At 48.9% G+C, this 110599-nt stretch overlaps 2 protein-coding genes across 4 annotated transcripts; both read left to right on the top strand.

Moving 5' to 3' along the window:
• Positions 1–5273: 5273 nt before the first annotated feature.
• PARD6B (par-6 family cell polarity regulator beta) lies at positions 5274–22286 on the top strand. The gene is made up of 3 exons (XM_036827050.1): positions 5274–5700; positions 10344–10566; positions 19258–22286. The coding sequence occupies exons 1-3, from the start codon at positions 5635–5637 to the stop codon at positions 20085–20087; spliced, it is 1119 nt and encodes a 372-aa protein (XP_036682945.1). The 5' UTR covers positions 5274–5634; the 3' UTR covers positions 20088–22286.
• Positions 22287–41809: 19523 nt separating this feature from the next.
• Positions 41810–101923, top strand: BCAS4 (breast carcinoma amplified sequence 4). 3 transcript variants are annotated; one of them, XM_036824335.1, is made up of 5 exons: positions 41810–41989; positions 57669–57740; positions 67210–67311; positions 73794–73928; positions 101380–101923. In XM_036824335.1, exons 1-5 carry the CDS (start codon positions 41810–41812, stop codon positions 101494–101496), a joined length of 606 nt encoding a protein of 201 aa, XP_036680230.1. In that variant the 3' UTR covers positions 101497–101923. The 3 variants fall into 3 exon arrangements, with proteins under 3 accessions (XP_036680230.1, XP_036680229.1, XP_036680231.1); XM_036824334.1 differs by having other exon boundaries at positions 101377–101923; XM_036824336.1 differs by lacking the exon at positions 73794–73928 and having other exon boundaries at positions 101377–101923.
• The last annotated feature ends 8676 nt before the right edge of the window (positions 101924–110599 follow it).

Raw genomic sequence — 110599 nt, 5'->3', positions numbered from 1 at the left:
GCCAGGCACGGAGTGAGCTTTATCTCCTTTAATCATCACACCCAGGCTGAGCCTTGGCCTGGAAGGCGTCCCATGACCCTCAGCTCCCCCCGCCTCCACCAGCCAGAGAAACACAAGGATCACTTTTTCATCTCCAGTGTCCCTGAGAGGCCACCCCTGTCACCCTATTTGAAATTTTCCTTTTCCTTCTACACCTCCCCCCACCCCCAAGCTCCCTAGGCCTCCGCATCCCCCTTCCCGCCTTTATTTTTCTCCATAGCTCTTATCACTAACACGCTATATTTTGTAATTAATTAACTTGTGTATTCTGTCTCTCTCCTCCCCTGGAATGTCAGCTCCAGGAGGCCAGGGATTGTGTCATGTCTTTGCTACTACTGTATCTTTAACCATCTAGAATAGTATCTTGCACAAAATAGACACTCAATAAATATTTACTAATTCAAAACAGGTAGATATTCTCACTATCTTCATTTCACTCCTGAGGAAGGTGGTCTTCAGAGAGATGAAGACGTGTGCCCACAGTTCCACAGCTGATTAGTGATGGAGCCAGATGTGAGCTCTAGGCTGGTCAACTCCGGCAAACCTCCCCCCTCACCTACTCCGCACATCACTTCCAGAAGACATCTCTCCAAGGGTCTGACTTCTCAGCTAGACGCTGGATTCTCAGAGGCAAGAACTTGATCATATTCATAGTATTGTCTCTGCCTGATCCTTAGTAGGCATTCAAGTATGCTTGCTGAGCAAATGTCTATGTGAAGTTCTAGATGGTAGAAATCAAACCTTCATTCTTTTTTTTTTTTTTAATTACTCTTTAACTCCATGCCAAGGACCATATTGTATACACAGTTGAGGCTTAATAAATACTTATTACATTAATGAATTCTATTATGGCAGTAGGTAATAAAAATAATTAGACAGCAATTATGACAATAATAGGTAACATTTAAGGAGTCCTTACTCTGTGCTGGGTCCTATCCTAAGTGCTTTGTACATGAATGAAGACAAATAATGCTCCTATTATCCTGATTTTACAGGCGAGGAAACCGAGGCTCAGAGAGCTTAAGAACTTGCCCAAGGTCACACAGGTAGGAAATGCCAGAGGCAGGAGTGAAGGTAGGCATCTGGGAATCACGTTCTTAAGGACTCCTCTAGGCTGCCTCTCGGCCTCTCTAAGAGGTGGCCACTAAAAGGTCACCCCGTGAGAAAACAAGAAGAATGGTTTATTACACATTTCTGTTTTATTTCAAAGAATTTCTTGAAATTCTACCAAAGGCTTTGGTAGGCAATACTATGTGCTAAATAATAACTGCCAATGTTCTCACCGAACCTGATGGTTTGCAGAGCAGTTTCATGTATAGTTTCTCATTTAAGGAGAGAATCTGAGGCTCTGAGTAGTTAAACGAACAGGGTCAAGGTCACCCAGCCAGCAAGGGGCAGAGCAAGGGCTCAAATTAACAGCTATCTCTTAAAAAAAGTTAAGATCTCAGGGCCTCCAAGTATAAAGCTCTTCCATGCTCCTTAAAAGCAAATAAGATAGTTCATGGGGAAGGCACTTAGCACAGTTCCCAGCACCAGGGTGGACCCTCATAAATGTTAGTTATCACCATCTTCATCAACACGTCCTAGGAAGTGGAATATTTTAGCTGATGACTGCTGCCTGCCTATTGACCCTGATGGAAAGGTTACGCTTTTCATTCTAGTTCATCCCTGGTATGAACTAATTGAAATAATGATCAATCTCCGTTATCCCCGGGGTACACAGAATGTTAAGAGCTGGAAGGGATTGTGAAGATGATCTCATCCGTCTGCATTTACAGATGGAGAAATTGAGTCCCAGAGAGAGAAGAGGTCAGAAAGCAAGCTCCTCAAGGGCAGGGCTCATGCACGGTGCCTGGCACATGCTGCCTCCCATGAAGATGGGTTTTTAAGAAAAATGGCATTTAGTTTCTTACAGGCTACAGGAGATAATTCATTTGTTTCCCGAGCTGTGAGTGTTATAAGCTATTAACCAGAAAACGGATCATGTGACTTAATTCCAACTCTGCAAAGGGCTTAAAATGCTTTGGTGAGTAGTCTGAGATTCATAAATGTATACTTCACCTCTCTCTCAAAGAATTATTAACCAGCTCCATCAAAACTGGCACTTGAGCGATCAAGGAGAAAAAGAGCTGGCAAGAGAAACTTCTTGAAAAAATTCTCACCACCATTATACGTGACTTCTTGCCACCTCTTTTTTTCCCCCCTAAGAGGAGGAAGGAAAGAAATAAGTATTGTTATGCAAGATGTAAATCAGTAAAATGAATTGTGGAAAATTACAAGCTCTTTCCACCTCACAAGGTAAATTTCAAACAGACACAAGAGTTGTGTTAAGTTGTAGAAGAACTAAAGACAGAAAGTATTGGGAAGAGGGATAAAGCAGAAATGGAACCCTCACTAGCTTCTTTCAGTGGGTGGAGATGGGCTGGGGTGGGGAGATATGACAGTGTGTGGGTGTGATAATCATTCCCAACTAATGATTTTGTGACCCTGTAATTTATAGAATCTGTGTCATCCACTCACTTTGCTTATCTCCCTAACTCACTGAGTATTAATTCTCCCAGGCCTGGGACTAGCTTTTCATCCCCCACGTAGGACTTGATCAGCTTTAGCTTGAGGATTTGGGGGTGGGGAGGGAGGATGGAGAGCAATGAGATTAGGGTTCAGTCTTCAAACCAAAGAAACAATAATATAAACCCTTCTCTGTTTCTGCTGTTTCTCTGGGCTTCATACTTCTTGAGAAAGGCTGAATTTCAGGCCCTGCGAACAAACGTGTGCCCGGAACAGCCGTCTCGGAATGAAAGGGCTCCCCTCCTCCACACCACCTTTATCAAATTCTGACTATTTTCCACATTCCTTCCTTACACAGCCCAGGCGCACTTGTGACGCAGGCCTCAGAGCACATTCCACTTAGGAGATCCAGAAAGCTCGGGCCCAGGCCTCCCTTCTAGAAAGGAAAGTCCAAGAGGGATGCCACACCCTGGGGGAGGACAGAGAGGATGTGACGACACCTCCAGGAATGCAGGGCCCACGCAGGTGTGTTGGCACCCATTAACTTCCTTTTTAAAAAGGGGCTTGATAAATCAGTACCGATAACAGTAATAAAGCTCCACCACCCAGCAATAGCTCCCACAGAACTAGGGCCCATCATGTGTCCCTGGCAGCTGGGGGTTGGGAGGTGACAGCTGAGAACAGAGATCCCAGTGGTCCCTGGGAGTCCCTGAGACCTTTTCAGGTGAGTCTCAAAGCCCAAACTATTTTCACAATACTAAGATGTCACTTGCTCTTCTCACCTTCCTTGTCAGACAGGTATACAATGGAATTTCCCAGAAGGGACGGGACATGTGATGATATCATCACCCTGATGACTATTGGAATGTGTACTTGTGTATTATTGTGTTTTAAACATTTCTCAATTTCAATTTTAATACAATGAAATATATGTTGAAAGACATATCACACATAAACACAATACCTGGAGGCACTCCATAACTTTTAAGAGTATTAAGGGGTCTTGAGACCAAACTGCCATGCCGCCCCATCACAGCACCACACTTCATTTCCAGTTTAGCTTGAGTCACATAGTAGGTGCTTTTGAACAGGGGGTAGAGAAGGCAGTTTTATTATTACTCAGCTTGGGATGGGATCCTTTCCATCTGGACTTCCACCCAAAATGGCCAGAAAAACTTTAAATTCCCCCACGAATATTTGGTGGACTGAACCCCTCAGGGGGAAAGATGGGTTTCTCACCTTTGAACCCAGGTGGGGTAAAGTTAGTATGGAGAAATCACCCTGCTCAGCTCCAGCGCCCAGCGGAGACGTATCTGAGTAGCTGCTAGGAGTCAGGTAGGTGCTACTGCCCCACAGTGAGCAAAGCAGACAGGTCCCTGCCTTTTCAGAGCCGTCATTCTCGGGCAGGAGCAGATTACTCCCAAAACACATGGGGAAACCGGAACTTGACACAAGTGCTGGGAAGGAGGGGTGCAAAGTGTGAGGAGGGATTGGAGGCATGAGATAAGGGGAGGAAGCCTCGGGGGACTCAGGTGGAATGCAGCACCCTAACCAGATCTTCTTGGCCATTTCAGGTTAGAACCCCCCCCCCCCCCCCCACCCCCGCCGGCCCAGGTCCAGCTCACAGGAGGGTTCCACAGCTCTTTGATGAGCCGCAGTGCCATGATGAGCCCCCTGCAGGTGGGGGGGAGCGTTGGGGGTCTCCTCCTCACCTCCCCAGCATGGCCAGTGCTGAAAAGGGCCCCTGGGAGAAGAAACCCAGCTCTGGGGCATTTCGAGAGGAGTCAAGTCTTTTGTTATCAGGGACATAGCTCGGTCATTCCACTGGGGGGAGGGGGACAAAGACAATCTGGAGGCTGTCATTGGTGGACACAACGAATAGCCCAGAAACGGCTGGAGGGAGAGGAAGACTTCAGAGGTTAAAAATAAATTAAACAGTAAAGAAAAAAAGAAAGCCCTGAAGGGCCGGTCTAGAAGTACTCGGGGAAGCTGGACCTTCGAGGAGCCATCCCGAGCCTCTGCCCACTTTCCCTCCCTCCCAGCGGCCACTCGACCCCATGGGACTTGACCGACTGCAGAAAGAGTCGCTACCAACAAAACTAAGCCAGTAGAGCCCTGAGATTCTTCCCCAGTGACTGTTGCAGAGGCGGGAAAACTTGAATTTTGTAATCAGAGTTGCAGCCAGACCCCTAAACGACGCAAATGCGTGGTGGAGGGGCATAGTTGCACGCTGCAGCATCCCAAAGTTGAAGGGAGATAAGGGGTGGCAGAAACCTAGCAGCCCCACCCCGCCTCCGCACCAGCCGGGCCTCGCCTCCCATTCCCCGGCGGCGCGCGAGCCGGGTCCGGGGCAACCAGGCGCGCGCCTGCGCGTGCGCAAAAGGCCCAGCCGCCCTCGTCTCCAGGTGCGCTCGCGCTTCCGGCCGGCCTCCCCGGGGCGGAAACTCCAGGGCCTGCGCATGCGCTTTCCAGCTCTCCTGCTAGGTCGGGAGAGGAGGTCCACGGCTTCAGGTGATCCCGCCCCTCCCTCGCAGCGCGGGACCAATCGTACGGCGGCGGGCGGGACTTTCGCGGAGGCGGCCCGCCCACGCGCTGCGCGAGGCGTGTATCGATTGGTTGGCGCTGGGGGCGCAGGTGCGCGCTTCCCATTGGGTGTGGGCGGAGCGCGAGCCGCCGAGGCGTCTACGGAGGCTGCAGGTGAGCGCGCGCACGTGCCGCGGCTCCCGCCCGGCTGGGGTGCGCGCGCGCGGGCTCGCGGGGGAAGCGGCTGAGAGCTAGGCTGCGGCGCCTGTCCTCTGTGCTCCGCCCCCTCCTCCTCCTTCGCCGTCGCGGCCGTCGCCGAGGCCCGGAGGGAGGGAGCCGCGTTCCCGCCCACCGCGCCGCCAGTCTCACCCTCGGTCCCACCGCGTGAGGAGCCAGCCAAGCGGAGCTCTGCGCGGAGACCCGAGCCGCGGTCGACCCTCTGCAGGTGCCTGTGAGGAGGCGCCTGGGCCGCAGCCGAGTCCCGAGCCCGCCGGCCGCACACTCGCTCCCCGCGCTCCAAGGGGCGGCCCGGCTGGAGGAGGCCGTTGCGGGCCAGGCCTCAGGATGAACCGCAGCCACCGGCACGGAGCGGGCAGCGGCTGCCTGGGCACCATGGAGGTGAAGAGCAAGGTGCGCGGGGCCCGGGCTGGGCGGAGCGGCCGGCTAGATGGGGACCGGCGGCCAGGGCCTTGAGGGGGGGTGCTCCTGGGGGAGGCCAGCGGCTGGCCGGGGACGGCCTGAGGAGCTGCCCGCTGTCTGGGACCGTGGTGGGCGCGGTGGTGGGATTTGGAGGCAGGAGATGGTGGATAATACGCTTGCTGTGAAGAGGACGAGCGTGGGGGGTTGTGTCTGCTCCTGCCCCAGGTAGGGAGGAGACCAGCTGAGCGCTTAATCTACCTCTTTAAAAATCATTCCTGTTCAAGGATGAGGGTAAGGGCCGAGGTATAGCCGAGGAGGATGGGAGGCGTTTGAGCGCAGCGTGGTACGAAAGGTTTGGAGGAATTCTACCTCCTGGCCTCTGAGTAAAGAGTATTTGGAACACCCGTGGTCACAAAATGTTACCCCTTTCTGTGGCTCAAGGGTGCATCAAGTGGTGAAGGAGAGAGCCCAGGGAGCTCAAGAGCCCTTGTAAAGTTAGCTTTGCTTCCTGCTTAGAGATTTTTCTAGCACTAACTTTGGTATGCATTTAATCTATATTTTAACACTATCGCCTTCCGTTTGAGTAGCACTTCACAGTTTGAGTCTGGGTGCTCTCTTCATTCCATCCTGCTACCTTTTCACATCAAGTGTTTTCCCTCTTGACCAACGGTATGCCAATCTGCTGATAATTACGTCGGTATCCACTGAATTCCTAAATTGCAGGGCTCCCTGAGCGGGACGGTGTATAGGGATTAGTGAGGGAATGCTTTCCAACGGGGGTTTTGAGATGGAATTTGAAGATGATCGCCGGCCACGGGAACATTTTCAGCAAGCATTTCATGAATCGAAGAGCCAAAGGGGACTTAGATAATCTAGTCTGATTCTCTGAGAAGACGGGGGCTCAGAAAGCTTATGACTTCGACAAGCTGTGCTTTTTATGACAAAACCTTAAAACCCTTTTACAAAATAAGTTTTAGGCTTTATAGAATAGAAAAGAGAGGACACGGGCTGGGCCCTGAGAACATTGAAAATAAGAGTTGGGAAGATCAAAACACATGAAAGAATAGGAGAAAAGTAAAAGCATATCAACTTTAAAAATAATGAAACATCATTGAATGTAAGACTATGGGGTGGGGTAGGGGGGAGAATACAAAATCCAGGAGTGATTTTCAGTGAAGTAGAGTAGGGAAGGCTCCCGGAAGCCTGTGGGTAGAATGGTTTTTATTATCTGGAGTTGATAAGCAAAGTTCTGTAAGTTGCTGTAACTGAGATGATCACATCAAGAGTATCTGCATTCATTTTTCACATTATTTTAAAATGTTGTTTTCGACTTGTGTATCAGGATAGGCACTAGTTAAGAAACCCTTCTGCTTAATAAGAATAGAAATGTAGTTATAGCAGTTTCACGAATATGCTGTCTCCTGTGTCCTCCGTGGAACTGCCATAGCAAATTGAAGTGACACGCTTGAACTAAGGGTTAAGATAACTCGAAATATATAGAGCTTTTCCTCTAGCAGTATAGTGGTGGTAGTGGTTCCGTTCCCAGTGGTTGAACCTTCTCATGGCATTTCTGTTATAAATCTAGTTTGGGTTTGTGGGAGTTGAGGTTAAGAAAAGAAAGACATTTATGATGTTGCATAGTCTTAAAATTCAGTTTGTGGTCCTAATCTTGGTAGCAAGTATTTAATTTTTTTATCATAGGAAAAAATGAGTAGGGATTCTAGGTGTTCTGATAAATACAGTCAAATGGTAATCTATCTCTCAGACTAGGAAACCTCGAGCCCTTGGGGACTGGAATTTCAGGCTTTCTGCCCTTCTCTTCTGTCAACTGGTTTGTGAATCTTTCCCATACTACCCATTATATATTTGACCTGCCATACTGGACTTCTGGTGAACCGTGTCTCTTAAATAGAATCAAGGCATTCTGAGAACCTGCATCTCATAAAGTGTGGTCCCACTAGTGTTCTAGCTGCTGATAAATAGGTACAGTAGAGGTGCTGTTTCTAGTGTGTCAGTGACACCTTATGTTTTAAATATATATTTATTTTTAATGGATTAGATAAAACACTTCGCATCTCTACCATTTAAAAAATATTTGGACAGATGTGTGAAACAATACTTCCTTTTTCACTGCTTTGGTGATATCACAGCTTTTTACAAAGCTGGTCGCTAAGAGGTTGTAACCACAACTTGGTGATGTACAGATCCACATTTCAGGATTTCTTTTTCTTCTGCATAGAAAACAGTGTCAACGTCATATCTTTGCTCATGGAAGGGGAAAATGGTACAAATAAAGTAATGAATAATGCAAATATAACTATAGTTAAGTTGTGATACCAGTTACCATGTGACTTTTCTTTGGTAACTGATTTATCTTCCTGTTTCTCCATAGTTGGAAAAGCTCTTAATAATCAAGGTCATGTCCTTTAATAACCTTAGGTTATTAAACATTTGGAATAGTCTTTGAGCTGTACATTTCCTAGTTATTATTCATGGGCAAACAATATTAAAATTAAGTTTTCATTTCTACAGTGTACCAAAAGATGCTGGGAGACAGGTGTCCATACACATTCTGGGTGACCAAGGCAAACTAGACCAGGCTGAACATATATAAAAAAGGTTATAATAGTTGTTGATTGGGTCTTAATGTTATCTCTATTTTAGTATTTTTCTTCATGTAGTAAAAAGTTCTCTTAATCCTATTGTTTTGCTGCAAGAAGCATAACAATTTCTCTTTTTTTTTTTTTTCCTGCTAACATTGCAAAAGGGCACATCTACTTGTGAAGCCATACAATTTTCCATTGTTTTTATCATAACATTTAAGCAAGAGAAAAAAATGTTGAGCAAAGAATTTTTATCCACAAGCTTTAGCAAAAACATTGCAGCCCTAAAATATTCAATTATTAGATGTTACTCCCATTCACCAGGGGAAGTAATAAAACCCTGAGATGAAGCAGAAAGCACTAGGATGTTGTGATACCAGAATAAAGAAAATGGAGAAGAAACTATGACTTTTTATAACATCATAAGACTAACTCTGATATGAAGGGTGTTCCTCAGTTATTATTTACTTTGAAACGTGAAGGTGTGACTACACTTTTTGAGCGCTTTAGTTATGAGTCACCTTATTTTCTTGACAGATGTTAGTGTTTATGTTTCAGGAATGTGTTTTGGAAACTTTTAATTTGTTAGAGGTAAGAAGTGGTTTTAGTAATTTTTTAATTTAAAACTAGTGAGTAGTGTGGGTATAAGCAAGGCAGATGAACTTCTTCGAGATAGCAAAAGCAGTGAGTTCAGAGAGACCAGGGGATCCTTAGGGAAGTGAATTGACACATTTGTAACCTGCTCAAATTATTCTGACAGAGACTTTCTCTGCAAGATGCTTAAGGCCGTCTTAGTGGTACATTAGTGTTTCTTGCCAATAATAGATATTTAGAGGAAAAACGAGTTCAGTGGTCAAACACATTCGGCAAACATTTGTTTAAAAACTTTTTTTTTTTTTTTTTTAAATCAACCACAGGACTTAATTGAGCCTTTAATATCTGGTCTCCACAGTGATTCCTAAGAGTGTAATTATAGTTATGTAACATTTCCCAAACTTGTGTGACTGGGGCACTTTTTGCGGAAGGCTGATGAATCTTTCTTACGTTTCCACATTTGAGGAAATGCCATGCTAGTCGCATGGTTAAGTCATGGATCCTGTTTATTATGGACTAGATGAAGTCAGTCCTTCGTGTTGAATAAGAACCACTTAAATAATTTGGTATTTGGAAGGCAGAGGTGTGAATCTAGAGTAGGGAAGCAGACCTGAGAACGAGAATTGTGGAGATAAATATTGGGCATGATGGAAGTGTCGTCCTCCCTGTTTGTGCGATCCCTTAATGCCTTTCAGATAGCTATTCTCTTTCCCCACTAATTGCTGAGCTCTGGTGCAGGCCTGAGCCTTTCATTCTACGGGGCCTAGCACTGTGCCAAGCATGTAAACACTTTTGCTTTAATTGGAGAGTTGTAGGACATAGATTTAATGTATTGGTAAAGCTGCGTGTTTTTTTTTAAGATTAACATAGGGAAGACACTTCTTATCTCTAGACCTGTTTCTTGTATGATATACCTCCATTTGTATCGTACCTTAGTGCCAAGAAGCTCAAAGTTCTTTTTGTATATGTTGCTGTTAATTCTTGCCACTTCCTGTGAAATTGTAATTCCTTTTATGGGGGAGGAAACTTAGATGCTTTTTGCTACCAGTCAAAATAAAGACTTAGGAACATCTTTGTTACCCCGTGGCCTGAGTGAGGAGCAGATACTGCTGTCAGGATCTGGGCTCCAGACAGGGTTTGTTTGAGCTGAGTCACTCTGCAGGACAGTCCCCAGTGAGGCCTGGGTACCCCAGGGATTAAGTTGAGCCCGCATCTCTTGAAGGGAATGCCCTTCAGAGATGCAGCAGTGAGCAGACACATTCCTGTGCCTTCCTTATGTTGTTTTATCTCCTGATAATGAGGTTTCTGACAATAGACTGTGTTACTGGAACTGTCTTCTTCGTTAAGGGAAATAATACTGTGCCTGTGAATTTTTCTGTCATGCATTTTAAGATTGGATCCTGTTACCTTTTTTAAAATTAATATGTTTATTTATAGTTTGGAGCTGAATTTCGTCGGTTTTCACTGGAAAGATCAAAACCTGGAAAGTTTGAAGAGTTTTATGGATTACTGCAACATGTTCATAAGATACCCAATGTTGACGTTTTAGTAGGCTATGCAGACATTCACGGAGATTTACTACCTATAAATAACGATGATAATTATCACAAAGCTGTTTCAACGGCCAACCCACTGCTTAGGATTTTTATACAAAAAAAGGGTAAGTAACAATGTTTAGAAAAATTGTTTTAGAATTAGAAGTTGTTTATTTTCCTCATTGATAGGATACACAGAATTCACTAGAAATTTAATGAATAGACATTTTGTGTGAATCTTCTTACCATATTAACTAACAAGTGAGTTAAGACATCTGTGATATTATTGGTTTAATTGACATCTTTACACTTCACTAAGTATACTTTGGAAAGATTGCGGGGTTTTTTTAAAATTTATTTTTATTTTATTTTTGGCTGCGTTGGGTCTTCATTGTTGCATGCAGGCTTTCTCTAGTTGCGGCGAGCGGGGGCTACTCTTCATTGTGGTGCACGGGCTTCTCATTGCGGTGGCTTCTCTTGTTGTGGAGCACGGGCTCTAGGGGCGCGGGCCTCAGTAGTTGTGGCTTGCGGGCTCTAGAGTGCAGGCTCAGTAGTTGTGGCGCACAGGCTTAGTTGCTCCTCGGCGTGCGGGATCTTCCCAGACCAGGGATTGAACCCGTGTCCCCTGCATTGGCAGGCGGATTCTTAACCACTGCACCACCAGGAAAGTCCGAAAGATTGTGGTTTTAATTACTTTATAACCTCTTAGATTTTTTTAAAATGGAAATTAGGAATTTATTGAATCTTCACTTTGTTGAATGGAATTTTGTCCATTCAGAAAGATGTGGTAGAAAGAGTATGACTTTGGAGTCAGGGAAACATTCTACTTTTTTGGTAGCAACTAACTTTGAAATACTGTATGCACCACTTAATAGGTACCTGAAGGAAAGCTGTTTATTCTTCCTGGGTCGCAGTGTCTTTATCTATAGAATGAACATACTATCTCATAGGATTACTAGGAAGTTTAAATGAGCTCAGTGCAGTGCTCTGGCATGTAGTATGCCTCCGGTGAATATTTTCTTTCCTTTTAAGGCATTTTTCACAGAAATAAAACTAGTGAATTATCTGGAAAATCAGAGAGCAAGTCATTATTTTGGAAGAATGTAAACATTGATATTGGTCTTGCAAAAGAACATTTTAAAATAACCACTCTATATGGCACAAATTGAAATGTATTTTGAGCCCTAAAACTTTTAACTTTGTGGCCTCCTCCGTGTGTGTGTTTATCTGTGTCTGCCTGTCTGCCTGTAGATGGGCATGATGTGTGCCATTTATTCCTTTGTCTTTGGTAAATGAAGAGGTTTGGAAAGGCAACATGAGAGCCACAAGCCCAGTACTGGTGGGATAATCAAAGCCTTACTGTGTTTGTAAACCAACCCAGAAAGCACTTTGAGAAAGTGGGTAGAAATTACCCTTGAAGGTGAAACTTTATTTCCAATCAGTTGATAAGCATTGGACCACTCCTAGGGCTTTGAAATTCCACTGATTGTGTATCTTTGCTTCTGGGTTTGGAGCAACTAAAGTCCGCCAACAAAATAAACCTCCAAGGGTAGGGTAACATATCTGTATCACTTGACTATTTACGAGATACTCTACAAACACACAAATTCATTTTCCCAAAGACCCCTAAGATGGATTTCCTAGGTATGTGACAGGGGTGTGGTACAATTAGAGTGTTACTTCAGGAAGACTCATTTGGCTGTTCAGGATGAATTGGAGTATGCAGCAGTCTTACAGGAGAGAGCAAGGAGCAGGGGGGTGAGAGATGCTGAGAAGCTGCCCCAGCAGGAGACCAGGTGAGGAAGATAAAGGGGAGGATCTGAGAGTCACTGCGCTCCCCCCTGGATGGCAGAGGGTTGAAGAGGAGTCCAGAGGAAAATAGCTTTCTGGATTTGAGCCTGATGGTGCCATAAAACAGGTACAGTCTGGAAGAGAGAGTGACTTGGAAAGAAAATTGGTTTGGTTATAGGCCAAAAAAGCTTATCTGGCTGGCGAGTTTCAACCTTGTCCCGTAGGAAATCAGAAATGATGGGCTGGAGCTCAGGGTGGAAATCTAGAGGCTGATCAAAGAGCTGAAAGTCTGCAGAAAAGTGACAGTTGAAATTTTTGGGAGTGGACATTAGGGCTAGCTGAGATGAAGAGCAGGGATGGTTCTTAGAAAGCTATGTATAGAATGTTGGAGAAGGAAGAGGAGAAGACAAAACATTGGAGTGGAACTTGTCATTTTAAGCAGAATAATTTAAATCATTATTGTTGAATAGAAGGCCTGTCTTGTTAGCAGTTGTAATTTTCATTACAAATTTGCTGTTTGGAACATGTATTTAAATATAGAATGACTATTTTTAAACTACTGCCATCTGACAAAACTTGTTGGATTATCCCCTTCCTTAGAAAGATTATAGGTGTTGGATTATACTACCACATGTTTTTGTTCCTGGAATTGTAACACTTACGTGATCACAGGATTAATCCTAACATCTTTTAAGGGTGGTTATCTTCTGCTATTTCCTTTTCAAATATGTTTAGATGTAAACAAAAGTTTTCTATGCTGTAGAGGTAAATAACCAATACAATTCATAGCCCTTAGAATTTGATTTAGAAATAGGCAGTGTGTTCAACAGAAAATTTTTGTTTTTAAAAATGTAACTTTGGGACATCCCTGGTGGTCCGGCAGTTAAGACTCCACGCTTCCACTGCAGGGGCGCGCAGGTTCAATCCCTGGTCGGGGAACTAAGATCCCGCATGCCACCCGGTGCAGCCAAAAAAAAAAAAAAGTAACTGTAATACAAATATGACTTAAGCAAAACATGAAAAGTCAGTCAGTCGATTCATTCCTGCTGAAAACCCTCCAATGGTTTCCGTTGCATCCAGAATAAAATCCGTCCTGATTTGTGCCCCACAGCGTCTCCTTCCTCCATTCTCCCACTCCCACCTCGCAGCAACCACACTGGCTTTCTTTCTGTCCCTAGGACTCAGCGGGCTTGTTGCCGTCTCTGTGCTTCTGCACTTGCTGTTCCTTCTGTAAGGAACGCTTTTCCTGCAGCTGGTCCCATGGCTGCCTCCTCAGTTCTCAGCTCATATGACTTTCTCAGAGGGGCCTCTTCTGATCACCCTAGCTAGGAGCCCCCCAACCTCCACCTTTACCAGATTACCCTCTGATTATTTAGGTAGAGTTAACATGTTTGTTGTCTGTCTTACAGAGCTACACAGTGCCCTGTAGTTCGTGATGATACTTTTTTTCTTTTAAACAAAGCTCAGCAGATGCTTAAGTAGAAAGCTGATTTTACTTAAACTTTAATGAACATTAAATTCAGGAAACTAATGTAAAACATGGCATTAAGTACAGTTACATTTTCTTGCTTAATTACAACACATTTTCTGTTTTACTGGCCTGTTGCTTCCAATTTAGGAACCAATAGGGCAGCAGTTGCACTTGATGTGGCACCAAGAGATATTTTTAAAAGACAGATATGAAAACGATTTTAAATTTTAAAACCATGTGACCTTTTAAAATCTGATACCCTCTACCAAATAAAGCTTCTTTGAAGTGAAAGCTCACAATTGAAGGCATAAACCACTTCATAGCTTGAACTCGGGGGTAGCGTCGTTGCATATCTTGAAAAGTTTTATGTTTTACAATAATTTATTGTTAGAGGAAAAAACCCAGACTCTATTTCCAGGGCTGTTATTGTGGAAGCAAAAACAAAACAAAAAACCTGATATTTTAAAAGTTACTTTCGCAGAGGATCCTAGGGCTTTTGCCAGCCCCCTCCCCCTGTCAGAGTTTAGAATTTCCTCACTTAGTTGAGGGAAAAAGAGAGTTTTTCTTCTCTTGTTGTTCAGGTGGTTATTGTATGGTAAACAATCTCAGAAAATATTTAAAGGTTGCCCCTTTAGAAAAAGTACTCAGGTCATTCCTATAGGTTTGGAATGCAGCCAGGGAAATGTGTATTTTTTAAAAGCCCGTTGTGATGATCAGCCAAGTCTGAGGCCCATTGACCTGCACAGACTTCTCGCCAGATCTGATCAGAATACCTACACCACAGCTTCTTGCTGTGTCACAGTCTGTTTCTGTGTGCCATCAGACAGACGCATTTGCATCATGGGTTTATTCGAAGGAGTATGTTGGAAACACCAGAAGGGCTTTGCTTTAAGCCTCATCTGCCTTAGGACATGGCCTTGTGGCCCAGACACCTGGAACTGGGCAGCCACTTAAACTGTCTCTTAGAACTTTACTGTGCATTGGATGTTATTTGGGAGATGTATTTTAAGGTTATATTTTAGTGAGTCAGGGTTTAATTTAGAAATGGTTTAAGGAGTATACATTTTAATAGTAAATTGTAAAAAATAGTTTAACAGAAGGTACGGCCCCAGAAATAAAAAAATTAAATAAAATAAAAAGAAGAAATTGTGGAGTAACAGCTCAGAATGTGATTCCAGTTGCTTATGACAGAAACCTGGGTGTCGCCTTTGACACATACCTTTTTTTCAGTCACCAAGCCTATTAAAAATGTGTTCTAATTATTTTTCAAACTTATTTCCCCATTTCCTGACACACCTTTTTATTCAGTCACCTGGCCTATTAAAAATGTGTTCTAATTATTTTTCAAACTTATTTCCCCATTCCACTGCCTCTGCTTCAGGCCAGGTACCATCCTAAATTACCTGCAGTAACCTCCTGTCTTCCCCCGCAGGTCCCTTCTCCAGCTTGCAACCAGAGTGAGCTTTGTAGAAAAGCCAAAATCCTTGGTTTTCTTCCCTTTGCCCTCAGGCTGAAGCCCGTAATCCTCCCGGCTTCCCCGGAGGCCCTGTCTGTCTGCAGGGCCCTGGCTGCGTAGACTGGGCTCTGGGCTCGTGCTCCTCCTCTCCTCTCCCCTCCCACCCTGCCTTCTCACTGTCTCCTCCCACGACCCCATCCTGCCGGGCTCTGTATTTGTTGTATCTGCACCTGGAAGTTCTTCCCTCCCTTCTACCTGATTAGCTACTGGTTTGTTTTCCAGTCTCAGTATAAACCGCACTCCCCAGAGAAGCCTTGCCTTACCCTGCAGACCCGGCCGAGTTCCCACTGACAAACTTCACAGCTCTTGGCACCTTTGTAATAATATAATGGTTTCAGGTTCTTTGTTAATTGCCGTCGCTTTTAGTCTGTAAACACCATGAAAGCAAGCACCTTAGCTGTTTTGTGCACTGGATCTGCAGCACATAGCACGATGTCTAGCCACATAGTAGCAGGTGCTTCTTAAGTATCTGGCAATTGATTTTTCTTATATTAGGAAGTGAAGGGATCTGCAGGCTTTGAATATTGCTTTAAGTGATGTTTAATCCTTTTAAAGTTGCCACATCTATTTCATTTAACCATTTTGGATTAGAACAAGTGTTGGCAAACTCAGGCTTGCTGGCTGTTTTTATAAATAAAGTTTTCATGGAACACAGCCATGATCACTCCCTTCTGTATTGCCTGTGGCTGCTTTTGCAAGAGACCGTATGACCTGCATGCAATACCTAAAATATTTACTGTACTACAACTCTACAGAAAAAGGTTGTCCACCCCTTGGTTAGAACAGTTTCAAAAATTATTTCATTTTTCCCTGTCTTCCTACTGAACTTGAAATAGGTCATAATCTTGAACTTTCTTGATGACTCTACCATGAACTGTTAGAGTTTTGTTACTGTACACGGATGCTGCTGGGATTTATATAACGCTTTGTTTTGTTTGTTTGTTTTCAGGTTTGCTTTTTCTTCACTGTAGGCTTTTATTTTTTGTATCTGTGCCTGCCACTCACTAGTGGACCCTTACCCCTGACTGTGACTTAAGACTCTGAACTGAGGAATGAGATAACCAGGGTTTTTTGGAATTAATGTTTAAAAAGTAAGAGGCTCCGAGGGAGGCCCTTCAGGGCTCCCTTCCTCTGTGAGTAAAGCACAGGGGCTTTTTGTGTGTAAGGAAGTGAGACATCCAGTTTGGCTGTTTGGCGGCATTCCACGGGTAGATCCTTGTCTGTTTCGGTGAGCTGAGATTGTCAGGCTCGGGATAGGTGAGATTTCACTGAGCCTATATCACATACTGTTGCATAAGCCTGGGTTTATCAAGTGAAAGGTTGCCATGAGCCAGGATTCCAACGTTCCATCTCTTTCTGAGTTTTGTACTTTGACAGACATGCTCAGGTGGAACGTCAGCCCTGTTCCCTGTAGATGTTCACCTTTACACTTTAAACCGACACCCTGCACCCTGGCTTTCTGCCAAAATATTTCTTTTCCCAGTGGCTGGAAACTGATTAGCTAGATGGGAGAACAAAGGTGCCTTTGTACTGGGGCATATTGCTTTTGAGAATTTAGCAGAGAGCATTCAAACAGAGTCTGGATGCGATGCCAAATTATGCAGATTTGGGGGGTTTTTTGGTCAGGTTTCCCATGAATAGGTATGTAGGCAGCTTAGTTTTGTTCTCCTTTTGTATGGTCTGGAATTTCCCATATAAAAATTGTGTGGGCTTTCTTAATTGATTGTAAAATGAAATATACAATTTTGAATAAACACATTCAGTAGAAGATCATTGTTGATAGATTTTTGGCTACATTTTGCCCAAAAGATTCTTTTGTCAGTCGATTTATTTCCCAAGCCGAATTATAAATAAATTTCTGTCTTTGTAAGAACACAGTGTAAGTACTTTCTCCATAAATGAAGCAAAATTATCCCCAGGGGGGGAAATGCCCCAAAATCAGGTACCACTAGGCTCTTTTTTTTTTTTTTTGGTTGTGCTGGGTCTTACTTGTGGCAGGTGGGCTCCTTAGTTGTGACATGCATGTGGGATCTAGTTCCCTGACCAGGAATCAAACCCGGGCCCCCTGCGCCAGAGTCCTAACCACTGCGCCACCAGGGAAGTCCCCAGGTACCCCTAGTCTTGTACATTTATCTGAAACTAGCTTTTGAAGAGTGTTCAAGCAACACTGAGAAAAGAATACTGAGGTTCTCCAGGCTCTGACACACAGTGGACATTTAACATTCACTGTGTGAATTGAACATGTACGGTATTGGCCTTAGTAAGAAAACCTGGGGCCATCTGTACCTTATTTTGTACCCTTAATTTCCTGGTCTATAAAGTAAAGGTAATAATACTTACCGATAGGGGGGCCGAGAGTCGGGTGACAAGAGACTACAAATGGAAGCCCTGTGCAGACACAGTCTAGTGATGTTACTGGTCTGTAGCAGTGATTGAGACTAGGACTTTAAACTAGTTCTTGGGATGGTGGGGGCACTTTTGTCTTCTTTATTCTTACTAAATATTTTTTTCATCCTTGGAGATTGTGACTTTTTAGTTTATCCCCATTCCAGTTATTTTTGAAATCTGATTTCACCTTTTATGCCTGCTGTTAATTCCGTTTCCTCATCCTCTGATGAGATGTGTTGTTTGTAGACTGTCTACCTCCAGCTGTGGGATTTAAGAAGATCTAGTTTTAGTGCCCTGTTTTCCCTAGTTTACATCAGAGATTATAAATTGCTGGCTTGAAGAATAAATTCAACCCCCAGACGTTATTTGCTCAAACAGGTTTTTGTTGTTATTTAATTAGGTGTCGGCATTTTAAAATGGGAAGTTTTTGTGTTTTTTTTTAACCTAAAAAAACAAGACTCTCTGACAAGTTGGACTGTCCACACAAATTCCTACAGTCCGTGAAGAAAAGCTGCCTGGAGCGAGAAAAGCCATGCCATTAAATGGGGCAGGAGCTCTCAGCTTTGCCAGAATCCTCACCCCTCCCTGTTGTCTCTGTCTTATACCTCAGCCTCTTTCGAAAGTGGGAAAATGAAAGGTTAAGAACTCCTCCAGAAAACTGAGGGAGAGTGTATTTGCAGAAGACCAAAATTCCTGTGTTTGATATGTATTCATTTAATTACATTATCATTTTATGTGTATTATCCATTTCGTTTAATTACAGGCAGACCTCAGATATATTGTGGGTTCAATAAAGCAAATATCGCGATAAAGCAAGTCACATGAATTCTTGCACAAATTAAGCGTGTAATAGCATTATGTCTAAAAAAATACATAACTCAATTTTAAAATACTTTTTTGCTAAAAAAAATGTTAACCATCACCTGAACCTTCAGCAAGTCATAATCTTTTTGCAGTAGTGATGTCAAAGATCACTGATCAAAGCGCATCGTAACAAGTATAATAATTTAAAAGTTTGAAATATTGCAAGAATTAACAAAATGTGACCCAGAGACACGAAGTGAGCAAATGCTGTTGGAAAAATGGCATCGGTAGACTTGCTTGGTGCAGGCTTGCCACAAACCTTCAATTTGTAAAAAAACACAATTATCTGCGAAGCGCAGTAAATAGAAGTCTGCCTGTACACTGTCTGCCCGGACTCTAATACAGGTATTTGAGCTTCAGAAGTGTCCAATTTTGTGTCATTGAGTCAAATATGATAAGCATGCAAGCTGGAGGTGTTTAAACAAACATAGGGAAAATACAATGTAAATAACTTGTTTTAAATGGTGTTTAAGAATGTGTGTGCGAGGCTTATCAGAATTTCATCTGCCATATTTAATGTTGTTTAAATCATTGAGCTTTATCAAATTTAACTTCAACTTTTGGTAACTTTATGGTGAATACTCGAGAGGGCCACCTATTGGGCTTTTCTAGTATAGCATGTCTTACTACTACACTACATTTTCAGCTGATCGGAACAGGCTGATATTTAACGAGTTTGTTTATGTACCAAATATATTTGAGTTATCCTTTCTGTACAGATTCCACTATAGATAAATGGGCGTTTATACAGCATTTCTATAATTATTTTATTTTATTTTTAAACAGAAGAAGCAGACTACAGTGCCTTTGGTACAGACACACTAATAAAGAAGAAGAATGTTTTAACCAATGTGTTGCGTCCTGACAACCATAGAAAAAAGCCACACATAGTCATTAGTATGCCCCAGGACTTCAGACCTGTGTCTTCTATTATAGACGTGGATATTCTCCCAGAAACACATCGTAGGGTCCGTCTTTACAAATATGGCACTGAGAAACCCCTAGGATTCTACATCCGGGACGGCTCCAGTGTCCGGGTGACACCCCATGGCTTAGAGAAGGTCCCAGGGATCTTTATATCCAGACTTGTGCCAGGAGGTCTGGCTCAAAGCACAGGACTATTAGCCGTTAATGATGAAGTTTTAGAAGTTAATGGCATAGAAGTTTCCGGGAAGAGTCTAGATCAAGTAACTGACATGATGATTGCAAACAGCCGCAACCTCATCATCACAGTGAGACCAGCAAACCAGAGGAATAACGTCATTAGGAACAGTCGGACTTCCGGCAGCTCTGGCCAGTCTACTGACAACAGCCTTCCTGGCTATCCACAGCAGATCGAACCGAGCTTTGAGCCAGAGGATGAAGACAGCGATGAAGATGACATTGTTATTGAAGACAATGGTGTGCCACAGCAGATCCCTAAGGCTGTTCGTAACACCGAGAGCCTGGAATCATTAACACAAATAGAACTCAGTTTTGAATCTGGACAGAACGGTTTTATTCCTTCTAGTGAAGTGAGCTTAGCACCCTTAGCAAGTGGCACAAATACAGAATTTGAAACGCATGCTCCAGATCAAAAACTCTTAGAAGAAGATGGAACAATCATAACACTATGAAACCATCGCGTTTGAATGTTTTTTGAGTGAGGACGCCATGGAGACTTGTAAATTTGGCTAGTTTAAAGCATATATACCTCTGAACCAGTGATCTGGGATAGGCATGAAAAAAATATATTGCAAGTTTAAAATGTTATTAAAATAGTAGTTTGATAATTAATATAAACTTCGGTGGGTCAGAGGTGAATTTAAGTCTAAAACGAAGGGGCCTTTGCTAATGAAATGATGTGCTTTTGCTATTTTGTCTATAGAGAACTGGATGTTAGAGCACATTCCCAGAACTACATATGAGGACTAGATCATTTCTGTTTGAAGTGGTTGCATATTTAACCTGCTGTGCAGAGCCTGGTTAATTTTTCCTTTAACTATGTATTTTCTAATTCTAACGTGAAGAAGTCTGAGTCTATCTTTCGGTACTTTGGGACCTTGGCTCCTATATTCCCCATGTTGTATTTTGATTTTTTAATGTTGTTCCTCTGTTGCTAATTGTAGCGAGTAATTTTTTCAAATGCTTTTTTTTTTTTTTTTCCTAATTTCTAAGAAATCAAATCAATGGACTGTTTTTAGGGGTTGCTTCCTAAGTTATAAAGCATTGAAGCTATGTTCCTGAATTAAGAAACTCTAACAGTTGTTCAAGTCCGTGTTTGCCCATCTTGTAGCTTTCATATTTACAAACTCATTGCATTTGGGCATCACTTACGTTGTGAAAGGCAGTTCCGTGGACTCTGGTGATATGGGAGACTCTCCTATAACCTCTTCTTGTCCTCATTCCACATCTCATTAGAAATCATTCCTTTTGTTGTTTGTGTGTATATTTTGTTTGTCTGCCTTTTTACTCTTTTATGTATCTGAGTAGTGTGAATTATTTTCGTTAAAAAAAAAATGCACCCAAGCTAAGAGATTTTTACACACAGGACAACCTTGTGCACTTTTTATATGAAAATTTTGGGTTTTCCTTAATGGTATTTCTAGGAACACTGCCTACACTTTATGAAAAGTATGTCGTATTCACCTTTGACAGGTAGAGTGTACCTCGATTAATTTTATGAGGCTATTTATTACTTTCCGATGCATCCACTTAGCAAGGTAAGAGTAAGGCTGCTAACTTTTGTTCCTTGCCTGGTTTCATTGTATGGAGGTGCACAGGCACTACAGTAGCTTGTATATAGAGACTAAGAATAGTATGAACTACATGAGTTCCCTGTGACTTATGGATATTTCTCTCAGAGTTATTTATTGATTAATTTTATGCTAGGGCTAGAATGGATACCTTATAACAATTGTGTGCTATTAAAACAATGAAGAATCAAATGACTCCGTTTTGAAGGATATTTTCTCTATATGGTAAAAGTATATGAAGTAAAGTTGATTAAATGAAGCTCGCTTGACTCAGAATACTTCAATGTATTTTGTTCACATTTTACCACTAAACATATAATCACTAAACTGTTAACTGCACAACATTATGTATAATACAGTGTACTTTTTGTTGAATTCATTGAAGTTCTTCCAGTTATATAACCACTATTTTTTAATGGCATTCCAGGTTTAACATTCTGTTGAGTTCTATAAATTTGACTCTTGAATGGCAAAATGTTAGTAAGTAGAGGTTGCATTTCATTTATATTATAAGCGGTGCAGGGCTTCAACATTTTAAGTAAAAATACTTTCACATACTACCTCTCTCTCTCTCTCTCTCTCTTTTTTTTTAACAAAGTTTTAACATCAGAACTTTTCTCTTAGGGGAAGAAATACTTCAGGGCTTGACTTTTTGTACAACTTTTAACTGTAAAATACAGATTTGTCTTGTATGTATTCATGAAAATGGAAATCAGAGCTGCTAGTGCTTTTTAATTATCCCGCTAAGGGTATATGTCAACGGTCTTTTCAACTGGATCTCTCATTTAAATTATTGGTGAAAGAATTGATTACTAGACGTATTGTAAAACCAATAGATCTTGGTTATACAATAAAATGTCGATTCATTGGTAGTCCGAATTATTTAAGTGTACCTTATTAACAAAAATATCAGTGGATTCAGCATAAAATTTTATAGTACTAAATGTCAAGCTAACTGTGAATTTTGTTCTGTATCTTAAGTAAATTTATGATAATGTTCTCAAGAGCTATCAACAAAATATATGTACTTTTGTGAACTATGGATTTTCTAATTAAATTTTACATGCAACATGATTTTTACATGAATGCTACTTTGTTTAAACTATCAAATGTCAGTATTTTACTACAATTTTATTATAAAATGTACATTATCACTAAATGAGCTTTGATTTTAAAAATCAAATTAGCTTTAGTTGTATATTATTTTTTACAAATAAAGATAGACTTGTATAAAGGCTACTTTCTTGTCTGCAAATATATGAAAAGTCACCCAACAAATATTTACCAAGCACCCATTACAGAAAATGGGTAGGGAGAAAATTGCTAAGTTATAACAAGATCCTGGCTTCCTTAATTTTTAAAAGATCAACACCAGGAATTCCTGGCGGTCCAGTGGTTAGGACTCCACGCTTGCACTGCCGAGGGCCCGGGTTAGAGTTGGGGTTAGGGTTAGGGCATTTAAAATGTAGTTAAATTCTGATAATGTAAGAGGTTAGGCATGATATCCATCTAGAATTATCACTTACATTGTTTAAGATTATTTGAAATAAGACAAAAGTTGTTTGTAAAGTGACAGTTTCTCTTCTGAATTCAAATTCACTTAGTTATACTTTTTATTACTACCCCCAGGTACAGGTATTGCCTATATGGATTGAATTCACTTTATACTGAACACTGTAAAAGGCCTGAGATAAAACAGACCCTCTTCCTGAGCCAAGTCTAATCCCAAATGAGTCACCCGGTCATTGGCTAAGTCGATCTCTGCACTAACTCCTCTGCCATCCAGCATGCAGGATAATAACCGATTCCTTCCGCCAGTTTAAAAACTGGTAGAAAGTCCTCTGAGTAAAAATTCAACATCGTGTACATAGAACCCTTCACATCATCCATTGGTGCGGACTGTGTTGCACTCAGTACCTGATGCACTTGGTTTCAGGGTCCATGAAACAGTGGTATGGAACTAAAAGATCCTTTTCATCCCCAGGTACGACCCCAGTGCTCTTTGAATCCTAAATCCCTGCTGCTTCCAAGTTTCCAGTCTGGGTAAAAAATTACATTTGAGGAAAAAATCATCTAAGTCATAGAAATGTATAAGGAAAAGCTAGCCCTGTTCTGGTCATTTGCCTTAAGGTGCTTGAATTAATGGTTAGCAGCAACTGGTTGTTGGCTCTGATTTTCCCATCTTTTAGACTGATGAAAGGTTTAATTGTGGGTGACGAAGCTTTAAGAGTTGTGTGTGTGTCAGTGACTTTGGCAGCTCAGCAGATTGCGCAGCACCTTACTTAGAAGATGTAGAAAGTCTAGACCATGTTATTTGTGACAGCATATCACTTGCTGATGGTGACTGTTACCTGTAAGGTAAAGCATACGTAAGTTGTCCCTCTAGCTATATTACATGCTACTTAAGTGCTGTAATTGGGTGGGTGTCTGACTAGCTATTACAAGGTAAATAGAAAGGAAATTAGTCCGTTAGATTGAATAATTGAAAAGCCCTTAGTGTGTAGTAGTCTACCAAGTGGTTCCCTAAAAACAAGATTTACATAATATATTTTTAAAAGCTAATGTGTTTGTCCAGTTACTTTACAAAATTTGATGTGTATTTTATAAATTAATATTAAATAGAGTTCGTATTTTATTTGCAAGTTGTATTTAGGTGTTTTGCCATTTAAAAAAGCTTTCTTAGAGAGTTCTACGTGTAATAGAAAATCTTTTTTTCTAGTTCGTTATAGTTATCTAGTTCATTATAATCCCGAGGGATGGATAACAAAGTTATTTAATATAGTATTAGTAAAGATAACTTAAAAATTTTTTTCAGTTATACAAATAATACATAAATTAATTCTTATTATTTTTTTTTAAAAAGGCTGAAATTCTTTTTTGTCCACAAAGCATACTTATTCATACAGTACTTGGTTATAAAAAGAAATTAAAGTGGCTGAAAATGATGACTACAATTTATAATTATGCCAGGACAGCAGGCACAAACTAAGGTGTTTTAGGTAAATTGTGAGTCACTATCTTAAAGATACTGTAGTATAATGGCTTTCAAACATTGTTTAAAAACTGCACGCCACAGTAAGAAATGCATTGAATGTTGTGATCCAGTACACAGCTGTGTGTATGCATGTGTATGTATGGGGATAATACACACCTGTATATAATTGAAAGTTTCACAAAGCGAAACCATTACATGAAAAATGCTGATTTTCTGTTCCATTTTTTAAATGTTTATTGGGCCATCCCCAAACAATTTCAGGATGCACTATTTGAAAAACACTTGTGAAGCACTGTTTTCCACTTGAGAAATTTGTCATGGAAAATACTAGTATATTTCTTTTCCTAAGGGGGGAAAAAAGCACTGCATTGCTTTCTTTTTTATTTTGAAATAATTTCAAACTTAGAAAAGAGCTGCATGAAAAGTACAGTTTATATCCTTCACCCCGATCATACCCACATTTGCTTTCTCTCTCCATTTTTCCTGAAACATCTGAGAATTGGTTGCATAGATCACAGCCCCTTAAGCCCCTAAAGACAGGCATATATTTTCCTGAGAACAAGGACATTCTCTCATACATTCCTGTATACGGCCACAGTTCAGTTATCAAATTCAAAAAATTTACCATTGGTACAGTAATATTTATTACACAAAAGCCATACTAGAATCTCACCAGTTGCCCCCATAGTGTCCTCTACAGAAAAATTGTCCCTCCATCCAGGGTCTAATCCAGAATCATGCATCGCATTCAGGTGTCATGTCTCTGGTCTCCTTTAATCTGGAACAGTTCCTCAGCTTTCCTTTGTCTTGCATAATATTGACATTTTTAAAAAGTAAAGACAAGTTGTTTTGTAGACTGTCCCTCAGTGTGGGTTTGTCTGTTTCCTCATAATTAGATTCAAGTTACGCATTTTTGGCAAGAATACTACAGATATGATGTTATATCCTCATTGTACCGTGTCAGGAGGCACATCATGTCATTTTATTTCAATATTGTTCATGTTAAAACGCTTTTCAGTGAGGGGAAAACGGTTCTTGTATTCTTATGTGTTGTCCATTATTCTAATTATTCTCAAGCTGATAAACATGAATAGGGACTTAGGAAGTGTATCTGTTTTCAGATCCATCCGTTCTATGTCTTAATTGTTTTCTGATTGGAGAAACAATAGAAAATGGTGAAATGGCATGAATATTCTTGAGTGTCATTTGCTTAAGTACTTTTTGTGGACCCAGTGATTATTTTTTCTGGCACTGACCTGAGTGGAAGAAAACCACCCCAATGAAACTTAAATCCTGCGGTCATGTTCTCTAGAGCGCTAACTGAAGGCTTCTGCCTTTGGATTCTTTGGATTATGAATATATCCAACTCGAATTGCTTCACTAAAAAGAGATTTATTGGCTCAGGTAGCTGAAGTCAGGGCTAGAAGTTCAGCACAGATATCCTCTAACAGTGCGGCTGGTAGAACTTAATACAATGAGGGGAGTGGCCTATTTGCTCATTTGCTCAGTCCAAACGGGAGTCACTAAGGCCACACATGGATACTGCATGTTTGAGATGTGACTTGTGCAACTGAGAAGCTGAATTCTTAACTCTATGTAGTTTTAATTAATGAATTTAAATTTAAATAGCCACACGGAGCGAGTGGCTGGCTGTATTTTACAACACAGGCTAGAATCTCTGTTTCTTGCTTTGCTTTCCTGTTTGCTTTTTTCTCAGGCAAATTACCCCTTTGTGGTGACAAAAATGGCCTGCAGCAACTCTAGTGTACCTTCTGTCATTAACTACCCACCCGGAAGCGAGCCTCCGCTCCCCACTAATCACAGCCAAAGCCTCAGAGCCCACTCTCTTTGGCTCTGTCTGGGTCCTGAGCCCACATGTGGGCTGGGTTGGTGAGGGGTGGTTCCTCAAAGAAGAATCAGGGAATCAGGGTGCTGTCACCTCTCACCTCACAGAAGAAGGACCTGTGAAAGGGAAGTGAACACAGTGGCATCAATTGCAGCTTTTTTTTTTTTTTTTAAACATCTTTATTGAAGTATAATTGCTTCACAATGGTGTGTTAGTTTCTACTTTATAACAAAGTGAATCAGCTACACATATACACACGTTCCCATATCTCCTCCCTCCTGCCTCTCCCTCCCTCCCACCCTCCCCATCCCACCCCCGCAGCTTTTTTTAAAGAGTGTTTGGGTGTACATTTCTCATAAAGGAGAGAGTTAAAAGCATAAGGTAAATGGAGATGAGAGCAGTCCTCTGTCAAAGGAAAATGGTAAAAGTGGAAATGAAATTTGGGGTCTAGTGGCCTGTTCTGAATTTGACGGAAAAGTTCAAATCTCATAATAATGGCAACGTTTGCTTTTGTGTTTTCAGATATTATTGTTTTATTTTGATTGTATTTACCATAACTAAATCTGATACAAATATAAAGAGTACATAGAAACTTTAATCTGAAATGGCAGAAAGTTCAAAATTCATTACTTTTGAAATACAGAAACGAGAGAATCGTGGTCTTAGAGTAATGGCTAAATGTGATGCCCAAGGGGTTGGAATGGGGTAGGGTGGGTGGGACTGGTAAGCCAGAGTCTCCCCTTACACACACACCCCACTGCATTGTTGCCACTTGGGTATGTATGGGCCCAGCGTTGCCAGCTCTTCGAAATTTTAAGAAGATACCAGAAATCCAGAATCTCCCATGAAAAAAAATCAGAAAATCTCCTGATTTTTAAAACAACTCGTGAGACAGACCAAACAGACCGGCCAGCCCCAGCTGGCCTGCAGGCTACCAGTTTGCCAGCGCTGTCTCAGAACCATGGACCATCAAAGGCTCTCATTCCTTTACTGTGAAACCATCTCCTCATAGGTCACCGCGAGGATTGAGGACAGTGCCTGAGGATTAATAAGCGCTCTGAATGTCAGCTGTTCTGTCCACCTCTCAGGGAGATGGCTTAGGTCCAGAGGGATTCAGCGACCAGCGCAAAGCAGTCCTCCAACTGTGTGACTCCACAGTGTGGTCCCCAGACAGCAGCTTCGGCATCACTTGTATGGAAATTAGAGATGCAGATGCTCAGGCCCCACCTCAGTTCTGCTGAATAGACTCTGCTGGTGGGGCCCAGAGATCTGCATTTTAACGAGCTGAGAAGTTATTACAGTCTGAGAAGTTCTTAGATCCATCTGTATCTCTCCTTCACTCTTAGCAGAACTGCTTTAATGAGCATGGCTTATAAGTTCTTCTAAAATTCATAAAGATGTACGGAAAGCCTTCATCTACTCATCTGGCACACACTGCAGTGTTAACTTGGCAAAAGTAAGCTTCAGTCTCCAGCCCCCTGTGCAAGGGACTCCACTTCCTTAAATTAGTATAATCTAACTTTCCAGAATTGCAAGGTTGATTGAACACAGTAATTCCCCACGCAAATCATTAGAGGTGTGCAGAAAATAAGCCTCTGAAAACTCCAGGTTGGATTTTTGTTCTGGGCTATCCACCAAAAGAGAAGACAAAAAAAGGCTAGAATTTGACTAATAGTACAACTCACAGATTGTATCAGTACAGCATTCCTTTTCCATCCCATCTCCTAGCAGTGCCTGAAGCAACAAGGAAATAGCTTTCATGGCATTGTTCCACTAAGACCTGGAACAGGTTCCACTCAAAGGAAACAGGGCACCGCTCTTAGAGAACATAAGAGTTCTGTTCCCAGGCTTTACTGTCCTGCCAGCGCGTGCTAGCTTTAAATCTACAGTAGGGTAGTCAGTGGCAAATCAGGTTTTCCCCAACATTCCCAGAGGCCTTCAGCTGCTGTCTCAGGTATGTACCCGGGGTGACTCCAGCAAAAATCTGTATGCTTAGTGACTCAGAAACTAAATCATTAACTTGGTAAATACCTGCCAAGCATGGGTAAAGGGAGCTTGAAGGAGAGAGCTTTAGAATGTGGGCCTCCAACAATGCCATGATGATGACAGCATGGGAACAGCAGTCCTGGTCAGTGTGGCTTCCCGGGTGGATCAGTGACTAACCCCAGAATCATCTGGAATCAGAATCCCCAATCAGCCACTCTCAGGAGCAACAATCCACACCAGGTAACTTAACAAGAAGGTAGATTTCATTTGTTTGAATCTCTGTCTGGTAAAGGAGAAAAATGTGGAAAAGGATTCTTGGTTTAAAAACACACATAAAGCAACTCTACCCCAATAAAATAAATAAATAAATAAATAAAATTAATAGACATTAAAAAAAGTAAAAACACACATACAGACAACTTTTAACTAGTTGATGTTTAAATTGGGTATGTGCATTTACACACACACACACACACACACACACACACACACACATACAAATCTGGTCTACCGGAATGTGGAATTAACATTAATGTAATGCAAGATAAAAAGGGACTTCCCTGGCGGTCCAGTGGTTAAGACTCTGTGCTTCCACTGCAGGGGGCACAGGTTCAATCCGTGGTCGGGGAGCTAAGATCCCACATACCACCCGGTGCAGCCCCACTCCCCCCCAAAAAAAAAGGATAACAACGTAATGTACGCTTCTGGCACACGCATATACAAAATGCCAGACGATACTTGAAAAATGATTCCAAACAAATCTCAACCCAAAATGGCCATCGTAATAATTTTTCATTCCCCTGTGGAAGGCAACAGTAAAACCTTTGCAATAAAGTCTTCGCAATTCAGTTGCAGGCCATGAGGGTTTTTCTAGTGAGCTGGCGTCCATGTCCTCCCTCCACCACCACGGGGCCTTGGCTGGTGCTCACAGGGCCCGTGCCCAGTGGGACTGGCATGGGCCTCCATCAGCCAAGCAGACAGCGGAGAGGGAGGAAATCAACAGTGAAGGGAGAGAGCCAGGAGAGGAGGCAGAGTGGCCGGGAAGCTGGCCAAATGGCAAAGGGCTGAATGGGCTACATCAACTCCTGACAGCTCCTCAAATATCCTCACTGTCCTTTCCCGCTCACTGCGTGGATACCAGGGGAACACAAAACCCCTTTGCCTGGACGTCGCCAAGAATTCATAAACGTTCATTTTTAAAACAGCATGTTAAGCAGAGCGAAATGTTCATGATTTTGAGGGATGTGACAAACTGGATGCAGAAGGTGAGATCACCTTGACATCCCTTAATCAAGTCGTGAAGTTCAAGTTCAGCCTGCTGATTGCTTATTTTGATCATGGTTAGAGTTTTTCCTCTTTTGCAGGGTTTGTGCTTGAATGTTGATGGCTTCTAGGATGAAGGAAAGATGACAAGACTGATAATGCTTACGATCTGAGTATTTTCTTTGTCTTTCCTCTTTTAGCCTTGCGAAGACAAATAATGGTTAAGGACGGATAAAATATTTAACAGTGGCCATGCATAATTTATTCCTGAGTTGTTGCTCATTTCCAGCCCAATAGTTTGCTCTCAATTAGGACTTCTCAGAACCATGATGTCTCCTTGGCAAACTGACATTATGCTTATTTTTACTCTGTTCTTCCTAGGGCTAATTGTTTTTATAATTTGTTGTTGTTGTTGTTGAAGTACTAATTCCTAGATGTTCTCTTCATCAAAAACAAAAGTCAAAATTCGAGGCAAGGTTTTTTTTTAATATTCATTTCTGGTCCTTACAGTTAACTCAGAGCTTCAGAGACATAACCTGGGAAAGAGAAAAATATATTTGCATATATAACTGTCTCTTACGAAAACTAGACTGGCTAAGGAAGCTGTGTGTCCAGTGAAGTAATATATGATTTCAGAAGAAATTTTAGGAAAAAAAGTATATGAAAGAAAAGAGTCACCCCCCCCCAAAAAAGCACTATTCAGAAATAACCACTCTTAAGTTTTTCAGTACATATGCACAACGATATATATTACCTAATATGGATTTTGACAGAAACAGGATCTTACATACATATAAATTATTCTGTAATTTGCTTTCTTCAGAGGGCAATATGTTGTGAATGTCTTTGCTCTGTCAATACAGCTCTACATCTTTTATAATGGCTTCATTGTATTTCATTGTATAGATGAACCCTCATTTTATAAACCCAATTCCCTTTCGTTTGCTGTTTCCAATTTTTTTTTCACAATTATAACAGTGCTGTGGTGAGCAGCTTTGTAAATACATATTTTTATCCTTTGTTCAGTTAATTCCTTAGGATAAATTCCTAGAAATCATTAGGTCAACGCATGTGTTTTTTTTGTTTGTTTATTTTTTGTTTTTGAGAAGGAGGAGGCATTGGTTCATGAATATATCCAGTTTCCTTCCGGAAAGATTGTTCTAATTTACTTCCTCACCAGGGGTATGTGTGAGTCGTTTTCCCCTCCAAAACACCAGATTTATTATTTGTATGCTTTTCCTACTTAATAGGGGAAAAAAGTGTCTCTTTATTTTGCTTCGCATATCTTTGATTATTAGTTTGAAGGGCTTTTAAAAAACTGTTTATTAGTATTTCTTCTTTTATTAGCTTCTCCATTTGGGTCCTTTGCATAACATTTTAAAAATTGAGGTATCAGTCTTTTCTTAATATAGAAGTGCTTTATAGATTAAGGAAGTCAATCTTTTGGTCATCATTTTTTCCTAATTAGTCATTTGCTCCTTACTGTGTGTATCATTGGCTTTTGTATTTATTCTGTAGGAATTTCTTTTTGTCCGTGGTAAAATTCTTTATTCTTTTCTCTAGTAGTTTCCCTCTCAAATTATATAAATGCTTACCCAGCTTTTATCCTAAGTTCCATACTTCTATGATTTTTTTTTACATTTAAGTATTTAATCCATCTGATAATTCTTTGGCCATCTAATCTTTGGCTAAACTAAGAGAGCTGAGATTTTTTTTTGTTTAAATTCTCCATTAATTGTTCTATCATAATGTATTGAATAAGACACTACTTTCTCATTGAATTGTAATTCTACCTTTATCATTTGCTAGTTTCTTACATGTTCTTGGGTTTGTTTTGGCCAAATCACAATTTGTTAATCTATTTGTCTGCTTTGGAAGACAAATAGATTAACAGCATTTCATGCTGTTTTGATTACTGAAGCTTTAAAATACATTTTAGTATCTGTAGAGCAAACCCTCTTATTCCTCCCCAATTGTTTATTTTTTACAATTTAGTTATTCGAATGGTAAATAAATTCACATGGTTCAAACAACCAAAAATTTTTTAAAAGTACATAGTGAAAACACTTTCACCTTTTTTGGTCCCCAGTTCACCCAACTGTCATTCCCTTCCCTCGGGTACCAATTGTGCTCTGTTTCTTGCTTATCTCTCCATAGATTTTTTTAATGTAAATCAGACAGTATGAAAATATACTATGTCCCCTCTTATTATTATATAAAAACAGCATATTCTACCCTTTACTTTTCTCATTTAATGTATCTTTAGTAATTCTTTCCTTATCACTAGGTAAAATTCTTCCCCATTCATTTTATTTCCATTCCTTTTTCTAAATACAAGCTTTTAATTTTGAAATTGTTTTAGATTTACAGGAAAGTCGCACAGATAGTACAGCATCACCCAGGTTCCTCTGATGCTAACATCTTATATAACCATCGTACCTTTGTCAAAACTAGAAATTAACATTGGTACATGTCTTTGCCTTCTCCGGCTGCATAACAAAACACCACAAACTGGGTGGTTTAAGCAACAGAAAGTTATTTTCTCGAAGTTTTGGAGGCTGGAAGTCCAAGACCAAGGTGCTGCTGCTGTTTCCCTGTGTCCTCACAGGGCATCTCCTTTGTGCAAGAGAGAGAGGGAGGGAAAGAGAGCTCTCTGGCATCTCTTCTTTTTTTTTTTTAATTTTTAAAATTAATTAATTAATTAATTTATTTATTTTTGGCTGCATTGGGTCTTCATTGCTGCGCACGGGCTTTCTCTAGTTGCAGCGAGCGGGTGCTACTCTTCGTTGCGGGGCGCAGGCTTCTCATTGAAGTGGCTTCTCTTGTTGTGGAGCACGGGCTCTAGGTGCGCGGGCTTCAGTAGTTGTGGCACGTGGGCTCAGTAGTTGTGGCTCACGGGCTCTAGAGCGCAGGCTCAGTAGTTGTGGTGCACGGGCTTAGTTGCTCCGCGGCATGTGGGATCTTCCCGGACCAGGGCTCGAACCCGTGTCCCCTGCATTGGCAGGCGGATTCTTAACCACTGCACCACCAGGGAAGCCCTGGCATCTCTTCTTATAAGGACACTAAAGGCACGAATCTTATAGGATCAGGGCCACACCCTTATGACCTTATTTAACCCCAGTTATTTCCTTAGAGACCCCATCTCCAACTACAGCCACACTAGGGGTTAGAGCTTCAACATATGAATTTGGGAAGGGGGGAAGAAACAACTATTCAGTCTATAACAGTACATTACTATTGACTGAACTTTAGACTTTATTTGGATTTCACCAGTTTTCCACTAATGTCTTCTTTCTGTTCCAGGATCTAGTCCAGGATACCACGTTGCATTTAATCCCCATTCACTTTTGCAGCTCCATAACATGCAACCAATTTAGTATATTAAACAATCCCTTATTGCTGGACCTTTAGTTTGTATCAATTTTTTTGCCACTGCAGCTATGTGGTAATTAATAACTGTATTCATAAGTCATTTTGCACATGACAAAATATAGTTATAAGGTAAATACCTAGAAGAGGAATTACTGAGCAAAATGCATATGCATTTGTAATTTCAATAGAGTCTGCTGGTTTGTGTGTCAATTTGTATAATCCAGCCAACAAAGAGTGGGATTGCCCATAACCTTGCCAAACCTGTGAATTTTCACCACTCTGATGGTTGAAGAATGTATCTTATAATAAAGGAGGTCAAACATCTTTTCATATGATGATAATCTACGTGAATTAGCTTTTCTTTCAATTATCTTTGCATATACTTTGCTCATTTGATGTTTTCCTTATCACTTTCCAGAAGTCCTTTATAGATGAAGATTACACCTTGACTATGTATTGGCAAATATTTTTTTCCCCTCTTGTCTTATTGTTTTTCCTAACAATCAACTTTATCGAGGTATAATTTATTCCAATACAATGTACTTTGAATGGACAGTTCAATGAATTTTGACAAATAGAATACCTCCATATAACCACCACCACAATCAAGATATCAAACATATCTTATATTATTTTGGAATATGCTTAGAGTAGTGTTTTCCATGCAGAAACTTTTCATCTTTCTATAGTTGAAATTTTCTTTTATGGCTTCTGAATTTTGTGTCAAAATAAGAGATGCTTTCACACTCTGAGGTTAAGTAATTATTCATTTTTTACTTCTAATATATTTGTGTCCATCAACTCAGGAATAAATAAACAAACTGTGGTACATCCATATAATGGAATATTTGGGGGCCACAAAAAGGAGTAAAGGGCTGATGTGTGCCACCACATGGATGGACCTTGAAGACTTCATGCTAAGTGAAAGAACTCAGACGCAAAAGGTCACACAACATATGATTGCATTTATATGAAATGTCCAGAATAGATAAATCCATAAAGACAGAAATTAGATTAGTGGTTGCCTGGGCCAGAAGTAGATGGGAGGTTTGGGGAGCAATGGCTAAGGAGTGTAGGGTTTCTTTCTTTCTTTGTTTGTTTTTTTTTTTTAGGGTTTCTTTTTTGGGTGATAAAAATGTTCTAAAATGGACTGTGGTGATGGCTGCACAACTCTGTGTATGTACTTTAGTCTATACCATTGACTGTATACTTTCAATAGGGGGACTGTATGGTATGTGAATTATAGCTCAATAAAGCTGTTAAAAAATGATACACAAACCCCATTCATTCAAAATATATCAACTGTGCCACGTGGACTTTGTGGCAGTTGGGGGGTCACAGCAGCGAACAAGAGGGTGCAGTTCCTGACCTCATGGAGCTAACATCTAGTGGACCTGCTGTCACACTGTATCCTTGGAAAGAAGATACTTGAAAAAAAAAATTTCTGAGACCATCAGAAATTATTCTGGCTTCTAATTCACATTTCTTGAAGAATAGCGGTTTCAAGTGACTGGACAGACCAGCTGAATCAGAATCTGCATTTTACCAAAATCCCCAGGTGATGCGTCATTCACCTGGTACATTCAAGTTCAGGAACCAGTGATCTAGAGGTGAATTTTCAGCCAAAGCAGAAACCCTGTCTATACTGTCCCTGTCTAGGAGGAGACGGCCCAACTCTGCTTGAATTGCCCCCGCGGTGGAGCCTCACCCCTCGGAGACCCCATCTGTTTATTCACATACAACTCACCTTCAGAAACTTTTCCCTTCACTTTAAGGTGAAGTCCACTTCCCTTTAGTAATACCTGTGTACTTGTTTTATTTTGTTGTGTTAACAAATCCCCCCAAACTCAGAGGCTTAAAACGACACACGTTTGTTATCTCAGTTTCTGTGGGTCAGGAGTCTCAGTACAGTTACCCAGGTCCATGGCTCAGGGTCTCACAAGGCTATGGTGAAGGTGCCGCTGGGGCTGTCTGAGGCTCGAGTCCACGTCCAATGTCAAGCACATTCAGGTCGATTTTAGTTCCTGCGTTTGTAGGTCTGAAGCCCTGGGCTCCTGGAGGCACCAGCTGTTCCCTGCTCCGCGGCCCCCAGAGGGGTGCAAAACAGCGTGGCTGCTCGCTTTCCTCCAGGCCAGCAGGGGGCGCACCTCCCTGACTCCTTCCAGCTCTGACCTCTAAAGCCCCTTTAAGGGCTTGTCTGATTAGGTCGGACTCACCCGAGATAATCTCCCTTTTGATTAACTCCAAGTCAACTAATCAGTAACTTCATCACGGGAATGATAACCCATCATATCCTCTGGCTCCCCCATTCTTGGGGATTATGTGATGTACGCCAGTGGGCTGGAATCTTAGAATTCCACACAACTCCAGGGGGCACCATGCACGCCGTTGTCTATGTGAGTGGTGTTCTGCACAGCTAGGCAGGTGGGGTTTCTCTGTTTTCTCCTGTCCCTGGTTCAGTTGTTCTTCTCTCAGCAGCCCCATAGAATTCATTGACCCCTTCCTTGCGATCTTCCTTTAGATAATCCAAGCTTTCTCCTGGCCAAACAGCTCCTGCTCCTTCAAACTGTCATCACATGTCATAAGGTCACATGAACATCACAGGAACATAAAGTCAGTCATAAACTGACTTTATGCTCAGTTTGTCTCAACAGACATTTATCAAATGCATTCTTGGTGACCAAAACCTTGCCACCATCAGCTATATTATCTATCTGGCCATCTTCTTTGTCCTCCCTTGAAAACACTCTAGTTTGTCAATATTCCATTTATAATGTAGGATTTATTGAGCACTTACTCTATGCCAGCCAGTGTTTAAAGAAGTTTATGTAGATTGTCTCATTGAATCTTTTCAGCAACGCTGTGAAGTTGTATCATGCCATTTTACTGATGAGGCAACTCAGGCACAGAGAAGTTAAGTAACTCCGCCAAGGTCACACAGCTTTTAGGTGGATGGAACCCAGACAGTTTGACTCTAGAGCCTGTGCTGTTAGTCACTGTGCATTGTTCCCTCCCAGAGGTACACTCTGTACCCAGCAGGGGCCCTCCAGGGGCCAGAAGACAGTCCACTTCTAGCTCTTTGTACTGCATTCTGTAGTTTTTAGTTAATGCATCCTCATTCTCATTTGCTTTTTAGCAGTTGTGTTATTTCAATGTCTTAAGTTAAACTCAAAATCAATTAAAAAATTCTCTGTGGTTGTCACATGAACTGCTGAAGACGAGGTTTCCCACATCCTCAATAATCCTCAAAAAAGTAAATACTTTTTTCTTTTTTTTCTGCTAAATTTCACTGTGTTTGCTTATGGCCATTGTTACAACCAGAGGCCCCTCTCAGCTTATTGTTTGCTGCTGATATGCCTGCAGGTTTCGTATAGAGCAGGATCTCTTTTATGAAACACCTACTGTGTACACAATGCCGTACCCTGTACTCCAAGGACACTTAAGGGCCTTTGAATCCCAGTGAATAGAGATACAGGTTCCTGAAGCAAGAAACAAATATATTCCAATGTCCCAAATAGTCTAATGAATACTGTTTTACCCGGGCACTTAACTATTTTCTAACATCTTCTGACGTATTCTGATCCATCTCAGTGTGATATAAATGAAAGAGCCATGGGCTTGCAACCCAACTCCACGTAGTTACATACGTGGGCCTGGGCCACAGTTTCCTGAGCCTCAGTTTCCCCAACTGCGAAACAGAAACTCAAGTCCATAATTCCTTTTTTTGAAATTTTGAAATCCAGGAAACCGAAAACCATTTGCTCTTTTCCCCATCGGGCCAGCAGAAATGCATTGACCAGCAAAACCTGAGCCGGACTGGCATGAGATTTATTTAAGGCCCTTAATGAGCTCATGTAAGGTGACTATTCACACATTCTACTGAGAAATACGAAGTCTGATAACAGGGTGCTGCCCCACTTGTCCTGGAGTTGTCACCTCGGGTGTCCTATGTGCTCCGTATTAGCATTCTAAACCCAGGAGTTCTGATTCTGAAACATGTCTGGCCCCAAGGGTTTTGTGTTAGGGGTGGTGGGCCTGTAACACCCAGGACTGCCTGAGCCTGCAGGAGAATTTACAGAAGGTGCTAAGCTCCCGCCTAGGTCACCGAAGCCGGGCCACTTCACACCTTGCTGGGCAGGGTCTTCTCCCTCCAGCGTCTGTTTAAACGGAGGCAGAACAAACAGCCTGGGACCCACATTTCAGTAGCTGGAGGGGGAAAGAAATGCCTCTTTCCTCTAAACCCAGGATTCTCCCCTCACTTCCCAGGACCGGGGCAGCTCTAGCTGGAAAGCCAAACGTCGACACGTAGGGAGCACTTTGAGTCTTGACGCTTGGCCTCTTGCCTCCAAAGCTACGAGACCCTTTGTGCAACTCTGTTGTGGAAAGAAAAGGCACAGAGAAAAACGGATCAAATGCCTGAGGAGAATCAGAAGCTTTTCTTTTCCAGGGAACGAATGGGATGTGCTGTCTCCTATTACCATAGAGAGATCATTTCAAAACTGTGATAGGAAAATGCTTTTAAAACCTGGGTTTTCACCATGCTTCTATTTAGAGGGGTGGTGTTCTAAATCATTTTGCTGGTGGCGAAACAGAGACACTAAGCAGGAAAGTGACTCCAAATTTTAGATGAATGTGTTTATTGAGGACTGACTTCCAGGTGCAAGGGCAGCCACTGGACTCCTCCAGCAATCTCCCCAAAACGCCCGAGACGTGTGTTCTGTCCTCCAGGAACTTCCTGCCTGATGGTGGCCTTACTTACAACTTAGCGGAAGGTGGAAGGTATCAGAAGGTAAGCTTAAAGGGCTCATCTCTTTGGGGTTCAGAAAAAGGGCCGTGGAAGAGAGACCTTGAAGGCTGGGTGGAGGGCAGGGAGGGCAGGGGGCCCAGGGGCAGACAGAAACGCTGGACGTCGATGGGGAGCCCGGCAGACTTGGGGCATATTCAGGGGACCCCGGAAGCAACACCCAGACACTTTCACGGACCAAGAGGTCAGAGAGAGACTGGGGCCGGGGTGGGGGGGGGGGGGGGAGACTGCAAATGGGGGCAGCTCCTTAATTGCCGCAGTGCAGGCCCACGGTTTCCTGAGCTTCCCTTTCTGTTCGAGAGAAGCCACAGTTGAATGTCTGCGTGAACTGTAAAAGGTACCACATTGAAAGATGCAGGTATTTAAGCACGATGTTGTGCAAATCTAACACACCTACAGATGCCTTCGTTTGGGCCGCGCTGTAACAAAACACCGTAGCCTGCGTGGCTTATGAACAGCGGACATTTATTTCTCACAGATCGGGAGGTTGTAAGCCCAAGATCAGGGTGCCAGCAGGGTCAGGTTCTGGTGAAGGGCTGCTTCTGGATTGCAGGCGGCTGACTTCTCCGCGTGTCCTCACACGGTGGCAAGGGCAGGGGAGTTCTCTTAAATTTTAAAAAATTTTTCTTTTATATGTATATATATTTTTATATTTATATTTTTCTTTTATATAAATATATGTGTATATATGTATTTTTTTTTCTGCAGAGCTCCTTTGTCTTTGAGTTAACCTTTGTGAAGGTGATGGGGAAACAGATCTTCCTGTGGTCTAGACACCCCAGCCTGGTCTTCTTGGGTCACCTCTGTAAGAGCACTAATTCCATTCACAAGGCCCCACCTTCTGAGACCATCACCTTGGGGTTAGGATTTCAATGTATGAACTTGGGGGAACACAAACATTTGGTCTACAGCAGCAGGCTGTGTGGCAGGGCCAGGACTCAGGTGAGGCAGGTGAGATGCCCAGGGCACACAACGAAAGGAGACCCTCACTCCCTGGGGCCAATCCTGACCGGGAGACCCCCTTAACAGTTTGTACTCCAAGTGTCTCTCTTACCTCCTCCGGGCCCTGGCTCTGCTCTGTGGGCTCCCGTTTGCATCTTAGGGTTCAAAGAGAAAAGCAGTAGACAGATTGGCAAGGGAGGCTTGGCGGGTGGAGGTGTTTGAACTTCACTTGGTGAGTACTGGGGAATTAAGAGCAGGAAGAGAGGTGGCTACACGGTGCTTTGGGGGGGGCAGTGAAAAGGGTGGGCTGGCAGAGGGGCAGGGCCGCCGCCAGCTTTCCCAGTGCCAGGCTTCCCAGCAACAGGCAGTGTAGCGTGAGTAGCAGGTAAGGACCTGGGTTCTTCCCTTGGCTGATTATAATCCCTGGCAAGTGACTTAACCTCTCCGTGTCTCAGTTTCCTCATCTCTAAAAGGGGCATTAGCAGAGCCTCCCAGCCTCACAGGGTGCGGAGGAGATTCGAGGCGGGCGTCTCTGAGAAGAGTTTTGAACAGAGCCTGGCCCTTAGTAAGCTTTCAGGACACGTTCCCAATGAGACCAACGGGCCTTAGAAACGGCCCGCGGAGTTAAGCAGCTTTGGAGCTGCACAGATCAGAATCACCTGGGGGATCCTTTCAACCTCCCCAACCGAGGCCACGCCCCCGACCAATTAAATCCCAATCACTGGGGAGTGGTCGCGGCGTCGGTATTTTCTGGAAGTTTCCAAGGCGCAGCCGAGCTTGGGAACGATGCTCATCCAGAACCTTGTGTGCCTGAGGCCTGAGCTGGCAGAGGTGACCTTGAAAAGACACAGACAGACAAACATTTTGTAGCTGGAGGTGAAGCCAGATGGGACGGGGGGTGCGGGGGTGGAAGGCTGTGTAGCCTCGGGGCCCAGCCGGGGGCCACTGCTGCTGCGGGGGGGTCTTCGGGGCCAGGCGGCCACGGGCGCCCCGACCTCCGGCTGGGAGGGAGCCGGCTGCCTGGCCCCGCGGAGGACTCCCGAGCAGGAGGCCGCAGCAGCCGCTCTGAGCCCGTCTTGGGCGCCAGAGGGAGCTCGTGGGGACGCGCCACGGCTCCATCCCCACAGCTGGTTCAAACTGGTTTGGGCAGGGTGCGGCCCAGGCGGGCTGCATTCCAGGCCTCGGGCTTGCCGCCTGCCCCAGGGTCACCCCCAAGCGCCTGTGAGAGGCCGGGGAGGTTGTTTAAAAATTCACCTTCTTTGTTTAAAATCATTAATTCGGCCTCCCACGGGGGTCCCTGGCTACAGCCAGCCGGACTAACCGGAGAGGGGCTCTTCTCAGCCTGCCGTGTGCTGCGTTGCATCACAGTCAACGGCAGAGCTTTAAAAGCTGCTCCCGCCCAGCTCCCCTTCGCCCCGAAGACTCCGATTCCGAAAGGTGGGGTGGCCTTCCGGGCATCTGTGTTCTAAGCAAAATGTTTCTAAGGCATCATTACATTTAGAAAAAAAGACTAGAAACAAAATGACTCTTGGCTAGCCAGCGTGGCCCAGGGCATGAATCGCGGAGAGGCTGGTGGAGAGCGAAGATCTCTTTCCCAGACACCCCATCTCCAGGGAAAGGGGGTCGGCGTAAGCAGCACTTTTAGCTAATATCCCAGGGATTTTTTTGTTTTTGTTTTTTTCACAATGAGTCATATTGGGCATTTTAAAAGTTTAAATACTATAACAAACATCAACAGAAGAAATAAAACGTTACAAATATAACTGAAACCCCTCCCGTATCCCTCCCCAGTTTCCTCTCCCCCACCCCAAAGTAACCAGTTTCCTGCATGCGGTGTACATCACTCCCGTGCACGGCTTTACACTTTTACTCCATGTCTGTATCCATAAACAATATATAGTGCGGTTTCGCATGTGTTAAAACCTTTATGTTAATGGCAGCGTGCCCTACAGAGCCTTCACGATTTGCCTTTTTTTCTTTTCTTTTTTCTTAGCATTATGTTTCTGAGATTCGTCCATCAGGGGAAGTTTGCTGTGCTCAGGGCTGATGGCTAATCTGACGCCGGTTCTGGGCTTTTCCGAGGGAGGGCCCCAGTCAGCTGGTAAGGGTGAGGGTCGGAGCTGGGTTTCTGGGTGCGTGTGTGATACGGAAGGGCTCTGAGCATCAGACGCCTCAGGATAGTAATGAATGGCCAAGTGCGGGTTCAGTGAGTTCCTATTAAATCCTTTTCCTTAGCACCTGAGGCCCAAGTCTTTGCCAAGAATTTTCCAGAAAATTACTCTGGCCTGAAGGCCTGAATGTTTGGGCGGCGATGTCGAGAAATTAGCAGTGGGAAGCTGTGGAAATGGGAACTGTATGTACAGTGATGGATTACCCGAAAGACGGATCAAGCATGTGCTCACGCCCCCTACCTAAGGTTGCCAGATAAAATATAAATTAAGATTTAACAGGACGAGGGTGAGGGGAGTCCTGTATATTTATTTGCAGCCCTAAGCGGAGCCCGAATTTTAAAAACGAATTTAACATTTTAAAAGACATCATAGGAAAAATTAGACCGCTAGACTTCCCTATACCTCGTTACCTTTTTTAGAACTCTCCTCACTAGCATTGCTTTGGACCCCACCCTCTTCAGCCTCTAAGGGATCTAGACTAGCCTCCTAGGGGTGCGGGGGGGTGTCCAATTTAGTGCGCTGAAGAATTCCCTGGGGAGCTTATTTTAAAAGCTGCCGCTGGGAGGAAGAGGATCGCTACATCCGACTTCCCTAATTTTTAGGACTGTCCGCCTGGCGCAAACAAGATGCTGTCCTAGGAGAGGCCTTGTGCGCGGGGTGATGGCGGGGAGGGGGTGGTCTTTAAATGAAAGGATCCTCTAAGATAGCTGTTCTCTATCCTGAATGCACGCTGGAACCACCCGGGGAGCTTTACAAACTACGGATGCCCAAGCCCCACCCCCAGGGATTCCGGCTGAATCGGCCTGGGGTGAGGCCTGGCTTCCGGGCTTTTAGAAACTCCCCGGGGCATTCTAAAGTGCTGTGGGAGCTGGGAACCGCTCCTCCACCGGATTCCAATGAAAAGGGGTGGTCTATACCGATGGTTCTCAAACTCGGCTCTATGTTAGAATCACCTGGCGAACATAAAAAGTACTGATGCCCAGGTTCCAACCCTAAAGGTTGTGTGTGGCCGTCGGACTTCGGAAGTTTTGAAGGAGCCCCAGGTGATTGCAATCTGAAAGCGAGTTTGAGAATCTCTCGTGTACCAGCTGGTGCGGGGGCCGGGCGTAGTGAGCATCGCGCGCCACTGGGTGGCGCTGCCCGCTCGGCCCGGCGTTCCGGGAGGCGTGGGCCGCGGCCACTGGGTGCGCACCTGCCCCTCCTCCGCCAGGCGGGCCACGGGGCATGCAGCCGGTTGGGGGCGGGGCTCCGAGGCCAGGACGCGGCGTCGGGTTCCCCGGCAGCCTCCGCCAACTGGACTCTGCCGCGCTCCTCATGCTGCTCGTGGACGCCGATCGGCCGGAGCCCGTGCGCAGCGGGGCGCGCGAGCTCGCGCTCTTCCTGACCCCCGAGCCCGGGGCCGAGGTAGGGGACGGGGTTGGAAGTGGGGGAGGCGGGTCTTGGGGTTGGGGGATCCAGGGCTCGCCCTCCCCCGGGGAGGAGTGGACGAATGGGGACCCCTTGCGCGCTGGACCCGGACCCTCGGCTTCCCTGCAGCGTTCTCTCGTACCTGGCGCTGGGGCTTCGGACCCGCGCTGGGGGTCCGAGGGGCCCCTCCTTTGCGGAGCGGTGGCTGTCTGGCGTCGCGCAGAGATGCGCGTCAGGTCGCGCCCGCCCCCTCCTCCAGCCCCGGTTCTCGAGGGCCCAGACTCGCTTCCCATCCCTACCTGAGACCCCCCTCCAGCATCCTCCGGAATGCCAGACTGAGGCGCGCTCGGAGCTGCTGCCCTTTGCCAGCCTGGGCCCCGGGGGAGGCTGACTCCCGGTCCTGCCCCTGCCCGGGCGCTCGGCCTGCTCTGCTCCGAGCCGATGCTACATGCCGGGCGGAGGCGGGCAGGCTGCGTCTGTGCGAGGATGCTCCCGGCCTCGGTACGCTTCTGTTGCTAGGAGGGAAAATACCTCATCTCTGGCTGTACTTTCTATTTTAAAAACACAGAATAAAAAGTAGATCTAAAACTAGCCACTTTATCTTCCAGCTGAAGCCAGTATGTTGACAGTGCCGTGAAAGTTATTTACCGAAGTTCACCAGGAGTTATGTAGGGCCAGAAAGTCAATCCATTCTCTTTTTAAATCTCAGAAGCAGTACAGAAGTATTTAAAATAAAGGGTAAGCACCCTCTCCTTTTTCTCTCTCACCTCAATTCTAGTTCCCAGAGATAACCATCTTTCACAGTTTGGTGTACATCATTCCAAACATATTAAAAATGCATTTACAAATGTAGGTATGCATATATACTAATAATTATACATAATTAGTTTTTACCAAAAAAACCCACGTGATACTAGAATAATGTTCTGTAACTTGCTTTTCTTTATTCAAAATAGCATGGACAAATGGAGAGTGACTTAATGGTAAGGTATAGGGCTTCTTTTCAGAGTGATGAAATAGTTCTGGAATTATGCTGATGGTTGCAAAACTTTGTGAATTCACTGAAAACCACAGAATCGTACACTTTAAAAGAGTAAATTTTATGGTATGTGATTTATATCTCAATTTAAAAAAATAGTATGGACATATTTCCATGTCATAATGTATCTATAAGAGCTGTCCAATAGAAATATAATTTGAGCCAAAGATGTGAGCCGTCCATGTAATTTTCTTTTTCTTTTTTTGGCCACGCCACGTGGCATCTGGGGTCTTAGTTCCCTGACCAGGGATTGAACCCATGCCCCCTGCATTGGGAGCTCGGAGTCTTAATCACTGGACCGCCAGAGAAGTCCCCCATCCATGTAATTTTAAATATTCTAGGAGCCATATAAAAAAGGAAAAAGAAACAGATAAAATTAGTTTCAATATATTTAATTTTTTCCAGTTTTATTGAGATTTAATTGACATTAAACCCTATAAGATTTAGATCTGCAAGTTTCAATGTATTTAAAATAAGTGTCTCCAAAATATCCTTTCAACATGTCATCAACGTAAAAAAATTTAAGGAGATTTTTACATTCTTTTCTTTGAAGTAAGTTTTTTTTTTTATAGTGATTCCTTCTTTTTTTATATATATAAATTTATTTTTGGCTGCATTGGGTCTTTGTTGCTGCATGTGGGCTTTCTCTAGTTATGGCGAGCGGGGGCTACTCTTCGCTGCCGTGCATGCGTAGGCTTCTCATTGCGGTGGCTTCTCTTGTTGCGGAGCATGGGCTCTAGGCACAGGGGTTCAGTCGTTGTGGCATACAGGCTCAGTAGTTGTGGCTTGCGGGCTCTAGAGCACAGGCTCAGTAGTTGTGGTGCACGGGCTTAGTTGCTCCACAGCATGTGGGATCTTCCTGGACCAGGGCTCGAACCCGTGTCCCCTGTACTGGCAGGCGGATTCTTAACCACTGCGCCACCAGGGAAGTCCTGAAGTAAGTTTTCAAAATCAGGCTTGGACGATTGAACTTATAGCACATCTCAGTTTGGACCAGCCACGTTTTAAGCACTTAATAGTCATAAGACGCTGGCGGCTTCTGCGTCAGAGAGTGTAGGTCTTCATCATTCCTTGGCGTCTTCGTGTCCCACCATTACAGAATAATTCCTCCTATTTTCTGAGCACATACTATGTGCCAGCAGCGTGCTGCACTCTGTCCATGGATTATGTCATTGCATCCTGGCAGTGACCCAGTGGCTAGGATGTTATGTCAACTTCATAACTGAAAACTGAGGCCCTCACCGAATAAGCAACATCCTATGAATGTCCTGTAATTTCTGAACCACACCCCCAGGGATGGGCATTTAGGTTGGGTACCTGCTTAAGGGTTTAAGTAACCTAAGCGTCTTTCGTGTTCTTTCTCCCCCTTGCTCTCAGCAGCAAGATGTCACTGTGTCCAGCGGCTCAACCCAGCCTCATCTTGTCTCGATTAGGGACAGCCTTCAGGAGAAGCTGCATGTATTAACTTCATTTGCTCACTCAGGGCTCTCTTTAACTCAGACGCAGGCTGGCTCATGCTCATTTGTAATGGCCGTAATGAAGAGCCGAACTCCCTGTAGCTCCACGCGGCAATAAAGCCACTTAGAGCTCTTGCTGAAGTTTATTTACCCAAAGAAGCAAAAACTGCCAGAGTGGAGTCACTTGCAGCCTCTACTTAAAGCTTAATTCATTAGCAGTTCCTCGCGCGGAAGCTGTTTGCAGATGGGCAAATGAACTGGAAAGGGAAAGTCTGGTTTGGGAACAGGTCTGGGCAGCCAGTGCCTCCTGTACCAGCCCCTGTCCTAGGGCCACTTTGGGCTTTTAAATGGAGCAATAGGAGTCTCACAGAGAGCCAGCTCCAGTCCTAGGGGTGTCCTGGGGTTCTTAGGGAAGTGGGCCTTCGTCGTTCAACACCTTGAACCCCTGCTGCGTGCGGGGAGTGAAACACACAAGGGCTCCCACTCTCATGGCCCGACTGTCAGACAGTAAACACGTAACATACAAAACCTCTAAATTGTGATGAATGCCGTGGAGAACGTGAGCATGGGTGATGTGATAGAGGGTGTCTTTGTGTCTGGGAGACATGGGGTGGGGAAGGCCTCTCCAAGAAAGCTTGAGACCCGAGTGGTAACCCCTCAGGAATGGGCAGGGAAGAGGGAGCACAGAGGTCCAGGAGGGCAATTAGCAGAGGGACCCCACTTTGTCTGGGAGTGTTCAGGGAGGGCTTCCCTGAGGCAGCATCATTTTAGGCTGAGCTCTGAAGCATGAATAGAAGTTGACCAGGCTGAGAGGTAGGAGGAAAACATCCCAGGCAGAGGAAATAACTGGCAGAGATCCTGGGGTGGGATGAAGCAGGGTGATCACCAGGATAGAAGAGCAAGCAGCAGGGAGAAGGGGGAGCTGTGGGAGGTGGGGCTAGTGAGGCGGCAGAAACATGCTGGGACTTTGCACTGTCTCCCCGGATCGAGGAGCCGCTGAAGGGCGGCATATTGAGATGAGTCAGCAGGTGAGCATTTTACTATTTCTGGTGCCTTTGGGTTTTTCTGTCCAACCAGCTTTTTGTGTTTTACTTTCTCTCTTTTTCTGGTTTGAACTTCCTCTTTTGGGGGAAGTTTCAGGCAGAATCTCCGGAAGCTGCTTCAAGATGGCAGGGAGAGAGAGAGAGAGAGAGAGAGAGATGTTTGCCTCTTGGGTGCCCTGTGATTTAGGAGGGAGGGGAGCTCAGGGCCCTCCCGAATGGCTGAGTCCTGATACCCACCCAAGGGTGAATTCCTGACCAGACTCTGAGAATTCCATTTGGTTCCTGTGCTGGAACACAGGACAGATTTGGCCCACAGATGGGGTTAATGGCCTACATGGAAGGAAATAAAGGAAGCCAGCACTTTCTCACACCTACGGACTTTGCTTGAGTGGGCAGAGGATGATGGGGGAAAGCACCTGTTAACCACACGTGGATTAGATCAGGGGTTGCAAACTGGTGGCCCAGAGGCTGAATCCAGCACTCTGATGTGATGGGTTCAATTCACATAGGGGTTTTTTGTTTTTTTTTTTTATTTTTTTTTTATTTTTTTTTTTATTTTTTTATTTATTTTTTTTTTGCTGTGTTGGGTCTTCGTTTCTGTGCGAGGGCTTTCTCCAGTTGCGGCAAGCGGGGGCCACTCTTCATCGCGGTGCGCGGGCCTCTCACCATTGCGGCCTCTCTTGTTGCGGAGCTCAGGCTCCAGACGCGCAGGCTCAGTAATTGTGGCTCACGGGCCCAGCTGCTCCGCAGCATGTGGGATCTTCCCAGACCAGGGCTCGAACCCGTGTCCCCTGCATTGGCAGGCAGATTCTCAACCACTGCGCCACCAGGGAAGCCCCACATAGGGCTTTTAAATGGAGAATTTTCATGAAGAAAATCTGAGTTTCTTGTTTATTTAAAATAATGGACAGTCTGGTAATCCTAGGTCCCTATTTCTTAGTGTGGTCTCCTGTTTGCCACAGTCCCCACTCCTCCTCATTGTCTCCCTCATACCGAAGTTGGTATCAGTTACCATTTACCCTTGTGCTTGAACCTTTGAATTTTCTGTAGTCATGATAAGAGGAAAGGGAACTATTTCTCCAAACCATGTGTCTGGACTGAAATAGGAAAACATAAATTAGCCAAAAATGCCCTTGAGTTTCAAGAAAAAATGTAGAAGAGACTGTTTCTTTGTGGAAGCAAAGAATATTTTATTGTGTCCAACCTGCAAACACCCTGTGCCTATGGGAACCCTGGCGTGTGTCTTATTCTTGTGACCTACTGATCCCCTTTCGGCATTCAAATTCAGATGTTCAGATTAGAAGTCTGTGGGTGGGTGCCAGGGTACAGTCTACTCTGTCTCGAGATGTAGTTCTGTATTAATTTATTCCTCAGATCTTTATGGAAGATCTGCTGTGTGCCAGGCACTGTGCCGGGTACCAGGGAGAGGCCAGTGAGACAGATGGCGATGCCTGCCCTCAAGGAGTGGCACCGCGGTCAGGTGGATGAGCCCACTAGGAGTCACCCTACAGAGTAACTAACGGTAATAAATGCCACGAGGGCGACACCTGAGGGGCTATGATAGGGACACACAGGAAGATTGGAAGGAACCTCCAGGCAAAGATCTGGCATCATGTGTGTCGCTGGAGACAGGGAAAAATGAGGCCTCCGGAGGTGCCTGAGTGGGTGGACCTCAGTGATAAAGGGGAGAGGAGGCAGGGCCAGACCAGGGCCTGGGGTCAAGGGGAGGAGTCTGGATTCGATTCTGGGGTGTCATGGATAGAAGCTGTGAGCAGGGCCAAGCTGGGTGTGAGCAGGGGAAAGACGGGATCATATCTGTGGACTTAGGGCTGCAGTGCCGGAACGCGTCGGAGGGGCTGGCGTGGCAGCAGGGGGACCGCAGATGTGGATGTCCCGGTGGACGTACACCGAGCTGGCCCGGCTCCCTGAATCAGAACCTTCGGGGGTGTGAGAGCCAAGGCCAAGGTGGGTGCTTAGAGAGGGGCAGCACTTCTCAGAAGAAAGTTCCTATATTTCTCCCTGCAGAACTGCCCAGCAGTGGAAGGACCTGTCCCTGGCTCTGAACAATCTCTTATCACAGGACAGCTGGGCTTTGGGGCGGGGGGTCACCTCGGAACCTTGGCTAAAAGTTCCCAGTCTGGCTGACTCTCAGCACGAACCGAGAAGCTTTGAAACAGGTTCCCAAAGACGGGAAGTGACCCTGGCGCCCACCAGCCCAGGCTGGTCGTGTAGCGATGTTCCTGCACAGCGGACAGTTCGCGGCGGCAGCGAGTCTGCTCCGAACGTGCCATTCCGGCACCGGGGAGAAAAGCAAGATGCACAGAGGTGTGTGCGGTGCAAAGAAAAGCTTTAAAGGCAAAAAACACCTATTTCACGCACCTATAAATAGGAGATTCGGTTAAATCGATCGCTGGGGTGGGGTGGGGTAGGTGGGGCGTAGCCAAGGTGAGAGCACTGGTGCAGGGCATGGTCCCCAAGCTTTGCCAAACATCTGCATCATCTGAGATCAGCAACAAAAAATGCTGATGCCCGGCTCCCACCCCCAGATACTCTGATTTCGTTGGTGTGGGCGCCATCTGGGCGTTGGAGCGCTGAAAGCCCTCCAGCAGGGTTGTAAGCCTGGAGTGGCCAAGACTGATTAGTCTGTTGGACAATCACTGTGACTGCTAACTGTTGGGGGCACCCCAGGCCTGGGGATCTGGACTTGTAAGTGTCCCTCCGGAGATTTTGATGGCCAGCCTGGTGGGGGGCTCACAGCTTCCGTCAGTGCTAGCGGGGCTGGCCCCATGCCCAGGAATGCCTGCTTCCAGCCGCCCCAGGAGGACAGAAAACCCGTCGGTCCTGCCTGCTGCTGTGTCTACCGCACCAGCTACTGATGCCTCACGTATCAGTTGAAGAAGCATCCTTTACAGGTGTGTGCCTCCCCCCAGCCGCCTTGCTCCTGGTCAGGCTGAGTGGTGGGAGGACCAGCTCTGGAGCCACACGGCCTGGGTTCAGATCTCGGCTTTGCGCTCCTGCTTCTCTCTGCCTTTTCTCCTCCAGTTGTGGGGTTGGATGAGATGATCCACGGGCAACAGTTGGCTCAGGGTCAGGCCCATAGTAAGCGATCTGGTGCATTAGCTACAATTATTCACTTATTCATTCTATAGTTTATGGAGCAGGTACCAGGTGCAGACCCCATGTCAGGAGCTGGAAAGCAAGAGCGCAGGAGAGGCCCGCCTGCCCTCAGGGCTCTCAGAACAGGTGGGAGGGTGGGCGTGACACACGTTAATATTTCCACACAGTGTTTGCAAGAGGGCGATTTCAGCCCTTCGCTTGTGCAGAAGATGGTGAATTTTCTCTCACTAGCATGACCTCGTGTAAGCCTGGAAGTCCAATGTTAACTTTCTATATCTGTGTACGTGAGACCAACCATAGATTCCAATTTTTGGTTTGCAAAACATAGTTGCTGCACCCACGGTCAGCATGGGCCCCCGGTTCTCTTAAGCTGTCTCGGGATCTGAATTTATTCCTTGGTGCAAGTGTGATGGAAATTTGGCCTATGGGTTCTTTTAAGTGAATTGGAGTTGGTTTTAAAATAAGTTTGTTTTAAAAATAAAAAATATATGCACATGTTACAAAATCCAAAGGTCCCCGTGACCGTGGAATGCTGAGTGAGGCCCTGCCCCCCCCGGTTCTCAGCCCCCGCTGCTCTGCAGAGGCCGCTGCAGGCCATGCCTGTGTCCCCTGCCATCCCCGCCCTCCGCCTCCCCCTTCTGCATTGTGCGTGTTTCACTCGCTGTGTCTTAGACAGCTTTCCATATGAGTGCACAGAGAGCTGGCCAATTATTTTTTAGCTGCTAAACAGAATCTCATTGTCTGTCTGAATTATAATTTAGGTAACCGTTCCTCTACTGATGGACATTTAGGTCACATGGATTCTTTAGCTGTCACAAAGTCTGTTGCGGGCTTCCCTGGTGGCGCAGTGGTTAATAATCCACCTGCCAATGCAGGGGACATGGGTTCGAGCCCTGGTCTGGGAAGATCCCACATGCCACGGAGCAACTAAACCCGTGCGCCACAACTACTGAGCCTGCACTCTAAAGCCCACATGCCGCAACTACTGAGCCCACGTGCCGCAACTACTGAGCCCATGTGCTGCAACTACTGAAGCCCTCACACCTAGAGCCTGTGCTCCTCAACAAGAGAAGCCACCGCAATGAGAAGCCTGTGCACTGCAATGAAGAGTAGCCCCTGCTCACCACAACTAGAGAAAGCCCACCCACAGCAATGAAGACCCACCACAGCCAAAAATAAATAAAAAACAAAAAAAACCCCCAAAACAAAGTCTGTTGCAATGAGTATCTCTGTACGGACATCATTTTGCATTTGTGCATATATGTCTGGAGGATAAATACCTAGTGGGGGAATTACTGGGTCCAAGGATACATGCATTTAAAATTTTGGTTGCTGTTGCCAAATTAACCTTCTTAGAAGTCAGGGTCAAGGCGAGAGTAGAGTAGAGTAGTCAGCCCTTCTAGACATTCACACCTCAAGGTCGAGGGTCCCTCTGGGGGATGGGAACTCTTATTTGAGCTGCTGTAGGGGCCTGGGAGGAAGGAGTTCCCGTGTCTCCACTTTGGGAAGTGGATCATCATCTAAAGGGCAGGGTCCTCTCAGTTTGCGATTCCAGCGCAAGGCCATTTGGAGCATCCCTTCATTTGCTCTTTCCAGCCCTTCATTCTTGGCTTGCCCCAGCTCCCAGGGTCTTTCTGCCATTGATCCAGCCCTTTCATCCTGTGCACAGAGATGAGGCTGCTTCCTCTAAAGACCTTTACTTTCCCTGTCATCTGAAGGGGCCACCATGAGTGCTTTTGGAGAAGAGGTGACATTACTAATTACATGCCCTGGATGTGGGCAGGCCTCACAGTCCTTGAGCCTGTTTCATTTTCACCCCCGTCGTGTACTCATGGACCCTGGCCCAGCCTGGCTGGAGGAAGCAGGAGCAAGGTCAGGCCGTAGCGCCAGGTGTCAGGCAAAGCTACCACCACACCCTCCCCTGAACTTGATCTGGCTGCATGTGGGTGTCCTCTGGCTGGCATGGTGATCTGCTTTTTAAAATGCTAAGTAGATGCCAACTTTAAAAAAGTGGGAGTTTTCACATAAAAATCCAAATGTCTGGCTTCTTTAAAAATGTTGCAGCAAAAGCTACAGGTCTTCAGTGGCCTTGTTCCTGGGCTGAGTGGACCTTGTGGTTTCTAGACGGATTCTCTGGAGAGAGAGAAAGAGATAGAGAGAGTGAGAGAGAGGGAGAGAGAGAGAGAGAGAGAGTGTGTGTGTGTGTGTGTGTGTGTCTATAAACAGCATTATTGTGATATAATTCACATGACATACAATCTACCCATTTAAAATATACAGTTTAATGGCTTTTGGTTTATTCACAGAGTTGCACGACGATCAACCACAATCAATTTTAGAACATTTTCATTACCCCCCAAAGAAACCCTGTCCCCCTTAGCTCTCCCTCCACCAAGAACCCCTAATCTACTTTCTGTCTCTAAAGATTTACCTGTCCTGGACATTTCATAGATGTTTGGGTTTGTGTGGTTTTTTGTTTGTTTGTTTTTGTTTTTAATTTATTTTATTTATTTATGTTTGGCTGCGTTGGGTCTTTGTTGCTGCGTGCAGGCTTTCTCTAGTTGCGGCGAGCGGGGGCTACTCTTCATTGCGGTGCGTGGGCTTCTCACCGCGGTGGCTTCTCCTGTTGCGGACCACGGGCTCTAGGCGAATGGGCTTCATTAGTTGTGGCATGCGGGCTCAGTAGTTGTGGCTCGCGGGCTCTAGAATGCAGGCTCAGTAGTTGTGGCACGTGGGCTTAGTTGCTCCACGGCATGTGGGATCTTCCAGGACCAGAGCTTTAATCCGTGTCCCCTGCATCGGCAGGCGGATTCCCAACCACTGCGCCACCAGGGAAGCCCGATGTTTGTGTTTTAAAGACACCAGTCGGTCAGAGGTTTGAAGGCCCTGTTCAGCCTACAGTCAGGTTTGTTTGGCCGTCATAGTGTTTTTTAATTTTTTAGGTTAATTTTGAACATTTTCAGATTGGAAGAACTTTCATAAATATCTAGATCACCTTCTTGTCTTTTTTTTTTTTAAAGTGTTCTATTTTTTTAAAATATTTATTTATTTATTTATTTTGGCTGCGCCAGGTCTTAGATGCGGCATGCGGGATCTTTTAGTTGTGGCATGCATGTGGGATCTAGTTCCCTGACCAGGGATCGAACCTGTGCCCCCTGCAGTGGAAGTGCAGAGTCCTAACCACTGGAGCACCAGGGAAGTCCCCAGGCGTCCTCTTTAGACGGGGCCTCCCGTTTGCCACAGTCCCCACCCCTCCCTCTTGTCTCCCTGCATGGCGTCAGCTGCCATTTATTTATTTATTTTATTTATTTTTGGCTGCATTAGGTCTTTGTTACTGCACGCGGGCTTTCTCTAGTTTCAGCGAGCGGGGGCTACTCTTCGTTGCGGTGCGTGAGCTTCTCATTGTGGTGGCTTCTCTTGTTGCGAGCACAGGCTCTAGGTGCGTAGTCTTCATTAGTTGTGGCATGCAGGCTCAGTAGTTGTGGCTTGCAGGCTCTAGAGCACAGGCTCAGTAGTTGTGGAGCACAAGCTTAGTTGCTCCGCGGCATGTGGGATCTTCCTGGACAAGGGCTTGAACCCGTGTCCCCTGCATTGGCAGGTGGATTCTTAACCACTGCGCCACCAGGGAAGCCCCAGCTGCCATTTATTATCCTGCTGGTGCTGCTGTGTTTCTCGGAGAAAAGTAAAACATCTCTGTCAAAAGTGGGAAACTGAAATAAGCAACGTGAAGAAAACATTCTTAAGCATGGCCCACTTCCCTAGTATTCATTTCCTGCCTGGCTTCTGTGTCTTTTTGAGTTTGGAGACCCTGGTGGGGTCACAGTCATCTTCTGCATGGGTGGAGCATCTCACCAAGAGTAACCTAGAGAAAGAACTTACTTGACCCTCCTCAGCTTCCATCTCGAAACAGAGAGAGTCGGAGGATTCCCACCCCCTCCACTTTCAAGTGGGGAAACCGAGGCACAGAGATGGTCAGAGGTATAGTTAAGACCGCACAGCATGAATGCAAATGGGGACTAAGACGCCATCGCGGCTGCTGCTCTCAGGCTGTAGCTCTTCCAGGAGAGCACTTTTCTTCCTCCTTCCCTTGGCCTTTTTCCTTTCTCCTCCCTCCCTCCTTCCTTCCTTTCTTGCAACAAATATTCATTGAGCACTGTATTGGTTACCAATTGCCGGGTAACAAAGTGACCCCCATTATATAGTGCCTGATTTTGTAGGTTGGTGGAGCTTCTCTGCGCCGTTCTGCTCCCGTGGTGTTGGCTGGGCTGCCTCATGAGGCTGCATTCAGCTGGAGGGTTGGCGGCAGTGGAAGGTCCAATATGGCCTCACTCATGTGTCGGGCAGTTGGTGCTCCAGCCGGGGCACCTCGGTTTTCCTGCATGACCTCTCATTCTCCAGCATCTTTTCCGCCCTGTGGCCTTTTCAGCAAACTTGCCTGCTATTGTCTTCCAAGAGGGCAAATCAGAAGCTGCAAGGTCTCTAGACTCAGAAGTCACAGAGCGTTGCTTCCACCACATTTTATTGGTCAAAGCAAGTCACAGACTAGATTCCGGTGGAAAGGAATGATCCTACCTCTTCATGGGCAGAGTGGCAAGGTCATATTGCAAAAAGATATGTGGGATGGGAGAGAGTTGGAAGGCCATCTTAGGAAACACAGGTACCTACTATGTGCCAGGCATTATTCTAGGCCCTGGGAACACAAAGGTAAATAAAAGAAAAGAAAACCCTTGTTCACCAGGAGCTTTCATTCTGTTGGGGGAAGATGATAGGAAACAAGTAAAATATATAGTAAGTTAGATGGTGATAAAGGCTAAAGAGAGAAATAAATTGGGGCAGGATGTGGCGTGGTAGGGAAGCTACAGCGTCAGGGAAGGCCTCACTAAGGAGAGTCATATGAGCAAAGGCTAGAAGGAAGTATGAGATGAGCTTTACCAGTGAAGGGAACAGCAGGTGCAAAGGCCCTGGGGTGAGGGCATGGTTGGTGTGGTTGCTGGGGAGGCCTCCAGTAGGCATTTACTGATTGAGGTGGAAGATGGGGGAGGACTTTTTTAAAAAATTAACATCCATATAACATAAAATTTACCATTTTAAAGTATAAAGTTAAGTGGTTTTCAGTATATTCTTTATGTTGTTCAGACATCACCACAACCTAATTCCAGAACATTTCCATCACCCAAAAAAGAAATCCCATAACCATCAGCGGTTATTCCCTACTCCCCCTCCCCCCATTCCATGGGGGAGACAACTACTAATACACTTTCTGTCTCTGTGGATTTGCCTCTTCTGGACATTTCACATAAAAGGAATCATGTAACATGTGGCTTCTTTCACTTAGCATATATTTTCAAGGATTATCCATGGTGTAGCACGTATTAGGACTTCATTCTTTTTTATGGCCAAATAATATTCCATCACGTGTACATGCCGTATGTTGTTTGTCCATTCATCAGTTGATGGACATTGAGTTATTTCTACTTTTTTGGCTATTATGAATAATGTACAAGTTTTTTGTACTAACCTCTGTTTTCAGTTCTTTTGGATACATTGCTGGGTCAAAGGGTAACTCTATGTTTAACCTTTTGAGATTGGTTTCCAAACCAGGCTGGTTTCCAAAGCAGCCGCACAAGTTCACACTCCCACCCGCAGTGGATGAGGCTTCCAGTTGCTCCACGTCACCACCAACATTTGTCACGTGCCGTTTTTGTGATCGTAGCCATTCTAGTGGCTGTGACGTGGTACGGTGGAAGATTTTGAGCTGAGCAGGGCTTTGGTTTTCACAGAATCTCTGAGGAGTAGATTGAAGGGGAGCAAAAGAGGAAGCAGGGGACCAGTGAGTAACAGGCTACTGCAGTGGCCCCAGCGAGGGAAGGCAGTGCCTCGCACCAGAGTGGTGGTGGAGAGAAGTGGTTGGGTCTGGGATGTATTTTGAAGGCAGAACTGAGAGGGTTTGCATAAAGGTTGGATGGGGTTGGGGGTAGGAAAGAAAGGATCCTCCCATGTGTTTGGCCTGAGTACCTGGCTGATGAAGTTTCCATTTGTGGAGATGGAGGAGACCACGGATGGTGGAGGATCATTTCGTGTTTCCTTGTGCCAGTTGCTGGTAGGCAGAGCCAGCCCCTTTTCGGCTTTTGACACGCCCAGCTGGGAAGCTGGGATTGGCACTTTGAGCAGGAGATGTGGAAGAAGGCGGTGAATACCATGATTCACGCGTGTTAAAAAAATGCCTACCTGCCATCCCCACTGACCATGCCCTGAACGTCACTTAAAGCGAGCCATTTGCTTCCCTTCCCTCAGAGTGGGACAGTTTCTGCCCGGGGGGTTGCAAAGGATGGTGAGGGCATTCATTTTGCTTATGGGCTGGTTAAAAAGGCATGTGGGCTGCAGCCTGCAGGACTCTTATTTCTGAGGCCACTTAGGGAATTACCGTGAGAGAAAATTGTCCCGTGAATGATTTGTGGGCACGGTGGGGTGGCTAATCCTTCCTGTTGGTTGGGAATGTCTTGGGACTTGTTCTTCCCTTAACTGACCAAGCAGTCAGCAAATGCTTTCTTTGCTCCCTCCCTGCTGCTTTGGGCCACCGCCCTAGGCACCAGGAGGAGGAGGTGGGGGGAGACCATAGTTGACAGGCAGCAGTAAAGCGGGCACAGTTTCCCCCTCCCCAGAGAGCACCTTGGTGGTGACAAACTTCTGAAGTCAGAGAGGTGAAATTTTCGCTTCAGTATCTATTAGCCGTGTGACTTTGAACAAGTGACTTAAGCTCTCTGATCCTCTGTTTCTCAATCCATAGAAAGGGGGAAATTATGGCACCTACAGTATAGAGTTCTCCTGAGAAGCAAATGAGATAATCCACATATGGTGATTAGCCCTTGTTTCTATTACCTAGTGAGAGAGATCCATAAAGCAACCATCTATATGTGCCTACTGTGTGCCTGCACCCTGTTAAATGTGAAGTTAACCTAAAATCCTGCCAAATGGATGTGGCACTTCCTGTCACAGGTGAGCCAACCCAGATGCTCAAGTTAAGCCCCTGGGTTAAGGTCATACAGCTGGCAAAAGAGAACGATGGGGTTCGAACTCAGGACTGACTAACTTCCTTTGTGAACACGCTAGGAGACGTCGAGAGGCTCTTCCTATGAGCGGAGAGCTGCACGTGTGTCTTGGGAAGGAGGCTGACCAGCCAGCTGGGGCGTGGTCCTTCATGTCCTTCTGGCAGGTTTAGTCTTCCCAGGCATCTTTGGACTGGGGCATAGACCGTCTGCACTGTGCTCCATCATGCATCTGTGCCCCCTCCCGGCTCTCTCGCTTTCCTCTGGATCAGAAGGAACCACCAACCTTCCCGCTTCCACCTCAGCGGCCTCTCAGCTCCTTCTTTCTCCCTTAGTGCATTAAGGACATTTTTTTTTTTTTACCACACTTTTACTTTTTGGGGGGTGGGAGGGGGACTTCCTGTGTGTTTCCAGTCCTCCCTCCACTGCGGTCCCCTTCCCCTGTCAAGCCTCCCCCAGTCAGGCACAGAAATAGTCCCAGCTGTGAGATGAAGGTTGCAGAGTTTAAAACTGCAGCTCGGTACTATTTATACTCCAGCCGGAAAGATGTTTTTCTGTGCAGCCGTTTATTTGGTTGTGGTAGTGACAGCCCAGGCTGCAGACGGCAGGCTTCTGCACTGTATAAACACTTCTCCGGGGACAAGCGGGCAGTCAGGGCAGCCTTCAGGTGAGGGGGGCAGGTGCCAGGCCTGCCCAGAAATGTCTGGGAACACCTCCCTGGAGCAGAACAATTCGGCCTGGTAAGCTAGAGAAAGCGGTTCACGTTCCAGCTGAACTTTCTTCCTAGGTGCCTGGTAATTAGAAGAAAAAAAAAAAAAAAAATACAGGTATTTTATAAATCGTGAAAATAGTACATGCTCGAGGAGAAAAAGGGTTCAAACTAATTTTTACACAAGTGATTAAAGCAGGCAGACCCTTCATGTTCTATTTTGGTTGGCCCATGGAGCATTAAAATTTTTTTTTGAATTTGTGCCACTATTTAAAAATTGGGACATTTCCCATAAAGTTAGAATTTCTGGCTTCTCTTGAAAATGGAAGGTTCTGGCAGTGCTGGCCTTGTGTTTGCTGATGGCTGCTAGTGGCCGGCTGCCGCAGAAGTAGGCAAGTGATTTTCAGATCACCCCACGCCCCAGTGGCCTGCTTCGTGTTCATTTACCTTACTGCCTGGCCTTGATAACTTTTGAGGTTTGGACCTTTCACATAACATAAAACATTCAGGGCTCCTGTGTCAGAGTGTCAGGCCTCATTCCCCAGTTCCTACTCCCCAGGGCTAAGTAAGCACTATCGATAGGGTTTCCAGATAAACTACGGGACCCCCAGTCAAATATGAATTTCAGATAAACAACAAATACTTTTTTAGTGTAAATATGTCCCCTAACTATTACAGTTTGGTAGTATCATCCCAGGCCTTTCTCTGCTGAAGCACACACGTTTCGTGGTGTTGGCACAAGGGTAGTTTTATATTCTACCTCTCCTGCAGTTGACTTTGCTCTCTGTGGTTTGTCTAGAGAGGCATTTTTCAGTGTTGATAAGAGCAGGCTTTGAGGCTGGGGACTCAAACCTACAGGAGAATCTGGGCCCCAACGCTTGTTAGCTCTGTGACCTTGAGCAGGTTCCCTTACCTCTCTGAGCCTCAGTTTCCTCATCTAAACAATGGGGGTGATGAGGGTCGCTTTGTTATCTCCTGTTAGTATTTATTTATCTCGTCTCTTTTGAGAGCTGCATAGAGTGGATGGTCCACGGTGGCTTTAACCAGAGAGGTTGAACAGAGGTGCCCACGGGCATCAAGATTGCCACCGGCACATCCCGATTTCAAATGAGGCTACGGGAGGTTTTGAAAACGGAAAGTAGGTCTGGAGGGAACTGGGCAGATAATCCTAAGATTTAGTTTGCTTTAAAAAAGAGAAAGAAAATGAAGGGCATTTGTCTCCCTGGAAACCGCTTGCTGATCTCCAGGATATTGTCTCTTTCCAGGCGAAGGAGGTGGAGGAGACCGTCGAGGGCTTGCTCCTTAGGCTGGAGGAGTTCTGCAGCCTGGCTGACATGGTGAGTGCCTGCCTGGGAGGCGTGGGTGGAGGCCCAGGCCAGACCGCAGGGCCTTCCTGGGCTTCCCTGGGGAGCCACCTTGGTGGTGGCTTAGCGAGCAGGAGGCGTGGGCAGCGGCCGGCCGTGGGCGGAGCTCACACCCTCGCCCTCTCTCCACACAAGGCTCCCTGAGGCAGCCGTCTTGATGACGCCCTTCCCCGGAGATGCCTTTATTCCACCGAGGAGGCGGGAGTGGGCCACCAGGTGGCACTCTCGGGCCCGATGCGGGGAGCCGTTCGGCGGGGATGCTAAGACTGTAGTTAACTTTCCTTGCTCTGCACAGTCCGCCAGGCAAACGTGGAGACAGCCAGGAAATGGCTTCAGGCCTGGGAGGCCTAGGAGGAGCCTCCTGGCCGGGCCCTCGCCCTGGCGGGGTGGGGCATCGAGCGCCCTCCTGAGCCCTTCGGTCCCTCCACTGTTGCCGCCTACCCTGGTTGGTGGGAGCGGCTCCTCCTGGCTGGGTGGGGAGGAACGTGGGAGATGGTGCCCTAGGCCAGGAAGACAAGGTCTCCACTCCTCCTTGTGTCTCCAAGATTGTTGCCAGACAACTGTGGGGCCCTGAGGAGCACTGATAGAATGTTCTGGAAGTTCCCAAGCTTATTGAAGGCACACCAGCACCCAGGGTTCGTGGCTTCCGCCTGGAGGCTCAAAGGGTGGAGCCCCATTTTGGGACCAGGCCTGCCTCTCCCCCGGAGCACAGGAAGCCCAGCTGGGCCCAGCCGTGCAGATGTGTACCAAGTGTCTGGAGAGACGCTGGTGAGAGCCCCAGGGAGTAACGTTTGTTGAACATCTACCTTGTGCCACACTCCGTACAGAGTGTGCTCCCTGTATCCTCCCATTCCACCGCAGAGCAACCTGCCACGATGGGTACGACTTTATACCCATACGTTCAACAGACATCTGAGCGCCTGCCTGTGCCAGCCCCTGGGAACACTGCAGTGAACAAGACACAAACATTCCCACACGGACCTATGTGTGTTTTTCTCTTGAGAGCCAATTTTTTAGTTCAGATGTGGGTCCAGGTGGGAGCTGGGTAACGAGACTGACTTTGAACGTCCTGAATGGTCCTTTCTTCATCACCGAACATTGGGCACCTTCTCTGACTGGTCCCTTGGTGAGCCTGAGGATGCAAAGAGAGACAGGTCTGTCTCCATCCACCCTCCCCTCCCGTCCGCAACAGCCCCCGATCCCCTGAGCCCGACCTGTGTACCAGCCGCTGTCCTCCAGGGTTGAAGCACTGGCCTGGAGGTGTGTTCCAGGTGCAAAGCGAGGCTGCAGAGGTTTTGAAAAGGAAAAGAGGTTCTAGAAGGAACTGGGCACGTAATCCCAAGACTCAGTTTGCTTTTTTTTAAAAAAAACAAAGAGGTGTTAAATTCTGCCTGGGAAATCAGGAAGGCTTTGCAGAACAAGTGGTGATTAATTTGGGGTTTGAAAGAGGAACAGGAAGAATTCAATTGCTGGGAGGGCGGGCATTCAGGCAGAGGGACCGGCCTTTGGGGGTGGCATGCTGGGCACATAGGGACGGTGTGGGCCCACACAGTGGGGCATTGGGAAGATGGTGGGGACGGGCGATCCTGGGACACTTTTGTTCTCAAATCCCAGTGCATCCTCCTGCCATGAAGGGAGACCCACCATCCACCCTCAATGAGAGCTTTGGGCAGAAGTCAGCTTGGATAGACAGGGAGGGGCCAGGCCTTACTTGCCTTAAAAACTTCAAGGCTTCCTGTGGTGGGAAGTCTGCGTTTGTGTTGCCAGGAGGCCCAAGATTGTATGCAGCATCCAGAACATCCTCTGCAAACTCAAAGCCTAGAGACGCGTTTATGCCAAGATTTTAAATACAGAGGTCACAAGGTGACCCGTGGGCCCAGTCCTGTCTGCAGACATGTTGGATGTCTCTGGAAAAAAAAAGAAAAAGGAATGAGCTGCTGACATTTATAGAATGTCATGCAAAAAAAATATGGATTCCCGGCTTCTCTTGGAAAAGCAAAGATCTGTCCTTCCCCCCACCCCCTGCCCCTTGCGTGCTTGTTCTCACCTGGCAAGCATCAGCCAGAGCTGGACAGTGGCCACCCCTGTGGAGAGCACACGTGCTCTCCAGCTCGTCACCGTCCCCACTGCTCCCCATGGGAGCCTCCTCGACTCCCCGGCCACCTGCCAGGTGCATCCGTCCTGTGCTGTGTGCGTGTGTTTTATGGCAGAGAACATTTCTCTGTACTTCGGGCCCTACTGAAAGCAGGCAAATATCCACCAGACCGAGAGAGTCCTATGTTTTAAGAAATGGAAGAGATTGCACTTCCCGGGAAGTGAAGACTATTTCAGTGTGTTTATATGCAAATGAGCATGTCTACATTAATAATAGAATGCGCCTTGTACGATGCTTTTGTGGCCCATGGAGGTGTTTCGTGTTTGCAGTCCCTACAGTGAGGCTCTGTGCTGATGCCGTTTAGATTATAGAAATCCTCTCGGCCCCAACAGCTGGTGCTTAGCTTACCTAGTGTGTCTGTGCCCAGGTGTCATGGGCTGCATGGCACAGAGAGAGAGCTGTCCAGCTATCAGCCCTGGCTTGGGACCTCCTTTTCTCTTTTGATCCAAGCCAGGGATGAGTGGGGACCTCTGGGAGGCAGGTGATGTCACACCATGGACCACTGTCCCCAGGGCCCTGCTTTGGCCTTTGGAAACACTGATCAAGTTAGAGGTCCCAGAACGGCCGGGCTCCCTGGTGCACAGTCCAGAGAGATATGGTTTATTTCTGATAAAATCAGGCTATTAGGAATGAGAGTCCACCTTCCTGTCTGATGTATTAAGTCCCCTGCCAGTCTGTCCCGGATCACCCTAAGTGACCAGCATTCACACCATGTGCTCGTGACCTGTTCTAACCTTAGATATAATACCTCTTGCCATCACTTCACGCTCTGACTCTTCCCAGTGGGGCCTTGGGCACAGCATGTCACCTTTCTGTACCTTTATTTTCTCCTCTGTAAAATGGAGATGGTGGCTCTGATTATCTACTGCGGCATCAAACTACCCCAACATTTAGTGGGGTGAAACAACCACCAATTTATTATGTGGGCCAGGACAGGGCACAGAGGGTACCGCTCATCCAAGCCCCGTGGCACCTACTGGGATGGGGACATCCAGGGTGGCTGCTTCCCTCACTTGTCTGATGTCTGGGCTGGGAGGGCTGGCTGGCTGGGGACCGGTTGGCATCACTCTCCTGCATGCAGCCTCTCCTCATGGCCGTCTGGCCTCCCAGAGCCAGTGCTCCAACAGATGGGAAGTAGAAGCCTCTGGAGACTTGGGTATGGCAATTAACACAGCGTCACTTCTGTCGTATCTTATTGGTCAAAGCAGCCACATAGCCCACCCGGATCCAAGGGGACAGGACATAGACCCCTCTTCTTCATGGAAGGAAAGTACAGAACTTGTGACCATCAATCATCCACTGCAAATGGCACCCATCTCCAAAGAGTGATCACGAGGAACAGACGAGGCAGGGATGTGTCCTTTACATCCAGTAGAATGGCCCAAATGAAAAAGACAGACATTAGCAAGTGTGGACGAGGATGATGCGGGACAACTGAACTCTCCTTCATTGGCTGGTGGAAATGCACAAAGGGACAGCCATGTGGAACAGAGACTCGCACACAAATGGTCATAGCAGCTTTGTTCATCATGCCCCAAACTGGAAGCAGCCCCAGTGTCTGTCAGCAGTGGAAATGGGTAAATAAGCTGTTGTTTATTCATACACTGGAATGCACAGCAGTGGAAAAGAACGACCTGCCGTACGCAGCAACATGGGTGATTCTCACGAATGTGCTGTTGAGGGAAAGAAGCCAGACACACGAGTACTTCCTGTGTGGAGCTCCATAATATGAAGTTCAAACCTAGGCAAAACCAGTCCTTGTGATGGAGGTCAGATAGAGGTTAGCTTTGGGAGGGTGGTCATGACCGGGAGGAGGCCAGAAGGAGCTTTATGGGGTGAGGGATGTTCCATGCATTGGTCTGGGTGGTGGTTCCACAGATGTAAACACACATACCAATTCATCGAGCTGTCCGCTAAGGCCTGGGCTCTTCACTGTATGTCATTTACACTCAATCAAAAATAATTGCTTAGCATGGTGCCTGCTATGTATTAGGTGACCCATAAATAGTAGCTACTGAGGTCATCATCATCATCAATATTAAAGCACCAGAGGGCTGTGACACAGATGAGTTTATCCACAGAAACTGGATTTGTGAGGCCTTTCAGCTCAGTGCCCTTGGGGGTTTGGGCAGCTTGTCTGGGCCCTCGGAAACCCTAGTAGCCTTGGGCCCACCTTCTGGCAGGGAGCGGACTCTCCCATCTCTCACATAAATGGAGAAAATTTCCTGTTGGCCTCGGCCCAGCAGTTGCATTTGGCGTTGGTGTGTGTTCTTAGGTCAAGTGCATCTGGCTCTTCTTCCTGGGCCTTGCATCATCCTGGATAGCCATGTTTGCTCTGTGATAACCCCCTGCGTCCGCTACCCAGACTTCTGGGCTCCAGAGACCAGCTCCGGGGAGCTGGGAGGACAGGCTGGGGAAGGGTCCGCCAGGCCCCACGGCCCATAGACCTGGCTGGAGTTTCATCCCATTAGAGGCTCAAAAAGCACTGATTCTTCCCTGACATCTTTGTTCTTCTGAGAAGTATGCATAAGCGTGAACTCACGTGCCTGTGATGTGATGATGTGAGGTGGGTTGGGTGTGAGAAGAGAAATGTGTCCCTTTCCTTCCACTCCCCTATAAGATGAACAGTGCATGAGGTGTCCACGGATGCCATGCTGGGGAGACTGTAGGTAGTGGTGGGGACTACGGTGAACCAAAGGGGGCTGTTGTCACCCAGCTCCAGCTGATTGCTGCCAGGTGGAACATGGGCTCAGTGTGGCCGGGTCTTCTGATTTTTCACAAGAAGCCAGAAATCTGGGTTTCTAAGGGAAATATCCTTAATTTTAGATCTTGGCACCTAGCTTGGTTGTACTTTCGCTTTTTCAGGCTGGCTCTGCGTGAGCCTGATAGAACGCGTCTGCAGACCTCTGGTGTTGGGAGGTGGCCTCAGACCCACCTGGTTTAGCATCCTGCATCTCTCACTTTGTAGGTCTGCAAGCTTGCCCAGCTCATTTAGTTGTTCTCGGTTTCATCACCTATAAAACAAGGTTGAAGAGAAAGCAATTCCTGAACCACCGGGTCTGTTCCCAGCACGTGATGAACGCTCCTGGGTGTTGGTATCCTGCCCCTCCTCACCCAGCCCATGTTAAATACCCTGGTTTTTGTCTCTCGGTTCCCGGCTCTTGGGGGAGCCAAGAGGAAGGTTTGGGGGTGTTTCAGACTCCAAGGACTACCCTCTACTTTCCCCGCAAGGACCTGCAAGCTGCCTTCTGGGCAGGCGTAGAGAGTTCCCTCTGCCCTCAGTCTCAGCCAGTGGAGAAGCCTCTGCAGAGAGGGGCCTTCCTGCTCGGCCCACAGACCCTCTGGCCCTCCAGTTCCTGAGGATCTGAAGGGAGGCGGGGAGAGTTCCAGAATCTCATCTCCGCCACGTTCCCTTCACCCCCGTGGGTTGCTAAGACCAGTCCCTCCTGATTCTCACTTGTTCTCCCCTGCTTGTTTCTTTAGAAATTAACAGAAAGAAAAGATCTGCCTTTGATTCCCTGTGCTCTGACCTTGTCATGAGTTTCTGTTCTTCGTCGCATCATGGCAGTTTCTCCCGAGTTTAGCCTTGTTGAGGGATGGGCTTCTCTCTAGGAATTTGGCCTGGGGGAAACAAGGGAGGATATCGAGCCCTTTTCCCTATCCCAGCTAACAAATGCAGACGCCTGCAGGAGCCAGGCAGGATGTGGAGGGAGTCAGGGGGTTGGGGTGAGGCGCTAGGGATGGGTGGCCGCTGCAGAAACCGGGAGCACGCGTGCCACTGGGAGGGAGAATTTGCTGCTCAGCCCAGCCTGCGGTGCCTGGGAGACGTGGGCCCAGTGTTGCCAAAGCTGCTGACTTTTAAGAGGAGTTATAAATCCTCACTTTATCTGTTGAATATTTTAAAGTCATATCTATGTATTTTATTTTGGAATAGTTTTAGATTTACAGAAAAATTGCCAGGAGTGCAGAGAGTTCCCATGCACCCCTCATCTAGTTTCCCCCACTGTTAACCTCACCTCGGTACTTTTGTCAAAACCAAGGAACCAGCACAGATCCTTGGCTACTCACTGAACTCCACACTTGGTTCTGATTCCCCAGCTTCCCGTTAATGTCCTCCTTCTGTTCCAGGATCCCATCGAAGACACCACATTGCCTTAAATTGTCAGGTCTCCTTAGGCCCCTTTAGTCCGTGACAATTTCATTCTTTCCTGACTTTCCATGACTTCGGCAGTTGTGAGGGGTATTTGGTATTTTGTTAGAAGGTCCCTCAATTTGGGTTTGTCTGATGTTTTTCTTGTGCTTAGACGGCGTTGTGAGTTTCTGGAGAGAATCCCCAGAGCTGAGGTGCCTTCTCATCACATCACATCAGGGGCACATGACACCCACACGGCATCACTGGGCTGGTGGCCTGGCCCCACAGTAACATCACCATTTCCCCCTTTCCACAACCCGTTCAGTGCCTTGTTCATATCACATTCGTGTGTATTTATCTTATAGTTGGGGATATAGTCCAATGTTACATTATTTTGTTGCTCAAATTGTCCCAGTTTGGGCCATTTGGCTCTTTCAGGCTGGCTCTTGTGTTCCTTTGACCTGCCCCATCCTTCACTTTTTTTTTTTTTTTTTTTTTAACACTTTCTTACTTTCTGGCACTATGAGGTGCTCCAGGCTCTTATATGTTCCCTGCCCCAACCCTAGAATCAGCCATTTCTCCTCGGAGCCCCACTCGAGTTTTTTTTTTTTTTAATATTTATTTATTTATTTATTTTTGGCTGCATTGGGTCTTCGTTGCTGTGCACGGGCTTTCTCTAGTTGTGGCGAGCGGGAGCTACTCTTTGTTGTGGTGTGCAGGCTTCTCATTGCGGTGGCTTCTCTTGCTGCGGAGCACGGGCTCTAGGCGCGCAGGCTTCAGAAGTCGTGGCGCGCGGACTCTAGAGCCCAGGCTCAGTAGTTGTGGCGCACGGGCTTAGTTGCTCCGCGGCATGTGGGATCTTCCTGGACCAGGGCTCAAACCTGCGTCCCCTGCATTGGCAGGCAGATTCTTAACCACTGTGCCACCAGGGAAGTCCCCCCACTCGAGTTTTAAAGTTGGAAATTAAGTCAAATTTAAAAACGAAAACACTTTGTGGGCCAAATGAGCCACATATGTGGGCCACATGCAGACATGGATGATCTTGTATAATCCCTAAAGCATTCTTTCGAGAGAAGCACTAGTCTGATCCCCACTTTACAGATGAGGAAACCGAGGCACAGAGAGGTCAGGGCAGAGACTGAGGCCAGGCAGCCTGATGCCAGATGCCACCCTCTCAGGGCTGCTCTTTGGCCCCAAGGGGTCAGGGCATAGGAAAGGAGTGTGCCTCAGGACAGTGGGCTTGGAGCCAGGTGCCCAGGGAGATGGCAGTGCCCTGACCAGAGGAGCGGGACCAGGAAGGAAGGGTTTGGTTTTAGACATGCAGGTGATGGAATGGCTTCCGGGAAACCCAGGGCAAGGAGGGAAGTGTCATCCTGAACAGTGATGGGAGCAGAATGGCAGGAGAACCACAGGTCTCATATACTTAGGCAGAAAGAGGAGGGAAGATGGGTACAGTTTTCACAAACATTTTTAAAATTAAAATTTTTTGCTGAGTTGTCACCTTGTATTAGTTAGCTATTGCTGCATAACAAATTACCTCCCCATACTTAATGATTTAAGCAATGATCTTTATTATGTGCTAGTGTCTGTGGGTCAGGACTCTGGTGCAGCCTAGCTGGGTCCTGTAGGTCAGGGTCTCTCACAGGCTGCCATCAAGGTGTTGGCCAGGACTGTTGTCATCTCAGGGCTCGACTGCAGCAGGATTGCCTCCAGGCAGAGTCAGTGTTTCTGGGCAGGATCCAGTTCCTCATGATCATTGAACTGAGGCCCTCAGTTCCTCACTGGCCATTTGACAGAGGCAGGCTTCTCCATCACGGCAACTTGCTTCATCACAGCTGGCAGGAGAGGGCAAGTGAGAAAGAAGAGGGGGTGGGGGGAAGCATGCATGAACCAGGCAGTGGGAGAGACCGCCAGCAAGATGGAGTGACAGTCTTCTAGTCTCAGGAGGGCCATGTCTCACTTTGGCTGACTCCTCTTCATTAGAAGCCAGTCTCTAGGTCCAGGCAATGGTCTCGGGGAGGGAATCACACAAGGACGTGAACACCAGGAGGTGGGGCTTGTTGAGGACCGTGTCAGAAGCTGCCCACACACGCCATGCCAAACAGTCTGCTAAACGTTCTATCCTCACTGCATTCCAAGGAAGCAAGGACTGTCTTGATTGCTTCCCTGTCCAGACAAGCAAAGGAGGGCTCAGAGAGGTGCAGTGACTTGCCCGAGGTCACACAGCTCATGGTGGGTAGAGCTAAATTCAAACTCCGGTCTGAGTCCTAGTAGCCCACTGGTGTTTCTCTGACTGTCCCCGGACCACCACTCCAGCACAGCTTTGGAGCTTGGCTGAAAACAGATTGCCTGCCAGCCCCATGCAAGCTAGACCAGACTTGGAGGGGCCTGCAAATCAGCATTAACAGGCTTCCCTCCAGGGGATCCATATGCTCCCTAGAATCTGAGAGCGGTATGTATTCTGCCTCTCTGTGTGGTCAGGACACGGTAACGTGGAAATGGAATCTCTCTCTCTCATACACACACACACACACAAGGGTTAGGCTTGGTCCTTTTGGCTCTGAAGGAAAATGGAGGCTTAAGTGTCCGATCTCAGTGATCAAGGGAAAGACGTGGCTTCCCAAAGTTCTCAGTCGCTTTTGGGGTCCTTCCAAGCAGAAGAAGCTTGAAATTAAATGAGATGCATGAGGCGCAGGAAATGCTTAGCACAGTGGCTACGTGTAGGAAGCACCATGATGATGAGACTCATTATTAATGTTAATGATTATTATTAACTCTTCTCATTGATATTATTAGTTCCAGTGTAACAAAAACTTGATTTACCTCGACTTCATTTTAGAGAAGAGATTTTGATTCTTTCCATTTGGTCCAGTTCACTGGTTTACAATATAAAGGTATTTAGTTTGGAGCTGGTGGTGTTGGGTGTTTGGTCGGGGGGAACAATTAATTTGCAGTTCAGTAAATAATACCTGGTCGGGTCTGGGGTGCCGAGAGGCAGTGAGGTTGGTCCCACCTGGGACTATGGGTCGTTCCTGGGCCTGTCCCTGGGCAGGATGGCATCAGCGAGGTCTCTGAAGAGCCCGGCTGCCCCCAGGGCAGGCAGGAGCACGCGGGGCTGAGGCAGAGAGCCTGATGATCTGTCTTGTTCCCTGCAGATCAGGAGCGATACCTCACAGATCCTGGAGGAAAACATCCCCCTCCTTAAGGCCAAGGTGATGGAAATGCGTGGCATCTACGCCAAAGTGGACCAGCTGGAGGTGAGTCCAGGATAATGAGCTTTCTTTGTGAGCCCCACGGACTTGTTCTGGCTCTTTCGTCGTCTCTTCCAAGATGCTGATCTGGCCTTGATAGTGTCAGGCCTTAGACCCAGTGGAGTGGGGTGGTGGCCAAAAGGGGGCCTACACAGTATTTCTAAAATATGACAAACATGAATTTATATAAAGGATCCCATTTAAAAATTAGGGTACTTTATATAAAAATCTGAATTTTCAGCTGCTTTTGGAAATTCAGAAGCTTTCATAACCCTAGACCCACCTTTCTTTAAATACTTTATTCTGTTTAGTTTTTAAGGTATAAATACTTAAAGTGCACACATAGTAAGTGTACAATTCAGTGAATTTTTACACATATAAACTCCCATGTGAAGATGACCCAAACTGAGAAATAGAACATTTCCAACCCCTAGGCTATATTCCGGTAGAGCTGGTGGCAGCCGCCCCTCAGACGAGACATGTGTTCTGCATTTCACCACAATCCGCACCATGCCCTATTGCCTCACTGCTGAATTATTTCACCTGCCTTTTACCTGTGTGGGCACCAGGCTAAGGTGCATGGTATCTCATTTCCTCTTGGCTGCACTGCAACATCAGTATCCTCACCATCCCATCTCCCAGAGGAGGAGCACGAGCTCTGAGAGGGTAAGCCACTTCTCTGGGGTCACACAGCTAATTCTGTGAAGCTGGGACTTCAGTTCACATCCTCTGGAGCCCAAGCTCTTACTCAAACTGGGGCCCTTGGCTTGGGGTCCTGGCTTCTTGCACAGTGAAGGACCGGGAGGCCGGAGGAGCTGTCACCTAGACCAAGGGGATGTGTGCCCCTCTGAGCTGCGGAGGAAAGGAACCCGGCAGTGGGCCTGGAGTTAACAGAGAATTAACATTCTTGTCAGCAGAGAATGAGGCAGGAATATAATTAAAACTTTGCCCTTGGAATAGCTGATTCATTTGAATTTTATTCCACATGTTTGAAAGAGGAAAGAAAATGTGAAGATTTGTAACCCTGGTTCTTGCCTTGCTTGGGCTGGCCCAACTCTCAAGCCCAATTTTTTCCTTAGTATTCAGTCCGCTAGCATTTATTGAGGACCTACTATGCGCCACTGCAGGGCTCTCACAGTGAGAAAGGCAGAGTCCAAGGGCATGTTCCAGCCAGGAGAAACACAGCAACAAAGCATGACCATAGCATTTCCCGGGGTTGCTGTAACAAGTTATCACAAACATAGTGGCTTAAAACAACATGAATTTAGCATCTTACAGCTCTTGAGGTCAGAAGTCCAAAATGTGTCAGCAGGAGTCAGCAGGGCTGGTCCCTTCTGGAGGCTCTGGGGGAGAGTTCACATCCTGGCCTCTTCCAGTGTCTGGAAGCCGCCTGCATCTCTCAGCTCATGGCGCTGTCCTCCACCTTCAAAGCCCACAGCGTAGCACCTTCCAGGCTCTGTCCTCCTCTGACTCTCCTGCCTCCATCTTATAAGGATGCCTGTGATTACCCGGATAATCCAGGACTGTCTCCCCAGCTCAAGATCCTTATTCATACCTGCCAAGTCCCTTTAGCCATAGGAGGTGATATATTCACAGGTTCTGGGAATGAGGATGGGATATTTTGGGGGGTCCATGATTCTGCTGACCACATTCACCAAGGGTGACCTAGAGGGAGTCCGAGTGCTCTGGAGGGAAGTAGCGAGCAAGGAATGGAAACTTCTGGCCCCCGGAGGGTGAGTGGAAGTAGCTGTGCTGGGTGGGTGAGGGCACAGCTCGGGCAGAGGCTCAGAGGTGGGGGGCATCTGCGCTCTGGGGCAGGAAGGAGATGGGGACACTGGAAGGATCCTGGGGGGGCCAGATTACAGGGATGAGGGAGGTCATGACCTGAGCGGGGCTGGAGAAATTGGGCAGCAGGAGGCCCGTTGTCTAGGCCTTCCACTCCAAGGTCAGCATGTTGGCCTTTTTCCTGAGGAATAGGAAGCCACTGAAGAGACAGGATGGCTCAGTGGTTAGCAGTCATTCCCCACTCCTGGCCCCTGGCAACCACTAATCTACTCTGAGTCTATGGATTTGCCTCTGGACATTTCATATAATATGTGGCCTGTAGTGTCTGGCTTATTTTACTTTGCATAATGCTTTCAAGGTTCGTGCAGGTTGGAACATGTGTCAGAACTTCATTCCTTTTTATGAATGAATAGTATTCCATTGTAGGGATGGCTATACCACATTTTGTTTATCCATTCATCAGTTGATGGGTCCTTGGGTTGTTTCTACTTTGGGGCTATTATGAATAATGCTGCTATGAACATTCATGTTCAGGTTTTTGCGTGGCTATACATTTTCATTTCTCTTGGGTAAATACCTAGGACTGGAATTGCTGGGTCATGTGGTAACTCTTTTTAGGAACTGCCAAGACCAGTTTCCAAAGTGTTGACACCCTTTTACTCTCCCACCGGCAGTTACTGTAAGCTTTAGATGGAGATTGCAAACTCAGATGCCAACAGGATCCGGGACTGTACTGGGCAGTCAGGTATTAGAAGACCAACCCCAAGCCACGCCCCCTTACTTTCTGGGAAGAGCTGGAGCTGAGAAGCAACTCTCCCCTTCAGTGGGGTGTGAATCTCTCGGCTGCCACAGTCCCCACTCTGCCCTAGAGTCTCCCCAACATTGAGGCTAAGTGACATTTGCCTCTTGTCAGCCCCCGGGACTGCTGCTTTCCTTAGACTAGAGATATTTCTCTGTAACTGGGTCTCCATTAAAAGGAAGGAAAAGTTAGTCCAAGAGGGTCATGGATTTCAAGGCAAATGGGAGAATATGTATTTCCCACTAAGCTGCATGTGACATGAGAACAATAAAACTTAGGACCCGATCAGACCCCAATCTGAGGCCGATGGATTCCAGAGCCAGACCACCTGGGCCTCAGATCTGCCCCTTGGGTAACTCACTCACCCTCCCAGCATCAGTTTCCTCCTCTGCAGATTGTGACTCTGTCATCGTGAAGGCGTTAGTTAGTCCAGCACCTGGCGTCTTATAGATGCTCGCTGAGGACAGGCTATCACTGTGGTGGTGGCCGTTGCCCACAGGCTGAGAGCCAGAATCTGGGATGCCTGCTCATCACTCGGCCCAGCCGACTGGGGGCTCCAGGGCCTAACATGTCAGGGGGTTCCAGGGAGCCCAAGACCACTCAGCTCTTAAATCAGTGTGACCCACGGGAGGGGAGGCTTGGGAACCACGGGGGTGACCTTTCAGGCCAGAAAAAACCAACATTTACCGAGCACCTGCTATGAGCCAGGGACTCTTAAGTGCTTTAGTTGAAAGAACTTGCTTCACCCTCACAGCAGCCCCAGGAGGAAGGGCCCATTATTAGTCCTATTTTGTAGAGAAAGCGGCTGAGGCACAGAAAGGCAAAGTTATTTACCCAAGGTCACACAGCTAGGAAGTGATGGAGCTGGGACTGCAAAAGTCAGTGCTGCCGTTGGCACCCTTTCTGGACTGGGCCCTGCTCTGAAGCTGGGGGCCTTTGCCACAAGGATTCAGATACATCATTCAGGACTCACAAATAAATTTTAAAACAATGTGACTTTCCCTTCTCTCTCATCCCTTCCCCCCTTTCCTTCTTTCCTTCCCTCCCTTCTGATAATAAAAGTGGTTCATTTTCATCGTGGAGAAAATTATATAGAAGTCACCTATAGTCCCAAGGGTGGTCCCGATTAGCGGTCACCCTCCTTCTGTCCCCTCTCCTCCCCTCTCTGTGTGGATGCGTGTCCGCGTCTTTCCAGTTTCCCCGGATCAGCTTTCCTGGCCAGGTTTCGGCCTCTCCCTGGCTGCGGCCTGGCCGGGCTGCCCTCTCTGGCAGGCACTTTGGAGGCGGTTCCGACCTCGTGAGCGCACATTCCTCAGCAACCCTCATACTCCCCACCACATCGGTATTAACGCAGGGAGCGTAAAATTGGAATCGGCTGGAGGAGGGACTGTAGAACTTTCTTTTGTGTCTTACAACCAGATGTGCGGGCCCAGCAAGGCCAGGGGAAGCTGCCCAGCCCGTGGCTCCTTGTCTCCCCGCCCCCCAACACACACACACACACACACACACACACACACACACACACACACACACACACACGCACACTTGATGTGGCTTATTCAGAGCCTTTCAGCTCTGCCCCTGCCAGAACCGCAGGGCGGTGGCAGCACAACAGTGCCGCCATCTTGTGTTCATCCAATGTCTTTTTGCTAAGGATGCAGTCATTCATGCATGCATGTATTGATTCCTGTGTGTGCATTGATTCATCCATGCATGTGTGCATTCGTGCGTGCATGCATTCATCCATGCATACGTTCATTCGTGTGTGTGCATTCATTCATTCATTCATGCTTGCGTGTATTCATTCCTGTGTGTGCATTGATTCATACATGCATGCGTGCATTCATTCATGTGTGCATGCATTCATCCATGCATACATTCATTCTTGTGTGTGCACTCATTCATTCATTCATTCATTCATTCATGCTTGCGTGTATTCATTCCTGTGTGTGCATTGATTCATACATGCATGCGTGCATTCATTCATGTGTGCATGCATTCATCCATGCATACGTTCATTCGTGTGTGTGCATTCATTCATTCATTCATGCTTGCGTGTATTCATTCCTGTGTGTGCATTCATTCATACATGCATGTGTGCATTCATTCATGTGTGCATGCATTCATCCATGCATACGTTCATTCTTGTGTGTGCACTCATTCATTCATTCATTCATTCATTCATTCATGCTTGCGTGCATTCATGCCTCCACCATCCAGCTGAGCCCCTTCCAGCTGACCAGGCCCTGGTTGTGGCCTTGTGAACAACACTGACTCAGCACCTGCTCTTCCAGAACTCACATCTAGAGGGAGCTGGACCGTGAACAAGCAGACAGGAAGTTCAGAGGGAGAGGAAAGCTAGGAAGACAGGGAAATGGGGTGGCTCTGCAGTGACGTGGGGCATGTTAGATTAGGTGGTTGGGGAAGACCTCTCTGTCGGGGGGGACAGTGGATCCAGGGCCTGAGAGACAAGCAGGGTTCACCCCATCGAGAACAGAGAAGTGCTGCCGGTCTGGAGAGAGCTGGTGCAAAGGCCCTGTGGAGGGTGAGGCCTGGTGTTTTCAAGGAACAAAAGGGCAGCCTGTGTTGCTGGTGTGTGGGACATGGGGAGAGGCAGGGCTGGGTGGTGGTGGGCCTTGCTGGATGAGGCTGACCAGGGCTTTCCATCCAGTGAAGGGAGGCTCCCTTGTGGGGCCCAGCACTGAGAGGGTCTCCTGCCTCTTCCTGGTGCAAGAAAATCTCTTGCATTTTACTATTGGAACAGGGAAGTCCGCAGAGAGGGGCTTGTCTGAAATGGCACTGGAGCCGCCACCTTTGGCGGCCTTCCCAGGTGCACGTGCAGTGCACGCACACAGGCAAACACATGCACGTGTACACACCACACACACACACGCACACAACACACAACATATGTGCACACACGCAAACATACACCACACACAAACACATGCACACAACACACAAGCATAAGTACACACGGAAACACACATGCACACAACACACAGGCACACCAGAAGTCACAAATGAGTTTCACCGGGCCTGCACAGTACTTTTTTAAATTGTGAATTTATTGCTAACGTTTTGAAAAACTGGACACTTTTCATAAAATCTGAATGTCCTTTTTTTTTCTTTTTAAATGATGTTATCTGATATTAATTGAGCTCTTAATATACCCTAAGCACTTAACTGCAGAGCAAGGTTGGTATTGTTATTATTCCCATTTTACAGATACGGAAATTGAGGATAATAGAAATGAAGTAACTTGCCGAAAGGCACACAACTAGTAAGTGATAGAACCTGGATTCTAGTCCAGAGAATCTGACCCCAGCATTCTCTTTTCTCTTCTTTTTTCTTTTGAAATTGGAGGTTCTGCACTAGAGACCCAGAGCTGAGTGACCCTTGGGGGCCGGGACCCGGCATTCCAGTTCACCCTGTCCGCACTCATCCTACTTCACCCGCTTGTCACCTGCCTGCCCCTTGGCAGCTTCTGAGTTTGAGACTCCCCCAATATCCATCAAATATTAAAGTGAGCGATTTCTAAAAAACCCATTTTTCATAAAGAAGGCTGTGCATCCTGAGTCCCCTCTCTGCCACTTCCTGGCTGTGTGACTTTGGGCAGGTGGTCCAACCTCTCTGAGCATCAGTTTCCCTCCTCTGTAAAATAGAGGCTAAACAGAGGGTCACTAGGGGGAGAAGGTGAGAGGACACGAGTGGAGGCTCGACCAGGCCAGGCCTCCGAGGGGGAGGTATCACTGTTACTGTCAGGGTTGCTGAAGGTGCCCCCAGCTGGGCAGGTGCTGCCTGAACTCTCCCGGAGCCCATGGGGCCAGGTGAGAGGGAGGCAGCCAGGAACACACCCCGGTCTGCGCAGATGTGGCATCACTGCTTTCCCCTCTCCCACCAGGCCTTTGTCAAGATGGTCGGGCACCACGTCTCCTTCCTGGAAGCCCACGTGCTTCAGGCCGAGCGGGACCACGGGGCCCTCTCACAGGCCCTGCGGAAGTGGCTGGGCTCCTCGGGGCTCCCTGCCTTCGGGAACGTGAGTATCCTCTACCTCCCTGCCCCCTCCCAGACCCTGGAGCAGGGAGAGGGGCTCAGGAAACAGGAGTTCAAAGGGCACGGCTGGCTTCTGCAGACAGGAAACAGCGTCTGGCTGGCCGATGGGGGGCTGGCCAGGTGGCTGGAGTGTTGCAGTGCCTCCCGCGTGCGCCCCTGCTTGCCCTGAGCCGCGTGCTTCGGTGCTGTGACTGCCCGCCTCCTCACCCGCCAGTTAGTAAGTGCTGCTGTTTGCCAAGCACTGTGGTCCATCTGGGGTTACCATGGTGAATAGAAGCAGCCCCTGCCCTCCTGTCCCTTCCTTCCACGCCTAAGGACGTGCTCAGAGTGACTTCCAGAATTCAGGTGGGTCCCCCTTCCCAAGGCACAAGTCAGCCTCTAGCAGACCAGAAAGCAGGGGACGGTGAGATGGGCAGCCAGCCCGCAGCTTGCAAAGGCCTCTCTCTCCCACATCGCTGCTTTCCTGGGATCCTCCCTAGAAGAAAGGAAGGATCATTGTGTCCCTTTTACTGATGGAAAAACTGAGGCCAGACTGATCCTGCCTTGCAGAGACCTTCAGTGTTTAAGCACCTCTGTCTTTCTGGCTTACTGATTCCCTAGTCTAGGGGACACTGGGCAGTGTCTGGAGATGTCGCGATTGTCACAACTGGAGGCAAATGGGTAGAAACCAGAGATGCTTTTAAACACCCTAGAGTGTACAGGACAGCCCCCCACACCAGAGAATTATCTAGCCCTGAACATCAGTAGTGCTGAGTTTGAGAAACCCCACTCTAAGCTGGATTTGATAATTTTATGTCAGGTCTGCTTTAAGCACTTTGTGTGCTGTTGTATATGGCATCTGGTTCTCATGCCAGTCTTTGGAGGAAGGCACTTTTATCATTTCCCCATTTTACGGATGAGGAGACCGAGGCTCAGGGTGGTGAAGGGACTTGTCCGAAGCCACACTGCCTCAAGTGGCAAGGCCAGATTGGAGCCCTGGTTGACCTGTCTCCAGGGTCTTGCCCTTTCCAGGAAAGGGGTCTTGCTCAGTCAGCTGTTCTGTCCTGCCCCCCAGTGGGGTCTCTCACTGTTCCTTGGGCCCTGCCTGTGGGTCCCCCTCTGCTCCTCTGTTCTCTCTGTCCCTCCTGCATGTCCCCCTTCCCTGTCTCCACTTAGTGTTCTCACAAAGGCTCATATATCGAGTGTTTACAATGTTCCAGGCACTGCTGAGGTATTTCATGTGCGTTAATTCATTTACTTTTCCCAACCATCGTGTACGCTGGGAATGAACGTTATCCCCATTTGACTGATGAGGAAACGGAAGTAGTTGCCGTGTTGCCACTCTGGCCCCGTGTGAACTCATTCTGTTTGGCTTGGGATGCCTGCCTGGGTGTCACTCTCCAGTCCCTGCCAGGACCCCACTGCTCCGTCTTGTCTTACACCTGCCTGAGGCATGTGCTGCTTACCTGCCTGCCTCCAGGTGAGGGACTTGCCCAAGGCCAGTAGCAGCTAGACAGTGGCCTTACAGATCTCATGATCTCGGAACTCCTATTGATCTTTTAGAGCCAAGTTAATACCACCTCCTCTGAGAAGCCCTCTGGGATTGCCCCCTCTCCAGCCAAATGTGGTCTCTCCTGCCTTCCAGTGAAGTCAGGAGCTGCCTCCTTGGTCTCTTGAGTTATGGTGACTCTTCTGGGGTGACCAGGAGCCCCCCAGTCACACAGTGCTCTGCCCGCTGTTGGCTTAGAAGCACCATGGGGGAGGAAGGACAGAGGACCTTGGCTGCCCGTGGTCTGCAGCAGTTATCCTAACAGTGGGACCTGCTGGGTCCTTGGTCTCTGTACTTTACAGTCTTTTTCTATAACCTGCACAATTGTCCCTTTGTGGTTGGCACTAGTGTCCTCATTTAGTGGCAGAGGCCAAGGCTTGGAGGGGGAGAGTCGCGCATCCAAGGTCAGCACCGGGGTTGGAACTCAGGCCCGTGGGGCTGTGAAATGGGGTCTGCCGCCCACTCCTGTTGCAGGATCCCATCGGGGTGTGGCTGGGCATGCGGGGACCTGCATCCTCTCATCTCTACCAGACTCGGGGCCCCCCAGCCCTACCTGCAGTGACTTGTTCCAGGAAATGCGTCTCAGCCAGGGGTGGTGAGTCATTCAGGAGCCCCAGCGTGTTGATCTTGGCCCTGGGAGGGCTTTGTGTGGAGCAGGCAATGCAGGCAAGTGTGCGCACACGCGTGTGCAGACCCAAGGGTTTCCAGGGCTGCACCTGCACCCCGGGGTGCAAGCTGGAGGGGCCCTTCTAGAATAATGGTTGTCACGGCTTGTACTGGGGCCCTGACCCGGCAGGCACCTCGCATTCCACCCTGTGACGTAGGTCTAGTCACCGTCCCTATTTTACAGATGAGGAAACTGAGGCACTAAAGGGTCAAAGTGCTTGCCCACCCAGAACGTGGTGGAGCTGGGATTTGAACCTGTGAGACCTGGGCCTGGAGCTGGCACTCTGCACCACTTGGCCCTGCTGCGTCTTTCTGGGCCTGGTTCCGACCACTGGAGCTGCAGACTGGGGGGTGGGGTCCTTGAAGAGCACCCGGACGGGTCTCCGTTTCTTCCACCTGGAAAAACCCACCAAGCCAGGATTTCACACTGTCTCCAGTCGGTTGCCCTCAGTGCCCACCCAAGGTGGACGCTTCACTGACCACTGCCCTCACCTCGGCGTCCACACCAGGCCCCCCAGCAGTGGGAAGCCCCTCCGCACAAGCCCAGATTCTGCCTTCTTGCCTCCACCCGCCCTCCTCCGTCTCCGGGAGCTGGCGTGGGGCAGAGGCTCTTGCGCGGAGGGGTCCTGTCCCCACTCCTGTGGAAGCCCATCCCCCCAAAGGAAATAGGCCACTCGCTGCTGCCCCCAGGCCCTCCCAGAGTCAGGGGGATCAGTAGGGACTCCCTCACAGGGCCCAGGCAGGAGGCCCTCAGCCCTCACCCCTGGCGCCGGGCAGGGACCTTTGGGGGTGTGTTTTCCACCCTCCCTGCTGTTCCATCAGCTGGAACAGGAGTTCCCAGGGAGGGAGAGAGATGGGGAGAAGATTGGTCCGTGTGTTTTCTAACTCTGCCAGCCCCGCCTGCCCTGCTGGCCTCCTTTCTCCCTCCCTCCTCTTCCTCACTTTGCAGCTGTAGTGGGGAGGCCCAGGGAGGGTGAGCAGCGCCTGGGCTAGGGTCTCCCAACACACCAGGAGTGGGGCTGGGAAGCAGTCCGCCAGCCCCCCACCCCTGCCCAGCACCAGAGGCCCAGAGCCGCCCCTGCCCACGTGGCTTGGTGCTGGCCGAGGCCTGGGCCGGCCCGGGGATGCCAGCCTGAGTGTACCTCCTCGTCACGAGCTCCCCCGCAAAGGCCAGGCCTTTGGCCTCTGACTTGAGCTGCCGAAGAATCGCGCAGTCAGTGCCCAGACTTTGGTGAGAGCTGGCCTGGCACCCCGGGCCCTCTGCGCCCAGACGTAAAAATGACACGCTTCCATGCTTCAGGTTTTTTCTTTTGTTTTTTGTTTTTTAAAAAAATTATTTATTTATTTATTTATTTTTGGCTGCTTTGGGTCTTCGTTGCTGCGCGCAGGCTTTCTCTAGTTGCGGTGAGCGGGGGCTACTCTTCGTTGCGGTGCGCGGGCTTCTCACTGCGGTGGCTTCTCTTGTTGCAGAGCACGGGCTCTAGGCGCGTGGGCTTCAGTAGTTGTGGCTCTCAGGCTCAGTAGTTGTGGCTCGTGGGCTCTAGAGCACAGGCTCAGTAGTTGCGGCGCACGGGCTTAGTTGCTCCGCGGCATGTGGGATCTTCCCGGACCAGGGCTCGAACCGTGTCCCCTGCATTGGCAGGAGGATTCTTAACCACTGCGCCACCAGGGAAGTCCTGATGCTTCAGTTTTAATGCTAACATACATATTTTCATGGTACAAAGGTCCATATTTCCATGCTGTACTGCAAAGAAGTTTTCAACTATACTTTTACATTGATTCTTAAAATGTACCAAGATTTTAACTCAGAACTGTACCTCTCTTTCGCTGTGGCATTTTTTTAGCTGTGTGACTGTGGGTAAGTCTCTTAGCCTCTGCAGGCCTCAGACAGCTTAACTGTCAGTTGGCTGACACAGGCTTGACCGAGAAAGGCTCTGCTTGCTAGAAAACTGGTTTCAGTTTGATGTGAGATGAAGAGGGCCTCCTCCACTAAAGCAGTGGGGAGAAAAAGAAGAAAAAGACTCCAGAACTCTCAGACGGAGGGTTCTGAGCATGGGTGAGTCTGAAAAGCCAGCTTTGCCTTTAAATAATGGTTCAAGACAGACTGCCTAATCCCTCAGCAGTGAGCAGGTATCGGTAGTGGTGACAGAGCCAGCCCTGCAGCGCCAGGCACTGTTCTCAACCCTCAATACCCCACGGGGGAGGTGCTATTTTTATCCCTATTTTACAGGTGAGGGAACTGAGGCACAGAGAGGTTTAGTAACTTGCCCAAGGCCACACAGCTGGGCATCAGGATATGAACCCACATTCCTAACTCTGTTGCCTTGGGAGAGAGATGTGACCTCTTACTTCAGGAAGCATGTATCCAGTGGAAGAATAGAGGCAATAACCAAATCCTAAGAAAATTCAGTAGCTAGTCATTTCTAAAGAGGGCCCTGGCTTGCTCTGAGGGAACCAGGCATGGCCTCTGAGGAAGGGCCATGTAGGCTGAGAGCTGGATGGTGAGTGAGAACAGCCTGAAGTCAGAAGAAAGGGTGCACCCCGCAGCGGGGATGCAGGCACCAAGGCTCTGGGGTGGGACTGAGCTTGGTGCCTGAGGAACAGCGGGAAGTCCAGCGTGGGGACTGAGCCGGGGGGGTGGAGTGTGGGAGACGAGGTCGGGGCCAGATTGGGTGGGCGGGGTCTCTAAGGGCAATGGAAAGCCATGGAAGGGTTCGTAGCCGGGGAGGGACTTGGTAAATTTGCTTTGCTTGGGGAATTTCCAGGGCTCATTCTCTACCCTGAGCTAAGGCTGGCATTTGGGGTCAGCAATGTCTTGTTTAGACTTGACCATGAGAGCTGAGCAGCGTGCGTGGGTGCCCTTCAAGCCTCAGAGTTCAACGGTTAGGAGTGCGTTTCCTTGGCCTGGAAACATCTCATGCTGTGCCTTGAGTTCACCGGAATCCTTGCCTTGCCGGGTCTCGGGGCCTTTGTCCAACTGGAAGAGAGAAAAGGCGCTCCAGTCAGGGTGCCCAGGTCTCCTGGCCGTGTGTCTGGGTCCCAGAGACCCTGCCTGAGGAGGCAGCCCTGTCTCTGCACACAGAGGGCCCCTCACATCTGGAGACGGTTTCAGACATATGTGGAAGCGAAAGTGAGATGGAGGTGGAGCTGTACGGGCCGCAGGCCTTGGAGGGGCGTGGAGACCATGTCAGGTGTCCCCATGTCCCCTTGGTCCAGGCCCGGTCATGGCCAAGTGGCTTCCACAGGTGTTCTGACCACGCCAGGCCCTCCACTCGGGGCCCGCACCCAGGGGCACAGAAGAGCCGCGCTAAGTTGTTGTAGACCGCTGTTAGTTTTCCGCCGAGCCAAAACATCTTGTTCACGAGGTGTCATTTTGATTAATTTTCCAATGGATAACAGTCTGGTGCTTTCCAAGGAAGGCTCTCTGGCTAATAGCAAAACCACTTGGGGCCAAGTCCTGACACCGCACAGAGCCAGGCTGCCCGGGTGGACTGTGGCCTTGGGCCTGCCCGGCTCACCTGTTCACCCCGCACATGCCCAGGGGGCGATCATAATTGAGTGTGTCTGCCAGGTGTGAGACAGTAAGGAGTGGTGGGGACTGTGGCGAATTGCAGAGCCCCTGCCTTACCTATAGGGGTGGAGATTTCCAGAAGCAGCCTTGCAGAAATGGGGTCAAGAATGTAGATTTTTCTATTTTGGGGAGAAAGCTGGGCATGTGGAGTTTTATATGAATCTTGTAATGTCTAAAAGTCAGCAATTAATTTTTCTAAATGTTAAACATCTTGGGGAAAAAAAATCTGTTGCGCCTGTAGGTCACACCCAGCACACTCCCCAGCTCTGGATTTTAGGCTGATGGCCTGTATCCCACAGGCCCCACCCCTTCAGAGGCATTTGGGACCAGGGAAGAGTGGAAAGCCCATGGCGTCTTCCTTCACTTTGCACCAGCCCCAGCAGGAGCCCTCAGCTTTTGGGAGCAGCATGACGAACACATCTACTAGTGCTCCAACTATGGTAGTTGTATTGAGAGCATTCATGAAGGACTTTCGGTGCCTCGTCTCGACTTCCCGTAACAACCCCAGAGGTAAATGATATCATTTGAGAAAGGGACCTGAGGCTCGGAGAGGGCCGTTCACTTGCCCAGGGTCACACAGCATAGGCAACAGAGCCAGAATCTGATCCAGCTTAGACCTCGTTCAGTGTCCCTCCCCCTCTCTGTGATCTTCCCGAGTGCAGGAACCACAACCTAGAAGGTGGAGGTTGCAGCTGGAGGTCCTTGGACCCAGTCTGCCCCGCCCACCTACGTTCTTCGGCCAGCTTGGCATACGCATGTGTTTAATTTGAATTAGTCGCCAGCATTTAGAAAAGCAAATTTCACAGAAGAACGTACACCTCTGGCTTCGCTTGAAAAAGCAGAGGTCTCGGCCCCTGAGCAGTGTCCCCGCTGAGCCGCCATCTGGCCCAAGACACCCATTGTCATTACCTGCCTGTGGGCATTTGAGTTTCCTACCCGGGCTGAGCATGCAGTAGGTGTTCAATAAATACTAGTCGATGGATGCTCTGAAGGCTTCCATGGCCCTTGGAAGCCCCCCTCCCCCAGACTTCTCTGGAGGTGGCCTCCAGGCCGTGGAGAGCCGGGATGAGTGTCAATGCCTGCCTCCCTCCGCAGCGGCTTGGGGCCGCGTCCTGGGCTTTCCTGGAGGTAGCGGAGGCTGTGGGCGGAGCTGTCCTGCCCAGGCTGGGCCTGTAGGAGTCGTCAGTGCCAGGCTCGGCGCCTCCTCCCCTCCCCGCTCCGTACCCGACCCCCCCTCCCCTCCCCGCCCCTCCCCGCCCAGCCCAGGGAAGGGGCCGCCTCCCCCGCCTCCCCCTCCCTCTCCCTCTGCCCAATCCCCCTGGAGGGGTGACTCCCGGAAGGAGGCACAGCCTGGCCGGGGCTTTATCTCAGTGGCGGAGGCCTAGCGAGGCAGCAACACAAAGAAGGCAGAGGAGATTCCATGGCGCCTTCTCCCGGCCCTGCAGCGGCCTCTCCTTCTCCTTCTGCCCCCATCATCCCTTGCGGTAAAAAATGCAACATGAGCAGATGGCAAATATTAACGCAACAATGGAGGCCGAGTGGTGCTTGGTCCCCAGCTCCCCTGCCAATCCCCCACCAGACTGGCTCTCAGGGACTTACTCAGCACTCACACGTTAACAGATTTGTTTGACTCCAGATATTTGGTGGCACACGTGCAAGGGAGGGACAGAGGGCCCCTGGCAGGCTGGTTTGGAGGTCAGATTTTTTTTTTTAAGTGTTGCATTTTTGTTAAGATTTTGAGTGGGGAGGAAGTTCCTTACCACAAGGAGGAGTTTTTATTTTGGGGGGCACTGTTGAGGCCTACGTGGGAGCACCCCAACTTCTCTGTGGTTGGAGGGACACAATGCACCATCTCCGAGCACCGCCGCTGTCAGGGACGTCCCCTGTGAGCATCCTCAAGCCCAGTCCTGCCATCCCTGGATCTGGTGGACACTGCCTATGGCCTTTGCATATGCTGGTCCCCAGCCTAGAAGACCGTTCCTGCTCCCTGCCTGGCAATGTTTATTCATTGTTCAAGGCTAAATTGAATGTCACCACCACTGGGAAGCCACCTGGATTCCCCCAGGCAACGTTCCTCCGGACTCCCCAACCCCCTGTTCATTCCACTGTTGGCACAGCACCTCGGAGAGTCATCTGTGTTTTCACCTGTTGTTCCCCAAGACTAAGAGTTTCTCAAGGGTAAGGACTGTATTATCTTTGACTTACTAATAGTAGTTACGACAATGTTGGTGCCAGCAGCCAGTTTTCTGGGCTCTTCTTTGGGTTGACACAAGCTAGCACTTTACCTGCCCTAGCTTGGTTCATCTTCATGCCCACCTGTTACATAGGTACTGTCAACATTCCCACTTTACAGATGAAGAAACTGAGGCTCAGAGAAGTTAGAACATTTTATCTGAGCCAGGCATTGGCCCCATTTGATTTCAGAGCCTGGGATCAGGTAGGGCCCTGAGTGAGGCCCAGGGGCTGGGTGGGGACTGTGGCCAATGGGAGAGGCAGGTGCCCTCCCCTCCAGCTGGGAACAAAGGCTCAGAGTGGCCTGACCTTGCCCTTTCTTAAGGAAGGGAGGTTGGGGATGCAGGTTTTTATGTGAAATCAATTGATTTTGAACACTTGCCTGAGAGCCTCAAAGAAGTCTCCTCAGGGGGCCTGTTGCCTCACAGGCCTCCATCTATGTCTTAGCAAAGACCTACGGTAAATTGGTGTCTACTATGGAGTCTGGACGGTCAATGCCCCTTTACCAAGGGAGGGAGAGAGGGGGCCGATATCACAGCAGCAGGGATTGGCCTGGAGAGCTACAGGCTGTGCTGAGCAGGCCAATGTGAGGGCTACAAGGGCCCAGGGCTGGCTTCGAGCTCTCTTCTCGAAAGGGGCTGGTTCTCCCCAGAGGCAGCGCCGGCAGAGGCACTTGGTGGGGCCCTCTCCAAGTACTCTCCATAGGGCATCCTCATTTTCTGAGGGTTTGACATTTCCTCGGTCTTATGTGAAGTGTTGCCAAATGCAGCTCCCAATACCCACTTTTCTAACCCGAGCATCACTCTCAAGGTCACCCTTCCTAGAGCGATTCTGCCCTCCCAGGTCCCCATATCATGGCGCAGGCCTCTCCCCTTTCTCACAGTGTGTAGACCAAACTCCTGCCGCACTTGGAGAGGGCATGGTTGAGAGCATGGACTGGACTCAAACCAGGGTTTCGCACCGTCGGCACCGTTGACATTTGGGGCCAGACCGTTCTCTGGGGGGGGGTCTGTCCTGTGCATCGTAGGGTGCTTAGCACTATCCCTGGTCTCCGCCCACTGGATGCCGGTAGCACCCTCCCCCTGGCTGCGACAATCAAAAAGGTGTCCAGAAATTGCCAAATGTCCCCTGGAGGCCAGGTTGCCCCAGGTTCGGCATCAGTGGCCCAGATGAATGACCGCTGTCAAAACTAGGCGACAGCACGTGGGGCTCATCACGGCCCCCTCTTGGCCTTTGCTTGTGTTCTATGACTGTGGAAAATTTCCGGAATAAAACATTTAAAAATAAATGAAACCATGGGTTCTGGAGCCCAGCAGCCCTGGGTTTGTACCTTGGCGGTGTTGCTTGCTAGCTCCGTGGCCTGGAGCAGGGTCTCCGCTTCCCCTCTGTGAGATGGGGCTCACAGGGGTTCAGGTTGAGGGTTTGGACGTGCGTGATTCCCTTTCTATTCAGTGAACTTCTGTCAGGCACCTACCGGGCCGTGGGCCCTGTTCCAGGTGCCGAGGCTTGTGGATCACAGAAGGAGGAGCCGGGTGTACGGAGAATGTCTACACAGCAATCGCCGTGCTGAGGGCCCTGGGCTGACCTCGGTGCGCATTACTCAGTCTCTGCTGGCTGCAGAGAGGTGGGCTGCCATCACTGGCCTCATTTTATAAAAGACAACTGAGGCGGACTTCCCTGGTGGCACAGTGGTTAAGAATCCGCCTGTCAATGCAGGAGATGCGGGTTCGAGCCCTGGTCCAGGAAGATCCCACATGCCGCGGAGCAACTAAGCCCGTGTGCCACAACTACTGAGCCTGCGCTCTAAAGCCCAGGAGCCACAACTATGGAAGCCCTCGAGCCACAACTATGGAAGCCCGCACGCCTAGAGCCCGTGCTCTGCAACAAGAGAAGCCACTGCAATGAGAAGCCGGCACACCGCAACGAAGAGTAGCCCCCGCTCGCCGCAACTAGAGGAAGCCCGCACGCAGCAACGAAGACCCAACGCAGCCAAAAATAAATAAATAAAATCTACATTTAAAAAAAAAAAAAAAGACAACTGAGGCAGGAAGAGGCGGAGTCACTTGCCCTCAGGGGGCTGGAGGAGGGAAGGGGAGCGGCCGAGGTGCCCCCCAGCTAACTGGCTCAGCGCCTGCACCTCCGAACATCCCTCCTCTCCTCGCTGCCCCTGGAATCCGGTGCGCGCACAGCTGGCGCTCAATGCCTATGGCCGCTGGCGTTCGTTTGGTAGAAAGCGCCCTTTGGAGGAGTTGACTGTCCCAGCCCCGTATGTTTGTGCAGAGTCACTGCAGATCCCACCAGAGGGGGTTGGACTGGGACAGTTCACTCTCCTTGAGCCACCGTCCCCCCTGGGCCGGCCTCCCCCGCTGCTCCCACCGGGACCACGGCTGCTCTGGCCGAGGCAGAGGCTTAGAAGAGGGGCTCCCCAGCAGAGGCCGAGCCCGAGGACATCCCAGGTGATGCTGGGTCTTGAGGGGACAGGCACCCACAGGGTCCCCTCCGAGCCCCACCTCTTCTACTTCCTCCCTACCATGGGCCACGCGTTCATTTGACACCCTGCGGAGCGGCCCGGGCTGTGGTTCCTGCCGCGTGGAGACCGCAGCCCCATCAGCCTCTGTGTCTCGTCTGGTCCCGTCTTCGACTCGTTCACCTGCCTGTCTCTGCCTCTCTCCCTGTGTCTCTGGGTCTCCGTCTCCTTGTCTCTCTGCCTGTGTCTCTCCTTGTGTCACACACACAATCACAAGCCCTGACTGTGCCACCTGCCCCCAGTCCCTCCCCAGTCCTGCATCTCTCCAGCTCCCCTCAGGGCTCTCACTGGGACCCCCCTCCTCAGATGGAAAGAGAACGGCTATGGGCCCGAGTGGGCCACCTCCCTCTGGGGCGTGGAGGGGCAGGCCAGGTCTGAGTCCGGTCTGTGTCCACTGGCTGGCGGCGCCGAGGACCCTCACTGCCCCTCTCGGAGCCCTGGTGTCCTCACTGGACATAAGTGGGTCCACAGTTGCAGGGGGGCGTCCAGCATGGACGTGCTTAGTGTGCCGTAGTCTCAGTGTGTGGGAACTGTTAGTAATAATGGCTGTGAACTGGGTACCAGAGGATGCAGAAGTGATGAGACTGGTCCCTGCCTGAGCTCTAGGTCACCCCAGAAAGTAAACACCCAGAGGCGGGCGTTGCAGCAGATAATTATGAGGTGGGCTGTGTGCTTCTGACTCCTGTGCACGACAGAAAAGGGGATAAGAGTGGGACTTCCCGGTGGTCCAATGGTTAAGACTCCACGCTTCCACTGCAGGGGACGCAGGTTTGATCCCTGGTTGGAGAACTAGGATCTTGCATGCCGCGCAGTGCACAAAAAAAAAAAGTAAAAAGGGAGAAGAGAGGCCAGGAAAGGGCTGTGGCAGGGGACAGCATGGCCCAATGTGTGGCACCAGCTTGGCACTAGGTCGCACGGCATTCCTGAGCGAGGCGGGGCCGCGCAGAGGACCGGCAGCTCCCGTCAGCAATTGCAGGTTCCTGGTGACGTGATGAGTGGAGGGAGGTGAGTCCCTCCTTAGTGCAGAAACCTGTGTGATGCCTGCAGCTGGAGTTGGGACATCTGGAGAAAGTGTGATCCCTTTAATGCCTAAGGGGCCTGGGAAGTTCTTGAACTTGGCTCCATTCATGGTCAGCTTTCTGCCGGGAAAATAAACCACGTCTCATTAAGCAGTAAATTCATCCAGGTGCCTGTTCCAGCTGATACCATCACACCTTGTCATGTTGCCAGACGTAATGTCAAGGCCAAAGTTCCCATTACTTGGAGGGTCCTAGTAATTAACCTGGGAAATTTAGAGAGCGGGGAATCCTGGCTTTTACGTGGAGTAAGAAGCCAGAGCAGGGAGGTGGCTGCTTCAGGGACGGGCATCACTGAGCACCGCTTGGGAGGTGCCCGTGGTTACCTGGATTGGGGATCTCAGCGTCGTGGCCCTGGCACTGCCTCTTCCCCGCCCGTGGCTGGCAGCTCTTTGCTGGCCTGGACCTGGCTCCAGAGGCCACGGATAGTGCCCCCCGGAGTGTGTGTGTGGGGGGGGGGGTGTGGGCAGGAGGGGCTCAGATGGCGGCAGTCATTGCTGGGAGAGAACTCAGAGGCCACAGGCCGGGGCGCTGCTCGCAGGGCTGGTCTCCAGCATATTGGTGCCCGGTGTGGCCCCCCGTAATCTGTCACTGGCCAGCAGGCATTACTGAGCATCTGCTGTGAGCCTGGCCACCTGACTCATGATGAGCCATGCCTCTTAGCGGTTGAGAGGTGTTCTGGATAATTTTTGAGGCTCCTTGGACTGGCTTCCACAATTGTGATTCAGTTTAAATGTTCATGTTTTGAAGCCGAATGCATTCAATACTAAAAACGCAGTGTTACAAAATTGTACACTTGGGCTGTTCACAAGCTAATGACATCATTTAAAAGAATTCAGGGGGCCGTAATAATAATGAAATTACCCAGCATTCATTGAGCACTTACTGTTTTCTAAGCACTTTGGGTTATTTGGGCAAAACACCCTATGAGGTAGAAACTAGTATTAGCCCTGTTTCCAGATGAGAAAAATGAGGCACAGAGAGGTTAAGTGACCTGGCCAAGGTTACACAGCTAGACAGAGGGACCGCTGCCATTTGAGGAATTTGGAAATGGGGCATCGTTTACTGTGCTAGAGGAAGGGGTCCTCCTCTCAGCACTGGCAGCCCCACGTAGGGCTTCGGAGGGGATGTTAAGAGTGCAGATCCTCTGTGACGCCTGCCCCCATGCCCACCCTCATTCCCACAAGCGGCTTGAGCCACTTCGGCGGAAATGGCCAGGCGGTGGGAAGCCGCTGAGGCTTGGCCCCTCGGCCCCCGGAGGCCCCAGAAAGTGAGCTCGGCCTCCACCCCAACCCCTGTTTCTGGTTCTCTTGAGAGCCTACGGGGCGGTGGGGGGAGGCAGTCGACAGCGTGGCCCGGCCTGCAGGGTATTGCCCTGGCTTCTCTCCCTCCGTACCTTGGGCTTTTGCTCCTGGAGACCTAGAGAGATCTTGTGCTTGGAGGACAGCCCCGCCCATCCCCCTCTGTACTGCGCACATACCGGCCTCTTCCTCCCCCTACGGTCCCCTTAAGTCCTTCTTGGCTGCTCCAGGAGCTGCCACGTGTGCAATCCCAGCCCTTCACCCTTTCCTTCCCCAGCCCTTGGGCCGGGCTTAACTCCTTTGATGCCAAATCTCCACCCACCACCCCTCTTTTCATTCATTTACTCATTCATTCATTCACTCAACAAATACTTATCATCTACCATCTATACGATCCAGGTGCTGTTTCAGAGCCTCGGAACCCAGGGAGGACAGAGAATGTTCCCGCCCTCCAGCAGCCGATAGTCTAGTGTAATATATAAAGGGGAGAAAGAAAGGTGAAGGAGGGCAGGGAGAGGTGGGTCTAGGGGCAGGAGGTGGTCGGGGAAGGCTTCACTGAGAAGGTAACATGTAGCACGATGACGACGAGGTGGCTGGCGCCCTGGGGGAGGTGGGGGGGGAGTGTACAGGTGTCTTGGGCTGGAAGGGGAGTGGTGAGGCCTGGCGGGCGGCGTGTTGGAGCTGCAGGTGCCGGTCGTGGGGCCTGTGCAAGAACTGGGCCCTGGAGGGTTTTGAAATGTGGAGGGAGATGCTGGGAGTGCAAGGGTGGCGGTTGGGAGGTCGCAGCTGCTGGGATGGTCCAGAGGGAGATGCTGGTGGCCTGGACTAGGGACCAGGGTGGAGGTGGGGAAACGCGTGTGTGTCTTTAATTGAAATTCTTTACTGAGGCAATTATAGATTCACAGGCAGCTATAAGAAATAATACAGAGACAGTGCCCTCGTACGCTTTGCCCAGTTTTCCCCAATGGTAACATTTTGCAAAACCGTGGTACAACGTCACAACCCTGATAGCAACCTGGATACAATGTGTTGCTCATACTGGGATGTCCCCAGTTTTACCTGGACTCACTTGTGTGCGTTTTAAGTTCTATACAGTTTTATCCATTCTGTACAGTTTTATTTTATTTAGGCTCCTGTCTCCTGACTCTGGACTGTCCCAACCCCACAGGGATTTCTCATGTCCTCTTATGACTACCTTCACCCTCCTTCCCTCAGCCCTCGCCCAACCCCTGGCAGCCACGAATCTGTCCTCCATTTCTAAAATTACGCTATTTCCAAAATATTCTATAAATGGAATCATACAGCATGTAACCTTTTGGGATTGGCGTTTCTCACTCAGCGTAATTCCCTGGAGATTCATCCAAGTTGCATTGTGAATCGAGTCCGTCTGGAGGCCTTTGCAGGTGGAGCCAGGGTTGGAGTGTGGGGTTCAGGGCTGGAGTTATCCAGCATGGAGCCCGAGGCCTTAGTTCTGAGGCTGAATGGGATCACCCAGGGAGGCGGAGCGAGCACTTACCGATTAAGTGTCTGCTGTGTACCAGGTGCTGTTCTAGGCGCGGGGGAGGCAACCATGACTGAGAGATGGGAAGAGGTCCCTGCGAGGGGCCGCCAGGCTGATGCGGGGCTGGAGGCCTGGGCTGGATGGGATGGGTGGGGAGCAGCTCAGGATTTCTCTCCCTCCTTTCTCGCTTTGCAGCCAGGGAAGGTGGGGACCCCGATGAGGCCAAGAGCCCCTCCGGGGTGGAGGGTGCAGATGAGAGGTTTCCAGGAGTCCCGAGTAAAGTGAGAAAAGAGCAAAGTGTTGCCCCTCAGGCCAGATGGAGTCCATTCAACAGAGACTGACCTGTCTTCTGAGACGGCCTTTGTCCTTTCAGAATATTATTATTTCTTTGACAAAGGGATGGGGTTTAAGGCGGGGTGAGGGTGGGGAGTCTTTCTGTGTCCCTGCGTGCACACTGACAGGGTTTGGGGTTGGAGAGGCCCTGAACCCGCGGACCGACTCCCCAGCTCCCGGCACAGTCCGCCCCCCCGCGCCCTGGTCCCCATCGCTGCCGCCGCCGCCTCCTGGCTGCCTCACTTTTCTGTCAGGGCTACTCATCGCTTCCCTCTCCTTTCCTCTCTTATTTCCTCATTTTTCCCTCTCTCCTCCATCTTTTTCCTCCTCCTTTTCATCTATTTCCCCTCTTTCTGAATCCCCCTCCCCTTATCTGGTTTCCACATCTCTCTCGATTTCAGTTCTCTCTCTTTTATATTTTCCTCTCTTGGGTTTTGTCTGTTGTTCGTTTGTTTCTGCCTCTACCTCCCTTTGTCTGTGTCTCCTTCTCCCCCTCTAATTACCTTCATCTCTGTTTCCACCGAGCTCTCTCTGTCTCTCCCTCTTTTCCTTTCTCTTGCTCTCAAACGTTATTTCCCAGACTTTGGAAACCATCCCTTTCCACACTCAGGGGGCCCAATGGATGAAATGTCCTAGTCCGACCAGGACAGCGCATGAGGTGAGTTTCTGTGAAGGGGCTTCGTGAGATCAGTGCCCGGGCCCCTGGGGCTGCAGAGATGGGATTGGTGCAGTGACGGTAACCGTCCGAGGCTCGCAGGCCACCCGGTGGCAAAGGACAGGCTGGGGCTGAGACCAGGCTGGAGCTCTGAGGGCACCGGTGTCTGAGTCAAGGGTGGATTGGGAAGAGGCTCCTGAGGCCGCCCAGATGCCTGGAGTGGGAGAGAAGGGGCCCAGGTGACAGTCCGGGCGTTGCCCCAGAAGCAGGTTCCTGCAGTCCTGGGCGAAGCGTCTTTCTGGGCAGGGGCGAGAGGTGGGCCCGTGGGTGGCTTCTGAACGCCTGCTGGGCCTGGTGGATGCCTCTGTTTTTGCCCTGTTGGCTTGTTTATTTAATGGAGAACAGCTGCCCACGTTTGGGATCCCGACAGAATGGTCAGTTGCGTCTGTGTTTGCTTTCTGCTTCCCCGAGCTGATTGGTGCTATTTCTAACATTCTTTTGTGGAGTCAACCACCTTCGAGGTCAGCCAACAAAACCTTGAGGATTCTATTGATGATCGGCATCAGAGTGAGAAATGTACGGCTCTGGTGTGACAGTCGCCAGCTGCTGGGCCCTGGCCAGATGTTGGTGTGGGCTCGCGGACGTGAACGTGGAGAATCTCCGTCTGACAGGGAGGCCGCTCGGCTGAGCGTGCCGCTGGGCATGGGCAGCTGGTTTGTTGCCCTGGCCTGGAAAAGGATCTTCCTTTCCCTGTTCTAAGCCAAGAGTATGACAGTCCCAGCCAAATCCATCCACTGATGTCCCCCAAACTCTGCCATTGATCCTGCGGCCACCCTTTGCCCCATGATGTCTTCTTAGCCAGGAGCGCTGGCTCCACGCTGTGCACAGAGCTGATCCTGAGTGACCTTTCTGAGGATGGAGAACACAGTTCCCAGTGCGGAATCCACCTCTGTCACCACGGCCCGCTATAGAATTGGCCGGTGCAGTGCAAAATGAAAATCTGGGGCCCCTTTGTCAGAACTTACTAAGAATTTCAAGACAGTGACAGCAGAGCATCAGACCAAGCCATGAGGCCGGCCCTGCCCGTCACTTGCAAGTGTCATGCTTTGAGTGGATCTTAAGCTTGCTGCGTCTTAGTCTCCACATCTGTAAAATGGGATTTACAGTCCTATCCTCTGCATAGGATTGTCATGAACAGTGATTGAGATAATGTAAGGTTTAGCTGCCATTATTATTATTATTATCAGCGACATTAATATTATTATTATTTAATAGCTCATTATCAGTGTTGTTCCCTTCAGTGCTTCACATATGCTGCCGGGGATGAGCTTTATTTTCTTATTTATTTATTATTATTATTTTAAAAATATTTATTTATTTATTTCATCGCATGGGGTCTTAGTGTCGTCTCGCGTCACCTCAGAGAGCTGTCAAGACCAAGACCCCGCATTGGTCCAGTACCGTTCACTGAACACCAGGCTTTGGATGTTACCAGATTTTTCTTCCTCGTCTGTTGTCTGTGCCAGGCTCCCCTCCAGGGCAGTGCATTGCCTTTACTGTGTGTTTTATTGATTTATTTAGGCCACGCCACACGGCATGCGGGATCTTAGCTCCCTGACCAGGGATCGAACCTGTGCCCCTGCAGTGGAAGCGCAGAGTTCTAACCACTGGACCACCAGGGAAGTCCCCTCTGTGCTTTTTATTTATTTATGTATTTTTAATGATTATTTATTTAGGCTGCGTCGGGTCTCTGTCGCGGCACACGGGATCTTCGTTGCGGCGTGCATGCGGGATCCAGTTCCCTGACCAGGGATCGAACCCGGGCCCCCTGCACTGGGAGCACAGAGTCTCACCCACTGGACCACCAGGGAAGCCCCTACGTGTGCTCTGTTTTTAATGTGGGTCACAGACCTGGCCAGGGTGGGGTCACCAGCCTTGAGCCACCCCGAGACTCCAGAATGGGGCCGACCAGGCGTCCTCATCCAGAGACGTGATTGTCATTGTTGTTCTCAGGCTCCGGGGCCCTGACTTGGCGAAAGGCCAACCCCCAGGCCCTTCCTGCTCTGCCTGGGGTGGTAAGATTCATCCGTTTCCCGTTGCCTGAGTGTCTCCTGTGCGCCAGGCTCCAGCTGCTGCTGGGGCCGTGGCCCTAACGACTGGCTCGGTGCCCGTCCCGATGGAGCTCGGCCTGGTGGGGAGCCGGGTGGTAACCGAGGAGAGAGGTAAACAGGCTAGGCTCCACAGTGCTGCCGTGAAGGAGGGAAGGTGACACAGATGAAACTGGGCATCCCTTAGGAGAGTCTGAAGGAAGGAAGGAACCAGCAGAGGAAGACCTTGTGGAAAGGCCTTGGGGGGACAGCAGGTGCAAAGGTCTCCCATCAAGCAGACCCTGGTGAGATCCAGGAGCAGAAAGAAGGCCCCAGGCTGGAGGGTTGTGAGTGATGGGAGGTGACAGACGGAGTTTAGAGAGTCAGGCTGGATCATGTGGATCTGGGGTCAAACCCCCCCCCAGCTCCAAGGTGGCAGACAGCTGGCAGACAGCTGGCCACAGCGATGTGGCCGGCGGACCACGAGGGCGAGAGCACGCATATCCTGGAAAGGAGGGGCCACTGCTCAGCGCCGGCTGCCCATCACGGTCCAGTGGCCCAGAGCTTGGGATTTTTTTTAAAGGGAAGCTTGAAATCCTTTTTTTAAAGAGAAATGGCATTTCATTCAAAAATATGAGGACACCAGCAACCAAACAGACAACAGTACTAGGAAACTTAGCCCAGTGGAAGCCAAGCAGGACACGCCTGAGGACTGTTCACGCGTTGGGGACCACGGTGGCAGGGCCTGAAGGCCTCGTTGAGGAGCTGGATTTTATTCTAACTACAGTGCGGGACTTGCTGGAGGATCAGACTTGTTTTTTAAGACGGCCCCTCAGGCTGCCATGTGGAGAATGAGTTGAGGGCAAGAGCAGAGGCTGGGAGACGGGATGGCAGTGGCAATGGGGAGAGGGATTGGGGAAGAAGAATTAGCAGAGGGGATTGAGGATGGGCTGGATGTGTCGTGGGAAGTTGGGTGGCCCCCAGCTTTCCGGTTTGGGCAACCTGGGTTGATTGAGGTTCCGGTTAGTGGGTGGACCCACAGTGAGTCACCTGACCACTGAAAGCCTCAGTTTCCTCATCTGTAAAGAGCCTTTGTGATCTTCAGATTTGAGTCTCTGGAATGTAGCAGGTGCCCGATATACATATAAGTGCATGGTAATTAGACAGTTACACTCAGTGGCCGGGTGATGAGAAGCAAAGCCCAGGTCAGACACCTCCCTCCTCCAGGAGATGGTGCTGGGAGGGCAGAGGGCCCGGGGTGGTGGGCAGAGGGGCCAAGGTTGGAGAGATCAGACTCTGGGTCAGAGACCTAGTTCTGGAGGGGGCTGTGCCATGACTCCGCCTACCTGGTGTCCTGTCTTTCCTCCTAGACCCCATATGAGTTTGAATTTAGTAGCCAGTATCTTGGCAGAACTTCTGGGGCTCCTTCTCTGCTGGTTTCCGTGTTAAAGCTTTTCCTCCAGCTGAAAGCCAAATCCACGGGGACCTGGAAGCCGTCTAGGGCTGCTGCCGGGGTCAGCACCGCCTCTAACAAGATTACACTAGCTTGTCCCTGCTGCTGGGGTCCCCCTGGGTAGGGGCCGCCCCATCTGGGAGCCCCCAGCCCTGTTCCTGTCGCCAGGGCTGCAGCAGCCTCCCATTGCCACCGGCAGCCAAGGTGACCGGGCGGGCGGAGGCAGGGGCGGGAGGGCAGCTCCCGTGCAGCCACTGTGAGGCCGGCCAGCCCAGCCCTACGGGAGCGGGCACGCAGGGCTGCTTAAGAGAAGTGGGAGGGGCTCTGCTCCCAGCTGTCAGGGTGGAAGCCTGGGGGCCCTGGAGCAGACACAGACACTGCAGGCAGGGCAGGCAGGCGTGGTCTGAGGCGCAGAGAGCCTGTGAGGGGGACCAAGGAGGGAGGCCGGGACCCGCGGTGAAGGCCGTGCTGGCTGGCTGAGGTGGGGGCCGGTGCCAGGAGCTCAGAGGAGCCCGCTTGACTCCGTGTGACCCTGGGCACACGGCCTACGCTGTCCCCTCCGAGCCAGCTTTCCCCTCCACAAAACGGCCCCATTGCCATACCTGCCTCCCGGGCCCTGGAGTGCACTGGAGGGGACCTCGGGTATAGGGCAGCAGCCGCTGGTCTCGGCAGCGGCCCAGGCTGGCCGTCCCCACCCCAGGGGGCCTGGGCCTCGGATGGGGAGCACCCAGCTCCTCGACAGCCCCACGGTGACGTGAGCCTGGAGCCGCTGCCAGCTCAGATGCCCGCGGGGCTCGGCAGGTCCTGCGGACAAGTGAGTCAGGCCTGGCGGGGACAGTGGCAAGCCTGACAGCACGTGCCCTGTGGAGAGGGGCCAGCTGGACGCACCCCGCAGGAATATGGGCCCAGTGCGGCCAGGTAGCTACACTGTTCAAGAGAAACAGGAACTTGATGTTTATTTGAACCATCCTGGTTCTTCCATGTTGGCAGGTAACTCGTTTTTAAATTTGCATAAGCCCATCCAGTCATGCTCGCGGGCCAGACGCTACCCAAAGGCTGCCCGTTTGTGATCTCTGAATAGGCTAAAGGGGGCGTTCGGGAGGGTCCCAAGGTTGGCAAGCAGACGCTGGAGGGACATCCCAGGTCCTGGGCGAGAGCTCAGCCCCCAGCCCCACTCAGCCCCAGGGCCACCTGTGTCCTGGCTCAGTGCTGGGGCAGGGCGGGCCTGGGTTTGAATTCAGCTCTGCCAGTTCCCAGTTGGGTGATCTTGGGCAAGTGTCTCTCTGAGCCTCAGTTTCCCCTTCTGGAAAATGGGAGTAGGGACACCTGCCTCTCTCAGCGGCTGTGGGCATGAATGGGCCGTGAGCCTGCAGGGCCCACCAACGGGCTGGGCACTCAAGAAGTGCTCACTACTCAGTCACTGTGGTTGAAGTGAGAGAGGCCGGGGGCTTGGTCTGTGCTGATGGACGGAGATGTTTCTTCTGTGTCTGCTTCCCCCCACCCCTCTGCCACCCAATAGAATTTTTTATTTTATAATTAGAGACAAGTTGCTATGATAATACAGAGAGTTCCCGTATATCCCTCACCCAGTTTTCTGTATTGTTAACATCTTGTTTTACTGTGGTACATTGTCACAGCTAAAGGACCCACTTTGGTACACGGCTATTAACTAACCTCCGCAGTTTATTCGGATTTCACTAGTTTTCCCCTAATGTCCTTTTCTGTTCCCTATTATATTTAGTCGTCAGGTCTCCTTAGCCACCTCTGGTTTATGACGGCTTCTCAAACTCTCCTTGTTTTTGATGACCTTGACAGTTTTGAGGATTATTGGTTAGGTATTTTGTACACGGTCCCTCAATTAGGGCTGATCTGATGTTTTTCTCGTGGTTAGACTGGGGTTATGGGTTTGGGGGAGGAAGACCACAGAGGTGAAGTGCCCTTCTCATCACATCAGATCCAGGGGACATGCTGTCAACATGACGTAGCACTGATGATGTTGACCATGACCCTCTGGCGGAGGCAGTGTTTGCCAGGTGTCTCCACCAGGCTGTTACTCCCGCCTCCAGCCCCGCCTCCCTACTCTGCTTTGTGGAAGCAAGTCACCACGCGCAGCGCCCACTCAAGGGGAGTGGAGCTCCTGGAGGGGGCAATGCATACGTCAATTATTTGGAATTCCATTTTACCTTTTGGAACTATTTTGATATCTACAAGTTTTCACTTTTTTGGTGATCGTTCCATTTCATCATACAGACAACCTGGGCTGAGTCCTGGCTCCACCCATTTACTACCTGTGCCACCTTGGGCAACTTGCTGTTAACTGGAGTGATGGTGAGAGTAATAGCATGTGTCCATCAGGCTGTGTTCAGTGGCATAACAGAAACCTGACTAAAGTGGTTTAACCAAATAAGGTTTGTGTTTTTCCCTCATGTGACAAGAAGTCCTGAGTGGCCAGTTGATTCTCCTGGCTACTGCCCTACCATCCTTAGCTGGTGGCTTCTGTCCTCATGGTCCCAAGGTGGATGCAGCACCTCCAGCATCACTGCTGTGCTCCAGGCAGGACTCCATGAAGTCGACAGTATTATCCTCATTTTACAGAGAGGAAAGTGAGGCTCAAGAGGATGAGAAACCTCTGCCTTGAAGGAGTGCTGTGAGGGTTAGAGATAATGTGTGTAACCTGGGCCACAAGAAGTGTAGTTGTTGTTTTCCCAGTAGGATGGGCCTCTCCCAAGTCCCCTGGGGCTGGAGGTGCCTGGTAACCTGGGGGATGAGGGTGAGTCTCTGGCTACCTGAGCTTCCACCCATGGTCAGCCTGAGGCCTCAGCCTCCCAGAGGATGACCCACACTTTGGAACCTCAGAACCTGGGCCACACGTGGGACAGCGGTGTGGCCTTTCTTTTGAGGTGGAGGATGCTTAGTGAGCCAGGACAGGCTGGAGTTGCAGTGATGACCCAAGAGCAGCCAACCAAGTAACACTCCGGCCTGGGGACAGTCAGCAAGGTGGGCCTGGTCCTAAATCCTGCAGCCTATGTCTGGTGACCTATCACTTAGTGCCCACTTGCATGGGAGATACAGAGATGGGTTTGTCATTCCTGTTCTATTTAGGAAGTAGATTTAATTCTGGGGCAAACTGAAAAAACCAAGTCTGGCCTGCCCCCATCTTTGTAAATAAAGTTTTATTGGCACGCAGCCATACCATTACTTTACACGTTGCCTATGGCTGCTTTGGTGCTGGGAGGGCAGAGCTGAGTAGCTGTGACAGAGACTATGGGGCTTGCAAATATTTACCATCTGGCCCTTTGCAGAACAAGTGTGCTGACCCTGGCCTGAACAGAAAGCAGTTCAGGGAGATTGGGATTGACATATATACACTAATATGTATAAAATAGATAACTAATAAGAACCTGCTGTATAAAAATAAATAAGTAAAATTAAAAAAAAAAAAGAGAGAGAAAGCAGTCCAGGATCTGGAATATGTAGCTGGGGCTTCCAAGAGGGAGATACGAGGCGGGCTAGGACTCACGAGGGGCCGTGGGGGATTTCTGGGAGCAGGAGAGGGCAGATGGCACAGGCCCTGAGGTGGGTGGGCTGGGCTTCAGCAGACAGTGATCCGACTGGGGGGCTTCAGAGGAGAGGCCCTGAAGCCGGGCTGGCCCGAGGCTCCCCCTTGCCACGTGCTTCAGCAGCCATCTGGGGGCTTTGTCAGGAAAGGAGCTGCTTGGTGGTGCAGACAGCCCAGAGGGCTAACCCCGAGGCATCCACCACCAGAAGCAGCAGGTTCCAGAAAAGTGACGTGGCCCCGTGGGCCCTGGGGCCCACAGGGGAGCACCTGCGGCTCCTCTGCCCAGCCACTGGGAGCTTCCAGATCATCTGATTTTCCAAGAGTAGCTAGCTGGCAGTCCGGTTTTCCTGAGAAATCTCCTGACTTTTTACATGTTTGCAGTTAATTCCAGTTTTTAAAAATCATGCAGCCGACCAAGCACACACATGCATCTGGTGTGTGGGCTGCAGGTTTGGGAACTCGGGGGTCCGGGGTGGAATTGAGGAAGATGTGGGAGGCTGTGTAGACCCAGGAGAGCACGCCAGGCCCTGCACCCCAGCTCCAGAGGCCCTCCTCCAGCTGCGACCTCGGGCTGGTGGCGGGGGTGGGGGACTGGGAGGGAGGGCGGCAGAGCCCTGGACCTGTGGTGTCAGGTTTCTGTGCCTCCCATCCTGTCCCCGCTGGTGGAACCTTCCCGCCTGCAAGCGAGGGTGGGAGCCTGGAGCAAGCGCCGCCAGGGAGTTGGACGGTCCTCCTGGCTTACCTGGCCGCCCCTGGAGAAGAATCTCAGTACCAGCTGCAGGTGAGGGGTGGAAGGGGGAGCTCTCTGAAGTCCCTTCTGAGATTCTCCAGGATTTGGGTTCGAGGCAGGAGCCCAGCAGGGCGATGGGCCGGGGCTGGACCTGGAGCCAGAGAGGCCTGAGTGGACCCCGGCTCTGTGGTTCCCTGACCCCTGTGACCTCTGAGATGGGGACCACTCCTCCTGTTGCAGGTCATCCTCAGAATCCAAGAGAAAATGGGTGTGAAAGGGCTGGGTTTCCTTGGCGTCCTGGGGTGCCTGCGACTGGGGCCTGCTCACCCTGACAACATCTGGAATCTCTGGCTGTATTTAGCCTCACACACCAGCCCTCACCTGCTGATTCCGCCACTGGTTTCCAAGCGCTTGTCCACACTACTGTGGATTTATTCTTTGCTTTAAGCAGGAGGCTTGGTTGCAAGTGACAACAGCCCAGGTCACCTTGGCTTAAGCAAAGAAGAGAATCCCGTGGTCTCATGAACAGGAAAGGTCCCAAGGTGACACTAACCTCAGGCAAAATTTGATTCAGGTGCTCAAATGATACTGTCAGGACTCTGTGTTGCTTCACCCCCAACTCGGCTTCCTTGTGTTGGCTTCACTCTCAGGCAGGCCCCTCAGTGTAACAGAAGTGACTGTCAGGCTCATGGCGCATCCTCACTGGTACCTGGGAAGGGGGGACGGGGGCAGGAAGCAGCCCTGTCCCAAGAGCCAGAGTCCCAAGGCTGCTTCTCATTGGGTGAGCTGGGGTCACCTGCTCACTCCTGGACCAATCACGGCCCAGGTGGGTCAGGCCTCCTCTCACTCATCCTTCAGCTGTGGAGGTGGGCAGAGCAGCTCCGCTGGGGAGCTGGCAGCAGTGATCCCACAAGACGGTCAAGATGCTGATACCAGAATGGGACGTGGAGGCTGCACAGGCCGAAATAACATCCCACGCACTTCCTATGCCCACCCGCTCTCCAAGAGCAGCATTTGGGGCTGAAGTGGCCACATTCGGAGCCCCCTGGCTCAGCTCAGGGCCCCCCTGCCTGGCTGACTGCAGGCCCAGATCTCCAATGAGCTGTGTCACTTTCCCACAAATTTTCCACGTGCCCCAAGATGTTGGCAGGGGCTTGGTCCGGGGCCAGCATAGAGCTGCACCAGCCTCCACGGCCTTCCTCGCCACCTTCCCGGCTGGGGGCCCCTTTGAAAAGGGAAGCAAGCTTGTTTGGAATGGCTCATTCTCGTGAGCCCCTGTGGGGTCCTGGTGAGCACGCGCAGCCGCTGTCTAATAATCCACGGTGCCGCCTGGCTGGGCGCGGGCAGAAGGCTCACCCCTCCCTGCGTCCCCCTTCTGCTTGCTTTCTGAGTGCAGGAAGGACGTTTCCACTCCATCACCAGCAAAGATGCCACCACTGCTTGCATTAGATCTCGCTGGAACTCAAGATACGATTATATCTAAAGCTGCTAAGGAGTCTCTTAGGATTACTTCTCCTTGGTTCCTTCATAATTATATTGATTTTCTCCTTTTTTGGAAGCCTGTCTCCTTCAGGGAGGAGGCAGAAGCCCCATCCCTGTTGGCAGAACCATTTGAGAAAGAACAGGGAGTCCAGAGGCCCAGGATCTCCAGGAGAGGGACACCAGCTCTGACCCGGCCTGGCCACTCACCCTTGGGGCCCATGAGGCCTTGCCTGGGTCCTGAGATCAGGAGAGAAAGGAACCTGTCTTTTCAGGATCACCAAGTGCACTTTGGCCCCCAGGCCATGTGTCAGGACAAGTGAGCTGGTCTTTGAACTGTCATTACTTGAATGTTGCATTTTCTAGATACTACAATGGCCAGTTCTCAGGAGGAATGGGGTGAGGATATTCTAAAACGATGGCTTATCCACAGACTGCATCCCTCAGGCTGTGAAATGCATCTTGGGGCTCATTTCCCCGTTGTGTTTTGGTCACGGCGCTGTCAGAGGACTCAAGTCCAGCCCACAGGGGTGGGTGGCAGCCCCAGGAAGGTGCAGGGAGAAGGGGGGACAAACACGTCCCAAGTATCCCCCAAGCGGGCTGAGCCAAGAGTGGCTGACCCGGGGTTGACTGGTTGAATGTTCCCTGTGCCCTTTTGTGAGGCAGACCCTTGGCCAAGGTGAATTGTTTGTCCTGGCTTTCCAGATGTGGGTGGAGACTCAGGGAGGTAAGCGGTCCCCAGACACCCGAGTGCGGTCCACCTTATCTGAAGCCCTTTGGTGGTTTCCTTCTGCAGCAGAGGGTGGGCTGGGGGGTGGGGTAGTTCAGGGCTTCGGGGCTCAGACATTAGAATCTGTTCACTCTCACCCCAAATCCAGCCACTCTCACCTTTAAGGAATGCCTACCTGCAACAGCTTCCACTCTGGTCCCCTGTTTCCCCTACAGTCTAGTCTCTGCTCTTTCTAAAACACTTATCACACACACACACACACACACACACACACATATACACACTTTCTCTCTCTCTCTCCCTCTCTCTCTGTCCCTGGTCTCTTAGGATAAAGTTCTTAGCTCAGCCTCCAGAAGCCCACATCATCTGGCCCTGCTTTGCAGCGTCATCCCTGTCTACACTCTGACCCGGCCCGACTCCAGACTGAGCTGCTTCAGTGCCCGCGGCCCAGCACACCACTCAGCGCTGCGCACAGGGTGTCCGCAGCCTGGACCACTGCACCTCCCGCTACCCCTCCACGCAGCCCCTCCGGCCGGGGGGCTGGGGTCCTAGGTGCTTAGCCTCTGGGTACCTCCTGATCCCTCCAGGATGAGATGGGCCTCTTCTGGGTTCCAAGGGCCTTGGTGCCTCATTGCACGTTGGTGGTGTTTTCCTATTGGTTCCTTTGTCTCCAGATAGGCAGGGAGCCCCATGATGGCTGGGGATGCGTCTAGTTCACAGCTGTGCCCTCGGCCGGCCCTGGGCACTCAGTGAGGTAGTGGTTGAGTGGACAGATGCTCGGACAGGTGGGAGGTGGGTAAGCCACCTCCCGGAGCGTGGTCTCCCCCAACCACCCACGAAGTGGGGGATGGTCACGGTGTCACTGTGGGGAACAAGCATGGGGGTGGGTAAGTACACACCCAGTGCAGCGCAGAGCTCGTGGATGGGCTGGGCTTTGGGGGAGGTGTTATTAACTACGGGCTAGAGCCACAAACCTGTGCGCTGGCACCTGTGACTGCAGCTGAAGGCTGGGGCAGAGCTAGCTCTGGGCTGGGTGGGCAGAGGTGGCCTGGAGATCAAACAGTAGACGGAGCTGCGGGGGGAGGGCAGGAAGGGTGGTGAGAGGGACCCCAGGTGGAGACGTGCAGGGCCCTCCTCCCTCTGCACCCCTGGAGCCCCACACCCCTGCCCGTCTCCCTGCTGGTCCGCCCCAGAGCCTAGCAGACCCTCCCTCCTCCGAGCAGGTCACAGTTATTGGGATCGGCCCTGGCTCTACGTGAGAATCACCTGAGAGCTTTGAAATACCCCGATGCCCAGGCCTCACCCCAGACCAACGACATCAGACTCTGGGGGCGGAGCCTGGGCATAAGCATTCCATAACTCTCCCAGGAGGTTCCCTGTGCAGTCACATTTGAGAAGCACTGTTTGAGGCGGTCCTCTGTAAAACTGGTTTGACCTCGAGATGCCTGTGTAACCCTGGGTTACTAGAGCTTGGGGAGGGTTGCTTGATGTAAAATCTCCCCTCCCTAACCTCCCTGCAACAAAAATCCACACCAGAAATAAGTAAGCACTTCTTAAAATGGTTCAATTAAAAAAGAAAAAGTAACACATGCATATGGCCCAGACTTCAGGCAGCACAGATGCGTGCACATTCAAAGAAGCAGCGGCCCGACCCCAGCTTTCCCAGGGCCTGGCCCGCGGCGCTCTCTCGGCTCGCGGACCTTCCTGGCACGCGGTGGCGTGAGGTACACCTGGCTTTCTCAGTCATCCCCCCTCAGAGCCCGGTTCTCTCTAATGCTGCGGAGGGCTCCGTGGACACGGACCAGCCCTGCCGACCTAGCTCCCCATCAGGTTTCAAATGGGCCGGCTTTGGCTGTCACAGGCAGTGTCACCAAAGAATCATGGAGTCTTTGGTCACCTGGACTATTCTCCCTGCAGGATGAACTCCTGCAACTGGAGTTCTTGGGTCTCAGAACAAGTGGCTTCACGAGGCTGATGGGGCACCTGGTTTTCTGTCATTCCAGAAGCTGTGGACGCCGGCGGCCCCGACCTTCGAGCTGCCCGCGTTGTACAGAACCGAGGACTATTTTCCTGTGGACACCGGGGAGGCAACGCGCCGAGCCCCCAGCTGCCAAAGGCTGTGAGCCCCGCGGTCCTGCCATCAGGGACGTCAGGAAGTGACATCTGTGTGCTGAGCAGATTGTTTGTTTTGTTTTGTTTTGTTTTGTTGTGGATGCGTTTTCTGAATTTCCCCCCTTGCTTCACGTGGGCCCACAGGGTTTGGAGAAGCATTTAGAACCCATAGGTGGGCAGTGCCTCAGAGATGAGCTGGAGAAGGCCTTCTCCACCGGCGTTTGTCCTGCCTGGTGTTCTAGACGAGGTGGTCACCCTGGGGGACGGGCTGTGGGGCCTTGGATTTCCCTTTGCCTTGGAAGGGCTTTGCGCGGGAGTTGTGAGGGGCTCACGCGGTGCCCCCAGGGTGCGTGGCTCCAGGTCCATGCGTGTCGGCCGGTTTGTGTGAACCCCAGTGCCCACTGGCCCTGTGAACCGTCTCAATAAAGGTGTCCAGGTTGCCCGGGTGTAAATGTTTCCTTGATGGGTGCTCCTGCCACTGGCTCAGGCCTGATCCTCAGAATCTGCTTATTATGAAGCCCCTCGCCTGAGGGGAGGGTGCAGCCTTGGCCTTCAGATTCCCAGCAGAATGCAGAGATCATTCAGATTACCTGGAGTCTTCCAAGGTGTGTTTGCTTTAATTTCTTCTCATGTAGATGAGTTTCCTGCTATTGTTCTGAAATGCTGGATTCGTCACTTCGTGATGGATATTTCTAGTTTGTGGAATCCTTCCCAGAGCCAAGAACACACACACACACACACACACACACACACACACACACACACACACCTGTATTGCAGCCACCAGCGCCAAGAACACACACACACACACACACACACACACACACACACACACACACACCTGTATTGCAGACCAGCATTTGAATTTCAAGGAAATCTGACATCATGAATCAAGTGAGATAGTGGTAGCAAAGCAAAAAAAGAGTTGAGTCTTGACAATTTTGGAACAATTTTTTAAAAATTTTATTTATTTTTGGCTGCTTTGGGTATTTGTTGCTGTGCGTGGGCTTTCTCTAGTTGCGGCGAGCGGGGGCTCCTCTTCCATGCGGTGCGCGGGCTTCTCACTGCGGTGGCTTCTCTTGTTGCAGAGCACGGGCTCTAGGCGCGTGGGCTCAGTAGTTGCAGCACGCGGGCTCAGTAGTTGTGGCTCGCGGGCTCTAGAGCACAAGCTCAATAGTTGTGGCGCACGGGCTTAGGTGCTCCGCGGCATGTGGGATCTTCCCGGACCAGGGCTCAAACCCGTGTCCCCTGCATTGGCAGGCGGATTCTTAACCACTGCGCCACCAGGGCAGTCCCTTAGGACAATTTTTTGAACTAAAAGATATAAGTGAACCCCTTGTTTCAAGTACAGCCAGCGTTTTGTGGAGATAATTGTTGTAAACATAATTTTTTATTTAAAAATGTCAGGACGTTATTTTAAATTATTGAAGTAAAATTTACTTCATATGGAAAGGTGCACCTAAGTGTATGGGTCGCTGAATTTTCACACACTGAACACATCTGCTTAACCCTCACCCTGATCTAGAAACACACAAGCATCATCAGCACCCAGAAGCCCCCTCGTGCTCCCTTCCAGCCAGTGCCCCACCCCCATCCAAGCTAACACTACCCTGACATCTCACAGCGCGGACGGTGCTGGTGTCGCCGGCTTCTGTATCTTGTAACTGGAGGCGGAGTGGCGTGTGTACACTCAGCGTGTCGGCTTTGTGCCTGGCTCCCCCGGCGGACACTGAGCCTGTGGCGGCATCCCAGTGGCTGCTGACCGTTCATTGTCATGGCCGTGTTGTATTGATAGGGACTGTTTTTAACGAAGGAAGCTTAGATCTTCCCCGTGCCCTGGTCTGCTCAGGGAGAGCAGAGATTCAATGGAATGTTCCTTTTTCAGACAAGTGGTGAGGACACCAATTTCTGGAAAACCGGGTATATGTTGATTGCTGAAGACGTCCAGGCTTCTTTCTCCTTCCAGAGGCCGAACCAAAGGTCCGGGAGAGGTGAACGGGATGCCACAGGATTAAGCCACAGCAACGGAGGTGTCCTAAAATAGAGACCACAGGACCGTGACTAAGAGCATATAGGCTGTGAGGTCAGCCTGCCTGGGTGGCGCCATCATCTCCTGCACATCTCAGCTGTGTGGCCCTGGGTTAGTTGCTTACCTTCTCTGAGACCAGCCTCAGTAAGATCTTCCACAGTAAGATACAGAGGGTAATGGCACCTGCCTGTTGGGGTGTACTGAGGAGGAAATGAGATGACCTGTGTCAGGGCCCGGCGATGGGCACTGGGTAACAGGTGGCTGTGATGGCGACCGGGCTGGGTGGAGGAAAGGCCCACTGTCCTGCGTTTCTCAGTTGGCTCGTGGCATCCAAGAGCCTCAGCAGTGAGTGGCTTAGGAACTGCCTTACATTTCAGCGTAAGAACGAGTCACGGGAGAGTGAGAGCTGCCAGAGTCCAGCTCGCATTCTCTGGTTTTGCTGTCCTGGGACTCTTTTGGGGACACCCCCCCCCCCACAAGGCAGCGAGGAGGGGTAAGGTTGTATGACAACATCTATGGGGAAAAGGTGACTAATGAGCTAGAATTGGCCTTTCCAAGTTTCCTGGAGTTGCAGTGCCAAACAATGAACTTTTAGGGACACTTGGAGACACTTAAGGGGAGGGAAAGCCAGGACACAGAGCCTGCCAGGAATTCCTGGCCTCAGTCCTCTGAGCTGCTGGTGCTCTGTCCTGGTGCCCGGTGACCTGACGGGCGTCCCCCTTCAGAGCAAGTGTCGGATGTGTCTCCTAGCAAGTCAGCGAAAGCCTTGGTGCTGACTTGAGAGGGTCAGACCCAAAGCCCACGGCAAGGGTCACTTTGCAGCCTATGAAAGGGTGATCATTTTCTTTCTCTTTTTCTTTCATTGGTGGCTGTTTCTGGACAGGGCTGCCAGGGTATAGGCCATTGCAAGTCTTCATAAGAGCAAGGCCCTTTGGTCGATCATTCCCACTTTCCCCGTGGATGTGAACTTCACGTCTGTTCAAAGCAAGAGGTTTCAAGACAGTGGCCCACAGGTTGGCAGAACTGTATGGTTTGCCCTGAACTGTTTTAAAATTGTTTTCATGTTGAGACAACTGGGTAACCATCTGGAAAAAATAAAGTGAGTTCCATACCTCATTCTGTACACCAGGAACGGTTCCAAAATTCCAAATGGATTAAGGAGGAGTTAAATGTGTAAAATGAATTTATAGAATAAGGAGGCAGAAACATTGGAGAGTCATAAAAAAAATCCAGAAGCCATAAAAGATGAAGAATTGGATTATATTAAAAAATTTAAAATCCTCTGCATGACAAAAACAAACAAAATTCAACTAAAAAAAAAAAATCTTAAAACAGAACGACAAAATCCTAAGCAAATTCAAAAGACAAATGACCAAAAAAGACAAATGACAAACTGGGAAAATATATTTGCAGCTTGTATTACAAAGGGATAATCTCCCTAATATATAAACATCTCCTACAAATAAATAAGAGGAAAACCCCCAGAAAAATGGCAAAGGTTATGAATAGGTATTTCACAGAAAAGAGAATGCAAAAGGCATTTTAAAGATATGAAAATATACTCAACCTCAATCTGTAAGTATAAAGAATATTGAAATTAGTTTTCACTTATGCAGGCAAAAATAAAACGTTTTTGATGACACTGTTGGTGAAATTTTGAAGAAATGTGCATTCTCATACATTGGTGGTGGGACATGATTCTCATGGAGGTCCATGGGCAGTACCTATCAAAATTAGAAATGTATATACCCTTAGACCCCTAGGGCCCAATTCTGCCCCTAGGGATCTAGCCTCCCAATATACACACACAAGAGAAACAATAAATGCAAAAGTTTATTCACTGCTCGTTGAAATAGCAAAAGATTGGAAAGAACCTAAGTATCCATCAATTAGGGATTGGTTCAGTTACAGTACCTCCATACATGCATGAATGGGTGGAATCCTATGAAGATGTAAAAATGGATTCAGACCTCTTTATGACTTGGTATGGAGATACCACAAAAGCCAAAGTGGAGGAAAAGGTACCTGATATGCTACCATCTGTGTGAGAAAGAAAAGCATTCAAGTTCTCTGGGAGGATAAACAAATATTTGAGAATGGTGAAATCTGTTGTGGGTGAGAAGTGGACTTTCCATTTTATTTTAAACTTTTGATATTTTGGTGTTTCCCTATTCAAAAAATTCAATTAAAATCAGTTGCCAGCAATTAAAAATCAGGACAGTTCACATTAAGAACTGGATTTCCAGCTTCTCTTCAAAAACTAAAATAAGGCAATATGGGGCTCATATTCTTGCAAGACAACACGAGCCAAAGCTGAGTCCCTTTAGCAGGGCCGCGCTCTCCGGGTCTCTCTTGTATCTAAGTTATCTCACTGATTTCGTTACTGCCTGGCCCCACAGGTATTTGCATTTGCAGAAGTCCTCAACAAAATAGCAGCAGACTGAATCCAGAAATATATAAAAAGGATTACACACCATGACCAAGTGGGCTCTCTCCTAGGAATGCAAGGTTGGTTTAACACCTTAAGATCAATCAGTGCAACACACTTGGATTAATAAAAGTAAAAAACCCCACATGGTCATCTCAAGAGATGCAGAAAAAAGCACTTGACAAAATCCAACGTCCATTCATGATAAAAGCTCTCCTTCTTGGGGTGGAGAGAGGGGTTCTCAGAGAAGAGGTTAGAAGCTAGGCAGACACCCCCAAAGGGGTCTTGTTCCAGGATTACCAGTTCTCTCGAGATGACCTGTTGACCCAGGCACCTGGAGGCATCAAGGCATTTCCTTCCCATCTTAAAGCAAAATCCTGCTTTGTCTTTTTTTTTTTTAATAAATTTATTTATTTTATTTATTTTTATTTTTGGCTGTGTTGGGTCTCCGTCACTGTGCGTGGGCTTTCTCTGGTGGCGAGCGGGGGCTCCTCTTCCATGCGGTGCGCGGGCTTCTCATTGCAGTGGCTTCTCTTGTTGTGGAGCACGGGCTCTAGGTGCGCGGGCTTCAGTAGTTGCAGCATGCAGGCTCAGTAGTTGTGGCTCACAGGCTCTAGAGCGCAGGCTCAGTAGTTGTGGCGCACGGGCTTAGTTGCTCCGTGGCATGTGAGATCTTCCCGGACCAGGGCTCGAACCCGTGTCCCCTGCATTGGCAGGCGGATTCTTAACCACTGCGCCACCAGGGAAGCCCCCCTCTTTGTCTTATGGTCAAGAGCACAACCATCTTTGGGTTTGAAAGAATTCAAAGCAATTCTGACTCGGAGCAGCTGTCACAGAATTTCCTCCGTGAGGCCTGTGTGCTCGCTGTAGATTTAAAAGCATCAAAATTCTTATCGGTAAGCACCAGCTGGATGCATTTTAGGCTTGCAAGCAGCTGGGGAAGGGCAGTGGTCTGAGGCTTATTTCTGCCTTCTTTGCGGGGACTTCTGGCGAGTGTGCTTTGCTGGCTGCCTGGGCTGCTGAGGTGGAGGAAGGAGTACGGAGCCGACTGCAGTGGGCAGGTGTACTTGGTCTGGATAATCACATGATTCCTTCAGAGAACCAAACCAGGCAAGCCTGACTCTGCTGGAGGTCGGCCCCTCAACCGGAAGGACTTTCTCATTGGGTCTTCCAGGGAGCAGTTCCGTCATAAATGTAGCATTCAGCGTTTCGCCAGCAAGGCTCTTCTGGGAGAGCCACGCCCGAGGCGCAGGAGAGGGAGGAGACCTGGGGGAGCGCCCTGGACAATGAGGTTTGTGCTTTTCTTTTGTTGGCACCAGGACTGGGAGTGTTTGCAGCGGTGACCCCGCCAGGGTGACCCGTGTAGGCCCGCCGTCTCATCATTGCTCCTGGGGAACCGGCGAGACATCAGGGCATTAGCTTACACGTGTAACATTGTTTTCTACACACAAGTTGCGTCTCTGGGTGTAGAGATGGGGGTTCTTAGGCTGTCCGGCAAGTGCGTGTTTGTTGAATGGAGAGAAATAGAATAAATGGTCTTAAACAGGAGACCACTGGTAGCAAATACATGAGTCAGGGGAAGGCTCACGCTGTAGCCTTGGTCCCTTGCGTCTTTAGAACGGTGGTTCTCAGGTTTGCCTGGGAACCACATTGGAGTCAGCTGGGCCACAGCTCAGACCAATTGCATCAGAATCTCTGGGGGAGGGTCCCCAGCATCTCTAAGTGTTAAAAATCCGCAGGTGATTTCAAGATGCAGCCAGGTCTGGGAATCCGTGCTTTGGAAGTATAGCAGTTAAGAGATTTTTCAAGGAGGTTTCCTTTGAAGAGTGTGGAGGCCCCAGTATCCGTCTCACACCCTCCTGAGTGTAGTGGGTAGAATCGGGCTTGAGTTGGTTTCTGGTTTGGGTTGAATTGATTCCACCCTAGCTCCAGAGATTGGTATTGCCTGATCTAAGCCCATCGAGGTAATCCTAGCTCACAGTGACTCACCGAGGCTTAGGTCTGGCCTAAGCCTACCAGCCACAGAAACTGGTTCTGGAGTGGTCCAATTAGCTCCAAGTTCAGGACTCTCCCTCTGTGGTAAGGGAGGGGAAACCCTCTCTCAGGGCAGGTGAATGGGAAGCAACACGAACACCAGGGTCCCTGCTTAGGATGAAGGTGACCGTGTGGGTGGCAGGACGGAAGCACAGAGGACCTGACACCCTGCTGACATCACTGAGCAGCCCGCCCTCCTCGGCCACAGCTGTTACCTGTGTGTCCCCTTTATTAAGCCCAATCTGAGTTGGAGTTCCCGCTACTGCCAGTGAGAGCCCTATTTCATAAAAAGGAGTCTAAAGCCAGGTAAGAAGAGCTGGGTAATGACTGGGCAAAGGCTTCCCTGGGAAGCACTCTGAACCAGAGCCATGTCTTGACAAATGGTTTTGGTGCCACCTGGCATGCATCAGGTAACACGAGTCCATGGAGACACATCCAATTCTTCCAGTCTCGTCTGGGCCAAGGAAAAAGTCTCATCTTGGTGCTAGTGTGCCCTGGACCCCTCTGATTTTCCTTTTTATCAAACAGAGCAAGTCTCAGGCTCACAGCCAACAGCAAGCAATGACAGGTGGCACATTTTTAGTCTAACGTTTTGTCTTGTATGTGTTTTCAGGGATGCCTTCATTAATGGCAAATTATGCTGGTTGTCCTTTTTGTGTAGAGATACAGTTTTCCCTTTCAAAAAGGGGAGTTGAAACATACTAAGTATGTAAAGCAGCTGTTAGGCAGATGTGGCAAAAGTGACAAAGATGGCAGTGTGAACGAGTATAGTTTGGGAAACGCTGTGCCAGGCAAACTGTGATGTGTTGGGTTAGAAACCGGGGCTCACACGTCTTTGCATTCATAGCAGGGAAAGCCTTTCCTAAGAGGGTAGTCTTCAGCCAAGATCAAGGCTGGATGGTGTGGCTGGGAATTCCAGGGGCTGTGGACTCAGATATCCTGGGTCCAAGTCAGCATCTCCCCTCTGCCAGCTGGAATCTTGGCACAAGTTGGCTTCTCTGAAACTTCATGTCCTGAAACCCGAAACCTAGTACTAATACTCCCTTTAGAGGACTTTTTTTTTTTTGGGTGGGGGGGTGGTTTAGGGAATTGGGGCAGGACCACTTTGAGGACTCAAATTATCTTGGAATCTAATGCCCTACAACTAGTCCCAGAACACTTCTGTGATGTTTGGAAAGTTCTTGAGTAAATATGTACTTAGGATGTGTGCTGAGCTCCAGGCATTTTCAGGAACAGTGTTGAACTCCTAGGGAAGGTGTAATCTCACCCCTGGCCTGGAGGTCCCCTCCTTGGAGGGCTCTGTGTTTAAGCCTCTCTCGGAGTCCTCTTCCCGGGGAAGCCCGTAGAGCTGGGCCAGCAGTTGCAGCCACCAGCAAGTCGTGCAGTGATCTTTTCGCCAATGGTCCCCAAGGCAAGATCTTTTAATTTTTAGATTCCCAGATGGCTGCCCCACGTACACAGCTGTCACATTCTGCTCCAATCTAGATGGCAGCCAATACGGCGCTGACATCAAATGCATTGGAAAAGCCCTTTTCTTTCTAGCCTCTTGCTCCATCAGTTTCCACAAGTTGAACAATTTGCTTATTAGGCTATCCATTTTGCTTCACTTGGTAATAAGACATTCATAAAGGTACAGCAAGATTTTTATTGCAAAAACCAGTTTAGGTGTAAATGGCCTTGCACCTTTCTAAGGTATACTGATAACATTGTACATATGCTGGAAAAAACCACAGAGAATGTGTCCTGGAAATGACTATGGACCTTCCCTCCTGTGTCCTCTTAGCTGGAGCACTTTGAAATCATGACTTAAGGATTTTCAGGATATATGCAGTTTTTGCCTTATATGCCAATTTTTGAACACAACTCCATTAAGCTGTAATTCCACTAGGATTTAAGTTATAGTGAATGTTAAAGTTAATTTTTTAAAGTGGAGTAAGTTGATGGGAAGTAGCAGGATGCAAAGAATTACCAAATGGTGACCCTCCTTCGGTGCAAGTTTGGATCCGTTTTTGAGCTAGCCTTCTAGTAGTAGTTGGCAGAAAACACCTTTTTTTTCTAACTTGCCTGTCTAGTTTCTCTCAGCCGAGTCTTTCCCTAGACCACGTACGTCATGGCGGCCAGTTAATAACTGGTATGTTGGAACGCATTTCAGAATAGTGAGAGTAGCCTCTTCCTTTTGTTTCCAGTCCTCTGGGGGTTTAGGAGTTTGAAATGTTCCTACATGACACTTCGGTGAAACATGCCTGCAACTGGTGCCAGGCCAGTGAGCTACAGGGTGGGCTGGCAGTTAAGGGTCCCAATGGGTTGAATAGATCATTGCCTAAGGGAGGGGTAGAAGGCTGAGCGGCTGCTCTGTGGAATCCAGACTCAGTGTGCTCTACCTAACCTCGCTGGTGAAAAGTAGATTTCTCCATCACTCAGGCTAAGTGGTTCTCAAGCTCGCGTGGCACAGAATCACCTAGAGATGATTTGGGAGCCCCATCTCAAGGTTTGGGTGCTGGTGGTCCACAACGTGGGGAACCACCCCTCTATATGGCAGTACTCACTTGGCAAAAGTTGAATGGCTCCCAGGGAAGTGTTTCGGGCGGGGCATTCCCAGCCTTTGATAGATCGTTTTCAAATC

Source organism: Balaenoptera musculus, chromosome 15 (genome assembly GCF_009873245.2).
Source record: "Balaenoptera musculus isolate JJ_BM4_2016_0621 chromosome 15, mBalMus1.pri.v3, whole genome shotgun sequence".
Taxonomy (NCBI): domain Eukaryota; kingdom Metazoa; phylum Chordata; class Mammalia; order Artiodactyla; family Balaenopteridae; genus Balaenoptera; species Balaenoptera musculus.
The sequence above is the reverse complement of the archived record's forward strand: the minus strand, read 5'-3'. Positions and strand labels throughout refer to the sequence as shown.

Coding starts and splice junctions, on each gene's coding strand:
- PARD6B (XM_036827050.1), top strand. CDS start 5,635: ATGAACCGCAGCCACCGGCACGGAGCGGGCAGCGGCTGCCTGGGCACC. Junction 5,701..10,343: donor CCATGGAGGTGAAGAGCAAG/GTGCGCGGGGCC, acceptor GTTTATTTATAG/TTTGGAGCTGAATTTCGTCG. Junction 10,567..19,257: donor GATTTTTATACAAAAAAAGG/GTAAGTAACAAT, acceptor ATTTTTAAACAG/AAGAAGCAGACTACAGTGCC.
- BCAS4 (XM_036824334.1), top strand. CDS start 41,810: ATGCAGCCGGTTGGGGGCGGGGCTCCGAGGCCAGGACGCGGCGTCGGG. Junction 57,741..67,209: donor TCTGCAGCCTGGCTGACATG/GTGAGTGCCTGC, acceptor TGTTCCCTGCAG/ATCAGGAGCGATACCTCACA. Junction 73,929..101,376: donor GGCTCCCTGCCTTCGGGAAC/GTGAGTATCCTC, acceptor CTGTCATTCCAG/AAGCTGTGGACGCCGGCGGC.